The 144,179-nt window shown below is 37.8% G+C and overlaps 2 protein-coding genes across 5 annotated transcripts; one reads left to right on the forward strand and one right to left on the reverse strand.

Moving 5' to 3' along the window:
- The first annotated feature begins 39,749 nt into the window (after nt 1-39,749).
- TNKS2 (tankyrase 2) lies at nt 39,750-103,369 on the forward strand. Of its 4 annotated transcripts, none has more exons than XM_069461048.1 (27): nt 39,750-40,230; nt 53,427-53,651; nt 57,621-57,716; nt 59,429-59,465; nt 59,622-59,697; nt 60,130-60,224; nt 62,439-62,505; nt 66,581-66,767; nt 67,837-67,958; nt 70,185-70,276; nt 70,364-70,442; nt 73,088-73,259; nt 75,493-75,572; nt 78,739-78,884; nt 79,581-79,746; nt 80,933-81,152; nt 83,557-83,666; nt 85,056-85,244; nt 87,816-88,068; nt 88,956-89,038; nt 90,415-90,535; nt 93,093-93,190; nt 94,082-94,156; nt 95,972-96,077; nt 97,986-98,172; nt 100,509-100,665; nt 101,663-103,369. In XM_069461048.1, exons 1-27 carry the CDS (start codon nt 40,032-40,034, stop codon nt 101,723-101,725), a joined length of 3,501 nt encoding a protein of 1,166 aa, XP_069317149.1. In that variant the 5' UTR covers nt 39,750-40,031; the 3' UTR covers nt 101,726-103,369. The 4 variants fall into 4 exon arrangements, with proteins under 4 accessions (XP_069317149.1, XP_069317150.1, XP_069317147.1 ...); XM_069461049.1 differs by lacking the exon at nt 101,663-103,369 and adding an exon at nt 101,295-101,569 and having other exon boundaries at nt 39,800-40,230; XM_069461046.1 differs by having other exon boundaries at nt 39,977-40,230; nt 87,816-88,101.
- A 31,731-nt stretch (nt 103,370-135,100) lies between these two features.
- Nucleotides 135,101-136,395, reverse strand: FGFBP3 (fibroblast growth factor binding protein 3). The gene is made up of 2 exons (XM_069460734.1): nt 136,380-136,395; nt 135,101-136,035 (listed from the first exon to the last, which is right to left on the reverse strand). Exon 2 carries the CDS (start codon nt 135,950-135,952, stop codon nt 135,197-135,199), a length of 756 nt encoding a protein of 251 aa, XP_069316835.1. The 5' UTR covers nt 135,953-136,035; nt 136,380-136,395; the 3' UTR covers nt 135,101-135,196.
- Nucleotides 136,396-144,179: the final 7,784 nt, after the last annotated feature.

The raw sequence follows: 144,179 nt of genomic DNA on the forward strand, positions 1-144,179 counted from the left end.
ATTTTGCCAAGAGGAGGGCACTTCTTTTCTGCTCATAAAAGAGAGCCCAGTACCTTGCTCTCTTTATATGTTCAAATTTCTTGCCCTGAAACTCTAGACTTCCCACAAATGGGTCCCCACACCATCCCTAAACCCATTTGTATTTCCCACTCTTTATCTGTTTGCACTTTGACCAACGGTCCTCACATTTCATCATCTTTGTCCACGGAGGTTGATCTAGACTTTGATCGGCTTTGAACTCAGTGTCTTTTCAAAGGCTGTGGACTTTGTGCTCGTAACCAGACTTCTGACCTTTGTCCAACCCCATGTATCTGTCTGTACTTCCCAATTCCAGCTATTCTTTCCTCACAAAATCAATGGAACCAAAGGTCTAAGTACATTAAAGTTATAATGGCAACAAATGTCATGACTAAAACTCACGTATATATATCAAACATCGGAGGAGTAAGGCGAGTGGGTATAATAATATGAGTTAAATTCTCATCAGATGCAAGAGGTTAACAGTTAACATTTAAAACTTATCTACTTCTGTTCAAGTTGGAGGAAAAAAAGAAAAATTAAATAAATAAAAAATAAATAAAACTGATCAATCAAGATGGAGCTGTATGAGCACATTAATTAGAGATCTGAAAGTAACCAACAGAACTAAACACAGAAACAATAAAAAGAAATAAGATGGTTGCCTTGGGGCAGGCAGAAAGGACAGAAGAAGGGTCCACTGCATTGTATGATAAGTCCTCTGGATTCTTTTGTTTTGTTTTGTTTTGTTTTTTTACCATCATGGATTCTGTACTCAGATTTTGCACTTGCTGTTCCCTCCACATGTTCTGTTCCCTCTGTTCCTTCGGGTCTTTATCCAAATACCACCTTCCCAGTGGAGCCTTTCCTGAGTACCGTATTTAAAATAGCATCTTCTCTCTCTGCTTTGTTTTATTTCTCTCCATATCATTTATCACCTTTTAACATTTATATGATATTCTTATTCATTTTACTTCTTTTCTGTCTGGCCCAACTACAGTGTCATCTTCAGGAGAGCAGGGGCGTTGTCTGTTTTGTTCACTGGTAAATGCCCAGCACCTGGAACAGGGACAGCCACTAGCAACTGACTATCTGAACAAATCATGTGTGTGTGTGTGTGTGTGTGTGTGTGTGTGTGTTACTAGGTGAAAAGATTTTAATAGCCAACAAATATTTTAGAAAAGCTCTCACTTCTTTTTGCTTGCCTGTTGTTTTGTTTTGTTATGTTTCATGTTGAGGTAGTTCTTAGAGGATTAACTATCCCTGAAGTTTTCTAAGTGGGTTATTCTTTTGAGCTTCAGAGATTCCTTTGGGTTCAGGTTGGTCAAGTATAAGAAACTGATGTCACCAGGCAAAAGGAAAAGAGGCTTCCCTGGCAGAACACTTCCTCATCCATGAGGACCCAGGTTTCCCAGGGCGTCATCCATGAAAAGAACCTTTAAAATGAGGTCAAGTTCCAGTGAGGAATGACATCACCAAAAAAACACAATGCGTGTTGGGTTTTATTTGTTTGTTTTCTTAAAATAAACATTTCGATTATTTAAGTCTAAAAAACTAAAGAACTAAAGGTTGGACAGCCTTGTTAACTATGGGTCTTTTAGAGAAATAAGGGAGTCTAAAAACTGTACCTTTCAGAAACTTTAAATGCATTGTAGTCAATGTGCTCTTATCCAATTTCTTTTGAAAAGACAAGTAATTCCTCAAAAAGGAATCCTCAGATAACAACAGCATCAAAAAGGGCTGCTCCCTTCAGTCCCTTCAAAGGACTTCACCTTCGCCTTTGCTGGTGAATCCTGTCACAAATGTGCTCAAGACTGCGATGAATTTTATGTCAGCTTGACTGGCATGGGATGCCGCCTTCTATCTATTTTATCATTTGAAACTTTTTATCGTATCTTTCAGCTTGTTGATCTCAAATATGTGGGTTGCTAATTCTCCTCTTTGGTCTGTTGATTCTCCCTCAGGGAGTGTTTCTTCCTTATGGGTTTGTGTTTTTTACTGTGAGCACATTTCCAGCAGGGAGTTGGTGGGCGCGGGGGTGCCCGTGGGAATGCCACGTATCCTGTTATGGAAGAGCTGCTACAGAGAGGTCTGGTATCTGCTTCTGCAAGTTGTGCTGAGTTGTTACCTATTTTTATGTAATCTTGGCTTGATAATTCTGATACTACTTGGGTAAATATAAATTTGAACTCCACTCACACAAAACACAAGCTGGGTCTCTGATTTCTCAAGGGTAAAGAGACGCTTTGGCTCACTTCCCTGGGTGGGCAGACAAACTGCTTCTAGTTCCATTTCACTAAGAGTTCTGGTTCTCAGATCTGGTTTCCTGTCTTACAAGGGTCCAAGGCCACACCTTCTGTCCTCAAACGAACATAGATATTAAACCCCCAGCCACTACTCCCAGGGGTCTATTTCCAGACCAATGCCTTCCTGAGCTACTGGGGCAGCTCATGAACTTACACTTCTGGCTTCACATTCCCTCATTGGTTTTGGCACCCAGGGAGTCCTCTGTCTTTCTTTTAAGCTTGGTTATCACATTTAAATTTTTTGCTAGATTTTTTTTGTCCAGTATTTACGTGTGCTTGGAGTGAGGAAAGAAGATAATATGGGGTATCTCAGTAAGTCACCAGAACCCAGGAAAAATTATTTTATAAACTTTCCTATCAAAAGGAGAGCATATATTATTTTGGCAAAACTCTTATTCTTTCCATTTCCCAAATCATTTTAGTTTGTTCTCGCAGCTGAAATTCATTCATTAAAAATAAGTAGTAGATCCCAAATTGGGCACATGTGTATACAATTTTATAAACTGCCTTTTTGTATATGGCTTTTATCTTGAACTATTAGACCAGTGCCATTTCCTGTATTATTAAAAATTCATGGAAAAACTAATATTTAGGACCTGCATTTTATTTCATTGCAGTATCATAATTTATTTAACAGTCCCTCTATATTGGACATGGGCATATTTTCCAACATTTTACATAAATAATACAATAATGATTATCACAATACTTAAATATTTGTCCACACTTTTGATTGTTTCCTTAAGATATATTCAGAGAAATGTCTTTACTGGGGATTGCATTAACTCCTTTAAGCCATTGAGTGTACTGGATGGGAAATGTTTGTTTAAACTGTATCACCGCCAAGAACCTAGCCAGCTAATGTGCTAGCAGGAAGAGAATGATTAGCAACTACCCTCCAGTAAACCACAATGTTGTAAGATTATTGTTTGTTTTACTAAAAGTTGTCCCTTGATTACAGGTCATTAGGACCTAATGATAATGAAAACCCTATATGGGTTTCCCAAGTGTGTTTAAATTTCACAAGCTTTGCATATCCCACCAGAAAGCCAGATTCAACTGGCACTTTCATATGGTCTCCCATCCTCACTGCTCAAAGACAGCCCTTCACTTCCTTCTCCACATTTCCAAATGACAAGTCTTCACAGACCCAAATCAAATGCTGTGTCCTTCAGAAACTCACCTTACCTAGAGAATAAATGCCAGACCCCACCTCTCCTCTGTTCCCCTAGAACTTATTGTACTTTCACAATATTGAATCGAAACACTTTCCACTTTGTCTTGCAGTAGTTGTGCCCATGTCTGCTCTCCCATACTCAACTATATGCTCTGAGGACAGAATCTTTGTCTGATCCATCTCCACGTATCCCAAAGCACCTAGAACTCTAACTCTGCCTTCAGCATAGAAAGGACTCAGTAAATATTTCCTGTTGTCTTTAATGCACAAATGGTAACAATCTGAACAACAATGAATTTCATTAGCAACTGACAATATATATTTCTACTATTAATGGGTAAAAAATTAGTTTTTACTCAATCTTTTATGTAGTTAATTTTTATAGTATATAATATAGACCACATTATATATGATAATTTTCATACGTAATAATTAATTTTACTTAATTTTTTTGAGGAAGTTTGTCTCTCAGATTGTAAATACTGCCTTGATAAAAGCTACCAAGTACTACAGTTGGAGAGATCAAAACCTAAATAAATCAATATGATACAAGCAGAAATAAAGTAAAATTCAGTTAATCTGATTTTTGCATCTAACATTGTAACTAATTTTATCTCCATGATAGCTGAGAGTAAACCTAATTACAGTGCCAAATAACAAAGTTAAGTGATTTTTCTCCTTTTTGAATTTACTTTTTTCTTTTGTAATTTTTGGTCATAGTATAATAATCATCCTTAATTATTTAAGGAATGAATCTGATCACCAAATGACTATTTTGTATTTTTTCCCCTGTGAACAATAGGTTTATAATGGTGGATGGGTGGATACATGGATGATGGATGGATACATGATAAAGCAAATACAGCAGCGTATTAACAACTGTACCATTTAAATCAAGGGATAGCAAACTTTTTCTGTAAAGGGTCAGATAGTAGGTACTTTGCAGTCTCTGTCGAAACTACTTAACCCCACTGTTGCAGTGCGGAAGCAACTGGAGACAATACGTGAGCTAATGGGAATGGCTGTATTCCAATAAAACTTTATAAAAACAGGCAAGCAGCCAGATCTAATCTAAATGGATCTAACTTAAATCTAATCGAAATGTCTGATCTAAATGGTGGGTCTACAGATGTTCACCATACAATTTTCAACTATTCTGCATGTTTCAAAGCTTTCATGATAAAATGTTGAAAACCATATATTTATGAATTATCCAAAACTTTTAACTATTATGCAGAGGTTTAAATATTAAAAGCTTATAAATCATGCCCCAAGTTTTTGTTTTTATATATGCTCTTTATTATAGCCTTCAGAGGGTAAAAGTTAGATGTCAGATTTTCTGAAGTCCTTAGGTTTGGGCATCATGAACAAGAATGACTGATCCAAAAACAGCTAGTTCTTGGCAATAGTAAGAAGAAAATGTTCCTCCCTGCTTTTCTCCACCAGAGCTGCACAGTAACTTTCCACTTAATTGTGACCTTTCCATTCCTGTCAGCAAAGGGGACGTAGATGTTTTTGTGACATTATTATTTTATATAAAGCATATGTGCCTTTTCCCAGGCTTTTTAAAAAACATTCTATTATTTAAAGCTGACATTATTTAAAGTGAACAGCAGTGACTTTGCCAGTTATTTTATTTCCTTTTGAATATTTCCATCTACATGGTGCTTAATATAATTTGACATATTTTTGCTTTCTTCACAATATGGATTTTTTAAACTACTTTTTTCTGGAAGTTGTGACACTGATTACTTTAAAACATTAGAAGGCATCTAAATTTGTATGTGTTTTCAATATCAGCTCTGCTGGACAGAGCAAGGTGACAACCAGGCCATAACACACACTTTAGGGTCCGTGTGGCCTTCTTGCATTGAAGCAGAAAAACATTCTGTTTCATACTCACTGGCTTAGTTCATAATCCAAACCAGACATTAGGAGACGATCATAGTGTCTTTGTCCCTCACAGAATTTTTCTTCGGGCCTGTCAAATCTTTCTGGCCTTAGTTTCAACCCATTCTTCACAGAAAACAAAAAATAGGAGCAGAAAGAAAAACGGTCTACGTTGTAGGATCATTGCAGCCACCACAACGGCAAGTGCTTCTGTTATGACGCTCAGGGTCCCGCCTGCCAGGGTCCCCGCCTAGCCTTCCTGCCACTCGGCTCTCTTATAGAAACACTCAGTGTAAGACCCCATGACTCTTCCCCAGAGGATCTGGCTCTTTTTATACTGCAGTCACCGACCGTGGTCTGGAGAGTCACCATTTTTTGGTTTTTGTTTTTGAGACAAGATCTTGCTCTGTCACCCTGGCTGGAGTGCTGTGGTGCAGCATAGCTCACAGCAGCCTCAAACTCCTGGGCTCGAGCAATCCTCCTGCCTCAGCCTCCGGAATAGCTGAGACTACAGGCATGCGCCATCACGCTCAGGTAATTCTTCAATTATTTTGTAGAGACAGGGTCTCCCTCTTGCTTAGGCTGGTCTCCAACTCCTGAGCTCCAACAGTCCTCCTGCCTCACGCTCCCAAAGTGAGAGTCACCGTTTTAAATGAGGAAATTGAAACTGAGAGAAAATAGATCACTAGACCGCCTCCCCTCCTGCTGGGGTGAATCCCCACTTGTGAACTCTTTCGTCTCCGTCTCATCACCACTGCTTCCTGACAAGACAGCGATCTTGCAAATGCCTACCTTGAGAAACAGTGCAAAGAATACAAACTTTAAAGTCAAATGGATCAGGCTCAGCTCTCACAACTGCCACGTACTGGTTATGGATTTTGGTCAAGTGGCTTCATCCCACTGAGGCAGCCTGATAATGGCTCCAAAGATATGTCCACGTCCTAATCCCTGGAACCCATGAATGTTACTGTGTAAGTTTTTGCAAGTGTGATTAATTAAGGCTCTTGAAATGAGTAGATTATCCTGATTACCTTGGTGGGTCCTAAATGCCATCACCAGTGTCCTTTTAAGAAAGAGACAGAGGGAGAGTAGACACCACACACACAGGAGAAGGCAATATGAAGATGGAGGCAGAGCTGGGAGTGATGTGGCCACAAGCCAAAAAATGCAAGAGCCACCAGAAGCTGGAAGAAGCAAGGAATGGATGCTCTCCTAGAGCCTCTGAAAGGAACCAGCCCCACTAACACCTTGATGTCTGACTTCTGGTCTCCAGAACTGTGAGAGAATAAATCTCTGTTGTTTTAAACTTGTTACAGTTGCCACAGGAAACAAACACACCTGCTAAGCCTCAGTTTCCTCACCTGTTAAGCAGAGATAATAATATATGCCTTGCTGGGCTGTTGTGATAACAAGAGTTAACAAATGAAAAATACTAGCTCAATGTCTGGCACACAGTAGGCATACAGTACATAGCAGCAGCTATTGTTTCTGCAATAATTGTCTTCATTATGTTTTATTATGGATTGTTAACTTAAAAATCACAAGATCTATACATTTGGAAAGGAGGAGCTTTATTTCTTATAAAGGGTTACAACCTGCAAGGTGGCCATGTGACAGGCTGGGAAGCTTAGCCTCTGGCCAAGCCAGGAGACAGGCACTTAGAAGGAGGTGGAGTTGGGGCAGGGATTTAAGCTGAACAGTTTGGCCAAGTAATACATACTCAACAGGTTACAGGGGGAAGCTATAAATATTCATGAAGGTAGTCCTGATGCATGCATATTGAACAAACATGCATGTAACATACAACCTGTGTTCAATTTGGGGTGCAGACTTGTTTAAATGTATTATATTCAGGCCCTATACATCAGAAGGTATTTTTAGGACACAAAGATACTCAAGTGCAGCCTTGAGTATAAAACCAGCCAGAACCAATCCATCACTGGTGGTCTTCTTACCAAGAGAAAGTTCTGAAATCAGTCTCTTGTCCAATCAAAGCTGTAGACATGGCTTGTGGAACAGAGGGTGAGTCTCAGTGTCTGGTGTGACCTGCAAATTGCTTTAATATTGTTTATCTTGAGGCCAGTGCTTTTTTAGCTACTAGAGAAAAAGAAAAACCCTTCGGCAGTTAGAACATAGTTTATTCTTGAAGTGTAGGGGTACATGAGTTAACCTTGCCTGGCATGGCCTCGGGTCCTGTTCATAATTTGTGATCTTATTGCTACAAAGAGTAGTCCATTCTGTCAGTTTTGTGGTCTCTATTTTAACATCAATGCTGGTGCGTTGTTGTGTCTAAATGGCAAAAGGGAGGGAGTATAATGAGGCATGTGTCACCTCTTGTCCCGTCGTGGCCAGGAGCTCAGTTTTTCAGGTTTCTCTGCAGTACCCTCGGCCAAGAGAGGGTCCGTTCAGTGGCTGGAGGTTTCGGATTTTATTTTTACTTTACAGGATAAAAGAGTATGGACAGCTTATCCTAAATTCAGTACTACTGTTTTAAAAATCAGTCAAACCAAATACTCAGTGGTATAATCTTCATCTAGGGAGAACTGCATATTTATTTATAGTTTATATCAAAATAGTGCTTTTCATCAAAAAGCTGTCTTCTATACTGTTGCTATATTATTATGAAATGCTGGATCTATTCATGCCAATAATTAAATAAACCATTTTGCATTTTTCCAAGTATTTAATTGCGTGTTTTGCCATAAATTACATGTTTAAAATGGAAAATAAACATTTCCAGCTGTTTGGAGGACAACAAATCTAAATCTGAACTGCTGAATTCTGGAAAAACTACAGAGCTTTTAAGTATGCTACAATTATTTTTTAAACCAATGTCAACTCTTGCTTATTCAGAATTTGAACATTCACTGAGGTATAATTAGGGGACAGTGGGAGTTTTACATGATGGAAGATTGCCTCCCCAAACACAAAAGTGTAGTATGCAGGAGAGTAATCATTTATTTAATGAATGATTATTAAGGCACTGTGCTGGGCACACTTTCTGATTTCAAGACTCATCAAAGGCTACAGTGGCTGGGCATGGTGGCTCACACCTGCACTCCAGCACTCTGGGAGACTGAGGTGGGAGGACTGCTTGAGGTCAGGAGTTCAAGACCAGCCTGAGCAAGAGCAAGACCCATCTCTACTAAAGAATGGAAAAATATTAGCCAGGAACTAAAAATAGAAAAAATTACTCGGGCATGGTGGTGCATGCCTGTAGTCCCAGCTACTTGGGAGGCTGAGGCAGGAAAATCGCTTGAGCCGAGGAGTTTGAGGTTGCTGTGAGCTGCTGAAGCCACGGCACCTAGCCTGGGCAACAGAGTGAGACTGTGTCTCAATAAATAAATAAATAAACCACGATGAGATACTACTACACATTTATTAGAATAACCAAAATTAACAACTTACCATACCTGAAGGATGGCAAAGATGTAAAACAACTGGAACTCATACAACACTGGGGGAAATGTTAAATGGTACCACCATTTTGGAAAATAGTTTGGTGTTTCTTTGAAAACTGAACATTCTTCAGTTTTTCTACCACAGATTCTTTTGCCTTTTCTGGAACTTCATCTAAATGGAGTCATATAGTGTCTACTATTTTGTGTAAATCTTCTTTTACTTAGCTTTTGAAATTTATCTGTATTGTTGCATATATCAGTAGTTCTTTCCTTTTTATTGCTGAGCAGTATTCAATTGTATGAATAAACCATAGTTTGTTTATTCAATCTCTGATGGATGGACACCCGGGCTGTTTCCAGATTGGAACTCATATGAATAAAGTTTTAAATATTCTTGTGCAAGTTTTTCTGTGAACCATGTTTTCATTTCTTCTTGGGCAAATAAATGCCCAGATGTTACATAACTGGACTCTATGGTAGGTGTTTGTTACTTTCACAAGGTGTTGCCAGAACTTTTCCCAAAGTGATTGTGCTGTTTTACATTCTCACCAACGAAGTGTGAAAGTTCCAGTTTAGGGTTAAGTGGAGGTAGGAATTGACTAAGCACAATCATGAGCAACTTTCTGGGGTGCTAGGAATGTTCCATTATATATCTTTATATGGGTTTGGATTGCACACATGCATTTGCCAAAACTCAGCAAATATACACTAAAATTTGTCCACTTCATTGTATGTAAACTTTATATCATAAGAAAAATCTGTAAACAAATATTGAAAGCTAGCTGATGATATGCTTACTGAAATATTTAGGGGAAATTTTACTGATGTCTGTAATTTACTTTGTAAAGTAAAAAATGTAATAAAAAATAAGATTGATGGGTAGACAAAGAAATGGTTGCATTGATACATATCAGATAAAGCAAGATCATAAAATATTAGTGATAAAATTTTGTGGTGCATATACAGGTGGTCATTGTAAAAAATCTTTTCAATTTCACCATATGTTTAAAATTTTTCAAGACAAAATTTTTTTAAGTTAAACATACATTTATCATGTGAGCAAGACATTCCACTTTTAGATATCCACCCAAGAGAAATGAAAGCCAATGTCCATACAAAGACTTGTACATGAATATTCATAGCAACTTCATTGGTAATGGCAAAAAACTGGAAATAACCCATGTGTCCATCAACAGGTGAATGGATAAACAAAATGTGATACATCCATATAATGAAATACTACTCAGCAAAAAAAATAATAACAATAAACTATCAATACATATAACAACATAGATAAATCTCAAAATAATTATGCTATATAAAAGAAGGCAGACCAAGAAAGAAAAGAATTTATACTATATGATTTCATTTATAGAAAATTCTAGAAAATGGAAATTAATCTATGGTGACAGAAAGCAGAACAGTAGTTGCCTGGGGATACGGTGTGGAGAGGAGTGCAGGAAATGAGAATGAGGAAATATTTGGGCCTGATTGTGGTGATGATTTCACAGTTATACACATATGTCAAAACCTATCAGATTTTATATTTTAAATAGATGCAGTTTAAATAGATGCAATTTATGTCAATTGTTCCTCAATAAAGATGTATTTTAAATCCTAAATAAGATATTAAAAATTTTAATCCTGTAGTATTTTTTAGAATATTTTAATTATGTAAGCTTTATCCAATGAAGGCAAAGATTACATAATGTGGAAAATATATTAACGTGACCAATGATATTAATTAAAATAAAAATATTTCACTTAACATTTTTAATTTCTGATATATATTTTTAATTCTAAGAGAAGAATTTTTTTCTTTTTTTTGAGACAGCATCTCACTCGGTAGCCCTGGGTAGAGTGCAGTGGCGTCATCATAGCTCACTGCAACCTCAAACTCCTGGGCTCAAGTGATCCTCCTGCCTCAGCCTCCTGAGTAGTTGGGACTACAGGCATACACCATCACACCAGCTAATTTTTTCTATTTTTAGTAGAGACGGGGTCTCACTCTTGCTTAAGCTGATATTGAACTCCTGAGCTCAAGCGATCCTCCCGCCTCAGCCTCCCAGGGTGCTAGGATTACAGGCATGAGCCACCACGCCTAGCCCTAAGAGAAGAATATTTTATCAAATGATAAAAATAATGTATCTCAAGCTGATATCCAAAATGAAATCAACAGTAAAACACTAGATGGTTTCCTATTAAAGCCAAGAAAGTCCACTATTACCAAGGTCAGGTTTTTTTTTTTTATTAATCTGACATTTCTAGCTAGCTGAATTAAATAAGTAAATTGAATACAATATACTTAAAAGGAGGTGATAGAAATGTCATTATTTGCAGACAAACTGTCTTTACTAGAATAAACTGAAATAAACCAAATGAAAGACTAGTGGAAGAAATTCCAGTAAGCATGTGGTTTTTTGTAAAACATGTATTAAAATAATGATTTTCATAGGTACTAGCAATAACAAAAATATAAAATATTTAAGAATACATTTAAAATAAATGTGCAGATCTAATATGAAGAAAACTACAAGTCTTTACTGAGGGGCATAAATAAGGCTTGGAAAACTGGAAAGATATTTCATATTTCTGGAAGGGGAAGATTCAGTGGGAAGATGTCAATTCTCTAGAAATTAATCCAAACAACACAGTGACAACTAAAATGTCAATGGGATTTCTCTTCAATTTGACTTGATTCAAAGGTTCATCTGCAAGAATAAACATACAGGGAAAAAAAAGCCAGCAATGTTGAGAGGGAAAATCAATGCAGGGAAAGCTATCCAACAAGCTAATAAAATGTATAAGAGCCACAATAATGTAAATCTTAGGCTGGAATTTGTGCAATCATAGGTCAGTAGAACAAAATATAAAATCCAGAAAAACACTGAGATATGATAACAGTAGCATTTCAGATCAAATAGTGTTAAACACAAACCAAAATAAGTCAAAGTATAAAATATAAAAACGTTGACAACACAAAAACTTTAAACTTCTTTATAACAGAAAATACCACAAGCAGAAAAAGAAAAGGCAAACTGTGGGAGGGAAAAAATATAACACATATGACAGCAGAAGGGTTGGCTACTCAAATATAAAAAGATGCCTAACAAAATAAGGTGCCCCTAGAAAAACAGACAAAAATCATAAACAGTGTATTTTTAAGAAGCACAAATGCATAGACAAAGAACAGACATAAGCATTACTTATTAATCTGAGAAGTGCATGCTAAAATAATGAGACAAAGATTTTTTTGAGACAAAGATATTTTTACCTGTCAAATAGGCAAAGATATAAAAGCATACTATCACTAAGCATTTGCAAAATTGTTGTTGCATTTGGCCAACGAGAGACACCAGCAAGAGATAGGAAGGAGATTGAAATTTTTATTTCCCACACTAGGGCTGTGGGTTGCCATGCCTGCGTTTCTCTGCCTAAAACCACAGCACCTGTCAGCACCACAGCTACAGCTCCCACCAGTTCCAATAACAACTCCCTCTCCCTGCCCCTTCAGGCCCACGGGCCTAGGATGGAAAAGGCTTCCTGCAATATCTAGACCTTGGGTGTTTCCATACCTGCTGGTTCCCTTCATTCTGCCCCCACACTTCTGTAAATGGTCCCTCTGTTAAACTCCCTTTAATGACCCCTTGAATGTAGTTTCCTGGCAAAACCCTGACTGATACTTAATCCTGCCATATGAATATATTGTTTAAATCTCTCTTTGTGTGTGTATAAACATAAATGTAGACTAGACACAGGCAGAGACACACAGAAGAATATCAGGACATATATATATCAAAATGTGTCAGAACAGATAACTTATAAACACACGCACATGCATATGCATATACATACATATATACATATATGAATTCAAGAAATTATAAAGAACATAAGAAAGAATAAAAATAATGCTATATTGCTTAGCTTCTTATACAAAAAGTCAATTTAGACCTTCACTATATTTATTAATAAAAACAGCATGTGAATATGGTAAAAACACACAGAACTAAATGGACACTCACACATTCATATGCACACAAATGAATGCTTATAAAACTGGTGAAATCTGAATAAACATTATTCAATGGATTATATCCATGTTGATTTCCTGGTTGTGATATTATACTATAGTTATGCAAAATGTTACCACTGGGGAAAACTAGCTGAAGGGGTTTAACAGATCTCTTCGGATTATTTCTTACAATTGCACATAAATCTGCAATTATCTCCAATAAAAAGTTTTTTAAAAATTGTATACAAAAAAAACTTTCAAACAGGTAAGTATAGATTAGTATTTACCTAATCTCTGAGAGAAAGGAATTTATAAGCTCTACAGGGAGATGAGAAGGGGAAGGTTTGAAAAAGATAGATCAATTCGACTCTTACTCTAATACTAGATGATCTCATTCATTCTCATTGATTCTGACATCAATCATATGCTACCAACTACCAGATTTTATCTCCAAACCAGGTTTCTCTCCTGGCCTCAAGACTCATCACCCACTGCCTTTTTGACATCTCCACGTGGATGTCTCATAAGCTTCTCACATCTCATATGTCCAAAACAGAACTCCTATTCTTTCTGCATCTCCCCCATCCAAGCCTGTTGCTGCAATCTTCCATATCTCCGTAAATGACACCTCCATAAAACCAGTTGCCAAACCAGGAACCATCAATGACATTTCTTCCTTACTCTCCACATCTAATCCATCACAATTCTTGCTGATTCCACCTCCAAAATATATCTCAAACCCATACTCTGTCCAAGCCACCTTCATTTCACTTCTCAACTACTGTCATAGCCTTTCGACTGATCTTCTCACTTCCATTCTTCCCCCTCCCCGATCCATTCATCATACAGTCACTAGAAAAATACTTTGAAATATAAATCTGATCAACACTCTTCAGTGGCTTCCTATTAAAATTAGGATAAAAATCCATAATCCTCACCATCATGCGATAGGATCTTGCTCCATGTACCTTCTCAACCTCATCTCGTATCCATCTCTGACTTCCCGTTGTCCTCCAGCCACTGCTATTCCTTCACGTTCTCAAGCACATCACATTCTTCCACTTTGAGGAGTTCAAATGTGTTTTTCTCTTTACCAACCCACTTCCTATGAGTCTTTGCCTGTCTAACTCTTATTTATTCTTCTGGACTCCGTTTAAATGTCCCTCTCTCAAAGAGGCTTTCCATCACCACAACCATGCCCAGTTTAAACTAGATCTCTCTATCATACCATCTTGTGCTTTGCCTTCCTGTTCCCCCTAGGGCTAGGTGACACAGAGCATGAGGACAGGTGCCAGGGAATATTTGTTTGCTCATCACTTTTATACCTAGCACTCTGCCGGCACTTGGCACTTGGTCTTGTGGGTGGTCTTTGTTTTTTGTTTTTTCAACTATTGGGTTAATGAACACATGAAGATTCAGCTCAAGCTTCACTTATTCCTTTATTTATTTATTTATTTTTAGAGCCAGGGTCTCACTCTGTCACCTAGGATGGAATGTAGGAATGTCATGGCACAATCACAGCTCAATGCAACCTCCAACTCACAGGCTAAAACAATCTTTCTGGATGCCACCACTCCCAGCTAATTTTTTATTTTTTGTAGAGACGGGGGTCTCACTATGTTGCCCAGGCTAGTCTTGAACTCATGGGCTAAAGCGATCTCCCACCTCAACTTTCTAATGTGCTGGGATTACAGGTGTGAGCCACCACACCTGGCCAAGCTTCACTTCTTTTATAACTCCTTTCTCAACCATCCTCAGTGCTCTTCCACACTAGTAGGTCTCAGCACTTGCTTCTTTGTTCCCCACTGGGTACTGTACCTATAGGTAATACTTGACAAACAGTCCCCGTGAAATGTTGGGTTCTTACACAAGCCAATACTCTATGTCACTTCTGGGCCTTCACACATGCTGTTCCTTCTACCTGACACTCTTCCTTCCTCTTATCCCCACTCCCTCCCTTTGCCCAACTACTCTCTACTCATCTTTCATGTCTTAATTTAAGTATCACTTCCTCTAGGAAATCTCAATACCTCCCCCCATGCTGGATTAGATTCTGCATTGTAATTGTACATTTGGTTAACGACATCTCCCTCTAGACTGTGACCTCAGGTCCTGTATCTGTCTTGTCCACTGCTCTATCTCTAGAAACTAGCACAGAATCTGTCACATAGTAGGTGGTCAATAAATAGTTGTTGAATCAATGAATTGATAGATGCTTAACAGTTGTTTACTACTGAAAGAAGCAACTCACTGGGCTAAGGTATGTAGCATTCCAATTCTAAATGCTTTCCTAATTTAGCCAAATATTCCAACTTACATGGTTAGGGTCAATTAATCTTAGAGAATGAATTAGTTTGAATAGTCCTCTCCCTGGGAAGATGAGAGTAGATCTGCTTCCACCTTCTCAAATCAACACTTTTCAATGTGGAAAAAACATTAGGAATAGGAAAGTCTAAAATGACCCTCTCCTGGCCCCAGAATCACTCTTTGCTGCTGAAAATATTACCAATTTAACTCCATCTCCCAATAATAGAATGGAAATAAATAAACCAGATTCTCTAAATTGGCTTCAAAGATAATGCCAGTGCTATCTGTGTTAACAAAATGTCAGGGGAAAAAGCAATGGTTGCATAAGACAAAAGTGCCCAGCAATAGTTACATAAGACAAGAGGGCCCAGTATTCCACAAAGTCAATTGGCTTTTTCAGAAGAGCAGCCTTAAAAGTATCCAAAAATCAATTGATTAGGTAATGCACACTCAGCAACTGCAAAGTTGATATAGGGCTTAAATCAGCAAATGCAAACCAGAGGGGCATTTATAGGCATTATTCAAATAAAGATGTACCCCAAGAACAGAACACATCAGGTGGGAATGACTAATATACTCTGTGCTGATACAAACTCAATCTTCAATGGTATGGCATATGCTATTTTTTATAACTAGGTCTCAGGCACCATAGATTGGCTCACTTTGCATCCATCTCTACCCTTACTTTCTTGGCTTCCTCTACTAAAGAAGCTAGAAGTGCTAAATAATCACTTGCAGTCTCTCTTGCAACTAGGGATAGCTAAATATTGAGAAAGCATGTCCCGATTTAAAAAGAGGCAGATTTAAGTAGCACCGCCCTTTTCCCATCTTTCTGCCTTGACCATGGATGAAAGATCTGCAACAGCAGCAGCCGTCTTGCAACCATCAGACAACAAACCAATATGCAGCAAATGAATAGACAGTAAGAGCCTGGGAATTTGATGACATCATGGAGTGCTTATATCTACCCTATACTGCCTACCTCTAGGTAGGTATAAGAAAAATAAACCTTTATCTGTGTAAGACATTCTTCTTGCAGCTAAAAATGTTTCTGAGTGTTACCATATCCAGGGCAGTGCTACTTAAAGTATGGTCTGCAAGCCAGCAGCATCAGCATCAACAGACCTGGAAGGTGTTAGAAATGCAAATTCTCAACTCTTCACTCCCTCACCTCCAGCCCCACTATTGTCTGAGTTCTATTCCCTGCCTTCCAACCTTGCCTTTCTCTTCCAGTTTTCATAGTGTCACTTCTTAAATATTTCTCTTCCAGCCTTCTTCCTTTCTCCCCACATTTTGATTGTCCAGGCCAAAAAGGGAAATGTTGTATGTACATGATGCATTGTCAGTTAAGAATAGAGTGTTTAAAAAAATTTTACGGACACTGCCAGATATCTAACATGAACTCAAATTTTAAAAGTACAAAACCAAACTCTTGATTTTTCTTTCCCAATCTGTTCCTCTCCTACTGTTTAATTTCAATTAATGGCATCTCGATTCTCCTAATTGCTTAAGTCAAAAACTTGGAGTCATCCTCAACTCCTGTCTTTCTCCCACACCCCACATCCCATCCATTAGCAAATTCTGTTTGTTCCACTTTCATAATATATTCCAAATCCAAATATTTCTCACCCTACACTACTACTACCTTGGTCTCAGCCAGTGTTATCTATTGCTTAGGCCACTGCAATAGTTCCCTATTTAGTTTCTCTGCTTCCATCCTTGCCTCCTCACGATCAATTTTCCAAAGAACAGCTGAAGCGATCTTTCTTAAAATGCAAACTTCATCATATTACTCCTTTGCTGAAAACCTTCCAATGTCCTTTAGTAGAATAAAATGCAAATTCCTTATCATAATTGACAAGGCCTTGCATGATCTGGCCTCTGGTCACCTCAACACCAGCATCTATGACTCCCCTGCTTGCTCACCCTGCTTCTGCATTGCGGGCCTCCTTGCTACTACTCAAGTATGCTAAGCACCTCCCTCATTAGGACCTTTCTATTTGTTGTTCCCTCTGCCTGGAGCACTCTTCCTCTAGATATGCTTACTCTCATTTATTTGAGTCTCTACTCAATCACCCCCCTATCAGAGGAGCCTTCCCTGAATACTTTATCTAAAATAGTATGGGCCAGCACAGTGGCTCATGCCTATAGTCCCAGCACTTTGGGAGGCTTAGGTGGGAGAATCACTTGAGCCCAGGAGTTCAAGGTTACAGTGAGCTATGATCTTGCCTCTGCACTCTAGCCTAGGTGACAGAGTAAGACCCTGTCTCTAAAAAATAATAATAATAAATAATAAAATGAAATAGCATAGTGCTCATTATATGCTACATCTTACCTTCCCTTACTTTATTGCGCACTAATTACTACTTGACTTTACATTAAATATTTATGTTAAATAAATATTGTAAATATTTATTTATTGTCCCCCCAACACAAACACAACACATACACATGCTATTTTACTTACCACTACATCCCCAACATTTTAAAAAAGTGCCTGACATGCAGTAAGAGCTGAATAATTTTATTTGTGGAATTAATAAGCTTTCTGTAGACCTCTGCCCATACTTGAGCTATACTATATTACCATTCTTACCATTTGCTCTACTTTTTCTAAGTCAATTTTTATGGTAAATTTTATTTATTGTCTACTCAACACTCAAGCTCCACCTCCATTACAATAAAATTCTGATTTGTTCAGATAAGCGTAGAGCCGTTGACCTCACCAAATCTCAAAAGATGAATCATGATTGGCTTAAGCCAGTCATGGTAATCTTATTCTATTTTGGAGCAGATTGTCAAACAATAGGCATGTGATCTGATTTTGTCAAATGAGATGTAAGGGGAAATTCACTAAAAGATTTCCCTCCTCAACTAAAAAGACAGAGTCTTGGAAGTACCTAATCTTTTGTACCTGTCTCTTCCTTCCTTCTTGGAATACAGGTGTGATGATATAATGTCCAGAGATGTGGCTGCTCTCTTGTAATAATCAAGTGACATGTATGGAGACTAAAAATCAACCCAATGAGGACAGCAGAGTGGAAAGACAGAAAGACGCTAGGTCCTTAGTGACATCATAGAGCCATTAAATAAACCTGAAACTGCCCATTTCCAGAGTTCTTATTAAGTAGCAATAAAAGTTCTTATGCTTTAAGCTAGTGTTCATTTAGGTTTTCCTTTATTTACAGCCAAATGAAATCCCAACTAATTCAATAATTTTATTTATGAATGTGTTTGTGAAAACAAATGTGTTTTTCCTTTATGTAGAACATTCTGGATGTGAAAAGGAAGGAAAGGAGGTGGAGAAAAGAAAGAAGAGGAAGGGAGAAACAAACCCAATCAATCTGCGGATGAAATAATCCTGGAAGTGGAGTGAATTACAGAAAGGGTAAGGAAGCAAAAGAAAAAAAATTATTCAATATCTTCCTTGCTCAGCATCTAGTTTCAACCTCCTCTATTCTTTCTTATGTGATCCTTCCACTAATATAGAAGGATTATAAACTAAACCACTGCTTTCATAAATCTACCACTCACTATAAAAACTTTCTCATTATCTGTCAGATAATGTTTATCTAGTTAACATTCAAAGATTCTAAAATCCAATCACACCAATCCATTGAGTTTATCTCTCACTATTTCCTAATCTAAACCTTCCAGCTCAAACAAAAACAAATAAGAAAAAACTCTTCTTATTGTGCTCTTATTTATTATCTCTAAGCCTGTGGTCCCCAGTTCCCAGGGCCACTGCAGACCAGTACTGGTCCATGGTCTGTTAAGGACCAGGCTGCAGAGCTCTGCCACCACCGCCCCCCCACATCTGTGGAAAAATTGTCTTCCATGAAACTTAGCAGCCGGGGTCCACACAGCAGGAGGTGAGCAGTGGCCAGCAAGCAAAGCTTCATCTGTATTTATAGCCGCTCCCCATGGCTTGCATCACCACCCGAGCTGTACCCCCAACTCCCGTCCTGGAAAAATTGTCTTCCATGAAATCGGTCCCTGGTGCCAAAAAGGCTGGGGACCGCTGCTCTAAGCCATTAATCTCTCCATTCCCAGTGATGTAGGTTATTAAGAATGAAATGTCCAGTTTCTTTAAATGCCAAGTTTGACAGTTGATATCTTTGACATTTCACTTTAACACTTCTTGTTTTATTTTTATTGTGAAGATACATCTTCTTTCTTTCAAATGCATGGTTTGGCTTGTAATTCTCTTTCAAAAAATTTTTCACAGCAATTTTTGTGAAACCATGGATAAGTCAAAAATTCATGTTATTTTCAAATATGAGTTCCGTCGTGGAACCAGCGGAACTCAGACAGCTTGAAATATCAATGAAGTGTTAGGGAAGGGTGTGGCTAATGAACACACGGTATATCAACAGTTTGAGAAGTTCCATTCTGGTGATTTTAATCTTGAAAACAAGCCACATGGGTGACCTGAGACCAAGGTGGATAATGATGAGCTAAAAGCTATAGTGGAAGTGAATCCATCTCAACCTACGTGTGAATTAGCAGCAAGGTTTGACGTTACTACTCCAACAATATTGGACCATTTGAAACAAATGGGCAAGGTAAAGAAGCTGGATGGATAGGTACCGCATGAATGAAACAAGCGTCAGAAGAAAAATAGTCTCGAAGCTTGCCTTTCTTTGCTGTCACGACAAAAAGGTGAACCATTTCCACACCCTATCATTATGTGTGATGAAAAGTGGATTCTTTTTGATAATCATAAGCGCTTGGCACAATGATTGGATAAAGATGAAGTGTGAAACACAATCCAAAACCGAATATTCATCAAAAAACGCTAATGGTGTCTGTTTAGTGGTCCAGCACTGGTATTATCCACTACAGCTTCAGGAAACCCGGTCAGTTGATTACAGGAGACGTCTACTGCAACCAATTAGATGAAATGATGAGGATGTTTGTGATTATGCAGCCAAGATTGGTCAATAGAGACAGGGTGATTTTCCTGCAAGACAATACTCGACCACATGTCACAGAAACACGTCGCTGCTCAAACTACAGAGGCTGGACTTGGAAACTCTCTGACATCCACCATATTCACCAGACCCTGCACAACTGACTACTAATTCTTCCAGGCTTTGGACCACTTCTTGCAAGGAAAAATATTCAATTCTCAACAAGCTGTGGAAAACCCCTTTCACAATTTCATCGCCACTAGCTCTCCAGGCTTCTTCACTGCTGGCATAAACAAGCTACTGTTAAGATGGAAAAACTGTGTCAATAGTTTAGGTTCATACTTTGATTAATTGTACTGCTTCTTGTTTGAGATATAATAAACTAAATGTTTGATTTGAAATTGGACATTTCATATTTAATGACCTACTAACTAGGTATTTAAGACACTGGCAAAGCCAAGGGGAAGGAAGATGGTGGAATTCAGCTATAATGGATTTAACCAGAATTTTACAGCCAGAAAATCTGGCATAAACTGTTTTAATTTCATCATACTTGCACTTTTTGTGTCTTACAGTTTTAGAATTGTTTTATTTTGAATTACATAAGGTATAGGTACAATGTAAATTTTCTTCTAAATGTCAGATCAGGCCTTGACTATTCCAAATGCATGTCTTCTCTCCTCCTATCTAAATCCTGCCCCATCCCTTGAGCCCAGGTCAAAGTCCAAGAAACCTTTCCAGATCAGAATCAGGGTCATTTTGTAATTGAATTTTTACAGTTTTTAGACTCAAGTTTCCACTTAAATATATATATTTTTCATCATGTTATAATGTTGTACATGAGGTATAACTTATCTCTCTAATTAGACTCAAAGTTTCCTACTCACAAGTAAATCCTCTCGAAGGCATTGTACTTTTCTAAAAATCTCCTCCACAGCAGCTAGCACAGTAAGAATGCAATGAATACTTGTTGAATGGAAAGAGTACAGAACCCCTGACCTGCTGGTTTACATGACCAATGGGCGGATGAATGTTTGCATATAAATGCTTTATGTTTCAAGAGTTAGCAATCTACTGAGCCAAGGATAAATTCTGGCTTAAGCTGTAAAGTAAGACACTATAATCAGCATCACTGAATGAAGAACCAAATCCTCCTCTGGGAAGTTCTGCAGTTCACCAACTTTAACCAATTGCTCCTTGCAAAGTCTTTCCCCAACAGGCAAGGGAAGACACAAGAACTCATTTGGTCAGACATCAAACACCCCCACCCAGCCCCTCACCTCCGCCTATGCCAAGCACCCCCATCAATCACCCCCATCACCAAATCAAAAATATGTGTTTTAAATCAGAATATAGTTTGGCAACCAACAGCATTTATGCCATACCAAAATTGATTGCCAATACACGCCTACTTCCCTGCTGGCTATGACAGTATGCTACCCACCTCATTGACAAAAATTGGCAGCCAGCCTGCTCCGTCCCCCACTTCATTGTTAGTGGGCTGTCCTGCCCCCTCTCAGTTTGGAAATCACGGCCTAAGACACTCTCTTGAGCTACCTCCAACATGCCGAGGGGAAAGGAGTAGGAACTTTGGCACCCTAATTTTAAGAGAGTGCCAGTCCATGATGTAAAAGGAAGGCTATATTCTTCTCCAAATGTGGATACTGCCTGTTTCCTTTATTGCAGTCATTAGCTGATGTCTTTGGCAGAGAACATGTTGAGTAAGCTTTTCCAGGATGGTTTTGTAGCCTTGGAAATGTACCATCCAAAACAAAAAGCCAAACTTCTGATTGTTCTCAGTTTGCACCCACACATTCACCAAGATACCTCATTTTTTTAAATTATTTTTTTAATAAAGCAAGAGCCAAATTCATACTTCCTCTGCCCACTTCCCAATGGCAAGTCATTCCAATTTTTATTTTTCTTTTTTGTCTATTTTCTTTCCCTTCCTCTTAATTAAAAGAAAAATTTTTTGTCACCAGTAACCACTGCACTTCTCATTCTCCCTTTTCTGTACCCCAGCTCACTTTTCCTGCCCTCTACCTGAACAACAGATTCAAAAAAAAAAAAAAAAAAACACAGCACTAAACTGAATTGTGAATAGTCCACAATTGAGATTTAAAGTTCAATATATAAAAACTGAATATGAATAGAATTTGACTCAATGGGTAATTTATTTTTTTATAAATCTGAATACAGGGGCCAGGCACGATGGCTCAAGCCTGTAATCCCAGCACTCTGGGAGGCCAAGGAGGGAGGATCGCTTGAGCTCAGGAGTTCAAACCAGCCTGAGCAAGAGTGAGACCCCGGTTCTCTATAACAACAACAAAAAAAATAATCTGGATACAGATGTGTTTAATGTTTATTATGAAGTGCTTTCAAGGAGAAATATAAAAATGTTCCTTAGGAAACTTTCACTTTGGAAGGTTGCAAGCTCACGTTATGCCAATTTCACATTACTATAAACAATAAAAATGAACTACCATAAACTCTTTTCTATTGGAATCAATAACATGAGCTTAATAGAAAATCTAGAGCTCCAGTTGCAACTTTAATCAACTCCAAAGTCAAATTTCCGATTATCATATGCTCTACTTAATGAGTAACCAGCTGGAGAGTAAGATCTCAACTTGATTGCAGCATGACACGTACAAACCTGACCACTGGGTTTTCTATTTTTAACACAGTTAAAGAGTAACAGATATGTCTTAAAAGGCCATGGAAAAGTACCACACAGCTGGGAGAACTGAAAAAATAAATGCTTCTAATTACAAGTCAAGTTACTTTTGTATTATGAGCTTGATTTTTCCTTAAAATCTCAGGAGGATACAACAAAATATCAAGCTATATTGATACAATAAATAACTTCCACAAACATCTGTATTATTTAAGCCTTGGTTGTCTAGTGTGAGGGACTAGATCAAACAGATGCAAGCATACCCAAGATTTTTTTAACTTTTCCCTAAGAATTCATCAAGATTTGAGTCCCAGTTCTGCTACTCAAGAGCTGTGTGACTTTAGGGACGTGATTAGGTTTTCTGGTCTCAGTTTTCTTATTTGTAAAATAGAGATCATAACCCACCTCACAGGGCTGTTATGAGGATTAAACAATAGAATATAGATGACATATCTAAGTCAGTGCCTAGAATCTTGCAAGAATATCTATCAACAAAAAGATACTGCTTGTTGGAAGGAATTATTACCAAGAATTCAACATCTCAGTGTCAAAGATTCCCGGTCACAGCGTTTTCCTGTTGTCAAAAACCAATGCTCTTTATATCCTTTTATCAAAAATTAATGCGGTTAAAATTGCCAGAATCTATGGTGGTAATTTGCAAACTGACATCCAAGTAGTCTAGAGGCAGTTTGACAGTTTCAGAGGAAAAAATAATAAAAGTATTTTTACACACATTTGACAAATTTGAAATTTAACTTATATTTTTCACAGAACTCCCACTACTGTCTTAACAACCATTCTGTTTTTTAAAGTTTTCACATAGTCTACAAGGACTGTATTAGTCAGTTAATCTCAGGTACAATGCAGTAAATAGGGTAAAGTTCATCTAAACTAATATTTTTTACAATATTTGGCATTAATTTTCATGTTTGTAAAATTTCCTTTTTTTAACTATTATATGGTATATATCCCTGATTCAAAAATATATATCAAAGCTCAATAGTGGTTCATTAAGGTATAAAATAGTAATAAAAATTATAACAGAAATATTACCATTAAAAATTGTATCACAAGTCTACAGCGTGGCTATAGAACTAGAATTGGTTCAGGACATCTGAGTGTAATTATTCCATACAAAACCGGCAAAAGAAAGTACCACTAAGTATGATGATTGATATCTGAATACAGGATTTTTGAGAACTGACAATCCATTTGCTCCTAGTCTCCAGAGAATTATCTGTTACGGGAATTTGTCAAGTATAATAGTTTGTGTCTTTGAAACACTAGGGTCATTTTCAGCTAAAGCTCCAGTAACCAAATATGTACAAAATAATGCTTTCCACTCTTTTTTTATTTTGCTTTGATTTAAATACTTTTAAACTTTGTTTTGATGTAAGCTTTCCACTATTAAATTGAGAAATCTTGGTTGCTAACGGCAAAAAAGAAGCCAAACCTCAGAGACATCATTCAAACTTTCATCCCTTATAGTAAAAACAGGTATAAGTTATAGTCTTGGTAAGAAGTTTGTAGTAATAGCCATAATCAATAACACTGATATTTTTCTCTTAGAAAGCATAATGAGCTATTAGCAAAATTTATGAAATAATGCTATTGAACTCTGAATATCTGTGATTTAGCTGTGGAAGGCAATTACTGTCACATATCCATGCTAGAAGATACTTTACTCTGTAGTTGCTCAAAACCACTGAAATTATGAGTCACCTCTGGCGTAGTCTGTTTTCTATTGCCTATAACAGAATACTGGGTAATTTACAAAGAAAATAAATTTTTTTTTTTTTTTTACGGTCCTAGGGCTAAGTCCAAGATCCAGGGACCACATCTGGTGAGAGCCTTCTTGCTGGTAGGAATCCTCTAAAGAGTTGTACAGGGTATCAAGGAAGAGAGACCTGAGTATAGCATGTTAACATGCTCAGCGCCCTTAGTCATGCATACTTGAGTTCAGTGCCCTCTCTAATGGCACTTTATTTCCTGGACCAAAGTACAAAGTACCAATTTCTCTCCCTACCCCACAACCTGCACTCCTTGCCGACACCACCCCCTTCCACTTCCAGACCTGGACATAAGATAAGGAGCATCCGGACACTGAATCCTATTTTTATACTTCTTTTTAAGTGTTAAACCAACACTGCAGTTTGCAATCGGGCTGAGGGCTCATACTCATTTGCCAGCCTTTAAAAGTCAGTAGAACTATTTCCACTAGATGGCTGTCTTTACCAAGAACTGCGAGAGCTATGCCAGCTTGTGGCAATTTGCAAATTTTAAAGCTCACCTTCCACAGGGATGAGCACATATGCAGCCATTTAGTAGGTTTACTCCTACAAAGGGTCCATCTATGACTTTATTTTTTCACCCCCACATAGGAGAGTCAGTAAGTTAAAAATGTAATGTGCTTTTAAAAAAATAAAAGAGAAATTTTGTTTGTTTCAGGTTGAAATTTTTCTTAAAGAAATAAATAATTTTACCCGCAAAACTGAAAGACATATAAAAATTATCTCTGTATAATTGTTTATGTTGTCAGATCAAAAGGTACTTGCTGATTATAAAAATTAAGTTGTTCTTTACCATTTGGGAGAAGAGATTGGCTATTGCTATTTACAGTTAGCATTTGTTTTGCATCTTTTCTCCAAGTGATAAAGGTATTTTTTAATAAAAATATAATCTATTGAGTAGAATTTATTATATGCTACAATTTCTACTCTGACAATCAATGAAATTGTTTCTTACCCTCACATGCTCTGTTGTTTGCTCAGGGGTTATATTTTATAGCAGTTAGCTTTACTTTAATACATACATGAATACAATTTAACCTAGAAATACCACTTTTTTTAAAGTTTTTTTTTTTTATCTAGAGGAAACATGTTCAAACATCATTTATGGTATTTGGAATTAACTTAGGTATTCATCACTTAAAAAGATGGGTAAATAAAACGAAGCATCAGGAAGCAACATACTAGATGAATATACAGTGAGATGGATAAATTGTTAAAATAGTGTTGGTTAAAATAATCAAGGAGCAGAATTATAGATGGTAATAGCACAACATCATCGATATAACTTCAAAAGAAAATGGAAAAAACTATAGCACAATATCCACTAATGTAAATATGAAACACATAAATACACAAAAACAGTATTACATATATTTTCAAAGATGGACACATATCTAAGGACATATACCAAACATATTAGGGGAGGAGAATGGATCTGGGGGTCAGTTGAAAGGGGAAAAAATAAAATAAGAAAGGGGATGTTGTCAAAACAATGGGGATAAAGTGCCATGAATTGAGGGATATGATTAACTCAATTTTGTGTATCTACATGTGGTAGATGCTGCAGCGTGCCACCCAGATCCCTCTCCAGGAATGGAGTATTTGTTCCCCCAGCTGCTAGAAGTGCTGCAGGAATACAGCCCTCAGCCCTCAGTCCTCTTTGGGGATTGCTGTGACTAAAGAAAACTGGCCCAAGATCGTATCTTCTTCCAACGGTAGCTCATATCCAATGCTTTATAAGTACCCGTTTTCCTTGCCCCAACCTGTTACAATCTTGAAGGGCCATCCCAGATCCAGAGCTTGTCATCAACTTGGTTAATTGGACTGCATCACAGTTCAACTTCTCCCTCTCCCCAATTCTGCTTTCTTCCCCTTCCTTCCACATATGTTGGTCTCATGGCCTGAATGCTAGTCTCCATCTCAGAGACTAGCATGTCTCCATCTCTTCTTCACAAATAACCTAAGCTGCGACATGAACATCAACATGTGTTTGTGTGTGTTAACCTTCATTAATATATTTTTCCTTTTTGCTCACCTCTATTTTTCAAACATTCAGCAACATACATTTTGCAAAAAGAAAAAATATGTAAGTTTTTTGCAAAATATAATAAAATATGAATGTATTTCTATCAGCTTTAGCAATAACAAAACATGCCAGATTTTCTGCCATGAACATAAAATAGCTGAAAGTACCTCAGATATTAAAGTCAAGGTATCCTTATTTATCAAGAAAAACTTAAAGGAATACAAAAGTTAAAAAAAAAAATAGGTATGCAACCAATTCCCATTAGATAGCAAGTTGAATACAAGGCCAAAACTTCCTTACTAAATTACTTTTGCAGTTGCTGTACCATTCCTAACCTCCTACAACATCACACGTGGGCACAGGTCACTTAGTAAACCTCTTTCATTCCATTAATACTTGTTCATTTAATCCACTCGCCCAGATTACTGTGCCCTGTGAGCTTTTGATGAGCTTCCAGTCCTACAGGTGCCTATGTCTGACGAGCATTGCCCACAACTATCAGTGGATTTATGTGTTAGTTTCCTAAGGCTGCTGTAACAAAGTACCATAAACTGGGTGGTTCATAATAACAGAAATTTATTCTCTCACATTTATGGAAGCCAGAAGTCCAAAATCAAGGTGACATCACAGCCATGCTCTCAATGAGACTCTCTATGGGAGAATCTTCCTTGCCTATTCTAGCTTCTGGTGGTTGCCAGCAACCCTCACGTGACTTTCTCCCCTGTGTGCCCTCTCCTCTTCTTGTAAGGACTCCAGTGATTGTATTTAAGTCCTATCCTAAACCAACATGACTTCTTCTTAATATGTATCTTAATTATATATCTGCAAAGATCCCATTTCCAGATAAGATCACATTCTGAGGTTCCAGGTGGATATGAATTTGGGAGGGACACTATTCAACCCAGTACGGTCTGTCCTTTGCCTCCCCAAAACTCACATCCATCTCATGCACAAAATACAGTCACCTCATCCACATGAAGTCTTAGCCCACTCCAGCATTAACTCTAAATGCAAAATCTCACCTAAATATCATCAACTCAAAAAGTTCCAAATATCATCATCTAAATCATCTAAACCAAGTATGAGTGAGACTCTGGGTATGGTCCATCCTAGGGCAAAATTCTTCTCCATCCACAGACCTATGAAACTAGAAAACAAGTTCTCTGCTTCCTAAATACAATGATGGGAACACCTAGCCTCTAACTCTAACCCTAACCACTAACTCTAACCTGTAACCCCGAGCCCCTAAAAAAATAAATACGATGATAGAACAGGCATAGGATAGACATTGCCATTCCTAAACTAAAATATTGGAAGAAATAAAGGACTTATCTGTCTAAGGCAAGTTCATGACACAGCAAGGCAAATTCTATCAGGTTTCAAGGCCTGAAAGGAATCCTTTGTAGCTTAATGCTCTGTCCTACTGGCTGTTAGAGGTAGAAGCTCCTTTCTCTCTGGCCTCTGCATCCATGGCTCTGCCCTCAGAGTCATTCTTCCTTCATTTTGTCTTGTCTCTGTCCCTTTAAGTCCAGGCTAGCAGTGTTTCTGTTGGTATAAAATTCTCAAAAACCTCATGAGTCTTTCGTGGATGTCAAGGAGATCCACATTATTAGATATGCAGGTTCTCCGCTGGTCCTTCCTGGGTAACCCCATCTTTATTGCTGGCTGGTACAGAGGTGGTCAGTTGGATCCATAAGTCATACTCCTAGTCTCTGTAGGTGTCCAGCCATACCCTTGGCCCTGTTTCCAGAGCATGCTATTTGAATAGCTAAGAATCTTGCAAATTATCAACTGTTGATTTCTTTTTTCATAACAATTCATTTCTTGATTTATATCTTTATTCTCTTATTTCCCTGTAAGCAGAAACGAGAAATCTGCCTGAATCTTTCACACTTTGCTTGGAAATCTCCTCAGCTAACCCAGTTCATTTTTTACGAGTTCTAAATTTTCACACACAGTAGAATATAATTCAGCCAAGTTTTCTGACACGTTATAACAAGGATTACCTTTCTTCTGGTGTCCATATCATATTCCTCATTTCCATCTGGGACTTCACCAGAAGCAACTTTATCACTCATATTTCTAGGAACAATCTATTAGTGGTAATGTATGCTGTAAGATAATAGATCCTTTCTCTATAGCTCTTCTTTCTTCTTTCTGAGCCCCCACCAGAATCCCCTCTAACTTCTATATTTCTACCGACAATCTCTTCAAAGCAATCTTGGCTTTTTCTATCATGCATCTAAAAATTCTCCCAGCCTCTCTCCATTACCCAATTCCAAAGCCACTTCCACATTTTTAGGTATTTGTTACAGCAGCACACCACTTCCTAGTACCATAATCTTTATTAGTTTCCTGGGGCTGTGATAACAAAGTACCACAAACTGGGTGGCTTGTAACTGTTCAGGGAGCGATTGATGCAGGTCGGCAGCACTAACCAGAGGAAAAGAGTATGGGGGCAAATGTGAGGAACCTAATGAGCACCTAGAACCAAACCTGCAACAAGCAGGAATTTGAGTCTAGGGACTTATTTCAGCAAGGAGCATGCACAGAAACTAGGAGCTCATGACCACAGGCAACATTGCCCCCATTAACATATGTTAGCATAATAAAAATCACACCCACCAGTGGCAGGATAGTTTACAAATGTTGTGGCAACCCCTGGAAGTTACCCTACAAGGATAAAATTAGGGAGGGCCCTTACCTCCAAGAACTCTCCACCCTTTTCCGAGAAAAATAATGAATATTCCACCACCACTTAGCATATCACAAGGTATAGACATAAAAGTAGAAGTGTGTTAAGACCCCAGGGTCTTCTCCACTCACGGAGACAGACCCATCCCTCCCCTAGGACGTACTTTCACTTTGTATCCTTAGCTTTGCAATAAAGGCTGCTTGTGTGGAAGTGCTTTGTGTCTGTCCTCATTCTGTTGCACCGGCCCTGCTTGCAATTCTTCCAAGCAAGGAGCCAAAGGACCAGGACGACAACTCTCCAACACAAACACACCTGACAGTAACAACAGAAATTTATTCTCTCACAATTCTAGAGGCTAGAAGTCTGAAATCAAGCTGTTGGCAAGGCCATGCTCTCTCTGAAGGCTCTAGGGAAGGATCTTTTCTTGCCTCTTCCAGCTTCTGGTGATTGTCTACAATCCTTAGTGTTCCTTGAATTGTAGATGCAGCACTCCAATCTCTGCCTCTATCTTCCCATGGTCACATTCTGAGATGCTGGGTGCACATGAATATCCAACACTTTTCAATCTGCTGTGGTCTTTTTTCTGCCACCTTCTTATTTCCTTTTTAACTCACTGTTTCCAAGCCCAAGCTGTTCAATTCCCTTTTTAATGAAGGGAAAAATAAATGTTGGCAAGAGAAAGTATTCTGTTTAAAGTTAAGACAACTGCTGTCAGATTCAGTCCCGTAGTTGCTTTAATCATACATATAAACACCTCTGGAGTTATTTGCTGTATGTTAGTTTGTTTGGGGTGTTGGTTTCAAGCTCCCACTGGTTCCATATCACCTTTTCTGGATTCTGTTAGCTAATATTCTATTTAGGAGTTTTATATCTATGTTCATGAGTGACATGGCCTATAATTTTCCTTTTGTGTTTCTGTCCTTGCCTGCTTTGGTACCAAGGTTATACTAGCTTCATAGAATGAGTTAGGGAGTATTTCCTCTTTTTCTAGTCTCTGGAAGAGTATGAACATTGAAATAATCTATTTAATGAAAGTTTTGTAGAATTTTTCTGAACAACTTTCTGAGCTCAATATATACTTTGTGGGAAAATTTTAAATTATTGATTAATTTGACATCAGAAAATCGATGAATATAATTGATTACATGAGCAGAACAAAGAAGAAGTGTAGGGAAAAAAGCATTTGATAAAATTGAATATCCAATTATGGTAAAAACTGTTAAATAAAGAAGCATTTTATGTGTTAGCAGGCATAAAGACAAAAAAAAAAGAAGCATTTTATAAAATTCAACATCTTTTCTTTTTCAATTTTTTAACTGTCAATCTCACTTGAAAAATTCAGTATCTACTCATGATTAAAATTCTTAGCAAAGTGCAAATAAGAAGAAATCTCTTTTATCTGGAACAGTATAACTACCAAAACATTACCGAAAATAAAATTCTTAAAAACATCATTCTTAGCCAGGCATGGTGGCTCACACCTGTAATCCTAGGACTCTGGGAGGCCAAGGCAGGAGGATCGCTTGAGGCCAGGAGTTTGAGACCAGCCTGAGCACAAGCAATACCTTATCTCTACAAAAAAAAAAAAAAATAGAAAATTTACCTGAGCTTGGTTGTACCTACCTGTAGTCCCAGCTACTCAGGAGGCTGAGAAGGAAGATAGCTTGAGCCCAGGAATTTGAGGTTGCAGTGAGCTATGATGATGCCATTGCACTTTAGCCTGGGTAACAGAGCAAGACCCTATCTCAAAACAAACAAAAAACCAAAACATCATTCTTAGCAGTAAAAAGTTAGGTGCCTTTTTGAAAACTGGAACATGACAAGCATACCTAGTATCCATAATTTTATTCAGCATTATACTTGAGGTCTTAGCCAACCTGGAAAAGCCTAAAGTTGGAAAAGGAGAAACTTCTTTCACCTATTCACATTCACAGATGATAAAACTGTCTAGAAACCCAAGAAAAAGACAAATTATTAGAAATCAAGAAAGAGTATCTGGATATACATATATGTATGGCATTTCTATATCCCCCCCAAATAATTAGAAAATATAATGCTAAAGACTTTATTATGGAATTTTTCAAACATATACTAAAGTTGAGAGAATATTATAGTACACTCCCACATACCCATTACCCAGCTTCAGCAGTTATCAACATTTTGCCATTCTTCTTTTTCTCTTCCTTCATCTTTTTAATGAATTACTTAAAATTAACAATAGTGACATGATGTCATACAAACTATTTTAAACAAACAAAACATCATGTCACTTTACCAGTAAGTATGAGTTTCTAATAAATAAAGGCCTTCTCTTTTTACCATAATGAACACCATTTTAACATATTAACCTAACCAAATTAACATCAATACCTTAATATCATCTAATATCCAGTCCATATTAAAATGTCTCCAAGTGCTTTAAAAATATCTTTTTACAGTGGTTTGATAAGCCATACTTTTTAAAAACTATCACTTATGATAGCAAAAACTAGGATGTGCAAGACCTATACAAAGGAAGCTATAAAACTGAATTGAAACTCTTTAAAGAAGAAAATAAAGGCCAAGCGCTGTAGCTCACACTTGTAATCCTGATACTTTGGGAAGCTAAGGTAGTAGGATCACTTGAGTCCAGGAGTTTGAGGCTGCAATGAGCTGTGATGATGCCACTGCACTCCAGCCTGGGCAACAGAGTGAGACTCTGTCAAAAGAAGAAAGAGAAGGGAAGCAAAGAAAGAAATAGAGACATATTATGTTCAACGATGGCAGGATTTAATATCCTTAAGATAGCAATAGTGAACTATAATTTCAGAGCAACTGTCATCAAAATCTCAGTGGGTTTTCAAGGAACCCGAGCCTCTGATCCCAAAATTTATATGGGAAAGCAAAATCTCAAGAAAAGCAGAAAAGAGTATAGTGGGATATTTCCCCTCCCAGATATTCAAATTTATCATAAAGCAGTATTAGGATAATATGGTATTGGAGGAAGGATCTATAGATCAATCGATGGAATGAAATAGAGTCCAGAAACAGACACATGAATATATGGAGCTTGATGTGGCATTGCAGCTCTCTTCTTAAAGAGGAAACACTTACTAAATGGTCCTAGGAAAATTTGTTATCCTTATGGGGGAAAAAATTTTAAAAACAAATTGAATCTCACACTATACCCCAGAATCAAGTCCACAAGGATGAAAACCTTAAATGTAAAAAGCAAAAATTTAAACTTTCAGAATAGAATAAAGCATATCTTTATGATCTTGGAGGGAAGGGAAAATTCTTAAGTAAACACATGCAGAGCCATAAACACTAGAGGAAAAGATTTATATATTTAACTATATTAAAATTGAGACATTTTTTCCACTGGGAAAGTGAAAATGCAGACTACAAACTGGGAGAAAATATTTTCAACACGCATAACTGACAAAACGTTAGTATCCAAAATATATAAAGAATGCCCACAAATCAATAGCAAAAGGTAAACAACACAATAGAAAAATGGACAAAAGAAAAATAAGCATTTTACGGAAATGCAAAAAGACCATAACCATATGAAAAGGTTGAGTGATAGCGTTCCCTCCAAAGTTCATATTGAAACTTAATCTGCAATGCAACAGTATTAAGAGGTGTGACCTTTGGGAGGTGATTAAGTGACAAGGTCTTTGCCCTTATGAATGGTATTGGCACCCTTACAAAAGGGATTGCTCTTTTGTCCTTCCTTCCCTTCTACCATAAGAGCATGCAGTGTTCCTTTTCTCCAGAGGATACAGCAACAAGGTGTCATCTTGGGAGTAAAGTGTCACCAGACACCAATCCTGCTGGCATCTTGATCTTAGACTTCCCAGTCTCCAGAACTGTGAGAAATTTATATTGTTTATAAATTTATATTGTTTGTAATTTATAAACAATTCATATTGTTTATAATTTATATTGTTTATAAATTACTCAGTCTCAGGTATTTTGTTATAGCAGTACAAACAGACTGAGATACTCAATTTCATTTGCTTATTCTTTTATATTTTCACCGTCTTTAAGTACAGGCATGCTTTGGAGATATTGTCGGTTCAGTTCCAGACCAGCACAATAAAGCAAATAGTGCAATAAAGGGAAGTCACACAAATGTTTTGTTTTCTCAATGCACATAAAAGTTATGTTTATACTATATTGTAGTCTATTAAGTGCACAACAGCATTATGTCTAACAAACATGCGTACTTTAATTTTAAAATATTTTATTGCTAAAAAATGCTAAAATTTATCTGAGCCTTCAGCAACTTGTCATCTTTTTACTGGTGGAGGGTCTCACCTCAACGATATTGATGGCTGTTTGCTGATCAAGGTGGTGATTACTGAAGGTGAGGTGGCTGTGGCAACTTCTTAAAATAAGATGATGATGTTTAAAACATCAACTGGGGGACTCCTCCTTTCGTGAAAGATTTCTCTGTATCATGCAATGCTGTTTGCTAGCATTCTACCCACAGTAGAACATCTTTCAAAATTGGAGTCCATCCTCTCAAACCTTGCCACTGTTTTATCAACTAAGTTTTATGGGATATTCTAAATCCTTTATTGTCATTTAACACTGTTCACAGCATCTTAGATTAGATCTCAAGAAACTACTTTCTTTGGTCATAAGAAGCAACTCTTCATCTGTTCAAGGTTTATCATGAGGTTGCAGCAATTCAGTCACATCTTCAGGCTCCACTTCCAGCTCTTTTGCTATTTCCACCATATCTGCAGTATCTTCCTCCACTAAAGTCTTCACCCCTTCAAAGTCATTCATGAGGGTTGGAATCCACTTCTTCCAAACTCCTGTTAATGTCAATATTTTGACCTCTTCCCATGACCCACAAGCAGTCTTAGTAGCATCTAGAATAATGAATCCTTTCCAGAAGATTTTCAATTTACTTTGCCCAAATACATCAGAGGAATCACTATGTATGTCAGCTACAGCCTTATGAAATGTATTTATTAAAGAAAAAGACTTAAAGGTTGAAATTACTCCCTGATCCATGAGCTGCAGAATGGATGTTGTGTTAGCAGGCATGGAAACAACATTAATCTCCTCGTACTTCTCCATCAGAGCTCTTGGGTGATCAGGTGCATTGTCAATGAGCAGAAATATTTTGAAAGGAATCTATTTTTTCTGATAAGCAGGTCTCAACAGTGAGCTTAAAATATTCAGTAAACCATGCCATAAACAGATGTGCCATCATCCAGGATTTGATATTCCATTTGTAGAGCACAGGCAGAGTAGACTTAGCATAAATCTTAAGGGTTTTGGGATTTTCAGAATGATAAATGAGCATTGACTTCAATTTAAGGCCTGCATGCCACCTGTATTAGCCCGTAACAACACAGTCAGCCTGTCCTTTGATGCTTTGAAACCAGGCATCTGCTTCTCCTCTCTAGCTATGAAAGCCATAGATGGCATCTTCTTCCAATAGAATGCTATTTCATTTGCATTGAAAACCTGTAGTTTAGTGTAGCCACCCTCGTCACTTCTCTTAGCTAGATCTTCTGGATAACTTGCTGCAGCTCCTACATCACCACTTGCAGCATAATAGTACACTTTTATATTATGAAAACCTCTTCTTTTCTTAAACTTCATGAACCAACCTCTGCTAGTTTCAAACTTTTCCTCAGCAGTTCCCTCACCTCTCTCAGCCTTCACAGAATTGAAGAGAGTTAGGGCTTTGCTCTGGATTAGCCTTCGGTCTAAAGGAATGTTGTGACTGGTTTGATCTTCTATCCACACCACCAAAACTTTCTCCATAGCAGCAATAGGCTGTTTTGCTTTCTTATCATTCATGTGTTCACCAGAGTAGCTCTTTAATTTTCTTCAAGAACTTTTCCTTTGCATTAATAACTTGGCTAACCATTTGGCACCAGAGGTCTAGCTCTGGGTGTATCTTGCCTTTCTATTATACATGCCTTCCTCGCTAAGCTTATCACTTTTAGCTTTTGATTTAAAGTGAGAGATGTGCAACTTTTTTAAAACACTTGGAGGCCATTGTAGAGTTATTAATTGGCCTAATTTCAATATTATTGTGTCTCAGGGAATAGGAAGGCCTGAGGAGAGAGAGAAAGATGGGAGAACAGCCTGTTAGAGGAGCAGTCAGAAAATACACAACATTTATCTATCAAGTTTGCTGTCTTCCCTGGGCATGGTTCCTGGTGCCCCAAAACAATTACAATAGTAACATCAAAGATCACTGATCACAGATCTCCATAGGAGGTATAATACTAATGAAAAGTTTGAAATATTATGAGAATTACCAAAATGTGACAGAGACACAAAATGAGTACAAGTTGTTGGAAAATGGCACTGATAGACTTGCTTGAGGCAGGGTTGCCACAAACCTTCAATTTGTAAAAAACACAGTATGTGTGAAGTACAGTGAAGCAAATCACAACAAAGCAAGGTATGCCTGTATATAGGTCAGTAGTGTTAAGTTTTGGTGTGCAATAGATCTCCAGAACTTTTTCATATTGCAAAACTGAAACTCTATACCCATTAAACAACAACTATCCATTTCCCACGTTACCCAATCCCTGGTAACCACTATTTTACTTTCTGTTTCTATGACTTTGACTATTTTAGATACTTCATGTTATAAGCTGAATTATGTCCCTCCAAAATACATCGAAGCCATAACTCCCAGTACCTCAGGATGTGACTCAATTTGAAGAGAGGAACTTTAAAGAGGTAATTAAGGTTAAATGAGTTCATATGGGTGGGCCCTAATTTAATCTGACAGTGTCTATACTCTGGTTTCTCTTTAGATCATACAAATCTTTTGACTTTTGATCTGATAGTGTCCTTGTAAGATGAGGAAATTTGGACACACATAAGAGAAATCAGGAATGTGTACCCACACAAGAAAGGCCATGTGAGGATACAGTGAAAAGGCAGCTAACCCACAAGCCAAGAAGAGAGGCCTCAGGAAAAAGCAAATATGCCAACACATTGATCTTGGACCTCCAAGATTCATAACTGTGTGCGGGGAGTTAGCTACGCTCCCCGCAAAGAGGTCCTTTTCTCTTTGTTCTGATCAGATCTCTAAGTTGACTACGCCAGTTTGCAGGGAGTTAGCTAGGCTCCCTGCAAAGAGGTTTTTTTTCTTCCGATCAAGTCTCTCAGGCAGGGGTCATCGCAAAGGATGAAAAATATAGTAAGAAACAGAAATAAAAATACAAAGTAATGGCAATAATAATACACAGAGCCAAAGATATAGTTTATAAAGTGAAAGTTTATGAAAATAGATAAAGGAGGGTATCCGGATGGAAATATTTTACCCGCATAAAATATCTCCCCGACTGAAACTCCACACAGGTATTATATAGGGTACATACAGGCTCTGGTTGCCAAGGGCAACGGGATTTTCATACTAACAGGCAGTTTGCTTTAGGGTCAAAGTCTCCTAAAAGGCTACTACAGATCCTTTAACTAACTCTAACTAGGGGAACAATGAGTTATAAAATCGTCTTGGGGCAAACTTCTAAGTTTTATGATAAGGCTATTACTTTAGCAACAAACAGAGACATCTTGGCTCTGGTGATTATGTTCTTGGAGACAGAGATGATCCCAGAAGTCAACATGGGCTGTGCTTTGTGTTAATTACTTTAACCACATGGTTCCATCTGGGCCCGGCTTGGGCAATAGCATATCTATCTGATTAGCTCTCATCTCCGGGGGTCCACCTGTCAGCAGCACCGGCAACCTTTGGTCCTAAGGAAGGCCTGCCTTGTCTTTCAAAACAGGTGAGAACCAAAGGCCCAGTTTACAGCTGTCTCCTTGAGATGCAGCTTCTACTGACCAGCAAGACGCCCTCCTGAGACGAGGCAGCTTTTGAACTAACACATTTATCTTTTCCTTAAGGCAAAGCCTTATTTGACTTCTGAAATCAAATCTTGTCTCCAGAAATACAGGGGGCATTTCTATAATTCAGTATTCTTAGGCTCAACAACTGTGGAGGTTCCATAACTGTGAGAAAATAAATTTCTGATGTTTAAGTCAGCCAATTTGTGGTATTTTGTTATTACAGTCCTAGCAAACTGCAAATGGAATCATATAATATTTATGTATTTTGTGACTTGCTTATTTCACTCAGCATAATATCGTCAAGGTTCATCCATGTTGTAGTATGTGACAGGATTTCCTTCCTCTCTAAGGCTGAATGATATTCCATTGCATGTATGTGTCACATATTGTTTATCCATTTGTCCACTTATGGACATCTGGGTTGTTTGCTCCTAGTGGCTATTACAAATAATGCTACGAACATGAGTGTGCAAATATCTCTTTCAGATCCTACTTTCAATTCTTTGGATATATATACCCAGAAGTGATCATATGGTAATATTCTTAATTTTTGAAGAACTGCCATACTATTTTCTAGCTGCACCATTTTATAATCCCACCAAAAGCACAGTGTTCCAATTTCTCCATATCCTCACCGACACTTGTTGTTTTCTGGTTTTTTGATAGTAGCCACCCTAACGGGTTTAAGATGAATCTCATTATGCTTCTGATTTGCATTTCTCCAATGATTATTTACTTTTTAGAAAAGGCAAATTAAGATCTCTCTGAGATACCATTTACACTTACCAGATAGGAAAAATTAATCTAATACCAACGATGGTGAGGACAGAGATTAAAAAAAAAAAAAGAAAAAAACTACACAATGCTGGTGGGTATGTACATTATTAACAATCTCTTTAAAAAACAATTTGGCATTACCTTATAAAGTGAACATTCACATTCCCTATTACTCAGCAATTCCACTCCTAGGTAGTTCACTCTTGCAGTATTTTTCAAACCTTAGGTTACCACTTATTAGTGAATTCTATAATCCATTTACTGAAAGTCACAATTAGCATTTTTTTAAACATTGGAGAGCCAAATATTGTCTTACTATTTTGTGAAACTTTTGTTTTATACAGATAAGCATATTTACCAGTTGAAAATACCAATTGTATTTTTTATACTATGGGTAGTAGTCACAAAGTTTGAAAGTCTCATACTAAATTCTTGTACATGTGCGTTGGGAGAATGTATAAGAATGTTCATAGCACTAATGTTTATAATAAAAAATTTCAAATAATCCAAATGTACAGAATTGTAAATTTGTGGTATAATACAATGCAACATTATAAAGCAATGAAAATAAATGTAAGTCTCATAAACACTTCAACTGAAAAGATTATAAAGACTGACATTTGCATAAAGCTCAAAAATAAGTAAAACTGAACAATATATTGTTTAGGGATACACACATGGTAAGGAAATAGTAAGTATAATTAGTACATAAAGAATAATAGATAAAAATCGGGAATACATCTGGCAAGTGGATGAAATGGGAAAAAAATGATAGACACAATCATATAGTGTTCTAGTCCTTAAGTGAGTTCATGGATGTTCATTTTATTGACATGCACCATAACATCAATTTATACTAAACATATTAAGTACATACGATTACAAAATTTACATTATTTATAAAAATGCTCGTATTTATAAAAGTGCTCCAAAAAGTATACTTCCTCTTTGGCACAGTAGTGAGTCAATTCTCCCAAACAAAAACTGGATTTCCTGAAAAACAGGTTAAGACAACAGAGGGGAAATGCTTGTCAGCATGCCAAAGGTCAACATGTATAATCTTAATCTTATGTAAGTAACATGTATGTATACCTTCTCTCAGTTTCCTGAGAAGGGGATGGGGTGGGGAATGATCAGAACAACTACATCACTACCTTAAGCATGAAAATGAATTGTGTGCTTTTCTAGGGTTCCTCAGTTACACACACACCAAAATTACAACTCGGGAAACTTTCCCGGAGATGTGTGTGCCCAGTGTATCCGCATCTCAGGCAAGTCCCGTACAATATTGACTTACAGACAGTTCCTCTAGTCAGTCCTGAGCTAATAACTTACTATGGAAAGAGTAACTGATCAGAGCCATTCCTCTCAATTATTGTTACTTTAGACTTGAAATCAACTTTCATGGCTTTCCTGATTTCCTTTAAATTATATAGGGGCAGTGTATCCAAACTTGTAATTAAATGTAGAGAAACTCGCTCACTTCTGAGACAAGAAACAACAACAACAAAAAAGGAATTTCAGGGGAAAGTGAAGGGACACAGTAAAGAAAAAGGAAAAGAAATCCGCCAGGAGAAAAGGATGTGGAAGCTGAAACACCCACAAATTCCACACTGAGACTTCCAAAAGAGCAAGCAAGATCGGAGCAAAACTTTCAAGGGCTCTTTTTCAGTGTAGTACAGTAAGAAAGTTCCGTTGGAAAGTCCACCGCTTTTAAAAAAAGACAATACGCAGAGTCGCTCGGCTGCAGCAAAACCCACCGCAAAGATGGCGGCGGGACGAAGCCCCTTCTCCTCCCGCCGCCAAAGGCTCTAGCCTCACATTTCCCACAAACCCTTCCGCGCGGCCCCCGCTTGCCGAAACCCGCCCGGCCAGTGTCCGGCCATTGCGCACGCGCGGACGACGTCACGTGAGCTGCCAGGGCTCGACGGAGCTGGCAGGAGGGGCTTTGCCAGCTTCCGCCGCCGCGTCGCTTCAGGGCTCGGGCGGCGGGTTCGCGCGGCCTCCGCCGCCGCGGGGCAGCCGGAGGGCGCGGAGTCGAGCGAGGGGCGCGCGGCGGCGCGGCCATGGGACTGCGCCGGATCCGGTGACAGCGGGGAGCCGAGCGACCCAGGCCCTGAGCGCATCTCCTCCGGGGGGCCTCGCCCTCCTGCTCGCGGGGCCGGGGCTCCTGCTGCCGTTGCTGGCGCTGCTGCTGGCGGTGGCGACGGCCAGGATCATGTCGGGCCGCCGCTGCGCCGGTGGGGGCGCGGCGTGCGCGAGCGCGATGGCCGAGGCGGTGGAGCCGGCCGCCCGAGAGCTGTTCGAGGCGTGCCGCAACGGGGACGTGGAGCGAGTCAAGAGACTGGTGACGCCCGAGAAGGTGAACAGCCGCGACACGGCGGGCAGGAAATCCACCCCGCTCCACTTCGCCGCAGGTAACTGGGGCGAGCGCCTCTCTTCCTTGCTCCAGACCCCACCTGCGCACCCGGGCCTCGCAGGCCCGAGACCAAGTAGTACTCCTCTGCCCCCGACCTTTCCCCCCAGGACTCTGGTCCTGGTGATCTCGCCTTCTGAGAATAGGGATTGAGGAGATTAGAGGTGGGGTGAGCATACGGCGCTCACTGGAAGTAGTTTTATGGGGTTGGGTTGGGTTTTCTGGCTTTGTTTTGTTTCACACTATCAACAATACCTATATCAACTTCCGGTCTTACTACCCTAAAAGGCCCCTACACACAAGAAAGAGTGATTTGAAAGGCCAGTTATCTCCAAAACCTATCGTTCTTGCAAGTTCTATTGTAACTCTTACCAGTCCTTGGGTTAACGTCTTAAAGGCCTTTGTAAAATGCAAGGGTGTAGTTTGGGAGGGATAGTTAATTATCCATTGACACATTAGTGTTAATTGGTTTATCAGAGTAGCCAATCATTAGCACGTTTCTGGAGAGGCTGGAACTGGAAATTGGCATATTTGGGAGAACTGAGATCTGACTACGCTGGGTGCAGGAAGTCTTTGCCCCCCACACACAAGTTGGAGTGGAAAGTAGTAGGATGAGTGAAAAGGTGGTACAAGTCCTTTAGCTTGGATGTAGAATTTAAGTTGGGACTAACCTTACCTCATTCTGAGATTTAGGTCGTTTGAATTACTGTCTTTTAAATGTATTAGGTTCACTTTATGATACAAGCGTATTAAGTTTAGTTGAGTAATTGCAAAGTAACGGAGATGGGACACAGCTTATTTCCATAAAGCATTTATACTTTTCACTTTGAGGAAAGATTATCTGTAACCTCAGGTGAGCCATGTGTGATTGAAAATGGGAGTAAATTCTCACCTCTGATAATCCTGGTTTTTTATTTAGTGATTGTTGGGGGAAAAAAAAAAGAAAGGGCTATATTTTAAAGTATCCCTATTCTTTTGGGGCAGGAGTGATGAGCAGAGGAGCGTGAGAAAGATTTCCCTTGTTCACAGACATTGTTTTTATACTTTCTACCAATTGGAAATTTATTTGCTTTAACTTGTTCCCATTTTAAAATGTAAATACTACCAGAGGGTATGATTTCTTGATCAATTGCGCCTTTGTTGGGTTCCCAAGCCTTTTTAAAAGAGGAAGGTTTGAAGACGATTTGTGGGAGAACTAGAAATAGTTTGTGAGCAGTAGAAAGAGAAGGGAGAAGAATGCTAAAGTTGAATCACACCTAGTTAGCCATTTTGCCTGAAATTTTGGTGGTCATTGCCGCCACTCTTCACCTAATTTGGATTGTCCTGTTTGACCATGTAGTCAACATTTAAACCGCTGATTTGGCAGACTGTCACAACCAACTGATACATAATCCAAAGGGTAGTGTTACTTAGATTCTGTTCACTTGATCTGTGGGATAAAAATAACCAAGGAAGCTCTTAGTTGCTACCTTTCAAGAATTTGGTGTATTAATGAGTTCATGTCTGAAAATAGTAATATTTAGAGGTGCGAGGTTATGGTATGAGCTTTTCATTGACCTTGTTCCTCCTCTACCATCTCACCTTCAGTTCTGTCCCAACATTTCAAAGCCTTTTTAATATAGCTTTCATTTTGTTTGTTTAGATTGAAATGGAAAATTTAATATTTTGAGAAGCAACTCACCCACCACAACTTACCCAAATTATCATGTGTAGGTTTTAAGATTAAGAATTTAAGGTTTATACCTTAATTCAGGAGAATAATAAAATAAAAATTACTAAGGGGTCTACATTCAACCAGAACTTTAAAAGTCTTGCATTTAAACCCAGGCAAATAGGAAACTTTTTTAAAAATTAGCTTTGTAAGTTTCATCTAAATTATTAATTAGATTAATCAGAGAGGACCTCTTTTTAAAATTTTGTACTTCAGTGCACTCCGCCTGCAATTTCTCTTAATATACAGAGAATACATTTTATAAGCTCTCTTGTAGGTAGTGAGTTATCAATCATGTTAATATGCAAAGTATATTGTTGGAAGTTCAACATAGATGGTGGTATTATGTAAATTGCTTGACCAAGCAGTTTTTTGTGTTTGTACGTTATAGAGTAAGCTATTGGAGGGGGTAGGGGGAGACATCGTAGTTTTAAAATTTTTTTAGCTGATTAAAGTTTGGAGGTTTTATTAGGTGGCTGGCATGTTTTTGTCTTTTTGTTTTGCTTCCCAAGGAACATTAGGGATAAGAGGTGTGTGTAGACGACAGAAAATGAAGAACAGTTTAGAAAAAATTTGATTTGTCTTTTCATCCAAAATATTTAGTTCAGCTCCTAGCCCCAAGGGAGTTAAGTTTAAAGGTAATCAACATAAACAGGAATTTTTCATCTAGGTGTTTTTTTATTATTGAACTAGATTACATACTTTTCTTCTAGATATATGATTTAAGAAGTAATTTCTTAGAAGACAAATTACTATGAAAGTTGTTTCCTTTTCATTCAACCCACTGCCTGCCCTTCCACCACACACAGACATACCCACAAGATAGGCACGATTTTTTTGTGAAACATCACAGAACTTGTAGAGGCAAGTTGGTGTGGCAGGGTGAGTGCTGCTCTAATTTTACTAAAAGCAAAAGTGAAATTCTTGACAGTGTAATCCCTTGGAAAACATCAAATTAAAGTAAAGGAGATCCTGTTTTTCTGAATTTATTTCTGAAAAATAAGGAAGAGCTGACAAACTTTGGGAGAAAGTCATGTTGGTACCCATCATAGAAAAGAAAAAAAATCTATGGCATTCCTTACATCTTAGAACTCTTGGGGAGGCAGTAGAACTCCATGGCTTGAGAATCTTAAATATTCTTTGGAGTGTGTAGAGTGGTATCATTCAGTAGAGGAAAATGTAGAATCACTCATTAGGTTCAAGAAATTCAGGTATGTAGATGGTGAAAGGAAATGATATAGAGAATGACAAGTTGAAAAAGTGCTAGTATTATAGAGTCCTAGGTAAACAAGGTAACACTTATTTTATATATGTAGTATGTTATGTATTTGTACATATGAGTATGCCACTGAGCCATGTACATTGGACCAGTTAGACTGAACTTGAATTATTAATATTATATTCAATTGTATTAATTGCATATAAGAGGGAATTTTTTTAATTCAGAGGAGGAAAGTGGAATTAGAGCATCTGGAATTTATTGTACAAGTAACAGATACAAAAACTGGAGTTGCTTATTCTACAGATGAAAGAAGACTATACTATGTTACTGTCTTCACATATATGGAAGAATCATGTAGAAGAGTTAGTGGGTATGACTTATGTGGCTTCGGCATTCAAAAATAAGGCCAGTAGGTGAAAGGTTACAAGGAGTCAGACTGCTTTTAACAATCTATTCTGTGGTAGAACTGGCTGGAAGTATCTAAACAGTGGCTGGATTGGCATCTTTCAGAGATCTTGTAGAGAGGAGTTCTGCATAGGGTGGATAGTTTGACCAACAGTTATAATTTGATTGGTACAAGAAAGTGAGATGATTCTTCCAATTGAAGGTTTTGACAGCTCAAGTACCAGAGATGTACTTGATTTTGTGATTACCGTTCATATCTTTTCCCGGAATACTATTGAAGACCTCCAGTAACATTTCAATAGCATTTCCTTCTTTGGCTGTAGGCCAACATCATAATTCTGGGAGATGCATAAAATGTATCCATATTTTATTTATTTAAAATGAAACGGGGTCTTGCTATGTTGCCTAGACTGGTTTCGAACTCCTGAGCTCAGGCGAGCCTCACATCTAAGGCCTTCCAGGTATCTGGGATGACAAGGACATGCCACCACACTCAGCCTATCCACACTCTTTACCTAAGACTACAGTTATAGATTATTGTTTTCAGGGTTGGTTTTTGCTGTGGCAGATAATTAAATCCTACCTCAGCAGGAAACCTCAGTATTAAATAAAGATCAGTCTATTAAAAAATTCATAATCTTTCTTGACTCTTCAAATCTCCCAATATGTTATCAGGATTCTGAGCTACACCTTTTTTCTCAGCTCTTGCTGTACTTACAGGTAGACAAGAGACTTTAATGAAAACTAGCTTAGAGTACTCCTTTCAATATTCCCTCATTCAGATTGTCAGAATTTCATCACCCCAAAGGCCATGGCATCCTTTTCCAAATTTCTACTAGTCTGGCCAGATAGTATATCTGTCCGAAGTTCAGATGTGCAAAGACCTCTCCCTGGTATTCCTCATTCTTAAGAGATATATGTGGGAAATGCCTTTTCTGGGTCTTTGTAAACTAAAGTCAATAGTAAGTGAGAAGTTTAAAATGACATTCCTCAGAAAAATCTGTCAACAAGAGTCCTGGCTATATAAGTCAAAGCTAAAGGCTGCTTGATTATACCTTCCCACATCCCAGACCATCAGAGCTTTCTCTGTTTTGTGGCATTTGTTGACATTTTTTGTCTGAACTTTTCCTTCTGACAAATCCCTATGCCTAGCCTACCTTTAGATAGGCAAGACATCACCGTCTCATGTTGGACCAGTTGTATCATCAGTGGTCAAACCTATCTTTAGACTGTAAAAGAAAGGAAGGGATAGCACTTAGTGAAACCTCCTAGAGTTTAAGTTGGTTTCTCTGTAATGACTTTGGCTGCCTCACAGCTTTTGGGAAGCTACTTAGATGAAAGCATGTTTCCAGTACAGTAGCAAAATATGATACTGTTAACCATAGTCGTGGATGGCAAGATGGTTCCTGGAACTGCTGAAACTGATAGCATCTAGGTCGTAATGAAATGTGACAAGAAGGAAATAGAATAATAGACTGCTTTTCTTGTGGGCACAATCATCAAGTCGCTATTTTTTATGTGAGGGTCCAACAAAGTATCAGACATGCATTAAACAAGTGTTTATCAAGCCCCACTACTATATGCCAGACACTGGCCTTGTCCCTGAATAAACAAATGAACAGGATGTTATACCTGCCATTAAGCGACACAGCGTGTTCATCAACAAATACACTTTCCACATAGGTCTGCTTTTCTTCACTGTCAGGATTTTGTAGTAGATTCATACTTGATGTGTGGTTTCTTTCTTTCTTTCTCTCTTTTTTATGGTATATGATTTCATCAGAATTTTCACATGTTAAGCAGTGTTTCAAAATGGATGGTGTTCTATAATTATAAAATAAACTACAATGTATCCTGAACAGCCATGACTAGTAACTTCAGGCTTCTTATTTCTAATAAACAGATCCTTAGGATATGGAGATTGGCATTGACTCTAAAGATATTCCTATTCATGTTCTATTAGGTTGGTGCATAAGTATTGCAGTTTCAGACCATAAATTTTAAATCATTATAATGAGGCTCAAACACATCTTTATTAATCAAAGTAGGAACCATTACAATCAACACATTTTTGCCAAGAAGTAAGTTTGTTTATTCCTGCAGCATAAAAATCCGTGCTTCGGGATGCAATGAACTGCATTTTCCCTGCAAAAGGTTGTTGAGATGCTTGAAGCAGTGGTAGTCAGTTGATGAGAGGTCAGGTGAATATGGCGGATCAGGCAAAACTTCATAGCCCAATTCGTTCAACTTTTGAAGCGTTGGTTGTGCAGCATGCGCTCAGGCTTTGTCATGGAGAAGAATTGGGCCCTTTCTGTTGGACCAGTGCTGGCTGCAGGTGTTGCAGCTTTCGGTGCATGTCATCGATTTTGCTGAGCATACTTCTCAGATGTAATGGTTTCACCAGGATTCAGAAAGCTGTAGTGGATCAGACCTGCAGCAGACCACCAAACAGTGACCATGACCTTCTTTTGGTGCAAGTTTGGCTTTAGGAAGTGCTTTGGAGCTTCTCGGTCCAACCACTGAGTTGGTCCACTCCAGTTGTCACATAAAATCCACTTTTCGTCCCACGTCATAGTCCGAGTGAGAAATGGTTCATTGTTCATTGAAATGTTTGTACAAGAAGAGAAGACGACACTTCAAAACGACGATTTTTTTTTTTTTGGTCAGCTCATGAGGCACCCACTTACCTAGCTTTTTCACCTTTCCCATTTGCTTCAAATGCCAAACAACTGTAGAGCGGTCGACGTTGAGGTCTTCGGCAACTTTTCGTGTAGTTGTAAGAGGATCAGCTTCTACGATTGCTTTCAGTTGCTTGTTGTCAACTTCCGATGGCCAGCCACTGCACTCCTCATCTTCAAGGCTCTCAATCTTTTTGCAAAACTTCTTGAACCACCACTGCACTGCACATTCATTAGTAGTTCTTGGGCCAAATGCGTTGTTCATGTTGTGAGTTGTCTCTGCTGCTTTATGACTCATTTTGAACTCGAATAAGGAAGTCACTTAAATTTGCTTTTTGTCTAACATCACTTCCATAGTCTAAAATAAATATAAAAAAAAAGCAAGTAATAAGTCATTAGCAAAAAAACAAAGTGAGAGATGCGCATAAAAATGATGTATGACATAACCACATTTAAGAATGTATTCCAATATCAGATGGCAAATTTCAACAATGCTAAAACTGCAATTACTTTTGCATCAATCTATGTACGTGGCCAGTGTGAACATGATCAGAATGTACCCTACAAAGCTATTTTTCCTTCAAGAAATGGATCCTTAATAGAAGCACTTTGAACTATTTTTGAGACCATAGCAAGGGGAATTTAATCAGGGATTACCCTCAGCGTTTGGGAAGTATATTCAATCTAAAAGTTTTCCCAAACTTCCAAAAGTGGGAGATTTTTTAATTGAAATAGCTATCTTTAAATAATTTCCTTTAGTACCAAGATGTACCTTCAAACATTCAAAATCTCAGACTCTTTATCTGCTCTTTCAGCATAGCAGATTACCTCTGCTCACATACTATAGTCCTTACGGTGTGACTGTAAAAACTTGTTGATCTCTACTGTCAGTCTCTAAACTGGTTTCAGGCATCTTAATGGCTAGGGAATCATGCTGATACAAAGTCATTGACCTAGAAATCATCTGTGTCTTGGAATGTTGGTAACCGTGTAGATACAGTCACTTGACCCATTCTACCCATATCTTCTCAGCTAAAACTTCAGTTTCAGTAAATCTCTCTCTCTCTTTAACTCTGGTTTCAAGCAAGCGTCTTCTCTTTCCAGTGGTATTTTAACAAAAGGCTACTATTTGATCTTCTGGTAGATCACTAATCCTTTGGAACAGATATGTTCCCAATTGACACTGTCTCTTATAACAACTAAATGTTTTACTACAGCTATTTCTGTGTCTACCTAACTCTCCTTTTGGGAGGAGTCAGCCTGTGAGTCATTTTGATTACATCAGATCTACTTATTACCACTAAAGAAATAGTTATTCTTCTAAAAGTGCTGGGGTACATCAAACAACTTTGCAAAGGGAAAGGTGTCTTGACTAATCTTTATTATGATTCTTTTTCTCTTACTCTCCAATTTAAGAAGCCTTTTCTAAAAGCATTTCCTGCAGGTGGTTGCTGAGTGGTTGGGAAAGCAGAACCATTAATGGGGGCAACAGTGGATGGCCTACTTGGGGAGGACAGTATGATCAGCAGTGCTCAGGTAGTGATAAGGAAGACTCAAGTCAGGGCTAATGACAAGATTTGACCTTCCCCTCTTTGAGATTTTCCTACTTGGCTTTTGCAATGCCTTTCTTTCTTAGTTTTACATATCAGTTTCCTTTTCTTATACTGATACATTAATTCAGCAAATATCAACAAATTGCTATGTACCATGTACTTTGAAGGGCACTAGGAAAGTAGTAATGAACTAAGATACCCATGGCTCTTGCTGTTTTTGGAATTAGGAATCCAGGAAATAAGTAAACAGTAATTACAAATTTTAATAAGTACCCAAGGGATGCTGCTGTGAACAGCAAGACAAAAATCTCTGCTTTTATGGAGCTCACATCCTAGTGAAGGAGAGAGGGAGACAGAATGAATAGTGTTAAGATAGGAAATAATGTGGATGGGCAGAATGTACTGCTTTAGATAGCAGGGTCAAAGATGGCCTTCTTAAGGTGGTGACATTTAAACAGACTAGTCAGTGAGGATGCTATGTGCAAGGGAAGAGCATTCCAAACAGAAGGGTAGCATGTACCAACTCCCTCCCATACTTGACAAACTGAAAGAAAGCTGTATTATAGTTGGGAAAGGGAAGAAAAGTATGAAATGAAGTTAAGAAGGTGAGTGAGGGCCAGTTCACACAGACAGCCTAGAAAGCCATAGTGGAGTGAATTTTATTATAAGAACATCAATGGGAAACCAATGAATTATTTTAAGTAGAAGTGTACTATGAAGATTGTTTTTAAAAGGTCTCTGGAGGCAAGTAGAAATGAGAGGCCCACATAGGAGGCTTTTACAGTAGTTTAGGCTGGTTGGAGCAGGGCAGTGTCAGTGGAAATGGAGAGAAGTAGGAACATGTTGAGTTTGAGATGCCTTTGAAATATCCAGGAGGAGATCTGGAATTTAGGTGAAACATTCTGGAATTTAGGTGAAAAGTCTGGAGTGGAGATTTAAATTTGAAGGTTGTGTAACTAGGTGGTATTTAAAGCCATAGGAATAGGTAAGATCATCCAAAAAGAGGGTAGAGAACTGAGGCTTGAGGAATCCCAGCATCTAGAAATTGGGTGGAGAAAGCAAGAAGCCCCCAGCAAGGTATGACATGTCTAAAACTTGGATTCCTCATCTTCTGCCACAAATCTATTTCATCTGCCACCTTCCCCCTTCTCAGTTGATGGCAAGGCAACTCCATTACTCGGGCCAAAAACCTTGAAGTCATACATGACTTATTCCTCAGTCTCACTCTTTCTCTCTCTCACCCTCCTCACTGCACATCCAATCTACGAGGAAACTATGCTGGCTCTACCTTCAGAGTATCCAGAATCTGCCATTTATCATTATCCTGACAAGGGCCACCAGATTGTGGTCCAATTCACCATAATCTCTCACCTATTTCTACCGATAACCCTGTACAGTCTAGTCCCAGCACAACAGCCAGAGGGTACTTTTCAAATGTAAGTCATATGTTAACTTGTCAGCTCAAAACTCTACAGTGACTCTCCATTTTCCTCAGAGTTTAAAAAAAAAAAAAAAAAAGCCAAAGTTCTCATAGTGGTCCTCAAGTCTCTCTCTCCACCCGTCATTACATCCAACCTCATCTGCTATGCTACCCCTTTATCGCTGTGCTCCAGCCGCTCTGACCACCTTGCTGTTAGCCAGTAAGGCTAACTCCCTCATCTCCTTTAAGCCTTTGATCAGATGTCACCATCTCAGTGAGGCCCTCGGTGATCACCCTATTCACCTTTACAGTCCCCTCCCATTAACACATCCTGATCACTCCCTATTCTGCTTTTCTTTTTCTAATCACCTTCTAACAGGTATTTTTTATATTGTTTATCTCTCTCATCTCCATAGAAGAGAAGTTCCTCAAAGGCAGGGGTTTGGTCCGTTTGTTCACTGGTATGTCTCAACCACCAGAAAAGTGTCTAGCACATAGTTGATATTTTCTAGTCATTTGTTAAATGAATGAATGAGACGGGAGGAAAACCAGGAGGATGTGGTGTCATGGAAACTTTGTAGAGGGTGTTTCAGGAAGGAGGGAGTAGTCAGTTGTTGAATGTTGCTGAATGGTCTAGTCAAATGAAGACCGACGACATGTCCTTTGGGTTTGGCAATATGGAGATTTTAAGTGACCTTGATGAAAGCAGTTGTAAGGAAGAAGCAGAAGCCAGACTGAATTTTGGGAGGAGTGAATGGGAGATAACCCTTACAGATTTGGCTATGCAGGGGAGCAGAGAAATGGGAATGTGAGTTCAGGGAGAATAAAGTAGAAGATATCAGAACATGTTTGCATACTATTAGGAATGATTTAATAGACAGTGGGAGAGATTGATTTGGAGTTGGGTGGGTGGATCTTGAGAAGTTGAGAAAGGATTTATGGTCATGACTCCAAAATGTCTGTCTTCAGCTTAGAACAGTTTCCTGAGTTCAAGATCCACAGAATCTACCACTTACTGAGCATTTGTCCCACAGGCACCTCAAACTCAACATTTCCAAAAACAAACTTTATCCCACAAAGCCTGCTGTTTTATTCTTTATCTTAGAGATTTGATAGTCATCCTCATCCCTTCTCTCCTTTCAACAAATTAGTCACTGGATCCTGTCAATTTTCTCTTCTAACTCTCTTAGTTATTCCTGGCAACATTGTGTACAGTAGTAAAAGATTGGAAACAACCTAAGTATCCATGAGAATGGAACTAGTTAAATTTCGGTACTTGGAATCAAGAAAATATGTACAGTACTGATAGGAGTTGATTTCTAGGGTTATTAGATTTTTTTGAAAGGAAGATAAACGTTATCTTTAAAAAATATTAGTACTCCAGCCTGAGTAAGATCGAGACCCCGTCTCTACCAAAAATAGAAAGAAATTATATGGACAGCTAAAAATATATATAGAAAAAATTAGCTGGGCATGGTGACACATGCCTATAGTCCCAGCTACTCGGGAGGCTGAGGCAGAAGGATTGCTTGAGCCTGGGAGTTTGAGGTTGCTGTGAGCTGGGCTGACGCCACAGCACTCTAGCCCAGGGAACAGAGTGAGACTCTGTCTCAAAAAAATATATATATATATTAGTAGGTATTTGCTTGTGTATATATACAAAATAACGTAGGAGATATAAGCTAGAAAACTGACAATCAGAAGGAAAGGAACTGAGAGGGCTGGTAATAAGGGTAGAAGGCTTCACAACGCACCCTTCCTACCAACCAGGTGAATATTACCTATGCTGTTCACATGAACCATGTGGGTAATATAACCTATCCACAACAATCTTGTTTGTTTGTTTGTTGTTGTTGTTGTTGTTGTTTTGAGACAAAGTCTCGTTTTGTTGCCCGGGCTAGAGTGAGTGCCATGGCATCAGCCTAGCTCACAGCAACCTCAACCTCCTGGGCTTAAGCGATCCTACTGCCTCAGCCTCCCGAGAAGCTGGGACTACAGGCATGCGCCACGATGCCCAGCTAATTTTTTCTATATATATTTTTAGTTGGCCAGATAATTTCTTTCTATTTTTAGTAGAGATGGGGTCTCGCTCTTGCTCAGGCTGGTCTCAACTCCTGACCTTGGCCACCCGCCTTGGCCTTCCAGAGTGCTGGGATTACAGGCTGCTGAGCCACTGCGCCCAGCCTCCACAACAATCTTAATTTTGGCCCTTATAATCTTTCATATGAACCACGGCAGTAGCCTTCTAAAATCTTAAGGACTTGTCAATCTCCGTTCTCCACACTTGATCCATTTATCCCCACAATCACCAAGGTGATCTTTTTTAAAAAGGCAATTGGAGTCACTGCCCTAAACAAATCCTTCAGTGACTACTGATGTGATGTGGCAGTGTTTTTCAAACCGCTTCTAAGAGATGCACAGAGATACAGGGATATTTTCTCTTGAGTCCTTGTGAGGGGAAGAAGGAGGATTCAACTAGAGTAGTTTTTATTTTATTCAATTAATTTACAACTTTACAAGTGCCAGTACATACTAATTATTGGGTATTTAACAGTAACTATGTTGTATATGTATTGGAATCTTAAATAAGAGTTCATTGAAATCAGTCTGAAAACAGATTGAAAAACACTAGTCTATGAGATAAATTCCAGATGCCACCTAAGCATGACATACTCCTAGGATCTACCAACTTTGGCATTCTGTGTCCTGGCAATTATGAAGGATTTGCTTTTATACCTCCATATCTTTGTACATTTTATTTCTTCTGCTTAGACAGTAGTACCCTTCCCTTGCTCAGCTCCTTATCCCCACCTCTCCTCTTCTCATTCTTTTAATGATTCCTTATTTTTCTGTACCCTTTCAGCTCAGGTGTCATCCCTGGAATCTCCTCTGAGAAAGTCTTTTCCATTCTCTGCTTTCCCCCAACTAGGAGTTCCCTTCTTTGAGCTCTAGTAGCACTTTAACTGTTCTTTTTATAGCATTTATATTATGCTAAAATTAGTGGTTCTTATGTGATTCTCCACATCTTAAATTGTGAGCTCTTTGAGAGGAGGGAGAATCAAAGATACAAAGATACTCATCTTTATGACCACAGAGGCTAGCAGTGTTAAAACAAACCAAGAAAAAAAACCCAGTTAATCTCTTCAGCCATCTTTAACTCCTCCATAGCTACAACCAGGTCAACCTCAGGCATCCACCTTGGAAAGACTGTACCATTGCTTTCTTATCCACTTGTATGCTAGTCATCTTAGAAGGACTACATTCAGGCTTGGAGGTTTTAAGAATATTCTGGAGAAATTTCAAAAGAGTGAGCAGTTTCTTTCCCTCTCCCCTAACACGCATATAGCTCTCCATCTGTTTTAACATATGCCTGAAATCCTTTTCATTTTACAATTAGTTGTAAAAATGTTGTGAGTACTAATGTATGAGAATGGTAAGAGATTGAAACTCATTGGTACTAAATGTGTAAACACTTAATAGTATTAAAGAGTTACCAGACTTTTTTGTTTTATTTGATTTGGGGGCAGTTGAGCAGAACTGTGGAACATGGCTATCTAAAGGAGGCTTCCTACCTGGAAAGAAGTTGCTTATGTTGTGCAAGTGGCAAAGTAGAGGCTCCTTTGAAAAGACACCTGATTTCATACTTTTGCCTGGGGTCCCCTCTCTATCTCACTACATAGACAAATACAGTCTGTAAGCAGATCTTTTTTTGTTGCTATCTCACAGTCCCCCAGTTTAGCAGAAACATTCTATGAGACAAATGTAGGAAAAGGATTCTAGCAAGAGTTAGTTTTGTTACTACTTCATAAGGTAGTGATTTACATACTTCAGTTATGTACTTCGAACATTTGAAAATGTACACACACTATAAACAATCCAAACTCTGTTTGCAATTAGAAATACTGTTGTAGAGTGGGAAACATTTGGACTTTAAGCTTTCAGTCACTTATTTTGTAATCTTTCTCTGAAGTTAGTAGTGGTACCATCCAAGGCTCTACTAAGGTACTGCTACTACTTAGTGGAGAGACCCTTTGGCTTTATCATTAGGATTAGTTGATGATGTATTTCAGATTACCTCTTAATTAATTCTTGAATTGTTGAATCTGTTATTATTTTCCATCCTAAAACATTTTAGCATGGATGGTACTTACTCCAATTTGATACATTTTCCTTGTGAACTCAAATGTGGACTGTTTGTTTTCTTCTAGGTTTTGGGCGGAAAGATGTAGTTGAGTATTTGCTTCAGAATGGTGCAAATGTCCAAGCACGTGATGATGGGGGCCTTATTCCTCTTCATAATGCATGCTCTTTTGGTCATGCTGAAGTAGTTAATCTCCTTTTGCGACATGGAGCAGACCCAAATGCTCGAGATAATTGGAATTATACTCCTCTTCATGAAGCTGCAATTAAAGGAAAGATTGATGTTTGCATTGGTAAGACTATTTACTTGTTAGAGTTTTCCTAATGTTGTAACTATTCTGAACCTAAATTGAATTCATTTGTTAACATCATTAAATTCTGTCAGGCTGAATTTAAATATTTAAGAACACTTCATGATTTAATCTAACCACTGTTTATGAAGTATCTTTTTGTGTGTGGTACTGAGCCTAAATTTCTTTGGAGGATAGAGTACAAAGTTCCTATTCTCTAGAAATTTGCATTCTCTTGGGAAATAAGACACACAAAGAACCAGATAAAGGCCTGGTGAAAGTGAGCAGGGAGTGTTAGAGGATAATGAGTTGGCAGGAGTCAAGTCAAGGCCCTATCTCCTGGAGTCTTTCCAGGAAGTAGTGGGGGAAAGGTTAAAAAGGTAAGTAGGGACTTCTTGAAAAAGAGCTATAAGTTCCAGATTTAGGAGCTTGATATTACTGGGTAGGCAGTGTGGAATATCAAAGATTTTTGAGTAGGGGAATGGTGTGATGAGTATGTAGTGTACTGTCATACTCCCCATAATATTTTGATCAACAATGGACCACATATACAAGGGTGGTCCAGTAAGATTATAATGGAGCTGAAAAATTCCTATTGCCTAGTGAATTGGTAGCTGCCCTAACTTTGTAGCACTCAGGTGTTTGTGGTGAGGCTGCTGTAAACAAATCTAACGTGCTGCCGTTCTTACAAGACACAGCATATACGATTGTGTACATAGTATGATACTCAATTAGGTCAATAAACAACTATGTTACTGGTTTGTGTATTTACTGTGCTATACTTTTTATCATTATTTTAGAGCATACTCCTACTTTAAAAAAAAAAGTTAACTGTAAGACAGCCTAAAGTAGAAGTATTCCTGAAGGCATTGTTATCATAGCAGATGACAGATCCATGCATGTTACTGCCCCTGAAGACCTTCCAGTGAGACAAGATGTGGAGGTGGAAAACAGTGATAGTGATGATCCTGACCCTGTGTAGGGCTAGGCTAATGTGTGCGTGTCTGTCTTAGTATTTAACAAAAAAAGTTTAAAAAGTAAAAAAAAAAAAATTTAATAGAAAAAAGCTTATAGGATGAGGATATGAAGAAAGAAAATATTTTGTACAGTTATACATTGTGTCTGTGTTTTAAGTTAAGTGTTATTACAAAAGAGTCAAAACATTTTGAAAAAATTAAAAGTTTATAAAGTAAAATTACAGTAAGCTATGGTTAATTTATTATTGAAGAATTTTTTTATTAATATAGCATGGCCTAAGTATACAGTGTTTATATAATCTATAGTAGTGTACAATAATATCCTGGGCCTTCACATTCACCACTCACTCACTGACTCACCCAGAGCAACTTCCAGTCCTGCAAGCTCCATTCATGCTAAGTCCATACAAGTGTATTGTTTTTTGTCTTATATATCATATTTTTATTGTATCTTTTCTGTTTAGATATGTTTAGATACACAATACCATTGTGTTGCCGTTACCTAAAGTATTTAGTATATAGTAACGTGCTGTACAGGTTTGTAGCCTAGGAGTAATAGGCTATATTGTATACCCTAGGTGTGTAGTAGGCTGTACCATCTAGATGTGTATAAGTCACTCTATGATGTTTACCCAATGACAAAATTGCCTAACAACACATTTCTCGGAATATATCCCTATCATTAAGCAACACATGATTGTATTTTAGAAAGAGTAATCTGGTAGGAGGCTGGGTGGCATGGGTGGCGTCAGGGAGACTAGTTAAGAAGCTGTAGAATAACCCAGGTGAGAAATGATGAAGGCATGCCCTAGGGTTGTTACAGGAGAATGGAAATGGCAGGAAAAGTAAGAAAATTATATAGTATGTGAGAAGGCTGTTTGAGTGTTTTCATTAACCTGGTATTTAATTTTCTGAACCTAACAGATTCAAGGGTTTTAAACTCATTGCTACCTGAGCTCTGTTATTTCCTAATGCAAAAACGGGCAGTTGAAACCCTTAACAGATAGAAAGCCAGTTCTGTGCACTAGGAAAAGTCCAGGGCTCTGTGCTAGACTTAAATTCATTCCCCCATTCCCCCAAAACTCCAAATCACTTTTTATGACAAAGTCACCAGCTTAGTTTAAATTAGGTCATTTGTTAAGATGCAAAGTGGATTACCTGGTTACCTTTGCACAATTCTCCTTTTCTATATGTTATCTTAAATTATTACTGCCGGTTATGCTCAAATATACTGCTTGTACCACATGACGCATCCCTGTACCTCAGAGTCTCAGACATATAAATAATGAGTTGTGATAATATAGAGTTTTTCAAATATGGTTATAGATATGCACTATCCAATATGGTAGCTGAGGACTTGTGATGTGGCTAGTCTAAATTGAGATGTACTATAAAGGAAAAATACATACCAGATTTCAAAGACTTAGTACAAAAAGGAATATTAAAACAATTAATAATTTTCATATTGGTTATAATATAAATGTAAATATTGAATATTTTGGATAATATTGGGTTAAATAAAATGTGTTAAAATTAATTTAAACTGTTTCTTTGTTATTTTTTAATGTAGCTACTAGAAAATTTCAGATTATCAATGGGGCTCACATTTTATTTCTATTGAATTCTGTTAGGAGTGAAGCAGAATGGAAATTAACCCTATCAAACAAAGAATAGGAACTGAGGTTCCTTTCTGCATGATATCTGCCTGTCTTCCTCTTAAGTCCTTATTTATAGATAGAGTATGCTGGAATATCTTTATATAACAAATAATAATACAGAGCACACAACACAAGGCTTCTCTTTTTAGTGTGTCTTGGATTGTAATGTATCAGTTTTGATTTGGGGCAAAGCAAATACTCTACAGAGAGTATTTGGATATTAACTCAAAATTCAATGTAATTAACCAAAATTCTCAGCTGGCCACCCCCATCCATGAATCCCTCAGTTAATATGTTTCCAAAGAAAAATTAAGGAATAATTTACACTTTGGTTTCACTGCTTAGCTAGTTTACCTTGCTGTTAAAGTGCAGTGTATGATGGTGTCAATAATGGACAAATCCAAGCAGTCTCCTCCTATTGATTAATGTATTCAGCTTTCTTGACGAATAGGGAGATGATGAGTGATGGCCTTACAGAATTTATTGAAAGCATAAGGAAGCTATCCAGTTTTGTTTAAAGGATTTTCATGTGTGGTTTTTTTTGTTTGTTCAAAAGCCCTACAAATCTCTATTCTTGGGCTGTCTACAGCTTTAGACATTTTATTTCTGTTAAGTCTTTCTTGCATAGGCAGTGTTCCTTTGGAATGAGAAAACAAAGCTTTCAAGCAAACTCGCCTTTTTTTCCCTCATACACTCTTATCTGTCTTTGGTCACTTGTCACCAGCTCTATAAATAACAAAGGAAAATCTCACATGGAACTCAAGGTAAACTTACCTAATGTGTCTTTAATGCATTAAATAATGTAATTTTGTATATATTCTTACATTTAAAGTGTAACAGTTACCGTTCTGTCAGGATATGAAAGGTCTTTAAACAACTTTGAGATTTCTTTTTTTTTTTTTTTTTTTTTTGAGACAGAGTCTCACTCTGTTGCCCAGGCTAGAGTGAGTGCCGTGGCGTTAGCCTAGCTCACAGCAACCTCAAACTCCTGAGCTCAAGCGATCCTCCTGTCTCAGCCTCCCGAGTAGCTGGGACTACAGGCATGTGCCACCATGCCCGGCTAATTTTTTTTTTTTCTATATATATTTTTAGCTGTCCATATAATTTCTTTCTATTTTTAGTAGAGATGGGGTCTCGCTCTTGCTCAGGCTGGTCTCGAACTCCTGAGCTCAAACGATCCGCCCACCTCGGCCTCCCAGAGTGCTAGGATTACAGGCGTGAGCCACCGCGCCCGGCCACAACTTTGAGATTTCTAGACCAGAATTTTTGAGAAACTTGTTTACTAAAATCAAGTTGTCGTGATTACCATTGTGAAAAGTAGTGTTGCTATTTTGCAGTGCTCTTACAGCATGGAGCAGAGCCAACCATCCGAAATACAGATGGAAGGACGGCATTGGATTTAGCAGACCCATCTGCCAAAGCAGTTCTAACAGGTAAGTTTGTGTACTCTGGTTATTCCAGGACAAATATAAAGAACAAGCTTGCCTAGGTAGACGGGCTGCCTCCTGCGGTTGGTTAATAACCTCAACTAGATTTTAAAATAATGTCAGTTCACTTCCTATTCTTTTCTGCATCTAGATAGTTGATGTTTGATCCTTAAGAAAGATAAACCTTTTTTTTCCTCTTTTTTTTAGTTTAAATTTGTCTTTGCCTTATTGGTGACAGGATTAATGTGTGTTGCTCTCATGTATTCAGGATATTTTTTAAATATCCCTAAATTTTTCAGATAACAATGCCTGCCTACTGCTTTATGTGAGTTTCCTAATCCAAAATTCAAAATACTTCTTGGTCCCAAGCATAACGGAGACTCAACCTGTACCATTCTTTCTTTCTTTGGGTCTTTTTTTTTTTTTTTAATTATATATTTTAATCATTTTTTATGGAATGCTTTCAAAAAGCACTAACCATTCTTTTGCTTTTCAAAACAAAGGATTTGAAGCATGCTCATTTTAGTGCCATGAAGAGTGCTAATTATTGTACTCTGCGATAACATATTCATGTCCTTGGAACCTATTACGATGTTGAAGGCTATAGTTTAGATAAATAAGCTTTTCTGAATTGTATGTACTTCACATGTTTTTCCCCTTGTCAGTGTGCTTTCCTCTTAAGCAACTCTGCCATATGACTTACTGGATTCTTATCTACTGGGTGATGATCATTAGAAGCATGTGTAATCTAAAAGGCAAGAACCTGAGGGGTTTTGCTGTGAGCTTCGTGCCTGAACTTTGTGATGTTTCTTCTGGCATTGCTGAGAAAGTTTAGACTAGTCCCTGAAAAGACTTCTAGAAATGTGAACTATTATTGTGACTGTCACTTCAGTATTTATTTCTTCCTTGACAATTCCATGTTATTCCATGCTTTTATCTTTTTAAAAAACCGTGGAGCTCAAGAGAAGCCTTGCCTTAGCAATCAGTACACAGTTCACATTGTGGACAGTATTTGGGTATCATTTCAACAAATCATTATGTTAATTTAAATTTTAGTGATTTTATAGTTTTGTTTATATTCATTTATAAAGGTAAAAGCTATAAGTATAAAGAGTGTGTAATTAATCTTGTTTTTATATTTGTATACATTTAAAGTAGTATTAAATAAAAATGATCTTCGTGTTGAAACATCTTCTAGATTCATAAAGATGTTAATGATTATATTTAATCATTGATGCTGTAGATTCTTTTGTCATTTCTGTAATGTTATATTGGGTTTTGTTTGTTTTGTTTAGGTTTTGAATGAAGTCGTGGATACGTTTTGTTTCTCTGTTACAAAAATAACATACTCATTTTAGGAAATTTAAAGGGAAAAAAGAAGAGGAAGAGCTCATCAGTAGCCTACCACTCAAGACAAACTCTGTTAATATTTTGGTATATTTCTTTCAGGGCTTTCCTTTTTCTGTGCCTATTACTGTTATATGGTTGTGGTCACACATCATTATATAACATTGAATTTTTTTTTTTCACTTTCATAACAAAGGCATTTCATGTTTTTCATACAAATATTTTTAAACTACATGATATTCTGTTAATCATATTCAATTTATTAGAAATTTGTTTCTAAATATATCTACTTTAATTGTTCCGTGGACATCTTTTTGCATAAAATTGTCATTAAATTTTTTAAGTTTCTGCTTATTTTTTTTCCTACACAGGTGAATATAAGAAAGATGAACTCTTGGAAAGCGCTAGGTATGTACTAATGTTATAAATATGTAACGTAAATACTTTACCATAAGCAAACCTTAAAAGAGAGTGATTTTTTTTTTTTTAATGGTTACAATACATATCTCGAGACAAAATCTCCTAATGAGTACAAATTGCTAAAACTTTTTTTGTGTGTTGTAGGAGTGGCAATGAGGAAAAAATGATGGCTCTACTTACACCATTAAATGTCAACTGTCATGCAAGTGATGGCAGAAAGGTACTTCCTTTTGCAGCTAAGTTTGTGCTTATCTCCTGGTAACATGAAGATGTGTTTATCTTTTTTTTTTTTTCTTTTTTTTTTTTTTTTGTAAGCACCCATCTCTTGCATATGTGTTTATTTTATCATAAATTAAAATATATTTGAAGAGAGTGCTGATGTTTTCTTTTAAGCAGTATTTCAGATTAATTCTTCAACTTAGTAAAACTTTGTTGATAATAAACATTTAATTATTTGCTTTCTGTATGCAGCGATGAACTTATAAACTTTTATACTATGCCTTCAGTATATTGGTTAGATTTTATAAAAACCAAATTCATAACTATTTATTTAGACAGTGAAGTTATAATTGGATTTTCTGGTTTTATATTTGGGTTTTTACAATTTTATCCAGCCATTATTTGAATTTCATTAATTTGTTTGATATTTCAGTCAACTCCATTGCATTTGGCAGCAGGATACAACAGAGTAAAGATTGTACAGCTGTTATTGCAGCATGGAGCTGATGTCCATGCTAAAGATAAAGGGTAAGTGCTTGAACAAAAATGAGGACTTCTTAAATGTTACTGTCCTTATAACAATCTCTGTAACATAATAATCAATTTTTTTTAACTAAACATCATTAATATTTATTGTTGGTTGCTCTGAGGCCACAGGAGATTATAAAACCGTAAACCTGCTACTCGCAGGGTTTACATTGCACTTTAGGAGGCCTGACAATACCAGGATATCTCTCCCAAGGGCCAGGTGATAAATAGGGATAATACTACAGGAATTCCCAGGAGAGAACTATCAGTGATGACTAGAGTGGTTGGGAGGAGATGGTACTTGACCAATACCTTAAAGGCAGGTCTCAATTCAACAAAGCAAAGAGTTTGGGGAACATTACTCTCCAAGAGAATTGATAAAGTGGAGATGCTAAAGCGGATATTCCAGTGACTAGACCAGCTTGGCTGAAGTAGATAATTCATGTGGGAGACAAATGAAGGTTAGGGTGAGAGAACTGAACATTTGAGGACTTGGTATTGTAGCCTAAGGAATTCAGATTTCATTCTGTGATCTGAAGCAAGGGGTGGGGTGACTATTCTAAGAGTTTTCAGAGGTTCATTCTGGAGTGATGTGTAGGCTGCATTGGAGAAAAAGGAGGCTAGAGCCAAAAAGCAGGAAAGTGAGCGTTATAAAGGTTCAGGTATAATGAGTGTCCATGGTGTGGCAGAGGAAATGAAAAGGAAGGCATAGATATAAGAGGTATTACAATGTAAGAATGAATGAGATTTGTTGAATGTCTGGATGTGATGAGAGAGAAAGAAATAAAAAGAAAACTATATTTCAGTCTATGAAGCTGAGTTAGATTCAATAATACACATACTGAAGTATAGGAAGGAAAAATTGTTGGGGGGGTACAATTTGCGTTCACTTTCACAGCTCTGTGTTTTACGAGATGATGATAGGAAAACAAGTGGAAGTATCTAGTAGGTAGCTAGGACTGACATTGGTGCTCAGGCAAGAAGGAATCCTATATTCAAAAATGGTAAGGAAAGCCACGAGCCTTTAAAGAGAGGACACAAAGAACTAAAGACTAAATTGCAGGTGGCCATAACTTACCAGGGGCCACATGGTGGTGGCTGTAGCTATAAATGAGTGATCCCAAGGAGAAGGAGAAGCTTAAAGATAGAAGTCAAGAATTTTAAGATTCTACTGTACCTTCCCATGTAGAAAGTTCTTTCTCCGTTCCCATCATGAAAGAATTGGGTTTCAGTTTTTTAAGGAATATAGCCATTTATCTTCCAGGATATCAAAAAAGTTTCTGAGAAGAGCCAGTGTTTGAGCTGAGTCTGGAAAAGAAGTGTAGAAGTGAGCCAGACCAAAGGAGGGAGAGAAATCTATCCTACACCCAGGGAGCAGTATGTGTAGAGACGTAGAGGGAACCACAAGTTTAGTATACCATTATTGAAGGGTAAGGCTAGAGAGGGGGTCAGATCATTTTGTGTGCCACGTTAAAGAAATTGGAGCCCAGGCCGTGCGCGGTGGCTCACGCCTGTAATCCTAGCACTCTGGGAGGCCGAGGCAGGTGGATCGCTTGAGGTCAGGAGTTCGAGACCAGCCTGAGCAAGAGCGAGACCCTGTCTCTACTAAAAAAATAGAAAGAAATTATCTGGCCAACTAAAATATATATAGAAAAAATTAGCCGGGCATGGTGGCACATGCCTGTAGTCCCAGCTACTCGAGATGCTGAGGCAGTAGGATTGCTTAAGCCCAGGAGTTTGAGGTTGCTGTGAGCTAGGCTGACGCCACGGCACTCACTCTAGCCAGGGCAACAAAGCGACACTCTGTCTCAAAAAAAATAAAAAAAAAAAAAAGAAATTGGAGCCCTCTCTTGAAGGCATGGAAGAACCACTAAGGATGTTAAAATAAGGAGTAGCCACGTCAGATTTACCTTTTAGAAAAATCTGGCCACAGCTTAGAAAGTAAATTGGAGTAGGGGTTATTTCAGTAGTGCAGAGGAGAAATAATATAGATCCAAACTAAAGCAGTGATAGTAGCTGTGGGGAAAAAAGGAAGAAGAATTTGAAAGAGACTTAGGAGTTAGAATTGTTAGGACTTAAGGTTCAAATGGATGTTACTGAATTTTGTACATTTTTAAATAGAAGGTCAGATAAGCCATTAAGTCTTAACTTGTAAATTTCCTTAGGCTTTGGGAATCTGTATTTAACACAGGCTTTTTCCCCCTCTCATTGTAGTGATCTGGTGCCATTACACAATGCCTGTTCTTACGGTCATTATGAAGTAACCGAACTTCTGGTCAAGGTTAGTTCTCTTGTACTTTTCTAATTATTTTCTATAATTACATAAAATTACTTGAAAAACTTCTTAGTACTTGATAGAAATAGGAGTATTATAAAATACAGGTGATTGCTAGGTTAGCATCTGAGTGCTTTGAGATTTTTGAGATACCAAAATTTGAATATAAAATAGCACTACCATCTTGTAAATAACAGATTAAGTGATTCTATAAATCACTTTTGTAGCTAAAGGTGAACTTTCAAAACTCTGATATCAAAAAGCAATTTTTACTCAATTATATATTATTAAAACCACGAATTATATTTGCAAGATTTGCTTGGTAAGCTTCACTTCTTCCAATATGCTCAGCAGCTATTTAACAAACAGGTTTGTAAGACTAGCAAGAAACTTCTTCTTTTGACCCCTCTTGGGTGAGATTGGACGATATCGAGAGTGGATCCCAGCATGCTAGCTATGCCTATTTCCTTCAGTCCCTCAGTCTCTACATATATATTTGCCCACATTCTTGAGACTTCTGATACCCTGCACCCAGTCTACCCCTTCAGTACTTTTCCTCATTCTCTCAGCAGCTGTCATGGAAACAGAAAGAGGACACTTGCTTCCAGTGCCTCTATGCATCCTTTTGAGTGTGTCCTTACCATGGAATACGTTCTCCCACAGAAACAACTTTATAATAATGATTAGATACTCCCAGCATCTAATCGCACATAAGCCCTTTTAAATTTATAATGTGGTGTAATGTTTATACGTTTATAGCAGTAATGCTTTTGCTTCTTGAAAAACTGAATCTTGAATTCAACAGAACATGTTACTATGGATAAAAATGAAACATCAAACAAATTGCACTAGGACTTAAAGAAAACTGAGTGGTATTTTCCTAAAACCTAGTGTTTTACTAAATAAGAATGAAAGGCTGGCTAGAGGTTATACTCAGAGAAGGGGTTAGCTGAGATGAGGGTGCAGGCAGATACCAGACTAGTAAGGTTTAGAAAAGTCAGGAGAAAGAAAGTAGATAGGGGTTGGGAATATAGGCGGAGGTTCTGGGCAATGCGGAGTCAATTGACAACCCTTGCTAATTAGTCTGGCCAGCAGAAGCTGGCATTTAACAGCAAGCATTCAGTGACTGCTTTCCATGTCTAGGGCACTGTGCTAGGAATGGAAGTCACCAAGACATTCCTGAACAAAGCATTCAAATAATGAAGGTCCAGTACTAACAGGCACAAGAATAACAAGGAATTCTCTTAACTTTCATTTTCCTCATAGCTGCTAAGTACAAGGAAGCTAGTAGATGGATCTGGCTAGAGTGAAGGGAAAATTTCTGTCAAGTAGATTCATAATTAATTAAACCATTGTGTAGAAAGTGCTGACTGATCTTTCTTTGCTTAGAAGGGAATGTTGGAACTTCTAATGGATTGCCATGGGATCTATCTTTGCCTTTATTATAGTCCACATTTTTATTGCTGACTTGATAAAAAAAATTAGAAGAGATGTTTACCAAGTTTGCAGACTAGCATGAAGTTGGGAAGGATAACTAATATTCAGGTTGATAGAATCAAGGCTCAAAACCATCTAACCATCTTCACAGGCTCTAAGCTTGGGTTGAAGCCAGAAAAATGAAATTTAATGGGGATCAATAAGGAGTATTAAGTTTACAAAGAGACTTAAGTTCTTATTCACAGGAACAAGATGTGAGAGGAGAACATACTTTCGTGTTTACTTCATGTTGAAAAAATAATATAGAGCTTTTAAACCAGGAGCGGTGGCTCGTGCCTGTAGTCCCAGCTACTCAGAAGGCTGAGGCAGGAGGATCGCTTGAGCCCAAGAGTTTGAGGCTGAGCTGTGATTGAGCCACTGCACTCCAGCCCAGGCAACAAAGCGGGAGCCTGTCTCTAAAAGTAATAAGAAGAATCTAGAGCTTTGAAATTACCCACTAATTCAGTTTATGTGTAAATTGTGATGTGACTACTTAAAAAGGTATTGTATTAACAATTTTATGCCAGTAGTAGGATTATAGTGTCAAGAGCAAATATAACAATGGATGCACTGTACTCCACACAGTCAACCCACATTGGAATCTGTTGTTTTAGGCTCTCGGCATTTTTTAAATTAATTTTTTAAACTAAAGTATATTTAGTTGAGAGCCACCAGGATAAGTATAGAAGGATGAATGAAAGAACTTTAATCTAGATATTTAGACTGAAAAAGATAAACATAAGAGTTGCCTTCAAATGCTGCAAAGAAGAGTATTGATCTCTTTTGCTCCAAAAAGACAAAACAAATGGATAAAAGTTAAAAGTGCACATTTCAACTTAATGTACAGGAACCTAACAATGAGAGTTATCTAGTAATTATAAAAAGCCATGCTAGCTGAGAATTAGCTCCCCATTGTTTAAAGTACTAAAAGTAATAAGTAGCTGGTTCACCTTCTGTCAAGAATTCTATAGAAGGGATTTTGTTTGATGGGAGGTTGAACTAGTGTGACTTCTGTGGTCCTTCCACTCCAATACTTGGAACCGACTAAAATTAAAAAGTCTGGCAACACAAAGTGTCAGCAAGAATGTTGAGCAACTAGAACTCAGACATTGCTGGTGGCAATGTAAAATGGTATAGCTACTTTAGAAAATTGTTTGGCAGTTTCTAATGCAGTTAAACATACATCTTCCATGACAATGTGTGTCCATAAAGAGACTTGTATAGGAATATTTATAACAGCTTATTCATAATACAGGTTGAGTATCCCCTATCTGAAATGTTTGGGACCCAGAAGTATTTCAGATTTCATATCTTTTCAGATTTTGGAATAGTTGCATATATAGTATATAATGAGATATCTTGGGGATGGAACCCAAATCTAAACATGAAATTCATTTGTTCACATAACACTTTATACACGTAGCCTGAAGGTAATTTTATATAATATTTTTAATAATTTTTGTGCACAAAACAAAGTTTGTGTACATGAGGTCAAGTGTGGAATTTTCCACTGGTGGTGTCCTGTCAACAGTCAAAAAGTTTTAGATTTTGGAGCATTCCACATTTTGGGTTTTCTCACTAGGGATACTCAACCTATAGTCAAAAACTAGAAATAGTCCAAATGTCCATTAACAAAATAATAGATTAGTAAATTATGATATAGCTATGCTATGAAATACTCCTCAGCAATAATGAACTGATACAGCAACATGAATGAATCTCAGAAACGTTATGTGTGTGAAAGAAGCTAGATAAAAATATATTATAGAAATGTATATTCTTTCCTTTTTATGAAATGCAAGTACAGGTAAGTCTAATACATGGTGCTAAAAGTCAGAATGGGGGCAGGAATTGTCTATAAAAGGAGCATGAGGAAACATTCTGGGGTAATGAAAGTGGTCTATATATAGTTTGATTTGGGTGATGGTATCACGGATATATATCTGTCAAAACTCGTCAAACCTACACACTGAAGAGTTGTGTGTTTTACTATGTATAAATTATACCTCAACAGAGGAAAAAAATAGTTCTTGGAAAAGATACAGTTTAAACCTAAAGCTTAATTTTTTTTTTATTTTTTTTTTTTGAGGAGGAGGGGTCTTGCTCTGTCACCTGGGCTAGAGGGCCGTGGCATCAGCCTAGCTCACAGCAACCTTAAACTCCTGGGCTCAAGCAATTCTCCTGACTCAGCCTCCCAAGTAGCTGAGATTATAGGTGCTTGCCACTACGCCCAGCTAACTTTTCTGTTTTTAGTGGAGACAGGGTCTCTGTTTTGCTCAGGCTGGTCCGGAACTCCTAACCTCAAGCTATCCTCCCACCTTGGCCTCCCAGAATGCTAGGATTACAGACGTGAACCACTGCACCCAGCCTAAAGCTTAGTTTTTAACTGTTCTGAATAAAAGAATTAAATAGGCCCTGTGGGCAGGACTAGCAATCAGCTACTATTTTTCTGTTGGGAGAAGTGTATACTTTCTGAAATAATTAGCTTAAAAAGTGAACTTTATAAACAACCTGTTTAAGCTTGAGTAATGTTAAATTACACAGTACTAATAATTCTAAATTCTCTTAAATATTGAACATTAAATTTATTCTTTCTCCTCCCCAGCACGGTGCCTGTGTAAATGCAATGGACTTGTGGCAGTTCACTCCTCTTCATGAGGCAGCTTCTAAAAACAGGGTTGAAGTGTGTTCTCTTCTCTTAAGTTATGGTGCAGATCCAACACTGCTGAATTGTCACAATAAAAGTGCTATAGACTTGGCTCCCACACCACAGTTAAAAGAAAGATTAGCATGTGAGTATAAAATTATGAATGTTCAGCTATGATATTATATCAATAAACTGAACATTTTTTCTTTCTTGTTTGTTTTTAGAAATGATTAAATAGAATATTTTCCTTAGCGTGGGTATCTCTTGTTCAGACTAACATATTTCATAATTTGGAAGTTTCTACTTTAGATACTACGAAAAGAAAATATATTTGATTAATTTTTTTCAAGTCGAGTTATATGCATTTTATGTGACTGTCTTATTAGATGGTATGCTTTTAAAACAAAAGCATTTGGATTATTCTTATCTTTGACATGACTTTCTAATTGATCCACAAAGTTTATGAAACTGTGAAGTTTAAGTGTTATTTTTGAGATTGCTGTCTTATAAACATAGTCTCCAGATCTTAACGTCCAATATTCTTTGGTACCTGGGCCAAGTTCTATAGTTTTCTATCTGTAGCTGAAGTAGATGTAGTAAGAAATAACCACCTAGTTCAGATACAGTACTACTACACATAAATAGGCAAATTGTATTGGACTTGTATTATTCTGGAATAATGAAGGATAATGGGCAGTTTCACAAGTATGATGAGGAAAAGAGAACTCTTGAGAAAATACCCTTTCATTTGATCATCATAGGTAGGTTAGAAATATCCAACTTGTCTAGTTCCCAGTTCTCTAATAGATATGAGCAAAGCCATCGGCTACTGCCATAATGACAGTGTAGGGATTATGATCATCCTTTGTTTTATTTTTTTACTGAGAAAAGTTTGTGCTTTAAATAATTCTGAGAACTCTCTGGTCTAGGAATATAGTGCAATACTCCAGATATCTCTAGACCAATTATGAATTAGAGCAGACCATGAATCTGCCCTGGGCTAAATCTGTGTATATACTCAGGAATCCATTCGGCAGTAACTGAGGGGGGACTAGGGTACCACTGTCTCCATTTTCAGGAGTTATATTTGAAGAATATCTTTCTGGCTATTTTGGAAAGTTATTTTGAAAATAATTTCAAGGAAAATGTTAGATAAGCCCACCCACCATCAATTTGATAATTCTCATAGGTTTAAATGCTTTTTCTTCATCTAGATGAATTTAAAGGCCACTCGTTGCTGCAGGCTGCACGGGAAGCTGATGTTACACGAATCAAAAAACATCTCTCTCTGGAAATGGTGAATTTCAAACATCCTCAAACACATGAAACAGCATTGGTAATGTTTCAGATTTAAGTTTTTAAAATACAGTAACCAAAAACATGTCAAACTAATTATAATGTCCTGCTTTAGTGATAGCATTGTTTTAAAAATGTATGATTTTTAAAAAATTAATGCTGACACATACATAAAACATTTCAAACAATACATAAAAATAGATAACCTCACCACCCCCCCCAAAAGACAATACTATTACTAGTTTGAGAATCCTTCCAGAAAAAAAAAACTATTCATATTCCAGCACGTATGATATGTAAATGGTACATACCATTTGCCTTCTTAGGGGTTATAAAAATTATAAATGCTTAATAGTAGAAATTTTGGAACCCACTAAAATAATGAAAAAGAAAATAATACAACCATTCATATAAAAGCTACATTGTATATGTCCTTCCAGTATGGCAGTTTTCCTCAAAATTAGATCTAATGTATAAACACAGTATTTTAAAGGCTACTTGCCTGATAGAGGTAATAATAGCTGTGGAGCTATAACAAAGTAGATGTGAGTAGAGAAGTCTAAGGAAAAGCAGTCAGAAAAGAATGGGAGCTAGGATAAGTGATGGGGAGGTAGGAGAGGAAATGGTGTAATTAGGGGCTACCTTAAAAGTAGAAATTTCAAAGGAAAAAAGTAAATCCTGCTGTATGAATTGTAGAACATGCTTTGGGTGGGAGAAGATGAGTAAATTAGTGTGTTTAGGAACAGATTTAACTCATGGTAATCTTCCTTACCTACTATCTTTTATGGTAAATTTTCTTCCTTATACCATAATGTAAACTCTGTGAAATTTATGTAGAAACCTTATCTATAAAACATTTTGGACCTTTTTGCTACTTGTAAGAAACATTCAAGTAAAAACAAAATAGCAAAGCTGCAGACTAATAAGAAATGCTAGCTCAAAATTAAAACCACAACAGCGTTAAAACTGTACAGAGAGACTTGGAAAGACTGATGTCAAGGAAAATTTTCTGGTCTGAAAAGCTAATACGTTCTACATATTGTTTTCTCCTTAATATCCTGCTGTTAACTCGTTTTTATTATTAATTTTAAAACATACTAGGAGTTTAAGTATTGGTTGATAGTTACGGTACAGGAGCAGTTTCTTCCAGGTTCCCTGAGGTTACAGGCCCTGCCCCACGATGGCAGGGTGCAATTTGCGGTGGATGTGATAAAGAATTTTAGAAAGAAACTATTTCCATTCTCTTTGCTCTCCTGAGAGATGTCCTGGGATGATTACCCTTACTATACCAAAGGAGCTATGTTCACCAATTACAGTTGGTTTTATTGAGGGTAAAGGAATGATTTTGTTGATAGCAACATCAAAGAATGGATCTGCAGCAAAGTCATGAGCATCAGATAAGCTTTATGATTAACAACAGGTTAAAATCAGAGAACAAATTTCATTACTGTATATTTAGATGTATTGAGTAATCTGCTGAAAAATCATCCAGAACTTTTATTCATGGATGTTTAGGTTTCTGTTTTAACTTAACATATATACATTGATTTAGTCATTCATCATTCGGACATTATTGAACACCTGATGTTGGGGATGCAAAGATAAGGGCCATGACCATAAGATAACATATTAGGCAAATGCCTACATCCTATCTCCTTTCCTGCTCAATACATCATAGATATAGATGCTGTAGCCCCAAACTCCAGATTGTATTATTTTCTACCGCTGATTTTGCCAAACAGGTAATCCAGGCTCTTTATTATGCTGGAGCAACTATTTGGGAGAGATGTAAATACTTCTCAGCGTAACAGCTATTCCATCAGTGCCATTACCAAGCAGAATCCAGAGCTGATGAGTATGCTGTTATGTCTTTGTTTAAAGAAACCCTGACATTTGGGGTGTTTTCTTAATCTTTCAAACATTACATAAACACCAGGGTGTTTGGGAAGAGTTTTGAAAAGGATGTTGGTCACAGTAATTTAACTTTTTACCCAGTAGTGGCTTTTTCAAAGATGTAGGACAACTATAAAGTTTGATCAGAATATTTAATAATGTATCATCTGGTAGATAGGATCTGCAGGCCCTGTCAGAATTTGGTAATTACTGTACATTCTGACCAATCAGAAGTCAAGAGCAAAGTTAGGTCAAAAATAAAACAAAGAAGTTAAATAACTTCTTGATTGTTCTTGATTGGAAACACAAATATTCTTAAGTAAAAATTAGTTATGTATAGTCCTTGATTAATGCTGCAATTTAAATTATTTAGCATTGTGCTGCTGCATCTCCATATCCCAAAAGAAAGCAAATATGTGAACTGTTGCTAAGAAAAGGAGCAAACATCAATGAAAAGACTAAAGAGTGAGTATATACTTAATAATTAAATATTATTGACATTTTATTTTTTGGAAAATATCTTTATTATCTGGCTGACTTTTTCTCTTTAAGATTCTTGACTCCTCTGCACGTGGCATCTGAGAAAGCTCATAATGATGTTGTCGAAGTAGTGGTGAAACATGAAGCAAAGGTATACTTCCTTTTTGGTAATCCAATGAGTTATTTTTTTATTTAGCAAATGAAATGCCTGACTTCCTAAACTGTTTACTCTCTCATAAGTATTACTTTTTTCTCTTAATCTGTACTTAAAAATAGTCCTGTAAATAACTTTTCCTATAACTAATTTTTTGCTAGAGAATCTACAGGTTTATTCAAATATATCTTATTCGTATATGTCCTTCCTTCTCCATTCACTTTAACCACACCCCACTGGTTGAAGATATCCTTAAGGACTTTTTCTAACAGTACACATTCCAGAATATCCCCAGCTGGAGATATGCTGATTTCTGACCTTTCTAGTAGTCTTTTCTCACCCACATCTTCTGTTTCTTGGTTGCCATGGCTGTTATTTACCCCAGCCACAATTTTTCTTTCCCCCTGTTATTTCTGTAACTAAGTCAAAAGACTTGAACAAAAGAAAATAAGTTATTTAAATAATTTGACTAAAAACATTATAGCTCCCCACTATTTAATTGGCTTTTGTGAACAAAGCATTTTATTCATTGAATAATTATGTTTTCATCAAGGCTAGAAATCGTTTTTTACCTAGGAACTTTGAAAAATGCTACTCAGTAAAAGATACACATAGCATCCCAGATTGGAAAGAGATGACATTCACCAGGTCCTTGCCTTCTTCACACAGAATCTGTAGTTGAAATTCAATATATTGTATAACAGATAAAGAATGGACGGGAGAAGAAAGGAATAGAGACTCTTTCCCCTTGGGTGGCCCCAGAGGCCCTTCCCTAAATGAACTTTGCAGAATAGTTTTCTCATCTGTCCTTTCTTGGATTTCCAGTCACTCAAAGGAACCACTTAGAATTTTCCAGTTTCTTTTTGTGTTGCCGCTCAGTGTCCTAATTTCTCTTTGATTTGGGGGAATTCTTGATAATGTATAATCTTGATCTTTCCTATTGTAAATTATTAAATAAAATAAAATTTATTTCCGCTTGACTGCTTGGCATATCTCATTTGTCTCTCTGTTCTATAACTGTTCGTTGATTGCTTTTTTCATACATGGGGTATGTTATTTGAAGAGTGTCTGGATGCATATTAAATTTGGGTTGTGAAACTCAACGAAACAATCTTGACTAGGGTAATGAACCGTCCAGATTTGTCCAGTGGGAATTCCCAGAAACACAGGACTTTCAGTGCCAAAACTGGGGGTGTCCTGGGCAAAACAGGACAGGTTGGTCACCCTGATCTTAACACAAAGTGGTATCTAAATAAAGTTTTCAACTGGATATTTTTCACATTTCAGTGAGTTTGGGTACATGAATAAATAATTTAATTGCCCTGAGCATTTTAAATCAATTTTTCAGGTTCTATGGGCGTGGAGACTGGCTACTCAAACTCAGGTTTTAGGTTCGTTGAGTAGGTCTTGGCTATATTCCTATTCAAATATTCTCATTCCATGAATATGAATTGGCCAGTGTCTCAAAATGCAGTAGTGTCCACAGTGTTGATTACTGAGGAACTTAATTTCTCAGTTATGTTTTGAAGAATTATTTACATGGTAAGGGGGGGGCATGAGTGGGGTAGTCTTACAGGTGATTTTTTTTTTTATTGTGAAAAATTTCAAAGATACATCTAAGTTGAAAGAATTTTATAAGAATAACTGTATAACCACCACTTAGGTTCTATCACTAACATTTTACTACATATCAATTTCTCCCTCTACCTATCAATATATCTTCTTTTTCACATTTCAAAGTAATTTGCAGATTACGGTATACTTCCTCCTAAACAATTCTATATGTACATCAGCTAGCATTTGTTTATAGTTTTTCTTTGGATATAAAATTTACATGCAATGAAATGTACAAATCATAAATGTGCATTTGCTAAATTTTGACGAATACATATACCAAAACCTCTATCAAGATATAGAATATTATCTCATGGCAGAGGCAATACCCTGTCCCAGCCAGTCTCTACCTCTAAAGGTAACAGCCATTTTGACTTTTTCTGACATAGGTAAGATTTGCCTGTTGTAGGCCTTCATATCCAAGAATCATACAAAATACACTCTTTTGTGTAGGCTTTTTCCACACCATATAATATTTTGGTGGCTCATCCATGTATCAATAGTTTGTTCCTTTTTATTGCTGAGATATATTCTGCTGTATGAATATAACATAGAATGTTTATCTATAAAGATTATATTTTGCCTAATAAGGTAGAAAATTAAGCCAATAGAAACAAGTGTTTTAATGCTAATTTATCTCTTGCTTTATTAGTGACGTTGTCTATCTTTGGGTTAATCTCCACATTTCTATACTTCAGATCCATAAAAATACATGGATTCAACTATTTTAGACAATGTGTAGCTCTAAATATAGTGAATCTATGACTGCTTTAATGCCAAACACAACTGGTATTCAACATCTCACATTAAACCCAAAATTAGATCTTCCTCCTGATGTCAGCCTTCATGGATTGGTGAATTTATGCTCTAGATTTAAGCAAAAATACTTGCTTTGGCACTGGATAATAGACTTCATGAAAGAATTGAGACTTAAATTAGTAGCAAGTATTACATACATGATTGGATGGTTTTAAATTTTGCATTGCTTTGCATTGCAGGCTAATTTCAACTTTTTCTGCGTTTTTAAGGTTAATGCTCTGGATAATCTTGGTCAGACCTCTCTGCACAGAGCTGCACACTGTGGTCATCTACAGACCTGCCGCCTACTCCTGAGCTATGGGTGTGATCCTAACATTATATCCCTTCAGGGCTTTACTGCCTTACAGATGGGAAATGAAAACGTGCAGCAACTGCTTCAAGGTATTAAATGCTTCCATGAATTAATGTTCTAAAATTTACCTTTAAAATTTTTCATATATCAAGTGTCGTAGGTAGGAAGTGGTAATAAAAAGAAAATTTTTGGCTATTTCTAAACTATTGTACTTTTAATCAGCTCATAGTCAATGCCCAAATGTCATTAAATGATAATTATGATGTTGTTCCAGTAGCATTTTCTGCCTAATTTCTCTGAGTTAAATAGATTGGCTTTCATGTTTTTATCAAGAAAACTTTTTAGAGTAAGATACAGTAGTTGCTATTTCTGTTTAAAGAAAGGAAAACTTTAAAAGGTAGGTATCTCTTCATATAGCAACCCTCGTGAAACTAATACCCTAAATACTGGCTTAGCTTCTTCACTTTTTTTTATGCCCTGCATATTTAAGGCATGTAGGGTTTGTATAAGGTAATAAACTATGTGGCTTACTAAAACATAAACATAAAATAACAATTGAATGCACTCATATTCAGTACATTTTAAAATATTTAGATCAAACATTTATACACATGGTGTAGATTAAACATTTCAACCTAGAAATCTGATCCCATAAATTTTACAGCATCTTTGTCTACATCTCTAGCTTTTATTAGAATTCAGTGGAGTAGCTTTGACATCTCAAAACTCAGATGAGAGGAAATGTAATAGATCAACCTTTTTTCTGTCTTAGTCATTCTTGGTGATCGGTATGCCTGTGATGTAGAAACCACATTTTGAAAAACACTGCTTGAACAGATGAAGGCAGGCTGATTAAAACCTCCTGAAATTTGCCAAAACAGAACTAACTACAAGGCTACTTTTAAGATTCCCCATATATTAAACATTCATTTCAGTGTCAGTTTTGGGAGTAAAAACACTAGTCCTATCTGGTTGCCTAGTGATAGAATTTAGTCTTGCCAGTTTTATGCCAAGTACTATCACATACAGCTTTACTTACCTTTCCAACTAGTTTCTTAGAATAACTTACTGAAGTGGAATTTCCAGGTCAAAGGGTAGCATATAATCATCAGATTATCTTCTAGAAAGGTTGTACGTACTGTTTACACTCTCAGTAAAAGTGTAGGAAAGCACCTGTTTTCCGTCAGCACTGGGCATTATGATTCTTAATATTTTCCTTGGGTGAATGTACATGGGTGAATTACAGAAGTGATAAAAATCTTGTTTTTAGTGCAAACTATAGAAATACTGTCTATGTATCTCCCCATTTCCTCTCTGCCTACTGGTGTATGACAAAAAATGGTATCTCATCATTTTAATTTGCAATTCTGATTATGAGTAAGTTTGAACATATTAATAGTATGTTTATTGTCCATTTCTCTTTTGAATATGTATGAATTGTTTATTCATGTCCTTAGCACAATTTGTCTGTTGAGGCTTTCCAGGGTATTCATCTCATAAAGACACCTCACATATTAAATATATTCTTTTTTGAGATGCATGTTACAATATGATTTTTTCCATTTTGTTCTTTAATACTGTTATTGCCTGACGTGTTTTTCCAAATCAGTTTTCTTTTTTGGTGTTACTTTGGTGTTACTTTTGGTCTTCTTTGATGTTACTGCGCTAAGTTACTTTTCTATTCCAAGATATAAAGATGTTCACCTTTGTGTTCTTCTAGTACTTTTAAGGTTTAATTTTTTTTATACCTGAGTCTTTAATCCATATGGATTAATTTTGTCCTGAGGTACAAAATAGATGTTTTCTTCCTTTTCTGAGATTTTAAATGAAATATAAACATAGAATTTCAGATCTGGAAGTCACATTAGATATTTTCTGGTCCATCTTCTCTCCTTAGAACTGAAAAAAATCTGAGGTCCAGGAAGTTCAGGTGACTTATCCCAGTTCAAATAGCTATAATAGTTAATCATAGAACCATGGTTAGATTTCTGGACGTTGCTCTCCTAATTTAATACTTTTCCGCCATTCCACATGGCTTGGTTATAGTGCAGGCCTTCTTTCATCACCTATTTTATGTTCTTTCATATTGCTTAAATCACACTTTATATTTATAACATTGTATACATTTACATATATTGTTTCTGTGTATTATATTTCAAAAAGTTTTAAGGAATCTTATTGTTTTTTCCCCACTACCATGGAGATTTCCTACATAATCTACTAAACTGTAAAAGAACTTTACTTTCCAATAAGATACCTTCCATAAAACTTGACTCCATCTTTTAAATAGAATTTAATCACTCTTTCCCTCTCTCTCTTTAGAGGGTATCCCATTAGGTAATTCAGAAGCAGACAGACAATTGCTGGAAGCTGCAAAGGCTGGAGATGTAGAGACTGTAAAAGTAAGATACAATCTTATGTTTTTGCTAACTTTGAGTTTTTATTTTGAGATTGTTTAATGAATCTGTACTGTTATAATGAAGAGCCTGTTTATTTATGTTTCTTGCTTTAAAAGGTCAATAATAACTAGTTCTTCTCTGCAATTAAGGAGCATTGAGTAATAAAAAGATGTTTCAGTTTCACGTGCATCTCAGTAAATATCACATTCACAAATTTAAATAAACTCCTAATACCAAATGGGTTTTCCTTAAAGAACCTAGTCATTTGTCCCTGTAAAAGAATAAAGTGTATCAAATTATTGTACCTTACTGTTTACAATATGACACATAAAACAAGAAGGGAAAAAACAGTGTGTCATTTCTGTCTACAGATTTCTTCTGAGTTCTTCATTTTTTTGCCCTTTCTACCTCTGGGGATCCAGTATTTTAGTAGAGTAGTAATACGGTGTTGCCACTTCTGAAAGTCACTGTCTCCCAGTAATATTCAATTTGTATAGACTGAAATATTTTTCAGTATTTTTTAAAAGTCAGAACAATCTGAGGAAGGATTACTTTAGGAAGACTACTATAGGAGACTTTCAAAATTGTGCAAGTCCTATTTGAGAGGGCACTGACAGGTAATAAAGAGTTTTATGGAAAAGTTAAATTCGTTGATTTGATTTATGGCAGAAGTAGCTACTTGAAATAATTTCACTATTTCTGTATGTTTTCAATCCTAAACAGAACCACTCTGCACAGAAAATTTTAGACTTTCTGAGAAAGAAATATGAATGTTGGTCTTATTTGAACTGGAGCTTCAAGGGAATTTATTCAATTGTGTTTTTAGGTGAAGAGCTTTCTAGTAATTGATTTAAAAATCCATGTGGTCATTTTCTGTTACTTTATAGATAGTATAGACATCTCAAATAACTTAAGATTTTCTTTTTTATTATTAATTAATTTTTCAAAGATAATGAGTTCTCACCTATAATCCTAGCACATTGGGAGGCCAAGGTGGGAGGATCGCTTGAGTCCAAGAGTTCAAGAGCAGTCTGGGCAACATAGCAAGACCCCATCTCTACAAAAAATAAAAAAAATAGCCAGGCATCGCTCATGCCTGTACTCAGAAGGCTGAGGCAAGAGGATCGCTTGAGCCCAGGAGTTTGAGGCTACAGTGAGCTATGATTGCACCACTGCACTCCAGTCTGGGTAACAGAGCAAGACCCTGCCTCAAAAAAAACAAAAGAAAGGAAAAAAAATGCTATGATAATGCAATTTTATTTGACTTGTTTATTCTCATCCTTTATATTCGCATTCCCTTAAGTACGAGGCAAAAAGGATATTGCCAAAGGAGGATTTTATTTGTTACTACTGACTTGTGGACAAACAAGTCACATGAGTTAAAAGGTTGTGAGCTGGGGGATTTTTTGTTTGTTTGCAAGAGACGTGATGAAAATTAAGTTGAAGACAACTAGTTAAAGGGCAACAAGCTGATTTTTTTGTGTGTGGGAGCAGGGAGAGTAATACAAAAGTTAAAGTCTTCATTCACTCACATATTAAAGAGCATAAAACTAGATTTAGTAAATGAAGTTTTTTCCTAAATAAACTTTAGAAAACAAAGTTTTCTAAACTTTATTTTCATGAAGGTAGAGGGAGTCTGGAGGAGGAGATAGATGAAGAGGAGATGAGGTTGGGGCAGGACTTAATGAACAAATAATGCCATTGGCTTGAGGAAGACCATTTCTCCCCATGATAGGTATCAGGCTGTCTTGCCTCCCCTCTGCTTTTAAAATCACTTAATGGATATTTATCTCCATTAGCCTTTCCATTTCCTATCTATCTATAGGCAGATGGCTCCATATGAATCACTGGAACAAGATCTGCATATTACCCAGTGAATACTTGAATATGTGCTCAGTTATGTTTGTTTAGTGGTTGTTCTAAGGTACAACTTTAAAACATCAGGCTACATACTTTTTTGAGCACTTACTATTAGAAAACCTATCTCAGAGTGGACAAAATTAAACTGAGAGGTAGCGAATAGAATGGCCTGTGATAACTGTTAAAAAGCCTAGCAGCACCTGCTACCCATGTTAAGAATACTCATTCCCAGGGGCCCTACTTCATACCTACTGAAATCTCTTGAATGGGACTTTGAATCTGTATATCTAACAAGCTCTTGTTAGGGTAGCACAGAAGAGCTTTCCCAGTCTAGTGATTAAACCCCTTGGGGTAAACCCACTGATAGCTGACTCCTTTGGTTTATTGAGCTTAGGATAATATCTGCTTTTAGGATAGCTTAGTAAAAAGGAGGAAAGAGTTTTTACTAATACTGATATTCTTTTGACTCTCTGAGCACTGTGATTTATTATGTATGTTGATTTTCTTCCCCAAACTTTCATGCTTTTCATGCATAATACCCTTAAGTAAGTATTTGGAGTGTTATTCTTAACAGTCTTTTTCAAGTAGGCTTCTTCATCTGAACCAAAGAACACAGAAAATTATTTGAGTGACTGTTTTCTTAATTCTCCCAAGGACTGTACATAATCATTAGCATTCTCTTAGTTAATTCATTCCATATAGTGCAGTATGATTCGTTTAGTGTAGTTTCTGCACCACCAGCATCAGCATCATACAGGAACTTGTTAGAAATGCAAATTTTCAGGCCCTACAACAGTCACACTGAAATAGAATTGTTTGGGAGTGGGACCCAATGCATATGAAAGTTTAAGAACCACTGGTCTAGTGCAGTACTTCTCAAACTTTAATGTGTTTACAGGTAACCTGAGGATCTTGTTAAAATTCAGGTTCTGACTCAGTAGGTGTCCGAGATTCTGAATTTTTAACAAGCCCCTGGGTGGTTCCGGTACTACTGTGATCCAGTGTACCTCTAAGTATGTTTGCCACAAAATGGAAGTTACAATTGCTGATAATTGGTACTTAGGTTACCTTTATCTAAATAGTAGTGGTAATAATAAAAATTTACCTACTGGATTTAGAAAAAGCGGAATATACAGGTATCAATGAAGGGACCAGAGGGATTCCCAATAAATAAGAATAGTAAATAGTTTCTGAGAATACTGATTTACTGAGACAAGAAAAGTCAGACATTTTGAAATTTCTACTAAATGAGTTGAAACGAGAAATGAGAATATATAGCATCAAGTGTATACTGTGTTCCATCCTACAGAAACTATGTACTGTTCAGAGTGTCAACTGCAGAGACATTGAAGGACGTCAGTCAACACCACTCCATTTTGCAGCTGGGTATAATAGAGTGTCCGTGGTAGAATATCTGCTGCAACATGGAGCTGATGTGCATGCTAAAGATAAAGGGCAAGTACCAACAATTGTCATGGCCTCTTCTCCTTACCTTTATCTGACCTTTCTAGGAAAATCTGAAAATATTTTTATGATAATTGGTAGCTCTTTTTTTCCCCCAAGGAAGTCTTTTTCCTAACACTGGCTTAAATACAGCTGCTTAATTTCCATTAAGATTTTATGATGGTTAGCATTTATATAAAGACTTAGTTACGTAATTCCTTGTAATTTTATAATGGCCAAGGAGATTACAACATCAGTGGGGTTTTTTTGTTTTGTTTTGCTTTGTTTTTCTTTTTTTCTTTCCACTCCTGAACAGGAACATGAACCCTGGACCTTCAGATTAAAAGTCTGATGCCCTACTGACTGAGCTGTTTGGAAGTAATACTGATTTTTAATATAGTAAATTTTAAAATTTTCATTGAGGATATTTGAGTTCTTCTAATTTATCTTGAAATTATTTTTCATAAAAATATACAGTTCCAAATGTTGAGTATATGGATGTTTGTCATATTCTCTGCATTTAAAATATTTTAAAATTTTTCGCCCCTAACCCCCAAAAAAGAATTTATTTCTGCTTTCATTAGATTCTATAAAGTACAATCAGTATAATTCCTTACGCAGTTCAAGAAATATCTTCATCAGTTATATATAATTAAATGAAAACATATCTTTCTCTGGCATTATTGCTCATTTAACTTTTCATTTCAGAGGCCTTGTACCTTTGCACAATGCGTGTTCTTATGGACATTATGAAGTTGCAGAACTTCTTGTTAAGCATGGAGCAGTAGTTAATGTAGCTGATTTATGGAAATTTACACCTTTACACGAAGCTGCAGCAAAAGGAAAATACGAAATTTGCAAACTTCTGCTCCAGGTATATTTTAGTACTTACTGTGGACAGTTGGACAGTGTGAATTACATAGAATATGTTTATGATTTCTTTAATAGCTATATTATAAAAAAGTAATAAGAGCGTGGGAAAGTTATCTAATTCTATACCTAGATTTTAAAATAAATGTCATAAATAATACTATTTTATACTTTAATCCTCAAATATGTTTACCACACCTAGACTTATTTTTGTATGTAGTCAGCTATCATCATGTGATAGTTCTTTATCTTATTTTTTCTTTTTAATACTTTAACCTCAAAGTATTTGATGAATTATGTAGTTTATAAGCGAGATTTATTTACCATTGATAAAATACTTTTATTTCACTGTCTGAAAAGTAAAATCAGTATAACATGAAAGTTAATTTTTTTAAAAAAAATAGACTATGTTTTCAAGCAGTTTTAGATTCACAGAAAAATTGAGAGGAAGGTACAGAGATTTCCCGTATACCTTCTGCCTCCACACATGTGTAGTCTTTCCTGTTATCAACATCCCCTGCCAGAATCTGGTACATTTATTACAATTGATGAATCTACATGAAAGTTAATTTTTAATGAAATACTACTTTATTTTGAACATAGTTTATAATTTTGGCTATTAATGCATTTAAAAATCTAGTAAATTTTTTTTTTTTTTGGAGACAGAGTCTTGCTCTGTTGCCCGAGCTAGAGTGCCGTGGCATCAGCCTAGCTCACAGCAACCTCAAACTCTTGGGCTCAAGCAATCCTTCTGCCTCAGCCTCCCTAGTAGCTGGGACCACAGGCATGTGCCACCATGCCCGGCTAATTTTTTTCTATATATATTTTTAGCTGTCCAGATCATTTCTTTCTATTTTTTTTAGTAGAGATAGGATCTCGCTCTTGCTCAGGCTGGTCTTGAACTTCTGACCTCGAGCAATCCTCCCGCCTCAGCCTCCCAGAGTGCTAGGATTACAGGTGTGAGCCCTCACGCCCGGCCTAAAATCTAGTAATATTTAACTGCTTCTGTTCTCCTTTTATTATACTTTTCTGTGTATAAATTAAACATTAAAATAACAGTGATGCTAACCTTTAAGGTAGACTTGGTATAAAATGATTTTCTTTGGTATAGTTACATTGACTGTTTTCTCATTGACCAAAGGCCGCACTTAAGCCAATTCCTCTTCCCTTTCTGGTTTTTACATGTCTAGCATGGTGCAGACCCTACAAAGAAAAACAGGGATGGAAATACTCCTTTGGATCTTGTTAAAGATGGAGATACAGATATCCAAGATCTACTTAGGGGAGATGCAGCTTTGCTAGATGCCGCCAAGAAGGGTTGTTTAGCCAGAGTAAAGAAGTTGTCTTCACCTGATAATGTAAATTGCCGTGATACCCAAGGTCGACATTCAACACCTTTACATTTAGCAGGTGAGTGAAGTTTCACAGATTGAGACTGGTGACATCTGAGTTTCATTTTACCTGAGTAAAACATTTCCTGTAACTAAACTTGAAAAATTCAAATCAGATATCTTCCAATGCCACCATTATATTCTGTAATAAATTTGCACAGGTCAACTGTACTTCAGGCTATTAGCTAAGTTCCACTTCACTTTAGTATTAGTATGTTACATTCAGTAAGAACAATTGAAACAGGCTCTGCCAGTCACCATGTGCTTTAGGATCATTATTCCAAATCACCATTTTGTTTGTATCATCTTGGGTGTGTGAGTTTTGAAAAATATGCTGGTTTGAGCCAGCCTTCCTCATGGGAAGCTAAAGTTTTCCATTCTTCTGATGATAGCTGCTAAGCACAAGCAAGAAAAAAATCTTAAAAGACTTTCAGAAGTTATGTAAACCTCTTGCCGGTTATGTGTTGTTTTAGATTGTGAGGGCTGCCTTAACAAAAAAGCAAAGACAAGGTAGCTTAAACATTTGTTTTCTCATAGTTCTGGAGGCTAGAAGTTGAAGCTCAAGGTGTCAGCAGGGCTTGTCTCTCCTGAGTCCTTTCTCCTTGGCTTGCAGATGGCTGCTTTCTTGCTGTGTCCTCACAGGGGACATGGTGTCTATATATGTCGTAGTCATCTTTTTTTATAAGGACACCAGTCAGATTAGATCAGAGCTCTACCCTAACAGCCTCATTTTAACTTAATTAGCTCTTTGAAGGCCCCATCTCCAAATACAGTCACATTCTAAGGTACTGGAGTTAGGGCTTCACCGTAAGAATTTGGGGGAGACACAATTCATTCCATAAAATTTGTTCTAAATTTTCACTCATAAAACTGGCACAGTGTACCTTTGTTTTTAGTGCAAGTGTAAAACATTGTGGTTTCAATACAGCTTTTTCAGTTGCATTAAAGATGTTAGGGAATAAGCCATGAAAATCACTGAGCTATAGCTGATCCTGTAGTGGAGTTCCATCATAGACAGTTGATTCATGGAAGTTTGTCTAAATAAATATACGTTGCTTAAACATGGTTTAAAAAGAAAGAAAAAAGTAATGTAGGTGTTTCTGCCACTTTCTGTAATATGAGAGATGAAAATCTATTCTTGGTTCAGTCATACAGTATAACTTAGTATGTTGATGTGAAAAAGATAATTTTGGTTATGTATGACTTTTACCTTTAAATTCTCACTCCATGTAAGTTGAGACCCCACTGTCTAAGGACATGAATTACTCCTTCTAATAGAGTATTTTAGAAGTGATAAGCCATAAATGCTAACGTGGTGAGCAAAAGCCTTACTACTTCCACTGGCTATCAGGAGTTTGTAGTCCATTTAAGACATGACCTGACCTCCGATTGGAAATTGTGCTGTGCATATTTATATTAGCTTTTATATCTTTATTGTAGCTTATCTAGAACATTAACATTGCTATTTAATTCCATGTTGTTTTTCTAAATCACAAGTATATTGTATGCACAAAATACTTCTGCCTCTTTACTCAGCATTAAATACCATACCTTGAGACCTGAAAGGACTTTTAATTAGTGTAATATTTAGTTTATGGTAGTTTCATAGTTTTGTTTTTCTTTACTTGATCTTTTTAAATTCTTTTGCTTTAGACCCTTCAGCAAAAGGATTAAAAATACAACAAAAATAAATGTAAATAAAATATTTTGAACCCTTTTTAAGTGATATCCAGGTTTCTGTTGGTGGAGTTAAGTTCCAGATTTGCTTTCTGTCTGATTATGTGTCAAATAAAATACACTTTACCATGAGAGTATTTACTGAGGTAGCTGACAAGATGACATCTGGAGATTGTAGCATGTTTCCAAAATACTATTTTACTTTATACCTTTAGCAACATATAAGTTCCTCTGCCAGAGTTGCAGAGATGTGTACCCCTACATTCTCTCTAGCAAAAAGAATGTTCTTGTGGCCTTCTGGGGATGAGAGCTCTGAGACCCACTGTGGTGTGGTGCTTCCTTCTCTGCAGCCAGTTGTGTACCTAACTTAACTCTTAAATGGTTGGATATCTTTGACTTACAGCTCTTGAGACCATGTACCTGATTTCAGGAAGTTGTATGTAACAACCATGAAGGCAAGGACTTTGTTTGGAGGGTTTTAAAAGGAAAGTTACAAGCAAATAAATCAATATAATTTTGGGAGTCTCTAAAACCAGTGGATATCACCAAAAGCTCCTAGCTTGAGGCCAGTGGGAAATTTTTAGTAGAAGATAAATTTTTAATAGATTCCAATGAGAAATTTTGTATTTATGTAAAATATCTTTATTTTTCTTAATAATATCTATGCTTGATAAATATATAGAAATATATATGTGACTTTTTTAATATTAACAAGTAAAAGTAATTTTTATTTTTTTCTAAATTAGCCGGTTATAATAATTTAGAAGTTGCGGAGTATTTGTTACAACACGGAGCTGATGTGAATGCCCAGGACAAAGGAGGACTTATTCCTTTACATAATGCAGCATCTTATGGGGTAAATTCTTCTATCTTATCTTTAAAAGTCTGTGGAATTTTCAAAGTGTAAGTCAGTATTGCAGTTCAAATGGAACATTTAGGCCAGGCTTGGTGGCTCACACCTGTAATCCTACTACCCTGGGAGGCTGAGGCGGGTGGATCATTTGAGCTGAGGAGTTTGAGACCAGCCAGAGCAAGAGCGAGACCCTGTCTCCACTAAAAATAGAAAGAAATTATATATGGACAGCTAAAAACATATATACAGAAAAAAAATTAGCCAGGCATGGTGGCACATGTCTGTAGTCCCAGGTACTCAGGAGGCGAGGCAGGAGGATTGCTCGAGCCCAGGAGTTTGAGGTTGCTGTGAGCTAGGCTGACGCCATGGCACTCTAGCCGGGCAACAGAGTGAGACTCTGTCTCAAAAAAAAAAAATGGAACATTTAGTATGACTTTCTCATTTTACAAGGAAGTAAATATGAAAGCTAAAGGAGTTAAATAACTTCTGAGTTTCAGTTCTGAATCTATTATCATAAGCTTGCTCTGTAACGTACAGTGTGTTGTTGGGATTTCTCTTATCTTCCTTAGCACCTGTCTCTTATTTTCAGTGAGATACTAGTGATTTTGTTTATTTGTGGGTATCCAGAAAACCCATTGGGTTTCATAGGAAGCTATAGAGATTCAGAAGCATTATTCCTAACTTATAACAACCCTGAAATGTCACATTTAGAGTAGACCATCTTCAATGGTATAGTTTGAGTAATTGAGGAAGGCTACTACGTTATAAATTGATGCTCAACAGTTACAACATTTGAGTAAATTAGAAATCATTAAAGTTATATTAGTTTAGTGTCCTACTATGTAGAATTCTTAAATATTTTCTAGATAGTTTCTCTCTTTTTTTTTTTTTGGAGACAGAATCTCACTCTATTGCCCAGGCTAAAGTGCCATGGCCTCAGGCTAGCTCACAGCAACCTCAAACTCCTGGGCTCAAGTGATCCTCCTGCTTCAGCCTCTTGAGTAGCTGGGACTACAGGTGCATGCCACCACACCCAGATAATTTTTTCTATTTTTAGTAGAGATGGGATCTCACTGTTGCTCAGGCTGTTCTCAAACTCCTGAGCTCAAGCAGTCTATTGCCCAGGCTAGAGTGCCATGACCTCAGCCTCCCAGAGTGCTAGGATGCAGGCGTGAGCTAGTGTGCCTGGCCTAAATAGTTTCTTAAGTTATTAAAATGTCATCTATAATTTTTAATCAGCTACCCATAAATTATGTTGTGGAGAAAGTTTTTCTTTTCATTTCCAGGTGAAGTTTGAAAATGTGGAAGTAAATACATAGCTAATTTCTTCTTAAGAACTAAAGTGTAATAAAATACTATTTCATACTGTAACAGGAGTATTTTCTTTTACAGCATGTAGATGTAGCAGCTTTACTAATAAAGTATAATGCATGTGTCAATGCCACGGACAAATGGGCTTTCACACCTTTGCACGAAGCAGCCCAAAAGGGACGAACACAGCTTTGTGCTTTATTGTTGGCCCACGGAGCTGATCCTACTCTTAAAAATCAGGAAGGACAAACACCTTTAGATTTAGTTTCAGTAAGTGATGGGCTCTTTGAAAAAATCTTATTGCTTTCCTGACTTTGTAAAATTCAGTTTATATTGTATAAAATGTCTTTATAATGAATGTGGCAAAATCTAGTTTTTAGCCCAATCTTAAATTTAGGACTTCTTTGGTATTAAAATATAAGTAAATACTAGAATGATCAATCGCTTCTCAGCCTTTTGGCTAAGATCATGTGTAGAATTATCAATAAGTTATTATATACTGATTACTTTGGAAATAGGAACAAAAAGTACATGGTACAACTGCTTACATTAGTTGGGGACTAAACAGGCCCAGGCCCTCAACAATTGCTGTTACAGTGCACATACAGTGCAAGATAGTACAGATCACAGGTCTGACGAACTTCCCCAACTGGGAACATTGTCCTCAAGGAGCAGCCACAAAGCCTTCTACCAGTAGAGATTCCCTTCCCTCCCATACTGTCTCATCCCACAGTTCTTGTTGCTTATCCCACCAAACTGTTCCTAAAACAAGCCTGTTACTCCAGTTTTCTGTGGAAATCTTTTTTTCCTTTCCCCCTCACCGGAGCTCAAGTAAGAGCCTTCATCGTAGCTTCTACCTCTGCTTTGGCCACTGTGATGTGGATTCCCTCTTGCCTCTACCACTGAGAACACTGGTCAAAACAGTGAAGGGAAAGGAAGAAGAAATTCTTTTCAAGATAAGAAAGAAAGAGAGGCCGGGCGCGGTGGCTCACGCCTGTAATCCTAGCACTCTGGGAGGCTGAGGCGGGTGGATCGCTCGAGGTCAGGAGTTCGAGACCAGCCTGAGCAAGAGCGAGACCCCGTCTCTACTAAAAATAGAAAGAAATTATATGGACAACTAAAAATCTATATAGAAAAAAATTAGCCGGGCATAGTGGCGCATGCCTGTAGTCCCAACTACTCGGGAGGCTGAGGCAGTAGGATCGCTTAAGCCCAGGAGTCTGAGGTTGCTGTGAGCTAAAGCTGACGCCACGGCACTCACTCTAGCCTGGGCAACAAAGTGAGACTCTGTCTCAACAAAAAAAAAAAAAAAAGAAAGAAAGAAAGAGAATCTCTTCTACAGACTGCTTTCTACTGAGAGGGATTCCCTTGTTCAAGTTAAAATGAAAGGCTGATTGAATTCAGCTACTTTGGAGTTTAAATAGATTTTTCTCAGCAGGCTGACAACCCAACCATATTTGCAACATATCTTCAGAGAAATATCTTTCCAGTTCCATACTACCTTTGAAGTGAAATTTTGGAATTCATCTACCCATTTGTTAATCCACAAGATATAAGATATAATTAAGTGACAATGAAGCAGAATGCTCTTGAGAGTGTGCAAGGGCTCTGGGTCAAACAGACCTGGCCCAGAATTCCAGCTCTACCTCTTACGCTTGTACAACCTTAAAAGTTGCCTAACCTCTAAGACTTGGTTTTCTTACCTGTAAATAGGGATAAAATGTATCTGGTTAATATGAGAATTAAATGAGGTAATATGCTTAAAGTCCTTGGCATGGTATCAGAGACATTAAAAGCACCCAATAAATGGTACTATTATTATAAACAAATACAATATACAGACCGTGAGTGCCATGGGAATGCATAGACTTTGGGGGAAGAGAAAAGTAAGAATTGGAATAGGCAGTATAATTGACCATGAAAACAAGTACTGACTTTACTTCTTGCTGAATGTTAATTACTTAGGGTCTTTTTGTTTTGAACACAGAACTAGAGATTACAGTATTTAGTGTCTTATTGAGCATTGTGAAAGAATTAGACAAATTAATGTACCAGTAAATTTGGGGGCTTTTTCCATTCTAGTGGATTTGATTAAAGTTATGGTCTCTACTACCCTGCCACCAGAAAAGACTTTCAATTTTGAGGAAGAGAAATACTGCTGAATATTTTCCAAAAAATATAAAATTCTGTTTGCATAAGTTCCATGTAGCTTGTACTACTTCTTTCAGAGTAATCGCAATAAAGTTAAAAGCTCTTAGCTTTTTAAATTGATATTTCTGTAGTTCATTTCAGTGCTTTTCAGTCATGATACTAGATTTAGGATTTTGATCATGGTCTGCCACATTTTACAGTTTTGTTTTGATTATATGTGTTTTGGAAGAGATGTTCCGAATTATGTTTTATATTTATTTAATAATAACAGTTTAGCTGGATACAGGTTGAGTATCCCCTATTTGAAATGCTTGGGACCAGAAGTGTCTCAGCTTTCAGATTTTTTTCAGATTTTGAAATATTTGCATTATACTTGCTGTTGAGCATCCCTAATCCAAAAATCTGAAATCCAAAATGCTCCAGTGAGCACTTCCTTTGAGCATGTTGTCAACACTCAAAAAGTTTAGGATTTTGGAGCATTTCAGGTGTCGGATTTTCGGATTTGAGGTGCTCAACCTGTATCAACCTGTTTTCTTTACTTTTTACAAGAAGATAATCCATTTTTTTATACAATAATAATTCTGGTGCAAATTTGCTGGGTTTTTTTCATATTTTAAAATATATTCTATTAGGTGTAATAGAATTTTAAATTTGCTTATGACAAATTTTGTCTCTGTCTATGTACCCTAGGCCGATGATGTCAGTGCTCTATTGACAGCAGCCATGCCCCCTTCTGCTCTGCCTTCATGTTATAAACCTCAAGTGCTCAATGGTGTGAGAAGCTCAGGAGCCACTGCAGATGCTCTCTCTTCAGGTCCATCCAGCCCATCAAGCCTTTCTGCAGCCAGCAGTCTTGACAACTTATCTGGGAGTTTTTCAGAACTGTCGTCAGTAGTTAGTTCAAGTGGAACAGAGAGTGCTTCCAGTTTGGAGAAAAAGGAAGGTGAGACATTCTGCAAAAATAAATTTTTAACTGGTATTGTAGCCCCGTATTTGTTGTTTGGGATGCTAAAAAGTTATTTTTTAACCTTAAATCAACTATCAGTATTAAATAACATAACCTAAAAGTTTTAGCCTTTTATTGATTTCTTCCATCCAGGTTGAGAGTTGATGAATCTTGTTCTGCTGACCTACTCTTTAAATGTAAACCTTTTACTTATCAAAATTAATCTCTGTGCAACAGCATGGAACTTATTTTCATAAACTTTTTTTGTGAAGTAGCTTACATCCTGAAAGATATGAAGACCGATTTTAAAGATGCAATTAAATATAAAGTTCAAAATAAAAAATGGTTCTTTTAACTCTAGAATGCTCCGTTGGTTAACTTTTTTCTAATATTGAAATTTTATAGCTTTCTCTTTGTAAATTTTTTTTGTGTAGAGACAGAGTCTCACTCTGTTGCCCAGGCTAAAGTACAGTGGCATGATTGATTATAGCTCAGCATAACCTCGAACTCCAGGGCTCGAGTGATCCTCCTGCCTCAGCCTGCCAAGTAGCTAGGACTACAGGTGCACACCACCACACCTGGCTGATTGTTTTTTGTTTGTTTGTTTGTTTGTTTGTTTGTTTGTTTGTAGAGATGGGGGTCTCACTATGTTTCCCAGTCTGGTCTTGGACTCCTAAAGTGCTGGGATTATAGGCATGAGCCCACCATGCCCAGCCATTCTTTCTAATTTTTAATATTATATTCAGTATTATATCCCAAGTGACTATTAATATTTTTCTTCATCTTTATTTCTTCACATGTGGTAACATTATAAAGCTTTATTGTTATAGTATTGAAATACATTATTCTGATGTGAAATTTTGTTCTGGACTTTTTTTTCCCAGTTCCAGGAGTGGATTTTAGTATAACTCAATTTGTAAGGAATCTTGGACTGGAGCACCTAATGGATATATTTGAGAGAGAACAGGTGAGTGGATAAATTGTATTGCTTGGTTTAATATTTCATGGAAATGCAAAATTTGGGACTTACTTGGAATGACCTGAACCATGTAAGCTATTGAGGGAGAGTGTTTTTTAAGAGACAAGAAATCAGTCACTTGTACTTTGGCTTAATCTTGGAATTTCCAATTAGTACACAATTGATTCTCATGTAGTAATAGTAATGGCTTTCATGAATTGGAAAATTTAGCTTATTCAGTCCCTGAGCTCTATTTACTCAGTTCTGTTGTGTCAGTCACGACCTGCTCTTAAGTCTGACACTTTACTAGCTACTATAGGAAGGTAAATGGATATGCCGACCATATATCCAGGCAGTCTTAAAGTATTTTATAAGAATACACTACTGATTTTTTGTTGTTGTTTAGAAAATATTGTTACTGTATATTTACACCGTAAGGAACTTTTGATTTAGTTATGGAACTAGAATAAGAGCATAGGAAGAGTTAAGTTTTGGCATAGATTTTAGAAATTCAGAGAAGGAAAAGATGACTGTGAGCTGGACTATTCAGGGAAAGCTTCATGGAATGTGTATAAATAAAATAGGATTTCAAAGAATGGCTTCAATTGAATGAAGTGGGAATAATAGAGTATTAGAGGTAAAAGGGTTACTTTGGTTTTTTGCTTTTGTTTCTGTTTTTTTATAGCAACAGATCTCACTTTGTTACCCAGGCTAGCATCCAGTAGCCTGATCATAGCTCACTGTAACCGCAAACTCCTGGGTTCAAGTGATCCTCCTGCCTCAACGTCCTGAGTAGCTAGGACTACAGGCGCATGCCATCCAACAAATTTTTTACTTTTTGTAGAGATGGGGTCTTACCATGTTGCCCAGGCTGGTCTTGAACTGCTAGCCTCAAGTGATCCTCACCCTCCCAAAGCACTGGGATTACAGGCGTTAGCCATCATGCCTGGCCTTAAAAAGGTTACTTTGAGCAGTGATGGAGAAGTACCACTTAGCATATTCTAGATTCTGGAGGATCCACTGAAAGACATTATAGAAACACGGTTGGATATAGAGTGTTAAGAAAGTATTATGGAAAAGGTAAAATAATATACTTTGAATGTGATTAATTTGAAAGTGCATTTTTGTTTTGCACTTTAGTTCTGCTCAGGTTTTAGTACTAAATGAAAATAATGATATTTTTAGTAGTTCATGACTCAGCTTTCTGTTTCATTCCAGCTTTTCATTTTCAGTTAATTTCAGTTTAACAACTGGCATGTTTTCATTTCTAAGCTGTTTAAAATAATTGAAGTAAATGTATAAACCTAATACATTATGAGAATACCAATATATGAATGTCCACCAAATAAGTAAGCATTCTAAATAGTTTCATCCTCTTTTGTAAGATCACTTTGGATGTATTAGTTGAGATGGGGCACAAGGAACTGAAAGAGATTGGAATCAATGCCTATGGACATAGACACAAACTAATTAAAGGAGTTGAGAGACTTATCTCTGGACAACAAGGTATTTCATTTTAGTAATTGCTGTCATCAGTTTAACAGTTTCCATGAAGGTAGCCCTCAATGTACTAAATGATAATTTAAAAATATGTATGCATCTGTTTAGTAAGGAAGAGCACTGTTTGGGATTTGGGAAACCTGGGATCAAGTCTTAGCTCTGCTACTGTTAAATTTACTGAGCTGCTGCTGTTAACTGTGTGAACCTAAGTAAAATTTCTGGACCATTCAGAAATTTGGGGATTGTTTTAGCTCTTAAAAATTAGGAAGTTGGATGATATTATTTCTGAAGTTACTCTAGGTCTAAAATTTTATGATACTAAATGGTCTGAAACTTGAGTACCTCATTTTTTGTGATAATATAATGGATAATAACTAGGTGTTCAGGTTAGCCCCTAAAATAATGTAGTAAATCTCTTATACAGCTAAATTCTAAGTACCTGGAATGAAAATACTAGAAAACAATAATGTAGCAACTGAAAGAAATTAAGTAAAACAAAGTTGAATGATATTTTATTTCTCCTCAATGTTGATGCTTAAGAAAAATGCAAATTGCATTCATTCAACAGATGTTAATAGTTCCTGTGTACCAAATCTGGGTATAAAAAGGTGAATTGTGTCAGAACCACATTTTTAACTTTATTGTTAAACTAAGAAAGTTGTTTACCATGTGGTCAAAATTAACCTGTAATTGTAAGTCCTGGCAATCACAGCTGGGGTTGGAGAGAAACCTCCACAGCAAAAATGAAGAGATTTTCAAGGAAGAATGTATGTTACCTGGTATAGACTATAGCAGAATGTTTAAAATGCAAGATAGTCTTAGCTATTTCTAGTATAGACAAAATTTTACAAAGTAAAGAGGAGGGAAAATCCATGGCTTCCTGGAATATTAGTTTACAATATAATTAGCATTAAAAATGAAAAGGAACTAGAACCCTCAGTTATGGACCACCATTGTGACTCTGCTGGAATAATACTAATCTGATATGATAGCAATTACCGTGGAGTATCAGGATAACAAGGGTATTTCAGGAAAGAGGTAGAGTAGAAAAGGAAAGCAGGCAGTGTTTATACATTAAATGCATCATAGTGATTAGGACTGTGCTGAAAGGCTGAATGGCAGAAATAGATAAACTGCCTGCAGATGGCAGAGGTACCTCAATGCCACCTCTGGTCCTGTAGTCACTGATACATCCAGCTATAGTTGGTTAAGATCATTCATTTCTACATGGAGGAGAAGCATGGTCATGAGACCAACTGGCCATGTCTGAGTTAGCAATTCAGGGTCACTTTCATACATAAAATTACAACCTTCCTCATCTTCATTTGAAGACAGGATTCTATACTTAACACTGATTTGCAAAGTGGAACCAGTGGCTTCCTGGAATGATCTTCCAACAGTCTATCATCTTGCTGACTTAACAGCTTTACCTATTATTCAGTGCATCAAGATTACTAGTACTGTACTGATCTTTCTGTATCGATAAACATATTCCTGGGTAGGTTGTAGATGCCTTAGTCAAGCATTCATCGCAGTCTTTATTCCATAAAATATTCTCCACATCCTCTCCATAATTCCTAAAGGCATTGTGATTCAGCCATTTCTGTTAAAGTCTTTATCAGAGTCCAGCATGTTGGTGATAGTCTTGTACTTTCAGACCACGGCTCATAACTAGAATAGCGCTCCTGATCTCCAGAGGCAAAACTCCATGCATTGACCTAGCAGGAAAGGATTTGACCTCCTACCTGGGAAGACAACAGTTTTGAAGATCATATTATAGAGGTTAAAGGAGAAAGTTCTGCTACAAATATGCCCTAAGAAATTAGAAAATTCTGTTTAAAATTCCATTTTAAAAGTTTTTGTGAGAGTAAAGATGCAAAAATATATATGGTTATCTTGATCGTTGACATTTGGAAAACATGACAAATTCATTGCTGAAGTAAAAAAACTCTGTTATGGGTCATAGTAGGCATTCAGTTGGTAGTAAACTTTATGGATTTCTCATTCTAGGATGATTTTAAATTACCTGAGACTATACAAGTTTCTATCATAATTCTTCCTCATATTTACAAAGAATAAAGGGATTAAATGTTGGGAGGGCTGCATAGTTAAAGGAAGTAATTTGAAGAAGAATATGTATTACAGGCTCATTAAGAATAGGAAATAAAGAAGAGAAAGATTTTCTGAAATATTCCCATAAAACCTTATAACTTGTCAGGTCAAAAATTAGTAGTCTAAATACAATGGTGGGAGTCCTGGTTTCAACTAGAACAGAAAAATTACATTAGTGGGGAAAATTGGTGGAAAAAATGAAGTCTGTAATTTGGCTAATAAGTTTTGATAAATGTGCTGTGGTTATATAAAATGGTAATATAATATTAGAGGGAGTTGAGTGAAGGGTACACAAGAACTCTCTATACTTTCAGCTGTCCTATAAATCTAAATTATTCCAATATAAAAAGTTTTTAAAAATTGATAGCATTAGATAAATTGGATGGTTATTTTCAGTTGATGTTAATTGTTTTATTGACAAATTTTTGTAACTTCAAATTTAATTTCATAGGTCTTAACCCATATTTAACTTTGAACACCTCTGGTAGTGGAACAATTCTCATAGATCTGTCTCCTGATGATAAAGAGTTTCAGTCTGTGGAAGAAGAGGTATGTTCATATATACTTAAATAAAAATGAAAAAGATAGGTTGACTATATTATGTATTGTTGGTTCAGTGCTAAATTTCTTCGAGGTTTCCAGATCTATTTGAACATGGTTTTAAAATTGTCTCTCTTTACCCCCCGGAAAACTTTGGAAGTAAGCATTTAAGATTTAAGATATACTTCCTCAATAAACCTTAATTCCAGTTACTTGGTTCAGCACTGCAATTAATAGTAACACAGGATTCTATTGGAGAAGAGATTGCTGTCATTGGAAAGAAAATGCTTATGTTCCCTCCTTTTGTGAAGGTAATTGCCGAGCTTAGTATTTCAGACAGGACTCAGAACATGTGGATCTATTTATCTAAAAAAATTTCTTCCAGCTTCTTTCTAAAGTTGAATCCACTGAAATCCTTGGTTAGTGCCCTCCTTACACTCTGTAGAACATATACACTTGTGTGTGTGAGTTGAGCACAGAAATACAAAGTTGAGTGGAACTTAATTCTAAAACTCAAGAAACTCCAACTCTCAATGAAATCATATTATGCTTTATTAGGCCAAAATCAGTAGGAACAAATAAGTCAATTGTTTTGTATTTTAGTATGTCAAGTGGTTAGCCTCATATGTTTAGCTTACCTTGCATCCTCTTGTTTCTTTCTCTTCTTTTAGTTTGCATTATATAATTTTCACCTATAAATATTGTTTCAGGTTGACTAACAGCTATCTCTAGAAAATAATGTTCATGAATTTATAAAACTCATATCCTTTCAACAACAAAAATGTTAAAACCCATTTTGTATTCTCAAAAACAGAATCATATGAGTCAAGAACCATTTTCCCAAAATCAGAAAAGACATAAAAGCTAATGGACATATGTTTCAAATTATTTTTCCATCAGATGCAAAGTACAGTTCGAGAGCACAGAGATGGAGGTCATGCAGGTGGAATTTTCAACAGATACAATATTCTCAAGGTAATAAATTAGTGAAAATAAAGTTTCCTGAGACCATAGTTTTCAAAGCCTGAAGCCATAAGTAACTTTCTTAAGACATAATGATCTGTCCAGCCCAAGTAAGTCCTTGATATGGCATCAGGGACTATTTTGGGGAAAAATTTGTCTTTGGAAGGTTAAGAGTCTCAAAATTGCTGTTCTATTTTTAATAGCCAACAGTAATTCATCCCTTGTTAAGCATATTCAAGTTCAGGGGTTATCTTTTATCTTGGACTAATGATAAATCCTGTAGATTTAAAACTTTAAATATATAAAATATTATAAAGGTACTCTATTGTAACAAAGCTGAATTTTTTTTTTTTTTTTTTTTTGTGGCTTATGAAAGGGTTCCATTTTTATAGTGACACCATGTTTTTTTGTTTTTTTTATTCTACCTGTGACTACTCCAGACACAGTTTGGGAGTTCCCAGACATATCACCTTTTTATAAACTTTAAAGTACTCCCTCTTCAGCTTTTCCAAAAAATAGTGTTTTAAAATGTCATGAATCATTCTGTGACAGTCCTATCTTATTGAAGACCTTTTCCAACTTTGGCATGCTTTTCATGAGCTATGGCAATCAAACCTGCACACCGTATTTGAGATACATAATCATTTTGTATTAACTACATTGACAAAGTGTATTCTTAATAATTGTAAAAATAAGACTTAAAATTAGAATTAAAATGTGGCATTTGTCTATTTTTTCCTATTTTCATAAATTCAACCAAGTGGTAAGTCTTACAAATTTTATACTCAGAGTAACTGTATCAAATCTGTCATCTGTATTACATTACTGTTTCTTAATATACTATTATGAATATAATATTTAATAAGACAAATAAGTATGCCTATTACAGGCAAATTTCAGTCAAATCTATTTTGTCTTACAAGCATTAACAAAATATGTAGAGTTTGTTAAGGGTGAGGGCAAGAGAGAGAATATGTATTTGATTTTTAAAGCAGTTGGATTTGAGAAAGATACGCTATTTCCTTCCTCTGTAAAGGTATTTTAATGCAATATTTAATGAAAATTTTTTCACTGATAAAAGGGGGTTTTTTGGTTTCTTTATTATACATAAATGAAATCTGTTTGTGCCAGTGATGGTCCTTGATTATGTCTGTGGCAATATTTTGAGTTATTTGAGCCTCCAGCTTCCAGGTGTGCTCTAGGGACCAGCAGGGGGCTGTAGCACCTTTAAACATAGCTAAGAAACAGCAGTGGGAGTGTGAATTTTGACTGTAGAAATACTCCTAATGAGACCAGCATTGAGCCTTAAATCCCCAGACAAAAATTTTAGGAATTAGAGGATAGAAGAAATAATGAGGTGGGGGTGAAAATGTTTATTGTACATTCTAATTTTTAAATTTTTTAAATTATTAAATATTATATTTTAATATTTTTAATTAAAAAGTTAAGATGTTGCTTTAAGCCAGATTTCTAATTCTTATATACAGAACTCAGCATGTCTGATTTAGAAGTGTTTTAGTAAAAATTTTAAATGAATGAGAATGGAAGTAGTTTAATCAATTAACAGTATTCTTAATCTTCATATAGGGCTATATGTAGCCTTTTTTCCCCTTTTGAAGTTTTTTATTTCTAAAATGTAGCTATACTTCCAACTTCATGGTTGGGACAAAATATTTTTAGTTGGCTAAAATAATACATTTTACTTCTCAGAAAAAAGTTTTGCCTCCTTTCTGGCTAAATGTGTGGCTCATCTTTTGGTTAAGATGAAGAAGTAGGTAGGAATTATTAAGACTTAAAGATTTTATTTTTCTGGTTTATTTTTTATAGATTCAGAAGGTTTGTAACAAGAAACTATGGGAAAGATATACTCACCGGAGAAAAGAAGTTTCTGAAGAAAACCACAACCATGCAAATGAAAGAATGCTATTTCATGGTAAGATTCCTCTCCCCCAACTCTACCACTATGCTCCTCCACATTAAGATAGGGGGATAGGGTTTCCTTTTTAGGTCAGGTATGAAATAATAATGAGTCTGGTTTTTTGGTTTTTGGTTTTTGTTTTGTTTTATTTTATTTTATTTTGAGCCAGGGTCTCACTTTCTTGCCTGGGCTAGAGTACAGTGGCATCATCATAGCTCACAGCAACCTCAAGTTCCTAGACTCAAGCAGTCCTCCTGCCTCAGCCTCCTGAGTAGCTGGGACTACAGGCATGTGCCACTACACCCGGCTATTTTTTTTATTTTTTGTAGAGATGGGGTCTCACTCTTGCTCGGGCTATGAATCTGTATATTGTTCATGTCGTTTTTTTTTTTTTTTTTAAATGAGCCTAATATTTCTATAAATTTTACATTTATATTCATATTTTCAGCTTCTTTTTAATTTGTATATTTTGTAATGGATGGTTGATAAATAAAATTGCCATAATGGAAAAAATATAGAAATGAGAATGTTGACTATTTGTTTTATTTTTTTCTTTATGTAGTAGATTTTGCTGATCATGATTACTCTGTAAGAAATCATTTTACGTTAACTAGTTGATTGAATTAAAATTAAATAAAGGCCTGAAGATTACCTCAGAAGAGCATATACATCCTATTCTGATTTTGATTCTGAGTGTCAAAACCACATTAGCTTAGATGTTCAAAGAGCCATTATTACTGAACCTGTGGAGGTTTCTGATAACTCTTGTTTAATTGAAAGCACCACTACTTTATCCTTCTTGAAATTTCCTGTTTTTGTGTCACGAGCTGGCAGGTGTTGATTTCAAGTTTTAGCAAAGTTAAATATAGATATTCATGTAGTATTTATCAGGCCTTCAAGCACATTATCCATAGTGGCTCCAGTTTGTTCCTTCATTGTCCTTGATTGCAGAAAACTTTTAGAGACCTGTAAAGTTCTATAAAACACAGTGTTTAAATTTCACAGTTCCCTGGAAGAATGGCCATAACAATGGATTCATAGGCGGTGTCTAAATGATACCTCTGATTCCAAACCTCTAAAACATCATCATGATAATCTCTTGGCACAGAGCATAATATGTATATGTATATATGTATTAACTTGATGGGTATAATGAGTGATTTTTCTTACTTTTATAATTCAAAAAATCATCCTGTTCATCTGTATTTCTGTAAAGTGGAATTCGGTGTGTCTTCCTGTCCTTCTGTGAACAGGGACACTGATCTTGATGAATCAGTTAGCTGTGTTATTTTGGCTTTTTCCATCCCCGACTCTGACCCCACTTCCTGGCCTGATTCCCATGCTCAGTAACTCCTCTTTGGCTAAGCACTCCTTGCAAGGAAGGAGGAAAAAGAAAATGTGCAGGGAAGGAGGCAAAGTACCATATTTGCAGATAGAATCTTGTATAGCAGATGATGGAAGAGAAGAGGAATTATAGAAGAGAAAAGGTATAAGGAGGAGCATAAAAATGTGAAAGTCTACTTGGGCCACTTTTGATATCTAGAGAAAGTATATAGGTGTGGGCATTATTGTAAGACCTAATTGCAGTTAGCTTTTCTGTCTGAAGTGAATTAAGAGATGCTTGATTCTGGATTTATATGGTTGGCACCTGGAATTTGATAACTGCTATTTCAAGTCTGTTTTTCTAGTTCAGTCTGTGTCATTTTGGCATCTGTACTATCACCCTATTAAAAACATTAATTGACATTAACAGTTCTTTATTCTAAAATAGTGAGCTGGCTGACAGTTAACTTACCCTTTTTGTTTTGTCTTTATTGTGGTGGTGCTGTGTGTGTAAGAATTCAATTTCTAAGAGGCTTTCATTTTTGCTTTTTCTTCTAAGATAAATTTTAAATTGTTGTTGCCCATCTAAATGTATTTCAGGGTCTCCCTTTGTGAATGCAATTATCCACAAAGGCTTTGATGAAAGGCATGCATACATAGGTGGCATGTTTGGAGCTGGGATTTATTTTGCTGAAAACTCTTCCAAAAGCAATCAGTATGTATATGGAATTGGAGGAGGTACTGGGTGTCCAGTTCACAAAGACAGATCTTGTTACATTTGCCACAGGTAAGAGATCACTTGTTCTCATTTTTGTAAGAATCAGAAACAAACTGGTTACATATTTGAGAAATTTTGAGGGCCGGGCATTATGTTGGACAACTTTAAGAATGCAAGCTAGGCATGTTTTAGGATGTTTTTGGCCCTCTTGCCAATAATAATAGCTAATATTTAGCTAAAATATTAGCTGATATTTAGCTAATAATTACTACATGGCTTAAATCATGATTCTAAGCATTTGACCTATTTAACTCATTTAATCATTAGAACACCTGATAAGAATACTGAGTAGAAAATAACATTATGCATGAAAGAGACTTTATTGTAGCCCTTGAATATTATAGGATTCTTTAAAAATCTCATATTCAAATGCTAGAATGGCATTATTTACCAAGTCTAAACATTTTATGGTGATGCCCAAGGAAGTCTCTCTTCTACTGTGACACGATACTAATCCTCAGTTTGTAGTATTACTACTATTGGAAGTGTTATAATTAAAACACTTTATAATAAAAATCCCTTTAGAAAACAAATAATTACTTTGCACCTTTTTTTCCCCACTTTTAATTACCTGTGCTAACTCACTAGTTAAAATCATTCAAGTAACTTGGTCCTAATTTATAAATTCCTCATAGGCAAAAAAGTATCTTCTGCCATTTGAAAAATCAAGTAAGATTAATTGCTGAGATATATTCCACAGGGCACTGCTTATAAAGATCTACAGCAATAACTATCAAACATTAGCATACATCAGAATCAGCTAGAGGGTATGTTTAAAAGAGATTCCTAGGCCCTACTTCCTGAATTGCTAATTTAGAAGGTCTGGGATGGGGCTCTAGAACTGGAATTTCTATAAAGTTCCCAGGTGTGGTGTTATTCGTCTCATCACTGATCTAGAAGAACCCCTAGGGCAGTACTTTGCATCTTGGCAGCATATTGGAATCACCTGGGGAGCTTTAAAAACTAATGACTGTGTCCTACGCTGAGATTCTCATTTAATTTGTGTGGGGATGGTCTGGGCATTAGGATTTTTTAAAGCTTCCCAGCTGATTTCAAAACACTTCCAAGCTGAAGAACTGCAGTCTTGGAGAGAAACAAGGTCTGTTTTTGTGTTTGTTTTGTTCTTGTTGTTGTTTTCCCCCTAAATTTAGACTCTTATAGGTGTTACACAGGAGGTTCTCCTGGGTATGACCTCCCACCCACTTCTATTTTAGATCATAAATTGAACTGGTTAGGAGGCTTATAATTTCCCAAGATTATGTAATTGAACACTGCTGTTTTTACTTGTCATATGTAGTCTGAAGGCTATATATAATAAGTTCTTAGTAATAAGCAATGTTCTAACCTACCTCTTTGGAAAGTAGAACCATCAATTGGTCCACCAAAATCTCCTATTCTCTTCTAGAAAGAAAAGAAAAAGAACAATAATGAAGTAATACTAATAAAAGGTTCTTTGGAACTAAGAAAGGCCAATCACATGCCTGAGGGGCATGGGAAAGTAATCTACTTAAACTGTGGCAAGGGGAGACCTAGCTGAGGAAGTAGCATTTTAGTTGAAGCCTGAAAACTGGGTTTAGCCAGTAGAAGAGTGGTAAAATATATCATTCTGATGGTGGAGAAAATTATATGGATGGAGGCTATGAGATAAGGAAGTTTGGCCTTTGTGAAGAAAAAGAAATTGATGTGCCTGGGTCATAATGAACATAAAATGATACAGAAATTGGAGCCATTGTGAGGAATTTGGATTTTCTTGTAAGTACAGTGAGCAGCCTCTAAAAAGTTTTAAGCAGAAAAATGGCATGATCTGATTTATGTTTGTTTTGTTAAATCACTGGTTGCTTGGATGGAAAATGGTTTGGACAGGATTTAGAGTAGAAACAGGAAGACTGGTTAAAAGGGCATTGTTATGGTCCAGGTGAAAATTTAGGTGATTTGTACTTAATGGCGGTAGTAGAATTAAGAGAAGGCAATGGATTTCAAGGATATTTTGAAGGTGGAATCAACTGGACTTACGTCCAACTTTGCAAGCTACTTCATGGAAGGCCCTTAAACCTTCTCTTTCCCACTTGGCCATTGATTTGTGTTTTGCTGATATACAAACGAAATGGTAGGTTATTACATTTTTCAGGTTTTATAGTTAAAATAAGGATTAACTAAATTGACAGATTCTTTCATTAATAAGAATAGAAGACATTCTTTCAAGGTTCTTGTAAGAGTGAAATGATAAAAGCAATCATAAGTGTTTACATGTAAATGCATTTACAGAACTATGCAGTGTACACAAATTGTCATATTTTGTGTGTCAGATTTGTCTTCAGGGTGACTTTTTCCTTTTCCTGTTACAGACAGCTGCTCTTTTGCCGAGTAACCCTGGGAAAGTCTTTCCTGCAGTTTAGTGCAATGAAAATGGCACATTCTCCTCCAGGTCATCACTCAGTCACTGGTCGGCCCAGTGTAAATGGCCTAGCATTAGCTGAATACGTTATTTACAGAGGAGAACAGGTAACTCAGTTTTATTTGTTCATCTTCAGAAATGCCGTAGAGCCATGCTTTAACTTTTACTAATCTCTTAAATTGACACGGTACACTGCCTTAAGAAATTGATTTTTTAAACTTTTATATAGAAATAATTTCAGGCTTGAAAAGTTACAAAAATAGTAAAGAAAATTCCCTTATGCCCTTTACCTAGATTTCTTAAATGTTAACATTGTATCATTTTCTCCCTTTCTCCTTTATCCTTCTCTCCCTCCCCATCATTCTGTGTGTGTGTGTGTGTGTGTGTGTGTACACACTGTGGTCTCCAATCCCCGGGCCACAGCCCCGGGCATCACTGCCCGAGCTCCGCCTACCCCCCTCAATGGAAAAATTGACTTCCGTGAAACTGGTCCCTGGTGCCAAAATGTTGGGGACCACTGTATGTACGTATTTTTCTGTGAACTATTTGAGAGAAGTACCAGGCATGTCCCTTTACCCTTAAATACTTCAGTGTGTATTTCCTAAAAATAAGAACATTCTCTTAAAATTATCAAAATCAGAAAACACCATGGATGTAATTATATCTAGTCCACAAGCCTTATTCAAATTTTGCCAGTTGTGTTGGACCTTTTTTTTTTTTTTTTTTGCTTTTGTAGAATATAATCAGTTGGAATCCTGTATTTGATACTAAACCTGTAACAAAGAAGTATATAATTCTATCCTGCTCTCAGTGACACAGATCGAGTGAAAGCAGTTCTAGAGCAGTGTTCGGAACTGGGGATAGGGATCAGAATCACCTCAGTTACTAAAACCAGACAAACATGTTTAGTATTCATCCTAGATCTGCTGATTGAAAATCTAAAGGATTGGAGTCAAGGTGAGGATGTTTTATGAAAATGCTCCCTAGATGACTCTGATCCATAACACTAAGTGAGAACCTCCGCCCTAAAGATTAGGAATACTATGGAAAGTATCTTCCAAGAAAATTTGTATACTAATATTTGAATTAATCTTTCTCTTCCAGGCTTATCCTGAATATTTAATTACTTACCAGATTGTGAGGCCTGAAGGTATGGTTGATGGATAAGTAATTGCTTTAGGAAACTAATTAATTCCATTGAACCTAAAATCATCAAAGCAGTTGGTGGCCTCTAAGTTTTATTCCTTTGCTGAGAAAAATCATCTTGCCCACAGGCCTGTGACAGAAGGATTGAAAATGTGAAAGAAGTTTAACATTCTGACTTGATAAAGCTTTAATAATGTACAGTGTTTTCTAAATATTTCCTGTTTTTCAGCACTTTAACAGATGTCATTCCAGGTTAAACTGGGTTTGTCTGTACTAAATTATAAACAGTTAACTTGAACCTTTTATACGTTATGCATTGATTCTAACAGAAACTGTAATGCCCTCAACAGAACTCATTTTACTAATACAGTACTGTGTTCTTTAAAACACGGCATTTACACTGAATACAATTTCATTTGTAAAACTGTAAATAAGAGCTTTTGTACTAGCCCAATATTTATTTACATTGCTTTGTAATATAAATCTACTGTTTTAGAACTGCAGCGGTTTACAGAATTTTTTTCATATGGATTGCTCATCTGTACTTCACCTTGCGTTTTCATGATTGAGTGATCTTTGCATTTGATTCCAGAGACTATGTTGAGTTGTTAGCAGAAACTTAGTTGGGAAAGATTGATTTATCACATTTAATTTGCTGATGGAAGCCTTTATTGGTCATTAGAAATCTTTCTCATTTAAGAACTTATTTTATGAATACGCTGGGGATTTAATTTGTGATACTTTTGTATGTATAAGACACACATTCCAAAGAGTTCTAACTATGGTAGGTCCTGGTTACTAAAGAAGCTTCTTTACTGGCTTCAAACTCTAGATTTCAAGTTGGAAATTTTTCTAATGATATTCTGTGAGAATTTGAGAACGTGCTCCTATTTCTTAGAGGGGCTAAATCCTGCTATTGAACAATTGTGGTGTTCTTTTCACAGAATATATTAATAAATAGGAAGTCAAATTTCAGAGGTAGGAAGGGTAATTCTGGATAATTTCCCAATCTGTTCTAATTACCTTAAATCTAAAGGGGAAAAAAAATAGTAAATGGCAGTGGATGGTTTTTTATCCTAAGTATTTTTTTCCTGTTCTTTTTTTCTTGGTCTTATTATTATATTTATAGCCAATCTATACATCATGGGTAAACTCAACCCAGAACCATAAAATAAAATGTAGGTGCCTCGGTCCTTTCCTGGCCTCCTGAATGGGCAAGTGCAGTGAAGCCCGTGTGCTTCCTGCTCTTGGGTTTCCTCTCCATGATGCCCAGTTGGAAATCTGTTTCCAGTTTGTGCACCATATGGTGACTAAGCCTGTGTTCAGTTTGGCAGCTGTGGAGGGAAGTGCTGTCCCATAAAATGCTATTCCTGACTATTTTCTAATATAACACTTTTCTCCAGGAAGCATGCTCAAGCATCTTGGTACAGAGACGCACATGTGTTATGGATTGGCAATCTATTTTACTTGTTGATTCTAGCTCCCTCTAAAGTCAAGGAAAGATTTTTACTCATTTAATGAGGACGTTCCCCTTACCTACCAGTTCACCGTTGTTTTGCATTTTATTCAGTGTCTAAATTAACTGGCTCTTTGCAGTAACTTGTATATAAAGTGCTAGAAAATCATGTTTCTTGTCTTGAGTAAGAGTTAATCAGGGTAAATGCATATCTGGAGTTGTTTCTATGATGTAAATTGTGATCATTATTTAAGAGGTCAAATCCTGACCTTGAAGTGCTTTTATACAGCTCTCTGATAATTGCAAATATGATCCTAAAGTCATTTCTTGGAATACAAGTGAAGTATGCCAAACTTTATATAAATTTTTCAGATTCTCTTAGCTTCCAGGTTTTATAATTAGAAGATCATGAGATAAATTAATGGGGTTTATATTTACATACTTTCTCTCTCAACATGTAGCCCATATAACTCACCCTATGAGTGAATCTGGAATTGCTTGTCATGTAAAATCATTGTGGTCTATGAGTTTACGATATTTTCGAACTGTGTTATTTCATCTAATCCATTACTTAATTACTGTTTTTCCATCATGATTATATTGTGGTTAATACGTTAGCATGGCAATATTTTCAGATAGCTTTTTGTTTGTTGGGAGGTTGGGTTTTGGGGGAGGGATTAGTACTTTGCATGAAATATCTTATTTTATAATGGTGGAATTGCTTTTTCTTTTGTCTTGTGATTTTTTTTTTTTTAAGTGAAATTTAACTTTGTGTGCGAGTAGTACTATTATACCTATCTTGAGTGTCTTACTTGTACTGTATCACATTCCATACATTCGTTTAATTCTTAATAAACTGTTCACTTGTTTTTCTTGGTAGCATGGTAGTTACTGGAATAGTATAAATGTGTTGAATGGTATTTGAGAAAATGGATTAAGATTACAATAAACCACAATTACAGGAAAACAAAGTAGTTCTGAGTTTAATAGTGATAAAGAGTACAACTTAAAGTTTGAAATATTGAATATTGTGGCCATACTTACTCAGATATTTTATGATGAATGCAGCTGTAAGATGCTTTTAACATTTATGCAACACAACTTTGGTAAACCTTACAGCTCATTCCTGGGAAATCAATCTTCTTACCTTATAAAGAGGAATATATTTTTTATTTCTATGTCATATAAAAACTTTCTTAATAAGTTTCCAAATCTCAAAGCTAGTGGTATTTATTGCTCTTAAAAGAAAGTATAGTAGTGTATATATATTAGATTTCAGTATGCTAAGTTTCCTGTGTGTGATCAATTCTCTGCTTCCCATGAGAGAACGATGGTGCAAATAATCCATAAGTCATTTGGCTTTGAATTATATTTCAGCAGTTTCAACTTCCTGCTTCATTTAGGATAATATTGAAGTATTTGCTGTTTCGACTCTGCATGCCAGTCTCAGTGTGTGTGATGTGATCCAGTTTGCAGGTTGATGAGGCAAGAAAACATGCAAATAAATTTCCCAAAGCTCTTATGATTAGTACTCCTGACTGCGCCTTTATGTACTGTCCTGTCCTGCTAGAGGACTCGAGTAATAGAGGAAGTGTTGGTTCCCATTTTCCTACAGAACTGTCACATTTCTAGAGTTAGACTATGATGTGGCCTACTATCTCCTGAATCTCCACACCCACTCCCCCTTTGTCCTTATTAGGTTAGGCAGGTTATGACCTAGAATACTTAATTACACCCTCCTTAGAAAGTTCTTGCTTTCCACATACAAGACACTGTTATTAGAAGTGTCTTTTCCACTCTGTCACTCACACACAGTTGTCATCCTCCCGAGAAGCTGGGACTACAGGTGCACACCATCTCACCTGGCACATGACATTACCATATAGTTGCTCACCAAAGCTTTTTTGTTTGTTTTTTTTTTTTGTAATGACAAATATTTGAAACACTTCAAGTGTCCATCAGTAGGATACTGGTAAAACAGATCCTGGCATGTCCACAAAATGGAATGCCACGCATTTATAAAGAAGGCTGAGGATGTGCTCTATGTAACAGTATGGAAAGACCCACAAGATACGTTAATTGAATATAGGGAGATTCAGAACAGTGTGTATAATAAGAATTTTAAAAGGGGGTTAAAATATATACATATATTCATATTTGCTTATATACTGAGCTAGAGTGCAGTGGTGTCATCATAGCTCACAGCAACCTCAAACTCCTGGACTCAAGCAATCCTCCTGCCTCAGCCTCCCAAGTAGGTGGGACTACAGGTGAGCACCACCACACCTGGCTAGTTTTTCTATTTTTTGTAGAGACAGGGCTTCGCTCTTGCTCAGGCTGGTCTCCAACTCCTGGCCTCAAGTGATCCTCCCACCTCAGCCTCCCAAAGTGCTGGGATTACAAGCGTGAGCCACCGAACCCAGCCTAATATTTTAAAACAAACATATAAAAATTACATTTGGGCTTCCCCCCCCCCCCCTTTACACCAAGCACTGCCATTATGATTTGCTTCAGGACCAGAAATGGAGAACAGAACAAATACTCTTCTGAAGAAGCCAGCCCTCGGGCTGCCTTTGATCCTTTCAAACAGTGGCTTAGAATATCCAATTCAGTCGAATCTCTTCCTTCTAGCTTTGGAACTGTCCTATGCCAGCTTTTTATCCCTTTCTCCCATACCTATCCTTTGCCCAATTCTCATCAATCTTCCTTAGGCCTCCACTTTGAACACTGCTGCAGCCACCAGAGCTGTGATTTATGGCACAACTTTGTGCTTGGAATCACAGGAAAGCAGAAGCACAGCACTGAACGCGGGAGCCTCAACAGCTCCTTGGGCTTAACCGACTCCCATCTCTACTGCAAGCTCGTAACTGGCCCCACCTCTTACTTTCCTCATACAATTGACATCCCAGGGTCCTTCACCACCGGATAATTAATTGCCTTTCACATGGAATCTGCCTTGTCACACTCAAGGCCAGCTGAGCCTGCCCCCAATGCTTGCTGAAATCCCCACATAGCCTGGTTGTCCATCATGTGTCAACACCTGCCTCCTCCAGTTACCTCCAAACTTGGCTGAAACCAGCCCTCAGAGCCTCCAGTGCTCCAAAAACCCAGTAATGGGTCTAAACAGGCTGCCACTCAGGCCTTGAGTCAATGGACTTCAGGGGCATTATTGCATTCATTTAATACAAACGTCCCCAGGATTGGGCTGGATGCTGGGAAGAGAGTCGTGAACAAGACTGACATCGTCCCTGCCTGCATGAAGCCTGCAGCGTAGCGAAGGCAATTTAACAAGGAATAAAATACTTCAGCTCTCAACGCTGGCTGCACATTAGAAATTCCCTGGGAATACGCTAAGTCCATGCTTAACCAATTGAATCAGAATCTCCTGGGGGTGAGACCCAAGCAGCCGTATCTTTTAAACTCCCCATGTGATTCTAATGACAGCCAACATTGAGAACCTCTCTCTTAACAGTGGATTTATAGGCAGCCTCCTACCTAATGATACAATCTAAATGATTCCTGGGCAATAATTCTTAATTGAATCATGAAAATTGAATTTTTTTTCTATAGGTAGAAAGGTAGAAACTAGGATACTGAAAACCCATTTCATACCACAAACAACACAAACAGAAATTTAACCCTGAAAATAAGAAACAAGAAACCCAAACACGTGCTTTAAAAAATATCCAACAGCAGGAACACAATATTATAACATGCCTTTGTCCATTGTCTTCCTACCTTGTTGGTGAGAGTCCTGGAGTATCAAGAAGGTATTTTCCAATCTGTTTAACACATTAGGATTTGGACTGCTTGGCTTCATTCCATTCCTTAGAGGGTTCCATGAAATTTCAGCTACATACATAACCTTCTACAGCCCCAGTCATCCCTTGCCCCCACACTGGCGTGTTACTTCATTCATTTCACGGGGCCCAAGTATGCGATATGATGATGTGACTCTTCAGACAGTGGGCTTCACAGTACAGAGTGTTGCTCCTTCCACACCCTCTCTGGTTGGCACTGAAGATTTGAGAAGGCAGTTGCAAATGAGGATTTTCTCTAAGCTTTATTTGGGGGTGGGGCAGGCTTAATGCCTTGAAATTACTATCGCCTAATTCAGCCCAAACAACAAATGGGAGATAGTGTCAGAACAATGAAATACAGCTTACAAATATTCAACTCCCAGTTTCCTCGTCTGTAAAATGGGCATCATTATAGATAAAACAACATGGGTTTGCTATGAAAATTAATGGTGGTCATTTAGGGAAACTGATATATAATACACAATAGATATTTATTGTTTCTTTTAATATCTGAAAAGGAAGGCTGAGAAATGCTGTTTTATGATTTTGTGATTTATAGATTTACAAATTTGCCTCCAGAGGGGGTACACCAATTTACACTCCTACCAATAGTATGTGAGAATACTCATTGTCTTAGCACTTCTAAGTGCCAAAAAAATCAGAGTATATTTTAGGAAAAAATGCCAATTTGATAGATAAAATGAGTATTAAGTTGTTTTAACTTTAAGTCATTTTATTAATTCCAAGGTTGAACTTTTTTCTTGTCATATTTTTAATCTATTTAGTATTTATATATTTTTTACATATCAAATTTAAATTTTTTGTGTAATCATATCTCTTAATGTGCTTTTATGCTTCCTCATCTTGAGATCATTAGGATCATCTGAGATCATATAAATATTCATCTTTACCATCTTCTAGTTCTATTTTTTCTTAAAATATTTGACTCTTCAGTCCATTTAGAATTTATTTTAGAATATGGTATAAAGATTTAACTTTAATTTTTCCCTAAATAGTTAATCATTGGTAATGGCACCACTTATTACATAATTCATTTTTCTCCCATTGATTTGACATATCATTTTTTATTCTGTTTCAATAATTTTCACTGTTTATCCATGTAATAGCACATATGTTAATTACTATAACATAATAATATGTTTTAGTAGCAGGCAGCGTAAATTCAGGGGGAGAGTCTTAACACTGCATCGTGTTTGTGTGGCACACACTTGTTTATGCCTGTTGTTCCCTAAAGTAAAACACATTATTTTGGCCAATGCAACGTAAGTCAGATACTTTATATGCTGGCACACTACCACAGCCATTAAAAATAACCTTTCTGAAAAAGATACTCAGTAACATGAAAAAATGCTGTGGCTGTAATATTAAAAGATTTGGGATACATAATATGACCTTGCTTTATTAAGACAAAAAGAACAAATTACCTGTCTATACGCATAGATAACAGACTGTAAATAACTGCACCAAATATTAATGGTAAATTATTTCTAAGTAATGAGATGATGGGTACTTTTTACTTTGTTGTGCTTTTCAGCATTTTTCAAATCTTCTACAATGAATGTGCTTTACCATTACTATCAGAACAGTCAGTAATTATTGCGACTCCAATGGGTGTTGGAAGGCCCACCCCAAGGGCTTGTCAGGACGGTTGGAGGAGTCAGTCCTCCCAAAGAGGAGACAGGCTTTCTCTGCGTGAGAGTCATGGACAGGCATTCAGCCCTCAAAGTGGATGCATTTACCACTCTATTTCAGTCCCTTTGATTGGGAGATGCTGCCATCAGAAGATGTTAAATGCTAAGTAACATCATCTGGAATCACACGGTGACCCTTTGTGCTGCCAGCTGGGAGAACGGTGTGGGGCTCACCTCCTACTCGCCCTCTCCAAACCCCACCCAGAAGGGCTGGGAAGACACAAAGATGGTGTGGTGCGGCAGGGTGGTATGCAAATGTGGGCCTCTAATCCTATCAGGAATGCTTAGGGCGTTAATTTGAACATCTTTCACAGCTCATAGATCTACTTGGGGGCAAAGCCAAGCTGCCAGACACCATCAAGCAAAACTCCTTCTGAGGCTGGCAGTTGGAGTGAAGCAGCCAGGATTGTGCCACAATAAAGTCCAATAAAGAGCTTTGTATGTGGGGGACTGGAAGGCAGCTTCTCACATTTGGATACAATGGAACAAAACAGTGGGAAATGTGAATGTCTGATTATTCAGACTGGTGGTCTCCCCCCCTGCCCCGCCTGCCCACTGAGCCCCGGGTCTTCATTCATTCACAATTCTTTGCACGCAAAGGGGTCTATCTTGCTCCCAAACAATTGCCTGCACAGACTCCCTTCGGATTAGTTTGTTTAATCCCTGTCTATAAATACAAATCGACTATATTCGCTTCCATTGGAATCTGTCAGCTTTTTTATATTAAAATCTATTAAATTTTAGTCAAGTCATTTCTGCCTCGATTCATTTTCCCTTTATTCGGTGGTCAGAACAGAAACATTCTCCTCTTTCCGGAATGGAACATTCCTCAGAGGAGTCCCCACTATTGACAAATATGTGGGGTTGAAATTGTCAACCGAAATCAGTTTCAGCCTTTGGATTACAGCTTCATCCAGAATCCATCTGCTCCTCAAATCGGGCAGTTTATAAATCAGCTGATTAGGGATTCTAAGTAAAACCGTCCTTCCACGCATTGGTTTCAAGAGGGGAGGCACCAAGGCAAACACAGATTTTCATCGACTTTTTCCTTGGTCCGAGCCTCTTTGAAAGCAAGTTGGAGCAGTTTTCTGCCTTTAGGGACAAAGAGCTCCTCCAACTGAAGCCGCAGTCAGGGGTGGGGAGGGAGTGGTGGTTCTAGGAGAGGCACATAGTGATTATTAAGTACGATCTGAGAGCAGAAGTGTCAGAAAAATGGAAGAAAAGACCCACTCATCCTGCATCTCTGTGTGTGATACAGACAACCACTGACTTTCCCAGGATCCATGAGGAAAGACTCCCATCTCCTCAGGGCTGATTTACTGCACACTGGGAGCACAGCACATGTAGGAGAGTTTTCTGAACACAGCGGAAAAGAGAGCAGGAAAAGACCCTCCACTTCTTGGCCCTGGGCCTTGGGCAAGTTTCTTTAACTCTTGAGCCCTAGTTTCCTCATCTGGAAAGTGGATTGAATAATGTCTTCCACGTGGATTATCTGGCTCCTAGTGCAGGGACTTGATACATGGCAATCATGATTATTGGTATAACTGGGAGTCTAGTGGTTTGAGAAATAACTGTGGTTACTGATACTATTGTTACTGCTAGTGGTGAATTTTAAAAATATGATTATTGATATTGTTATTGCTGGGAGTAGATTTGTTAAATAACTATGTTGTTATTGTTATTGCTGGTAGAGCCACTATTAGCTCTTGCTCTCTCCATGTAATGATGAGTAACTTTAAAAGAATTGAGTAAAGATCATATAAGCCCATGCACTCAATTAGCGAGTGTTTTTTGTGCACCTTCTATATGCCAGGCACTGTTCTAGACACTAGGGCTACATCAGTGGAATCCATCCCTGTGAAGCTTACCTTCTAGTGTCGGGGGAGGCTGACAATAAATAGAAGTAAATTATATTCAACTTAGAATGTGATTAGTGCCATAGTGAAAAATAGAGCAGGGTAAGGATTGGGAATGAGTTGGAGGAAAAGGGGATGATGCAATGACCTCTGGACAATTGTAGGGGAAGTAGGGGAGGAAGTCATGGGGGTGCTGGGAGAAGAAGATTCCAGGCACAGAACACCAACTGCAAAGGCCCTGGGGGGAGCACGCCTGTGTGTTCTGGAGAAGGCTGAAGTGGCCAGAGCAGAGTGAACCAGGAGTAGAGTGGGAAATGGTGTCACAGGGGTGCAGAGGCAGGTCACTTAGGGTCAAACTAGACACTTTAAGGACTTTAGCTTTTTCCTCCAAGTGAAATGGGGGTCACTGCAGGGGTTTGAGTAAAAAGAGTGACATGGTTTGACTTAAGCTTCAACAGGATCACTCTGGATCCCGAGCCAAAAATAGACTGTGGGTGCCGCTGGCGTTCAAGGGTGAAAGCAGAGAGACCCGTGAGTTGAGTGTGGGCAGCTGGAGGAAGAGAGGATGATGACTTCAAGGTTTCTGTCTGGAACAGCTGGAAGGATGGAGAGGCCATTAACTAGGAACGGGAAGACTGAAGGTGGAGCAGGTTTGGGGGAGAAGATCGGTTTGGTTTTGGTCACATTTTTGTAGACTTAAGCTTAAAAGAACCTAACTCATATCTCATCTTTAAACAAATTATATTTTTAAATGAGTGCACATAGCACAAAATTCTAAATATGACTACAGAGTGGAAAATGAGGTTTCGCTCCATCCCTTTGTCTCTGGCCACCCGCATCTCCTCCTCAGACCACCATTGCCACTTCTTGGCATTTTTTTCCCTCAGAGATAGCCTACGCACACACAAGCCTGTGTGTTTGTATTTCCTCTATATTTATTTTTTACAATGGTGACATACTACCCACACTGTTCTGAACCTTGCCTTTTGTATTCCATTCAATCTATCTTGATCAGTACACTCAGGACTGGCTCATTCTATTCATGTTTCCAATTTTCTGGTGCATGAACGCACTATAATTTGCAGAACTAGTCCCCTATTAATGGACAGTTGTGCTATTTATAACTTTGTCTTTTCAAATAACACCGGGATGTATTTCCTTGTCATGGGTCTTTTTACTCAAAGGGTATCTCCATTTAAAATTTGGACAGAGATTGCTCAGTTTTCCTTCTAGAGATTGCTTCCCAATGATGCAAGACATGTAGAGGCTGTCAAAAGATTAACCTTTTTTGGGGGTTTTTTTTTTTTTAGACAGGGTCTTGCTGTATTTCCCAGGCTGGCTCAATCACAGCTCACTGCAACCTTGAATTCCTGGACTCAAGCCCCTCCCAAGTGGCTGGGACTACAGACAGGTGTGCACCACCATGCCTGGCTCATTTTTTAATTTTTTCTTTTTTCTTTTTTTGGTAGAGACAAGGTCTTGCTGTGTTGCCCAGGCTTGTCTCGAACTCCTGGCCTCAAGTGATCCTTGTCCTCCCAAAGCGCAGAGATTACAGGTGTAAGCCACTATGCTTGACCAGATCAGCATATTTTTGCACCCACTGGTAACCACTGGCTGCATCAAGCCCCCCCTTCTCTTAGGTGTCACAGGCTCTAGTTCCCTTGCAATCCAGAAACTAAAGGATTGATACCAAGCAGGAGCCTACAGTCTGTTCTAACTGGTCATTGCAGGAGTGTTAAATATTTTGAACATCACTCCTTTATCTTGATTAGTATGAGAGATAATAAGGGTTTCACAGTATAGCTAATTTGCATTTCTCTTCTTTAATGCCATTTTTATTTCACTTTCTGTATATTGTTCATTTTCTATAGGGTTGCTTATGTTTTGTGTCTTGATTTTGAAGAGCTTTTCATGTGTTGCAAAAATCCGTTCCTTGTCTGTGTGTTGTGAATATCTTTCAGTTTGGCATTTATCTTTTAATTTTGTTTCCAGATAGGTTAAATTTTTACCAAGTGGAATTTATAAATCTTTTCTTTCAAAACTTCGGGGTTTTGTGTTATACTTAGGACTTCTCTCTACCAAGATTAGTGAAATTGTTCCATGTTTTCTTCCTGTAGTTTTGCGGTTTCATTTTCTGCCATTACATATTTGACTCATCTGAAGCGTCTTTTGATGTAAGGAATAAGGTTTAGGTCCACTCTGTTTTTCCCAGATGGCTCCCCAGCTGTTGCAACGTCATCATCTTTTTTACAATTACATAATATAATTGTATTTGAGCTTGAGCTGCCAGAACCAAATACCGTAGACTCGGTGAACAAAGAAACAACAGACGTTTATTTTCTCATAGTTCCAGAGACTGGCAGTCTGAGATCAGGTACCAGCAGGGTCAGGTTCTGGTAAGGACTCTTCCCCTGGCTTGCACATGGCTTCCTTCTCACTGCGTCCTCACATGGCAGGGGAGGGAGGGGCGAGGAAGGTGGCAGGGTTCTCTGGTGGCTCTTCTTATAAGGTTACCAACCCTCAAGACCTCATCTAAACCTACTGACCTCCCAAATAGCATCACGTTGGGGGTTAGGGCTTCAACATATATAAATTTTAGAGGCACACAATTCAATCCATAGCAATTACCTTTATCATATACTGGGTATTTGGGACCATTTCTGGACTCTGTCTTCCATTCCATTAGTTAATCTGTTTATTTGCCAGTATTGCTGTTTTAATAACAGTAGCCTTTTAATATTTTAGTATGTGATATGGCTAGTATCCCCTTAGTAAATACTTAGTAAGAACTTAGTATGTATAGTACTTAGTAAGAATAGTGTGTGGTATTTTATTGGTTCCAGTCTTATTTTATGTCTCTAAGTAACATTAAATATTTGCTTCTCATTGTTAAATTTATTCTTAGTTATTATATGTAGATACATATAGTTTGCATTTTTTTTTTTTTTTTTTAGAAATGGGGTCTCCCTGTGTTGCCCAGGCTGGTCTGGAACTCCTGGGTTCAAGTGATCCTCCAGTCTCAGCCTCCCAAGTAGCTGAGACTATAAGCACACACCACCACATCCAGCTCATATATATTTTTTGTTATTGTCATAAAATGGGATCTTATAATCTTCCATTATATCTTATAATTGCTTTTTATGTATAAATAGGAAGGCTATTAATTTTTATTTATTAATTGTATAACCACCCCTCTTACTGAATTTTCTTATTGTTTGAAATGGTTTTTCAGTTGATTTTCTTCAGTTTTTCAGATAACATCAATTGGAAGTAAAAATAATTTTACTTTCTCCTTTAAGACTTTTTAACTTTTTTTTCCCCTTGACTAATAGCATCAGCTAGTTCTTACAGAACAATATTAAATAGTGAAATAGTGATAGTGGCCAGTCTTATGTGGTTCTTAAAAGAAATATGTCCAGTGTTCTCCCATTAAGCGTCAGGCTGGCTTTGACTTAGATACAAAGTTGACATGTATTGCAGTTACCAAAAGTGATTCTTATCAGAATCACCTGGGAAATCTGCACGTCAAACATAGTCTCCCAAGCGTTGCTTCAGAAGGTCATTTTCAAAAGGTCAGAGTTGGGCCCAGAAATCTGTATTTTTCACGAGCCTCCTTGGTGATTCAGCTACAGGTAGGTAATGCTCGGCCCAGGTGTGAAGGATTCCGGGGAATGGCAAGAGCCCTTTAGACTCAGATCTGGGTTCCAGGGGGCAGCTCTTTCCCTCAAGTTACTAACTCACTCTGAGCCTCAGTTTCCCACGCTGTTAAAAGAGGGGGGAAAAAATCGTGTGTGCCCTGGCCACCTCAAAGGGTAGCTGAGAGGCTCAGATGAGGTAATGTCTGTAAAAACACTTGGCAAACTATAAACTGCATGTAAATGTGAGGAGGCGTTCCCTCGCCATGCCCAAGAGGAAGGATATTCAGAAGAGCCCGATTGATTTTCAGGGCTGAGCCAGAGCTCCCAGCTACCCTTGCAGAGTCTGCTCCAATCCACAGTTACATTCCCACTAAGCGTACTCTCCACTCTTGTCAATGGCTTTGCTTGCGGCTGGCTTCATATCAGTTTCACCTCCACTGTTCAGGGCTTTGTGCTGGTCACCGCTGGGTGGCTGCAGGGCACACACCTTACCGACCCACCGTGGTATGGGAGGAAGGAAAAAAGTCCTCTCCCTCCACACCCATTCCTGGCCCTGGCCCCTCAGAGTCCCCTGCATTTGAGAGAGCCTTTGTGCCTCGAATCCAAGTCACAAGACTGCCCTTGTTAATCCTATAGTGTCACAGTGGGACCCAGTGCTTCAGGGGAGGAACAAGAGGCAGAATAAACGCCTGGCATTGGCTTTCCTGCTTTCCTACAGAAAGATGGAAAGTTTCCTAGAGGTTAATAAGATAGAGCCAATGTGGGGATTTCACTCCCTGACGCCCTCCATGAGTGGTGCGACATCATGTTCTTTAGTAAAATCCTCCGTGGGTCTCTTAGAGAATAGCACTCCCTCTCCTTAAAAAAAGGAGTTCACACCCCCTGGTCTGTGAGCTAATGAAAAGGCAGGCTGTCTCAGCCTGGATTAAAAGAGGTTTTCTTTCCTGTCTCCCTTTTAAAGGCCCTGTAGGCTTGGAATGACTATTTAAAACAAGATAAATTGCAAGAGGCCATTTCATGCCAAGGTACATTACAGAGCTGGGTCTCACAGAGGGCTGAGCTAGGAGGGGAGGACGGCAAAGCCTTCTGCACTCTGAGAGCAGCGGGCGGAAACGGTGGCCCCTGGGTGGATAGAGAGCCTTAGCTTCCAGCCCCCACAGTTTGTCCACCTCCACTCACAGGAAGGAATATTCGTTCTTGTGTGGGCTCTTCCTTACGCTGTTCTTGACCTTTCGTGATTAGCGTACTCAAAATTTTGGCAGGCCTTGTGCTTTTCTCATAAAGAGGGAGAAGCCATTTGAAGATAGAAACAAAATGCCTTGGACTGTCACCTATGTTAGTTCCAATGACAGCAACGACTGAAGATGGAGCACATGAATTGAGGGAAGAGTGATTTTTTTCCCCCCAGCCACCAAAATGCTGCATTTTAAGTCCTCTTTAGGTGAGAACCTGCTATTGCAAGCTTTAGACACCAGTTAGTCCACAGTGAGTGCTACAAGGCATTCTCGAGGAAGAGGCCTGGTTTTCTGATACAGCCTAATTTCGATTCGCTTTTGCTCTGACTTCAGTAAACCTTTCTGAGTGCTTACTAGAGGCAAGGCAGTGCCAAGGAGAAGGAGGAAGCAGAGAACAATTGTTAGCACCTACTACATGCCTGCTGGACACGTTTTCCTTCAGAAAATCTAAAAACATCGACTTCCCTCCTTTTGCCTTAGTAGTTCCCCAAACTGCGCTGTACATTGGAATCACCTGGAATCTTTTTTTAAAAAAAATACTGATGCCAGACTTTTACCCCTCAGGGTCTCACTGTGTCACCTAGGCTGGAGTGTTATGGTGCCATCATGTCTCACTGCAGCCTTGAACTCCTGGTCTCAAGCGGTCCTACCACACCTGGCTGATTTTTTAAATTTTTTTGTAGAGACAGGATCTTGCTGTCGCCTCAGCCTCTCCAAGTGCTGGGATTACAGGTGTGAGCCACCACACTCAGCCATGTGGGCAGTTTTTAAAGCTCCCCAGGAGATTCGAATGTTCAGCAGAGCTGAGCAACCACTCATCTAACTTCTATTCTTTCTTCAGGTTTCAGCTCAGTATTTCTTCCTTCAGGAAACTTACCCAGATTCTCTTTCTTTCACCATCTCCACACACCCATGACCCTGACCCTGAGGGCTCCTGCAGCGCCTGGTAATTAGCCTTGGCAATACGGGCCACTTTACTAAACACTCTTCCTCAGGGGGGACTGGACATCCCTGAAGGCAGGACCAACAGCCCACTTAGCCTCCAATCCCCAGAGCCTGGGCCACCATGAGCTCTCTAGTAATAATTGAAGGAGTGAATTAATTTTCTACTTGGACATTTCCTTTTACTCCTGTGCATGCCAATTTACTTTCTCCAGTGGTAATAAATGTCATTTTATTTATTAACACTGCTAGGGTTTGAATGTTTGTCCCCTCCAAAACTCATGTTGAAACTTAATTCCCAACAGTATTAACAGTATAAGTATAAAACAGTATTAGAGCAGAAGTAGTGGCTCATGCCTGTAATCCCAGAACTTTGGGAGGCCAAGGCAGGAGGATCACTTGAGGCCAGGAGTAGGAGACCAGCCTGGGCAATTTAGCAAGACCCCATCTCTATAAATAATGTGAAATTAGGTGTGGTGGTGCATGCCTGTAGTCTCAGCCCTCATGAATGGATTAATCCACTTACGGATGAATGGGTTTAATGGATTAATGAACTAATGGGTTATCACAGGAATAGGTTTGTTATCAGGAGAGTAGGTCTGCTATGAAAGCTAGCTTGGCTCTCGGTGCCGGTGGTGCCTTCCCTCACCTGATGAGGAACAGCAGGAGACCTTCACCAGAAGCCAGCCAGCTGCAGTCCCCTGATCTTGGACTTCCAGCCTCCAGAACTGTAAGAAATAAACCTCTTTTCTTTACAAATTACCCGGTCTCGGGTATTCTGTTACATCAATGCAAAATGGACACCTACTTAATCACACTTTCTCTAATTTTCATGGTCACTGGGTTACATAATTAATATGAAGCATTTACACTATGTTTTATATATTTTATAAAATACTTTAAGAAATATTGCCAGCTGAAGCTATCAAATAAAAAATTGCCAACTGTGGCTTGTCACAAGGGAAGGTTAAATGACTAGACTTGGTTCGAAAGCATTATTTGTGAAAACGTATTTTCACTTAGGTCTCCATAGACTTAAAACCTAGTTTTTCTCCTATTATTAAAATGGTCTATATTTTGTAAATTATGCTTTATACAATTAGACAAAGACAAATCAATATCTCCTTTTTGTTTGGTTAATATGGATTTAATGAAAGCGCACACACACATTTCTGAAGTTGTAGGACGCTTTATTTCCAAAATTCAGACAGAAACATCTGCAAACACAGGCCCCCTGTAACATCACGGAAAGGGTCAGATGGCAAGGCTGGGTGACAGGGGCCTTCAGAGCTACGGTAATTGTCCCCACGTTCCACGCCCTGCATTTCTAGTTTCTGCGATGCCCACAGACTTCTTAATGTCCCGCTTTGTCACCCGTGAATAGCAGCGAAGGTAACGTGACTCCAGAGCGCGGGCCCGGCCAGTGGGAAGGTCGGACGCTGAGCGGCGAAATCACCCCACCGGCATCAGACCACCCGCTCCATTCAGCGACGGAATGTGGGCGGGCAGGGGACGCGCGGCCCCCGCGCCCGGCGACGTTAACCCTGTGCGCGCCCGCGGCCGCCGGGGCTCGGCTCCCGGAGCATCGCGTGGTGCATGGAGCACCGAGCACCGAGCACCGAGCACCGAGCACCGCCCTGTGTCCGCTGCTCCGCTTGTGCCCGGAGCATCTCCCGGGGCGCGGTGCTGCCACCTGCCACGTTCACAGTCCTCTCGTGTACATGGAACGCTTGCGGTGTTATTTTTAAAATCTCACCATTTAATCACCATGACTACATTCTCCAGAACCACATATTCTCACCACAATTCAGATAATTTAGAAAATATTTTAAGGTTAATTGTGGGGCCCGGGAAGCCGAAGCAACGTAGGTGGCTTCCCTTGCTGGAAGTCCCCGCACAGCGCCCGGAAGAGGGAAGCCGGCGCCCAGGCAACCTCTCCAAACGGCTGCCTCCTCCACACTTTGCACTGGCGACACCGAGGCAGTCCCTTGTCTCTCTCACTTTGCTCCCCTTCTTTATGACTTTTTTATGTTTGTAAATGGAGGTGTGATCCAGTTAGTTTTTCTCCAACCTTTTAATTTAGAAAATCTTCAAATCTGCAGAAAAGTTGAAAGTGTAGTGCAATAACACGATGAATAGCTGTGTATCCCTCAGCTGGATTCACCACCGCTTGTTAGCATTTTGCCCTATTTGCTTTACTGTTTTTCTGTATAGAGAGATGACTTTCTCATGAATTATTTGAAAGTAAATTGTAGACCTCATGACATTTGCCCCAAAATAATTCATATGCAGCAACTAGGAATAGGTACATTTTCTTACATAACCACAATACCATTTATCACACCTAAGAAAATTGACACCACCGATTTAATATCACCTAAAATATAAGCCAGATTTAAATTCTCCCAGTTGGGCCGGGTGTGGTGGCTCATGCCTGAAATCCTAGCACTCTGGGAGGCCGAGGCGGGAGGATCGCTTGAGGTCAGGAGTTTGAGACTAGCGTGAGCAAGAGTGAGACCCTGTCTCTAATAACGGGCATAGTCGAGAGTGCCTGTAGTCCCAGCTACTTGGGAGGCTGAGTCAGGAGGATTGCTTGAGCCCAGGAGTTTGAGGTTGCAGTGAGCTAAGCTGAAGTCAGGGCACTCTAGCCCATGCAACAGAAGGAGACTCTGTCTCAAAAACCAAAAAACTAATTCTTCCAGTTATTCCCCAAATCCCTTTTAATTAAATTTTTTAAAATCCAGAATCCAATAAAGACTCATGCATTACATTTAGTTATGCAATTTGCTTTTTATGGTAATTTTGTTTTCAATTATTATTATTATTTTCAGCCTGCATAGCATATTCCTGAAGTTTAAATTTCGGAGCTGTGATTATTCTAGATATGTCTCTAGTTAGCATATTTTTAAACCAGGCCTTTGAGGGAAATTTTTTGTTGCTGAGCTTCTGCTACAAAAAGCCAAAAAAGGTGGGTTTCCTATGCAGACCAACTGGTGCTTCCCTGGTGGGATCTGACCCAAGCCTAATGTAACAAAGCTCCCTCTCCCAGGCTCTCTCCTCCAGAGAGCCCTTGGAGATTTCATTCTTGGGCATGTGCGTATCATACAGCCCTCTCCGTTTTAAATCAGTCCCGTCCCAGCCTGTCTAGCCCTATACAGGGGGTTGGTGCCTGGGAAGAGCCTGCAGTACAAGGCAGAGGTTGCCTTGCACAAGGAGAGAATCGGTAATTATGCCTCCCTCAAGCTCAGGAAAGTAGCATAAGCTCCCAGGAAGAAGGCCAGATGAGAAGGGCCTCTGCTTGAGACTGCTCTGGAGAGGGCCCTGGCTATCACAAACACATTCACAAAAAATTATTCAAAAGCAGTTAAATACCTCTGTCATATGGGAGGGCTTGGTCCTGCTACGATACAACCTGTAACCTTTTTTTTTTTTTTTTTTTTAATGTTCTCCCATTCTTAGCAGATTTTTTCTTTTTCTTTTCTTTTCTTTTTATAATATTTATGACCTGTTACCTGAAACAACCACTTTTTGATGATACTGTTTAGTCCCCTGGAAAATGCTTCTCCATATTTCCTGTTCTTCATATTTCTTGTTCTTGTTCACATCGGGGCATGTGAACGCCCTCATGTCGGCAATCAAATGACTTTAGAGTATGAGGAAGCGTTTGTCGTTAGGTAAGAGAAGAGGTAAAACTAACTTGTCATGTCCTTCCTCTCAGCAGGAATGCAGTAGATTCTTGCAGTATGACCATTACATTATTATATATTTCCCAATAGTGCTGAGAGACATTTTCTTGCTTCTCTTCTGTGTTCTAATGCGTGTTTCCAGAAGTACTCACAAATAGGTGCAGTCTTGACAATACATATGCCAGCTAAAAAATCTTTCAATAGTAAACAATTCATATTACTCTTGTTTGCATATGTGCAGGTCTAGACATCACATATGCAAAGCGTGACAGTAGAGCTTTCCATTGGCAACTAGAAATGGACATTGAATGCCAGAATTGGAAATAATTTTTATACAAATATTTAATAAGATTTAATAAAATTTCAAACAAGTTTGATTTAAAGTTTTTTGGGTTTTTTTTTTTTTTTTTTTAGATTTTACTTTTATTTTTTGTAGAGACAGGGTGCCACTGTGTTGCCCAGGTTGGTCTCCAACTCCTGGCCTCAATCAATCCTCCCACCTCGGCCTCCCAAAATGCTGGGATTACAGGCATGAGCCACGACACCTGGCCTGATTTGAAGTTTTGGAATTCATTAGCTATAATTTGTATTTTCCTTTTAATATAGATAATTTTTAATATTTTAGTAGAAAATAATCTTTTTGAAAATATATATGAAAATAACTTAAATGGTTGGATTTTTATATTTTTAAAAATTTATCTTTTTTAATAAAGACATATCACATTTTGTACCCACCAAATAGTATCACATTTTTTAATCCCTTAGATCACTGAGAATGACTATCAGTAGAGATTGTGATAGAAAAATATCAAAATGGAACTCAGAGCAGAAAAAAAGCTGAAAGGAAAAAAGGAAATAGAAAATTTTCAAAGTTATCTGTTTAAATTTTTTAAAACTCTAAAATATAGGACATGATTTTATTAAATATGCAAACAGGACATTGGAAATTTTTTGTTTAATGAAAATGAAATAATTTTTTATTTAATGAAGATTTAGTTACTTATCAAAACAATGAAATTTGGGCAGAAAGTTATTATCATCAAATCTACAGCTTGAACAAGTAGAGGAAAATTTCTGCACCTCCAAATTCTTTGCTAAATAGAGATATAATGACGAATAAAAGCAATGAGAATGCAAAAGAGGATTTTTACTATTAGGTCACAGCTCAGAAAGCTCAAATGCTACTCTGGACTATTAAGAGATGAAGAAAATTATATTCATGAAATTGGCAAGCTGGGTAAGAAAGAGACTGCTGGAACTTTTCTATATTTATTGGATAAAGATCTTGGAAAATGGCCATCACATCCTTCTGACAGCAAGAGAATGTTTCTAGCAAAACACAATGTTATTCACATGAATTATTATCCAATTTTCCATTGAATGAACTTGGCAGAGAGTTTAATATTTCATGTTACATCAAAATTCCTTCAAATAGAGAAACTAGAAATTGGCTTTTATATGCTAAGCACAAAGCCAAACTATTCCGTAGCTGGTCTAAGGTTTCACAACCATCTCCCTGGTTCACAGGCCAATGGAAAGACTTGTAAAAGGACATATTTAGGTTCTCTATTAAAAGAACATGACTATTACTTGCACATAAAAAGAGCACATGCAATTACTAGAACTAACAAAAAAAAAGGCTGAATAGACAGCAATATACAGTGACAATTAAACACCAATATAAAGCATTATGTAATAGTCCTAAAATAATAATAAATGCCCAATACTTAGCTATACATAATGACAATTTTCATGGAAGTAGCAACACAGTATTTATAGAAAATAATGGGAAAATGTGTAGATTTAGCGAAAATGATTTCAAAGTTTAAAACTAGAACAGCCAAACATGTAAGATAGTTAAGAAATAATAAATGATCACCAGATAGGATGAAGAACTCAAAATGAAATGATTACCTTAATAGGCAATAAAGTAAGAGCAAAAAAATCACATATAATTTTAAAAAGTATATAATACTCAGTTCAATTAGTTTGTAACAAGAACAAAAGGCAAGTGTGGAACAAGTGAACAACTAACACTTATCATTTGTATGTTGAACTGACAGAAGAAAACAAGAAAAATGAAAATTAATATTTCATTAGTTTCATACCTATGGTGATAAGTACAGGTTTTGACTCAAGTAAAGAATTGAAAGGAGGCCGGGCGCGGTGGCTCACGCCTGTAATCCCAGCACTCTGGGAGGCCGAGGCGGGTGGATCACTCGAGGTCAGGAGTTCGAGACCAGCCTGGGCAAGAGTGAGACCCTGTCTCTACTAAAAATAGAAAAATTATATGGACAACTAAAAATCTATATAGAAAAAATTAGCCGGACATGGTGGCACATGCCTGTAGTCCCAGCTACTCGGGAGGCTGAGGCAGTAGGATCGCTTAAGCCGAGGAGTCTGAGGTTGCTGTGAGCTAAGCTGACGCCACGGCACTCACTCTAGCCTGGGCAACAAAGTGAGACTCTGTCTCAACAACAAAAAAAAAAAAAGAATTGAAAGGAAAAAAATATTTTAATTGTCGGCATCAATTTGTAACATTGCCGAGGGCAAGCCCATAACAGTGCTAAGATCTTCGGTAAAAGAAAAAATGTACAAAATTTTGGCCAAAAATCCAGAAGCATCGTTTGTGCTCTACATCAGCACTATACAATAGAAATATAATGCAAGCCACATATGTAATTTTAAATTTTCAAGTAGTTACAGTAACACACATAAAAATAATAGGTGAAATTAATTTTAATATTTATTCCATTCAATCTAATATATCTAAACTATTACCATTTCAGCATGCAACCAATATTTTAAAAGTATTAATGAGCTATTTTACATTCTTTTTTTTTTGGTGGGGGCCACAAAAGCTTTTGAAACCCAGCGTATATTTTACATTGGCAGCACAGGTCATTTTGGACTAGCCACATTTCCAGTGCAATAGTTTACGGTGTCTAGCGGCTGCCAGATGGGCAGCACAGTGCAATTTGAATTTGTTTCAGGAGACGTGGCCTCAACTGCACCGATAGCCATACAATTCTTTGTAAACATTCAAAAGTTGTAGACAATATTTTCTGGATCTGCCCGGAGATGTCACATCTTGGTGAAATATACATTAAAATTGACCTTATAGCTGTTTTCAGGCACGCAATGTGAGTGCCTTTAAAATGCTGCTAAAGTATTAATACCCATCCACCTTGTGAGGTTACAATGAGAAGACAGCCATCTATGAGGAAGCAGACCCTCACCAGACACCGAATCTGCTGGTGGTGCCTTGATCTTGGATTTCCCAGCCTCCCGAGCTGTAGAACAAATCCAGTAGAATTTAAGTTCAGAGCTCTGGAATGCCACCCCAGCAAGCATCCTGAAAACTCCAAAGTTATGGAGACTTTTCAGAAACTGCAGAAGGCCAAGGAGATTCTGACCAACGAGGAGAGTCGAGTTTGCTATAAACCACTAGTGAAGAAGCCAGATGTTGAAACCAATCCTGCAGTGGGAAATGCTGGGTGACCTGGTGACAATGTCAATGCACTGAGCTTTCGGAGGTAAAAAGAAACCTGACACTGGAAGAAACGGACCAGACTCATACCCACAAGATTGGAAATGAGGAATGGAATGAGCAAAGCAAAATAGAGAGAGAGGAGCTGGTTTCAACCACAGAGAAAATGGAGCAAGAAGAATCTGCATCCGTAGAGAAGTCATTCTCCCCACAAAATTCAGATTCTCCAAGTTTTTCAGACGTGAACTATTGACACCTTGTTTCTGCTGGTCTGTGGATGCTCTCTCAGGACTCCTGAGGAAACTCAGAAACCATGGAACATGAAATGGCCCTGATCCATAAAAGATGGTGAGAGTGAGACCATCCACTGTGCTGCCAACAGGCAGGCAGTCTTCTCACCTCTAAAAATGTCATGTTTAAGTGGCATGTTTGTGAATTGCTAAATATCGACTGATACCTCCATCCGTGAAACCATTCTCACCATGTGGTTTTGTTTGTTTGGCTGGTTTTTTTAGAGACAGGGTCTCACTCTGTCACCCAGGCTGGAGTCCAGTGGTGCAATCATAGCTCACTATAACCTCGAACTTTTGGACTCATGAGATCCTTCTGCCTCAGCCTCCCCAGTAGCTAGGACTACAGGTGCAAGCCACCACACCAGCTTAATTATTTTTATTTTCATTTTTTGTAGAGAAAGGGGTTTTGCTATGTTCCAAGACTTGTCTTGAATTCCTGGCCTCAAACGATTCTTTTGCCTCGACCTTCAAGATTATCTAGTTCACTTTTGGATTAAAAATATTAAAAAAATTTTTTTTGGAGACAGGGTCTCACTGTGTTGCCCAGGCTGGTCTCAAACTCCAGGGTTCAAGCAATCCTCCCACCTCAGCCTCCTGAGTAGCTGGGATTACAGGTGTGAGCCACCACACCTGGCTCAAAAATATTTTTTTAATTTTAGAGAAAATTGGTTATCTAAATTGAATGAACTGGCCGGGCGCGGTGGCTCACGCCTGTAATCCTAGCACTCTGGGAGGCCGAGGTGGGCGGATCGTTTGAGCTCAGGAGTTCGAGACCAGCCTGAGCAAGAGCGAGACCCCATCTCTACTAAAAAATAGAAAGAAATTATATGGACAGCTAAAAATATATATAGAAAAAAAAATTAGCCGGGCATGGTGGCACATGCCTGTAGTCCCAGCTACTCGGGAGGCTGAGGCAGGAGGATCGCTTGAGCTCAGGAGTCTGAGGTTGCTGTGAGCCAAGCTGACGCCACGGCACTCACTCTAGCCTGGGCAACAAAGTGAGACTCTGTCTCAAAAAAATAAATAAATAAATAAATAAATAAATTGAATGAACTGCATGTGACATATGAATAAAAGTGGCATTCCAATAAAACATAAAAAAAATAAGACAGAGAAAAATAAAATATTTGCATGACTTTGAAGGAAAAGATTCATGGACGAATAATCCTGAAACTAATTTCAATAGAGCCTATTTTCTGGTCGTTATAGAACATGCTATTCTCAGCTGTAGAGAGATTTGAACAAATTGGAAACTTTGAAAGAATTTAAGAAATATTGTATGATTCTAGATATTGTTTTTAAGAGATGATAAAAGTTTTCTTGAAACTCTGTAGTTGAAAAAAGAGAGAGATGATAAAAGTTGCAATATGAATGATAGCAATTTATATGATAAAATTAAAACATTTTATATTTTCTGCAGTAATGTTAATTATTTACCTCCATAACCTCCCCTGGTGTCCTGGTCTCCCTGTCTTGGATTCCCAGAGTCACCTGTGGGGCAGGCCTTCTTTCAGATGTGCTCTTCAGTTTAGTGCAACCTCTCCCTGGGCACCCGACACAATTTCTTGGGTTAGACTGGAAGTCTGTTTGAGCAACACCACACGGCGTAGGGAGCCTTTCATCCCTACCAGCTGTTAGCTTGGGAGGTTAATAGGCAGCGTTTCCCAACCAAATTTGGGGCTTCAATCTTGGGAATGGGCCACCAACATAAGCTCTAGACTCAGTAAGGACCCTCTCACCCTTAGATCTGAGTTCTCACATTCAATATTTAGCAAATACTAGGAAGTCAATGAACTTCAATTAGGATCTAACGGTAAATTTTGAGATAAAGAGTAAAGTGATAAATCAAGAAAGTTTTATGGGCCGGGCACGGTGGCTCACGCCTGTAATCCTAGCACTCTGGGAGGCCGAGGTGGGCGGATCGTTTGAGCTCAGGAGTTCGAGACCAGCCTGAGCAAGAGCGAGACCCCATCTCTACTAAAAATAGAAAGAAATTATATGGACAGCTAAAAATATATATAGAAAAAATTAGCCAGGCATGGTGGTGCATGCCTGTAGTACCAGCTACTCGGGAGACTGAGATAGGAGGATCCCTTGAGCTCAGGAGTTTGAGGTTGCTGTGAGCTAGGCTGACGCCACGGCACTCACTCTAGCCTGAGCAACAGAGTGAGACTCTGTCTCAAAAAAAAAAGAAAGTTTTATGTTATTGATACTGAATTTTATCAAATTGCATTACCAAAATAACACACCAGTCATGTCTAAATTGTTTTATTTAATTAATTTCTTTTCTTTCTTTCTTTTTTTTTTTTTTGAGATAGTCACACTCTATCTTCCTTGTTAGAGTACAGTTGCCCTGGGTAGAGTGCAGTGGCGTCATTGTAGCTCAGGGCAACCTCAAACCCCTGGGCTTAAGTGATCCTCCTGCCTCAGCCTCCTGAGTAGCTGGGACTACAGGTGTGCACCATGACACCCAACTAATTTTTTCTATTTTTGGTAGAGACAGGGTCTCACTTTCGCTCAGGCTGGTCTCAAACTCCTGACCTCCAGGGATCCTCCTGCCTCGGCCTCCCAGAGTGCTAGGATTACAGACATAAGCCACTCTGCACCTGGCCTAAATTATTTTCTAAACAAGATTAAAATTCAAGATCAGTTAGACATTAAACAGTAGTTGTGTTGTTTGTTGTTGTTATTTTAATGGAAAATGAAACTGCATGGCTAATAAAAGAGGAGGCCCTCTCTGCTCTTTTGAACAAATTTACCACTAAGTAGTAACCAAATTTTGAGGCTGCTGGGAACTTGAGGCTGTATGTAGGCCAAATGCCCCTGCTGGCCCCTCCCCTCTTATATCCTACCAGCTGGTCCCATGAAGCTAATTGTCCTGCTTACAAAAAAAAAAAAAAGAGAGAGACAGTACTTCAGCCTTCAAAATGCACCTAGCCTTCCTAAGGCAGCCTTCTTATTTTCAGGCACATGTTCCCCAATCATACACTGAGGTCTTGCTTCATTCTGGGCCCTTTTATAACACTCTAGGTGCCAGCCATTCACAGTTACTCAAAGTGGTTTCATCCTCCAGATTTTCCCCAGGGTTCCTGTTGAGGATTTTAACAGGGCTTTGCAGAAACATTCAAACCCATCTAAGATATGGTTTGCATATGCACAGGATTGAGACCAGCGGTGTGCCCTAAGGAATTAAAGACAAGACTGTCCTAAACATCCTCTTTCCTCTAGGCTACAACTGCTACTGGCATGTTTTCAAAATGCTCCAATCCTCTGTGAGTGCCTGGGGGTGGGGGTGGGGGGCATGAGTTGTTTTTCTTTTCTTTTTTTTTTTTTTAATTGAGAGCTTTCCAGAGCCTTGGGTAGTGATGGGAAAGGTTAAGAAGGGAGGAAAATAAATGCTTCCAAATGCTGGTAAGTATTTCATCCCGTGGCACTGCCAAGGAATACTTATACACGGTTAAGCATAAACTTTGACATCTCATCCTTCTGGGGAATCTCACCCTGGCAGTCTTCCCTTCCTTTCTCTCCCCACATCTGAAAATCAATGCACAAGGGCCCTATCCCTGTCTTGATTTGGAGAAGAATCGTCCTCATTGTAATCATTGTGCGTGGGAACAAAAGAACATATGGATCAAAGGTTTAGAGTCTTCAGCCCCACCACGATCACATGACCACCCAGCTCAAAGGCGGCAACTGTCAACTGAAGTGCTGGTCAGAAGATTCAGGCCTTTTACTGGGGAGTCCCTGTGGTTACCTAGAGACAGCACCCCCCATATCATTTATATTGTTTTGCACTGTGCTGCCAGCATTCTTTTGGGAGACTCTGTATTTAGCCATTTCAAGTTGTACCTCTTCATGAAAGCATTCTTCTTTTTCTCTCTCTCTGAAACACACAACCCTGCATCCTTCCAGCCCCCAAATTCACTTTGGTTTTCCACTGGAACTTCAGAATCAGTTTTCCTAGTTTCCATACCCCAAAATCTGTCGGTACTTGCAATCACGTAAGTTTACATATTAATCTAGGGGAAATTGACATTTTAAAGATGTTTAGGCTTCTTATCTAATGATAATAATAATAATAAATCCATATGTAAGTCTGCTTTCTTAGAAGTATTCTGTGTTCTTCATATGGCTCTTGCATATTTCTTGAGTTTATTCTTAAGTATTTTATGTTGTGTTGCTATTATTAATGGTATCTCTCGTATTTGCTAACTGCTTGCTGTCTGTATATGATGAACACTCAATAACTTTAATATGGCTAAAGTAGGCTTCTTGCTTTAAAAGGGAGAGGAGGACTTTGGCCTGCTTTTATGGCTACTTTTAAAATGTGAAACGGGGAAAAGTTTGAATGTGGTGAGCCAGAGGTCACGGGAGGGACAAAACTTGGGGTAAGTTCATCAAAGCCCTGCAGCTGTAAGCATTAGGCAGGAACTAAGGAAAATTGTTCTTTGAAGTTGTAAGAAAGCCATGGAGCTGAGAGGTCGGCTGTGGTCCCCCTAGTCACCAAGACCACATATGAACTCCTGAACAGAAACATTCTTATCTCCTTTCAAATACTCTGCTTGAGGAGGTCTCCAAACTCTCTGTGCTGCCACATGGGGGAAATGAGTACTGCATATTGCTCTCATCATCAGATAATTCTCTATTCTCCGATTACATACTTATTTCTTTTTATGCTGTTCCCAGCTGAGATGGAGAGTTACTGGTCACCATTTTGCATAAGTGCATTTTAAGACTGCAAGTTCCTTTTAGATGGCTGCATTGGTCTAGTAAAGGAAATGGGGGCCCTAATGATATATTTATTGCATGTTTACAACGTGCCAGGCATTGTGCTTTACATGAGCATCTCATTTAATCCTCTCAACAACTCTATAGGGAAAGTACTATTATTATCCTCCCTATTTTACAAATGAGAAAACTGAGGCTCAAAGACATGAAGTGAATTGTCCAAAGTCACACAGTTGCTTAATGGCAATCCCAAGATTTGAACCCATGCCCACGGATTTGGTCTCCATCTCCCATGATCTCACTTGGGGAACATTTTAAACTGCAAAATTACTAACAAAGAACACAAAAATGCAAACAACATAGCACTAAATGTACCATGAAAAGGAGACATTATAGGTCAAAAATGGTCAAGTTTCATATGGTTCAATCTAATATAAAGAAACTAATTTATTTAACCAGTTTCCCATTGTTTAAACTTGTTTGTTTCTTATCTTTTGCCAGTAAGAACAATGATGCTATTGATATCTTTGTGTGGGCTTCTGTGTGCACTTGTACTAATTTAATATACCTTCAGGATAAACTCCTCCAAGTAAAACTCCCAGGTTAAATGGTATGTATATTTCAAATTTAGATAAAATAAATGGCCAATTTATCTTTCATTGAGGTTATACCAATTTACACTCTCATCAATGCTATCTAAGAGTGCTTGTTTCCTGGAACCAAGGAATTTGTTTTTCTTTATGCCATTTTGAGGCACAGATTTTTTTTTATGACTTGCCCAGAATCAGAGTTAGAGGCAGAGCCTGGGCTTTGCCCAGTGTTTTTAGGTTTATGTCATTTCCCAACACCTGTTTCGTGTGTTATATCAAAGTTTATGTTAAACTAACAATCTCTAAAGAGCCTCCCCAGAAACCAGACCTATACTTATCTTTCATCTTCCTAATTTCTTACATGTAGAACTTAATTTTAAATTTTTATTATTGTTGTTTTCTAATGGTTTCATGTTGCAATCCTAAATTCAAGCTTGTTGAAGGCTGGTACTACGTTAAGGTACCCCAACCTCCATTTCTCAGTACCAACCATTGTCCAGGGCATTTGGCACAGCACCAAAAATTATTCATTTATTGTTCAATTAATTGATTTTTCAATCTCCCTCTAAGAGAAGGAAAGCTAATATCTATTGGGTACATATTATATACCAAGTATAGTACTTGAATACTGGCCAATATCCAATACGTCACATAATTTATTCTACATGATAACACTGCAAGGTGGCCCATTATTCTTATAGAACAAGAGAAGGGAGTAAAACACAAGGAGATTAAGCAACTTTCTTAAAATAACCTAGAATAAGTGGCAGGCAGAACTATTATTCAAACCTGCTCTGTCTGACTCCAATACCAACACTCGCCATATCCCAGGACCTGCCTCCTGGGGCCAGGCCTAGAAGGAGGCAAGTGGAGTGAGTGAGGCTCTTGCCTTGGGTGCAAATCATAAGGGAGGGCCAATAAACTCAGGAATTAAATAATATTTTAATGCAATATTTTTTAAAAATCAAAATTAATGCAAAATAATTCATCATGACCAAAATATTGAATTTTCCAATGAAGACATTTCATCATTATTACTGACTTTCCTTTTGCCTCAGGCTCTATCCAATACAGTTTCCCAAGGCACTCTTTATTTAAAATTGTAAGCTGAGTCATTGGATGAAGTGCTGTTTTAGAAGGATCAATATGTTAGTAGTGTGTAGGGAAATCTGAAACAGAAAGAGACTAGAGGATTGTTTTGTTTTGTTTTGTTTTTATAGAGACTGGGTCTCACTACTTTACCCAGGCTGGTCTCAATGGATCCTTCCCCCTTGGACTCCCAAGTAGCTGAGATTGCAGGCATGCACTACCATGCCTGGCTAATTTTTAAAGTTTTTGTGGAAATGAGGTCTTGATATGTCACCCAGGATGGTCTCAAATTTCCATCCTCAAGCCATCCTCCTGCCTCAGCCTCCCAAAGCTCTAGGATTACAGGTGTGAGCCACCATGCCCAACCAAAACTTTGAAGGTTTAAAAGATTTTGCAGGCTGGGCATGGTGGCTCATGCCTGTAATCCTAGCACTCTGGGAGGCCGAGGCAGGTGGATCGTTTGAGCTCAGGAGTTCGAGACCAGCTTGAGCAAGAGTGAGATCCCATCTCTACTAAAAATAGAAAGAAATTATATGGACAACTAAAAATATATATAGAAAAAATTAGCCGGGCATGGTGGTGCATGCCTGTAGTCCCAGCTACTCAGGAGGCTGAGGCAGAGAATCGCTTGAGCCCAGGTGTTTGAGGTTGCTGTGAGCTAGGCTGATGCCACAGCACTCTAGCCTGGGCAACAGAGTGAGACTCTGCCTCAAAGACAAGATGTATTTAGAAAGGCAAACTGGGTATCCAGTGCATAGATGCCATTCCACTTTTCCCTGTCAGCCCTGTGCTAAATGACTTGGAAAAGAGAACCAGAACAAGATGGACCAATGTTTTAGGTAAATTCTCTGCGTCTCGTAGGCTGAGCTGCAGGTGCCTTGCCCCTTCTGGGGCACCTGCTCACCCTAACACTGACAGAAAACCCAGGTGTGCCCTGGCAGTTTTCCCTTCACTCCTAACTGCACCTATAGGGAAAAATACCCCTGTTCCCCATATCCATCCTCCTTGATATTTTAGAGATTTTGATCCTGTCCTCTCCCAACTGCAGGCTTGTCCTTCTAGCCTCTCCTTCCAAATCTTTCTAGATGCTCCAAATTCAGAAGCCTTCTCTATTTCCCTGGCCATTTCAGTTGCCTTTCTCTGGATCTTTTCAAAGTCCATGATCTTTCTTGGGTTATAGCATGGAGTACCCCCACCCATAATACTTATTAATATTCACTTGTTATTATCGCTATGCAAAACTATGTGTAGGACTCTAGGATGCTAGCAATGTGCCTTAGGGACCTCAGATTTAACCCAATCCAACTCCTCTCAATGTATAGACTTGGAGACACTGGGACATAGCCAAGGTCATTCAGGAAGCTGATGGTAGAATCTATTTCCCTGGTAGAATCTATCGATTTCCCTTCCACTGCAAGTAGCTGGCTCCTGTCAGTGCCTTTAAGAGAAAAGGAGCAGGCCGAGCGCAGTGGCTCACACCTATAATCCTAGCATTCTGGGAGGCCGGGGTGGAAGGATCGCTTGAGGTCAGGAGTTCGAGACCAGCCTGAGCAAGAGCGAGACCCCCGTCTCTACTAAAAATAGAAAGAAATTAACTGGACAACTAAAAATATATAGAAAAAATTAGCTGGACATGATGGCACATGCCTGTAGTCCCAGCTACTCTGGAGACTAAGGCAGAAGGATCCCTTGAGCCCAGAAGTTTGAGGTTGCTGTGAGCTAGGCTGACACCACAGCACTCTAGCCCGGGCAACAGAGTGAGACTCTGTCTCAAAAAAAAAAAGAGAAAAGGAGCAGAGGCAGTTGCAACTTACCCTTGGTGCTTGGGCATACAGAGTTTGGCCTTTCCCTTTTTCACAGAGATAAGTTCATCAGACTGCTAAAGGGCACACAGGAAAGAATTGGCAGTTGTCTTTTCTGGAGAGGTAAAAACTATAGTTCTAGCCATGGTTCTAGACAGTGTAGTTTCATTTCTAATACCTTTTTCAGATGACACCTGCATTTTTCCAGCCTTTTTGGAGAAAGTGTACATGGGTCTATATCTTTAGGAAGTAGTCTCCAAGTATTCTGAGCTTCCCTTCCTTGGCCAAGATAAATTTTTTATTTTTATTTCTAAAGTAGTTACTACTTCTGACAAGATGAATTTTATTTAATGATCAATTAATGGTTGATCTATTTAATGATTTAACACTCAGACTGTGACTTCATACAGAGAGTAGAATTGTGGGTATCAGAAGCTGGGTAGTGTACGTGGGAGGAGGGATGGGAAGAGAGATTGGTTAATGGAAACAAAACTATAGCTAGATAGGAATGAGTTCTGATGTTCTGCAGCCCTGTAGGGTGAACTTGGTTAACTATAATTTATTGTATATTTTCAAAAAGCTAGAAGACAGAATTTTGAATGTTCACAACACAAAGAAATGATAGATGTTTGAGGTGATGGATATGCTAATTACCCTGAATTGATCATTATAAATTGTATACATGTATTGAAATATTACTCTGTATCTTGGAAATATGTATAATTATTACATGTCAACTAAAAATAAAAGGAAAAAATTATATTTAAAAAAAATTATCTCTTACTAATACAGAAATAGGACATGACATTGTTATATATTAGAAAATAACTCCAGGGCCGGGCGCGGTGGCTCACGCCTGTAATCCTAGCACTCTGGGAGGCCGAGGTGGGCGGATCGTTTGAGCTCAGGAGTTCGAGACCAGCCTGAGCAAGAGCGAGACCCCACCTCTACTAAAAATAGAAAGAAATTATATGGACAGCTAAAAATATATATAGAAAAAATTAGCCGGGTATGGTGGCGCATGCCTGTAGTCCCAGCTACTCGGGAGGCTGAGACAGGAGGATCACTTGAGCTCAGGAGTTTGAGGTTGCTGTGAGCTAGGCTGACGCCACGGCACTCACTCTAGCCTGGGCAACAGAGTGAGACTCTGTCTCAAAAAAAATAAATAAATAAATAAATAAAAAAAAAAAGAAAAAGAAAATAACTCCAGCCTGGGAGACAGAGCAAGACTCTGTCTCTAATAAAAAAAAAAAAAAAAGAAAAGAAAAGAAAGGCAAAAAAAAAAATGAGATAGAATAAAAAAATATTCCCACCATTCAGGAAATAGCAGTCTAAGGCTAGTATTTATCCTTTCAGAACGTTATTTGTATTTTTCTTCTTTCTCGAAATGAGAGTACATGATGCATACTATTACCTGCTTTTTCCCAGTCAATGATTTCCAATTTTCCATTTCAACACATTTCATTTCATCTAATAATAAGCCACATATAGTTCCAAAAATAAAAAAGAATGTGACTTCATAAATCTGGTCTGAAACTATGTTCAATCTGAATTTTTTGACAATTGTGTGAACACAAGAATGTACAGAAGAGTTATAAAATATTTTACATTTCTTGGAGGCAGGTCAAAGAGGAAAAAGTCAAGAGATGATCGGTATTTGTAAGATTGTTGCATTTACCACTATTTTAAAAGGGATAAGGGCAAGAACAGAAAGTCAGTAAAAAGGTAAAAACTTTATACCTGGGGGTGGCTTAAATCTCTAATGGGCTCAGCACAGTAATGTAAACTAATAAAGCTGACTGATGAGATGTGTAGGAGCAATGAAGAACTCTCTAGAAAACATGGCTAATTGATAGGGAGGCAGCCAATTGTCAGGCAATTGTTGCCATGTGGAAAGGTAGACCCAGTGTTGCCAGATCTTCTGATTTTTCAAGAGTACCAGAAATCTGGGATTTTTTTTATAAGAAATTATCTGATTTTTAAATACCGATGACTAATCTGAATTGCAAGGAAGGAAGAGAGAGGAAAAAACTAAAGAGAATCCTATGCAGGCCAAACAGAACAATGATAGGGCCCAGGGGCTGCCAGTATGTGACTCTTGTCTTATGTTGACGACTTAGTTCCTGTCTTTTTCCAGCAATTCAAGATTTGTTTAAGAATGTAATTCAAGGTGTACTTGGAAGTAGATCAAATGCAGGCAGAATTTCCATTGCCTTGCCAGTTCTTTAAAGCCAGTCATACAGTTTTTATTGAGCACCTAACATATGAAAAGTCTATTGTTACATCACATTAAAAATGATATACATTAACAATTAATTACATGAAATAGAGAGATACAACTTCCATAATGGTCAAAATGACTCCGAAATACGTATTACATTTTAGCTGTTTTTAAAAATCTGATCAAATATAGAGAATTGTTTTTTAAAAAATCTACTGGCACACTCGACTTCTACAATTCACTTCCAAATTTAGAAGGTTAATGGAAAAGTTTCAGAACACTAGGCATCACTCTGTTAAAATGTAGCACTTGTAAAAGAATTGAAATGCAACCATCCTGAAAATTTTTCCTTGGAGCCAGTTTTGACCTGTGAGGCTTCTACTCCCATAGAGGTCATGGATGACGACAGGTGGCACCCAAGTTCATGCCAATTCAGAGAGGGAAAAAAAAGTCTGCAGTCTTGTCATCTGGTTAGGTGAAAAGACATTAAACAATTCAACCTGGCTCAGGTTACCAATTGCTCATGATTACATTTTAATATAATATAAATGTGTTAAACAATATACATTGTATCCTGCTCCCCACACGAGATTCACATCACTTTAGTCACTCTATTTCCCCCCTTATTCTCAGCCTCTCTCTGTATTCATTTTTCTCCCCAGTTTCCAGTTTTCGCACATTTAAGGTATTGTTTCCATTTTTTCTTCTGCTCTTAAGCAGGGTTGAGACTCTTTAAAATGTTCAACTTCTTTGCTGTCCCAGAGAGTCTCCATACCCCTTACACTCTCATTCCAACCCCCCCATCCCCACCCCAGCCCCATTCTAGAACCTGGACTCCTCCCCATTCTCTAACCCGGTATCCCTTGGTCCAAGATGCCCTTGGCGTCCCCTCCCCCCCTGCGCTGATTACCCCTTCCCCACACCTTCCTCTTCATCCCTCCCCAGGCCCGCAGCTCAGCCGTTCCAGAAATTGACAAAGAAGTTGCAGAGGGAGTGCCACTTCTCCGCGCAGTAGGTCTCTGTGAGCTCCGCGTTCTCGTCCAGCCCGTCCGGGTAGGGCCCGGTCCCCATGGGTCGCTCCTCGTGGGGGTGCGAGGCCGCCTTCCTCTTGCCGCCTTTCGTCTTCCTCTCAGAGGACTTTCCTTTGGGCCGCGCGCTCGGGACCGGGCCGACCGCGTGCTCCCGGGGCCGCCCCCGGCTTCTGGCCCGGGGCTTGGGCTCCCCGGGGAAGCCCGCGGCGGTGGAGTGGGCAGGCTGGGACGCGCGCGACACGAGGCGCAGCTCGGCGCCGTGGCCCTTCTTGCCGGCGCACAGGCGGGCCTGGAGCGGCGAGGGGTCGTGGCACGGCCGCCGCTTCTTGCGCAGCCCGCCCAGCACCTGCTTCCAGTAGTGCGAGCTGCGAGCGGCGTAGGCGGCGCAGCGCTCCGGCTCCCCGCGGTAGGCGCACTGCTGGCGCGCCCCGTCCGGGCCCCGGCAGCTCAGCGCCAGCTCGCTGCCCGCTGCGGCCCCGGGGACGGGCAGCAGGAGCTGCCAGCTGCACGCGTGCTGCTCTGGGCTGTTGAAGCGACCCGAGGAGCCGCCTGCGGGGCCGGGGGCCCGCTCCGCCGCGGTGCCAGCCGCCCCCTTGTCCCTCCGGGCGGCCGCGAGGAGGCAGCTGCCCAGGAGCAGCAGCAGCAACGAGAGCGACGTTCGCAGCCTCGGAGGACTCATGGCCCGTGGTGTCCGTGCTTCGCTCTTCTGGGACCCCTGGCCCTTCAGTAGAGGTAGGGCCAGGCGCGGAGCATCCCCAGGACCTGCGGACAGAGGCAGAGACGGCTACCCGTGAGCCAGGCGCAGCCCTTCGCCCAGACACCTGCACCTGAGAACTCCCCTTTCCCTAGTGGGCAGCGGCAGCCTGCGAGAGGATCCTCCGAAAGCTTTCCTGGGGAAAAATGCTTTCTGTAAATAATCACTTTGAAACCATTTGCACATTGGGATTTTCTTCCTCTTGCAAATGCGATAGATGAACGATGCACGATAATTACCACCTCTCCCCGCTCCTTCGCCTCCTGCCTTCTTCACCCTGCAATAAACTATTTACAAAATCACTTCAGAGTATTCCTCGGAAACATGCACTTTTACCGCACTTCGAACTTACCGAGTTCTGGGAGAGGTGTCGGACCGCTGACCGCCTGAGGGGTAAGCTGTTGTAGCCGGCTCTCTGTGAATGAATGCGTGATCAATGGGACAGAAGGGGCCTCCCCCTCTACGCCCCTCCCAGACCTCTCTCGAACTGGGAGATTTCCCACCACCACGCCCCCCTCACACCCTCCCCCCAGATGTGTGAGAGAAGCGACCCTGTAACATGAAACATAAGTCTTGCATTTTGCCCCCAATGTTTAAAATAAGCATGCAAATTTAAACAAATTTTCTTCTTTCTTTTTACATAATTATCTGAAAAATAAAAGAAAGATCTAAGTTTTAGGAGTTAAAACAAAAGGAAACATCAATATTCTAAACTTACACAATTACACTTTTTCATTCTTTCTATTTTTCATATCATTCGGAGCCCTAGATTTTTATTCATCATTTCCAATAGTCTTTCTTATCCTAATAACTTAATCTTAACGCTAATAATTGTTACTACTAATAAAATATAATATCCTTGTTTATTAACATACCATAATCTCCAGAAGTTCACCCAGGGGTGGGCATTTGGGTTTTTGATTATTTTTAGGTATTGTAAATCAGTTATAATATATGTCTTGCAAAAATTAGAAGTTTAACAAATTATTTATTTGCATTATAGTAGTTGAAAGGTAAAATTACCAATTTAAATGGTATAACAGTTAAGAATTAATGTATTCTTGGATCTTGAAAATTTTATCTTTAAGTAAAGCTATTTTTTTAAACGTCAGGATATTCCATGATCTTTTTAAAAAATGTTCTCAGTAATAAATTTGATTTTTTTATTTCAAGAGTTTATACCTCTGACTATAATTATTTTATGCAAGTAAATATTTTCCTAAACTACTTCCCCAAGATGTCAGGACATCTCATTATATTTCCTAATATCTTCTTGCAGATAATATTTTCTATTACTGAACTCCTATTGGCATTGTATTGGAACAATTATAATTTGATTACTAGTATAAAAACCAAAATACTTTAGATTGGAAAAATGTATTTAAATATAGATAGCCTATATTAAATATATAGTGGTGTGTGTTGACCTAAAAAAGGAAGTTTTTACCACTCTGGTGAATTGGTAAAATCAGAGAAATTTAATGATTTGTTCAAGGTCACACATCATTTAGTGATAAAGCCACAAGCTATCTGACTTTCAGTGATCAATGATCTTTACATTTTGGGTTTGTATTTCACTACTGCTACTTTCTAAGTTATTTGTGTCTTAATTACACCAATTTGACTTATAAAAACCAATTTGTACCTATGAAATTAAATTAACATAATTTTCATAAATAAGAATAGCTAATTAATACATTCCACAGATGAAAACCCTCTCTTTCCCGGAAAACCATATTTGTACATGTGAAGCACTGATGAGGAGACATAGACTTTTTTTTTTTGTCTGTTGCGCTGATATTACTTATTGTTAAACTACTGGACCAAATTGGCACTGTTTTTCAGCTAAATAATGACATCTTGTGGCGTAACACACTAATTGCAATGAAAACTTTATTACCTGAACAGTCTTAATATCTGAGAGATATTCCAGAGGCCATGCTTCACTCTCAGAAATATTGTTCCCAGAGTAACCAAGTAAGGGCACACAGATGAGCTATGCCATGTCAGAAAAGTGGAGTTACTTTTTAAAAATTGTGGTAAAATATACATAACATAAAATTTATCATTTTAACTATTTTTAGATGTATGGTTTAATCGCATTAAGTACATTCACACTGTTGTGCAACCATCATCGCTATCTATCTCCAGAACTGTTTTCATCTTCCAAAACTTAAACTCTAGGCCGGGTGCGGTGGCTCGCACCTGCAATCCAAGAACTCTGGGAGGCCAAGGTGGGAGGATTGCTTGAGCTCAGGAGTTCCACACCAGCCTGAGCAAGAGCAAGACTCCGTCTCTATTTAAAAAAAAAAAAAAGAAGAAGAAAAAAACAAAACTGAAACTCTATGCCCATTAAACAATTCCCCTCTCCTCCCTTCCCTATCCCCTGGCAATCGTCATTCTACTTTCTGTCTCTATGAATTTGACTACTCTAGGTACCTCATATAAATGTAATTTGTCCTTTTGTGATTGGCTTATTTCACTTAGCATAATGTCTTCAAGGTTCGTCTATGTTGTACCATGTGTTTGAATTTTTTAAGGCTGAATAATATTCCATTGTGTATACATACCACATCTTGTTTATCCATTCATCCATTGATAGACACACGTTGTTTCCATCTTTTGGGTACTATGAATATAAGCACTGGTATACAAATATCTGTTCTAATTCCTGCTTTCAATTCTTTCGGGAATATACCCAGAAATGGAATTACTGGATCACATGGTAATTCTGTTTTTAACTTTTTGAGGAACTGCCATGCTATTTTCCTTACTGGCTGCATCATTTTACATTCCTACCAACAGTGCACAGGATTCCAATTTCTCCACATTCTCATCAACACTTCTTATTTTTTGTTTTTATTATAATAGCCATCCTACAGGTGTGAAGTGGTATCTCATTATGGTTCTATTTGCATTTCTGTAATTATTAGTGATGTTGAGCTTCTTTCCATGTAGTTGTTGGCCATTTGTATATCTTCTTTGGAGAAATGTGTATTCAAGTCTTTTGCCCACTTTTTTTTAAGAGCCAGGGTCATGCTGTGTTGCCCAAGCTGAACTTGAACTCCTGGGCTCAAATGATCCTCTCACCCCATCCTCTGGAGTAGCTGGGACTACAAGCATTGGACCACCACTCCTGACTCCTTTCTCCATTTTTAATTTGGTTGTTTGTGTTATTGTCAGTAAGTGGTAGGAATTCTTTATATAATATATTCTGAATATTAACGTCTTATTAGATATATGATTTGCAAATATTTTCTCCCATTCCATGGGTTGCCTTTTCACTGTGTTGATAGTGTCCTGTGATGCACAAAAGTGTTTACCTTTGATGTAGTGCAAGGGAAGTTACTTTTTAAAATATCATGATGTGAGATGTGTAAGAAAACATAAAATATATATCTTAATAGTGATTTTTTAAAAAAATAATCTTGTTTGCATCAGCGATCCAACTGACCTGTTTGGATTCCTATCATATACCATCTAATAATTTATACTTTCTTGATGATTTCAGTGATTGTCTTCTTGGTCCTGTCCTATGAGCCTCACAAAGGAAAAATATTACTGTAAGGAATAGTCTTTGTAGCACCTCCTTTCCTTCTTCCCCTCAGATAAGGTGAGCTGCAGCACCAGACCCAACAATCTTCTATAGTAGATGGGGAGGGGAGTTTCCTGTCTCTCAGTTTGTTAAGACTATATAATTCTTCCTGCATCTAAAATTAGCTTTCTTACCGTGGATGGGATTAAGATTTTAAAAGTAAATAAACTTTTAAAAATTATTTTTCCATTTTCCAAATTATCTTTCAAATTTTCTCCTTTTCATATGTACTAGCCTAATCTCCCAAATTATATTGTTAAGCTTTTTAGACAAGGTTCAATTTTTAGATCTCTTTTGTACCTAATACAGTGCTCAAAGCAAAAGGTTGATTGCTTGAACCCTCATACATTGCTGATAGGAGTATAAGATGACACAATCATTTTGGAAAACCTACATTTTCTGTAAAGTTAAATACACATCTCTATGATTCTACTCCTAGGTATTTACCCAAAGTAAGTAAAAATATATGATCACAAAAACACATGTATGGGAATGTTTATAGCACTTTATTCATAATAGTCCCAAACTGGAAACAACCCGATTATTCATCGGCAAGTGAATGAATAAACAAATTGTGACACAATGTTTATCACACAGCAATAAAAAGGAATGAACTACTGTAACATTCTACAACATGGATTAATCTCAAAACCATAACGTTAAGCAAATGAAGCCAGACACAAAAGAGCCCACATGGTATGATTACGTCTATATGAAGTTTTAGAACAAACAAAATTAAACCACGGTGAGGAAAAAAATCAGAACAGGGACCGGGCGCGGTGGCTCACGCCTGTAATCCTAGCACTCTGGGAGGCCGAGGCGGATGGATCGCTCGAGGTCAGGAGTTCGAGACCAGCCTGAGCATGAGTGAGACCCCCGTCTCTACTAAAAATAGAAAGAAATTATATGGACAACTAAAATATATATATACAAAAAAAAAAAATTAGCCGGGCATGGTGGCGCATGCCTGTAGTCCCAGCTACTCGGGAGGCTGAGGCAGTAGGATCGCTTAAGCCCAGGAGTTTGAGGTTGCTGTGAGCTAGACTGACGCCAGGGCACTCACTCTAGCCCGGGCAACAGAGTGAGACTCTGTCTCAAAAAAAAAAAAAAAAATCAGAACAGGACTACCTCTGTGGGATTAGTGAGGAGTTGTATTGCTCAGCAAGGGATGCAAAGAAACTTTCTGGGATTATCACAATATTCTGTAACTTGGTAGGGGTTTTGGGTTACATTTAAGATTTGTGTATTTTAGTATATGTAAATTTTAGTTTACAAAACCCTCTCAACAATTATTAAACTCAAGTTAATAATATCCGTGCTGAAGCGTTTAGGAGTGAAGTGTACTGATTTTAGCAACTTACTTTGAAATGTATTAAAACTAATATAGATAATATGAAATAGAGGGACATGAGTAACAGTTATGTGATAAGGCAAACAGTAAAATATTAATCATAGAATCTAAGTGGTAGGTACATGGATGTTCACTGTATAGTTTTTTCAATTATTCTGTATTTTAGAAAAATTTCATAATAAATGTTGGAAAAAATAGAAAATAACAAAAATGAACATAAAAATTGCATTCCTATCACTCAGAATTAACATACGTTAACAGATTGTCATATTTGTGTTCTATATTTTAAAGAAAAAAATAACTCTTCCATTTCCATTACTCCTTTCAAATCCCATTTCCATCTTTACCTAACCACTCTCACCCAGGGGTAACCAGCATGTTATAAGTTTGGGGTGAATTCTTTCAATCCACTTGTATATCCGCATATATATGGAAAGCTCATTCAAGTATAGTCATTGCAGTTGTATAGATATTAAAATTGGAAAAACTTAAATATCAACCAGTACGGAAATGGATAAATTATGGATTTTCATATAATTAAATACATCTTGGAAACAATGTTAATTAGCTGAGTAACAAACAGATAAAATGATATTCTATTGTTTATGGATAAACATATACAGCAAAACAATAACATGGACAGGAAGTATACATACAAACTTCATAGCAACAGTTATTTGGGAAGGTAGGGAGGGGAATAGGATTGGAGAGGAGTGAAACATGGCTTCAATTACACTTTAATTTCTTTAAAATTTATCTGAAGCAAATACACTAAAAAAATTTTTAAGTAAATTTCATTGTGTATATTTAACGTATACAACATGATGTTATGAATATAAATAGATAGTACAAAAGTTACTACAGTGAAGCAAAGTAACATATTCATCATCTAATATACTTACCCATTTTTTTTGTTTTTGTGGCAAAAGAAGCTAAAATATACTCATTTAGCATAAATCCCAAATACAGCATGATTTTATTACCTATAGTACAGTCTTCATGTTGTATATTAGATCTCTAGACTTGTTCATCTACATATTTGCTATCCTCTGACCTACTTCTTCCCATTTTCTCCCCAACCCACTGTGCCCCGGTAACCAGCATTTTATTCTCTTTCTCTGTATATTTGGCTTTTTTAGATTCTGCATGTAAGTGAGATTGTGTAATATTTTTCTTTCCATGTCTGGCTTATTTCATTTAGCACAATGTCCTTCAAGCTCATCCGTGTTGTGACAAATGGAAAGATCTCATTCTTTTTGGTGGGCCGAATATTTTTTGTTTTCATCAATGATTTGTAGTTTTCAGTATACAGACCTTTTACCTCCTTGGTTAAATTTATTCCTAAGTATTTTATTTTATTTTTTTAAGCTATCATAAATGGGATCGTTTTCTTGATTTCTTTTTCTGTCAGGTTGTTATTTGTGCATAAAAACGCTACTGATTTTTAATGTTGATTCTGTATTCTGAAACTTTACTGAATTCATTTATTATAATAGTTCTAACAGTTTTGCGGGTATTTTTGTGGAATCTTTGGTGTTTATACATATAGGATTATGTCATCTGCAAATTACAGATAATTTGACTTTTTCCTTTCTAATTTGGATGTTTTTTATTCCTTTTTTCATATGATTCCTCCTGCTGGTACTTCTAATACTATGTTGAATAGAAGTGGTGAGAGTGGGCATCCTTGCCTTGTACCAGAGCTTAGTGGAAAAGCTTTCAGTTATTCCTGATTGATTATAATGTTAACTATGGGTTTTTCATAAATGATCTTTATTATGTTGAGGAACTTTCCTTCTACACCTAAACTGTTGAGAGTTTTTATCAAGAAAGGATGTTAGATATTGTTGAACGCTTTTCCGACATCAACTGAGATGGTCATGTGGTTTTTATCTTTCATTCTGTTAATGTAATGTATCACATTGATTGTTTTGCATATGTTAAATAGGCCTTGCATGCCAAGGATAAATCCCACTTGGTCATGATGTATAATCTTTTTAATGTACTGTTGGATCTGGTCTGCTAATATTTTATTGAGGATTTTTGCATCAATATTCACCAGAGAGATTGGCCTGTAGTTTTCTTTCTTTCTTTTTTTTTGAGACACAGTCTCACTCTGTCACCTAGGCTAGAGTGCAGTGGCATCATCATAGCTCACTGCAACCTCAACTCCTGAGCTCGAGTGATCCTTCTGCCTCAGCCTTCCAAGTAGCTGGGACTACAGGCATAAGCCACCACACCCGGCTAATTTTTCTATTTTTAGTAGAGATGAGGTCTCTATTAAAGACGGTATCTCACTCTTGCTCAGGCTCAAGCCATCCTCCCGCCACTGCCCCCAGAGTGCTAGGATTAGTCCCTTATAATCCTTTGAATTTTTGAGGCATTTGTTGTAATTTCTTCCCTTTCATTTTCTATTTTGAGTCTTCTCTCCTTTTTTCTTAGACTACCTAAGGGTTTGTTAATTTTGTTTATTTTTTCAAAAAGCTGACTCTTAGTTTTATTGATTTTTTCCATGGTTTTTCTGTCCTCTACGTTTTCTGTTCTGATTTTTATTGTTTCCTCCCTTCTGCTAATTTTGGGTTTAGTTTATTCTTTGTTTTCTAGTTCCTTGAGGCATAATGTTAGACTATTGGGATCTTCCTTCTTTTTTAATGTAGGCATTCACTACTTTAAACTTCCCTCTTAAAAGTGCTTTGCTGTGTGCGTCCCAGAGATTTTGGTATGTTGTGTTTCCATTGTTGTTTGCCTCAGGATATTTTTTAATTTCCCTTTTTATTTCCTCTTAGTTGTTCAGGAGCATGTTGTTCAATTTCCACATATTTGTGTATTTTTCAAGATTTCTCCTGTTATTGATTTCTAGGTTCACACCACTATGGTCTGAAACAATAGTATACATAACTTCAATCTTCTTAAGATTTAATTGTCTTACATTTTTTAAGACTAATTTCATGGCCAAACATACGGTCTATCATGGAGAATGTTCCTTGTGCAGTAGAAAAAAATGTTTGTCCTACTGCTGTTGGATGGAAAGTTCTGTATATGTCTGTTAGATTCATTTGGTCAAAAGTGCAATTCAATTCCAGTATTTCCTGTTAATTTTCTATCCAGTGACAGGGGCGGGAAACCCGTGACCTTAAGGTGAAATGTGGCCTTCTAGGTCCTTAAGTGTGGCCTTTTGACTGAATCCAAATTTTACAGTCACTTCT

This window comes from Eulemur rufifrons, chromosome 28 (assembly GCF_041146395.1).
Source record: "Eulemur rufifrons isolate Redbay chromosome 28, OSU_ERuf_1, whole genome shotgun sequence".
Classification (NCBI taxonomy): domain Eukaryota; kingdom Metazoa; phylum Chordata; class Mammalia; order Primates; family Lemuridae; genus Eulemur; species Eulemur rufifrons.

Excerpts from the sequence above, each read along its gene's own strand:
- TNKS2 (XM_069461046.1), top strand. The coding sequence starts at position 40,032 with ATGTCGGGCCGCCGCTGCGCCGGTGGGGGCGCGGCGTGCGCGAGCGCG. Across the intron at positions 88,102-88,955 it reads CAAAAATAAATTTTTAACTG|TTCCAGGAGTGGATTTTAGT; the intron begins GTATTGTAGCCC and ends TTTTTTTCCCAG. Across the intron at positions 89,039-90,414 it reads ATATATTTGAGAGAGAACAG|ATCACTTTGGATGTATTAGT; the intron begins GTGAGTGGATAA and ends CTCTTTTGTAAG.
- FGFBP3 (XM_069460734.1), bottom strand. The coding sequence starts at position 135,952 with ATGAGTCCTCCGAGGCTGCGAACGTCGCTCTCGTTGCTGCTGCTGCTC.